Genomic DNA, 136,905 nt, shown 5'->3' on the forward strand with positions numbered 1-136,905 from the left:
TGTCTTCAACCAGGATCTCAGTGATCACTACCTCATTGCCTGCGTCCGTAATGGGTCTGCGGTCAAGCGACCACCCCTCATCACTGTCAAACGCTACCTAAAACACTTCAGCGAGCAGGCCTTTCTAATCGACCTGGCCCGGGTATCCTGGAAGGATATTGACCTCATTCCGTCATTAGAAGACGCCTGATTGTTCTTTAAAAGTGCTTCCCTCACCATCTTAAATAAGCATGCCCCATTCGAAAAATGTAGAACCAGGAACAGATATAGCCCTTGGTTCAGACCAGACTGCCCTTGACCAGCACAAAAACATCCTGTGGCGTACTGCATTAGCATCGAATAGTTGCGATATGCAACTTTTCAGGGAAGTTATGAACCAATATACACAGGCAGTTAGGAAAGGAAAGGCTAGCTTTTTCAAACAGAAATTTACATCCTGTAGTACTAACTCCAAAATGTTCTGGGACACTGTAAAGTCCATGGAGAATAAGAGCATCTCCTCCCAGCTGCCCACTACACTGATGCTAGGAAACAACCACCGATAAATCTGCGATAATTGATCATTTCAATTAGCATTTTTCTACGGCTGGCCATGCTTTCCAATTGGCTACCCCTACCCCGGTCAACAGCCCTGTACCCCTCACTGCAACTTGCCCAAGCCTCCCCCATTTCTCCTTCAACCAAATCCAGATAGCTGATGTTCTGAAAGAGCTGCAAAACCTGGACCCCTACAAATCAGCAGGGCTAGACAATCTGCATCCTCTCTTCCTAAAATTATCCGCCAAAATTGTTGCAACCCCTATTACTAGCTTGTTCAACCTCTTTCGTATCGTCTGATATCCCCAAAGATTGGAAAGCTGCCGCGGTTATCCCCCTATTCAAAAGAGGGAGACACTCTAGACCCAAACTGCTACAGACCTATATCTCTCCTATCCTGCCTTTCTAAGGTCTTCGGAAGCCAAGATAACAAACAGTTCACCGACCATTTCGAATCCTACCATACCTGGTCATGGGTGCACCTCAGCCACACTCAAGGTCCTAAACGATATCATAACCACCATCGATAAGAGACAATACTGTGCAGCTGTGTTTATCAACCTGGCCAAGGCTTTCGACTCTGTCAATCCCCACATTCTTATCGGCAGACTCAACAGCCTTGGTTTCTCAAATGACTGCCTAGCCTGGTTCACCAACTACTTCTCTGACAGAGTTCAGTGTGTCAAATCGGAGGGCCTGATGTCTGGACCTCTGTCAGTCTCTATGGGGGTGCCACAGGGTTCAATCCTCGGGCCGACTTTTCTCTGTATACATCAATGATGTCGCTCTTGCTGCTGGTGATTCTCTGATCCACCTCTACGCAGACAACACCATTCTGTATACTTCTGGCCTTTCTTTGGACACGGTGTTAACTAACCTCCAGACGAGCTTCAATGCCATACAACTCTCCTTCCGTGGCCTCCAACTGCTCTTAAATGCAAGCCAAACTAAATGTATGCTCTTCAACCGATCGCTGCCCACACCTACCCACCCGCCCAGCATCACTACTCTGGACGGTTCTGACCTAGAATATGTGGACAACTACAAATACCTAGGTGTCTGGTTAGACTGTAAACTCTCCTTTCGGACCCACATTAAGCATCTCCAATCCAAAATGAAATCTAGATTCGGCTTCCTATTTTGCAACAAAGCATCCTTCACTCATGCTGCCAAACATACCCTAGTAAAACTGACTATCCTACCGATCAAAATAGCCTCCAACACTCTACTCAGAAAATTGGATGAAGTCTATCACAGTGCCATCCGTTTTGTCACCAAAGCCCCATATACTACCCACTACTGCGACCTGTATGCTCTCGTTGGCTGGCACTCTCTTCATATCACTCGCCAAACCCACTGGCTCCAGGTCATCTATAAGTCGTTGCTAGGTAAAGCCCCGCCTTATCTCAGCTCACTGATCACCATAGCAGCACCCACCCGCAACACGCGCTCCAGCAGGTACATTTCACTGGTCACCCCCAAAGCCAATTCCTCCTTTGGACACCTTTCCTTCAAGTTCTCTGCTGCCAATGACTGGAACTAAATGCTAAATTCACTGAAGCTGGAGACTCATATCTCCCTCACTAGCTTTAAGCACCAGCTGTCAGAGCAGCTCACAGATCACTGCACCTGTACATAACCAACCTGTAAATAGCCCATCCAACTACCTCATCACCATATTGTTATTTATATATTTTATTTTACTCCTTTGCACCCCAGTACCGCTACTTGCACACTCATCTTCTGCACATCTATCACCCCATTGTTAAATTTGCCGTACTGTAATAATTTCGCCACTATGGCCGATTTATTGCCTCACCCCCCTTATCCTATCTCATTTGCACACACTGTATATAGACTTTCTCATTGTATTATTGACTGTATGTTTGTTTATTCCATGTGTAACTCTGTATTGTTGTTTGTGTCTTTGCTTTATCTTGGCCAGGTTGCAGTTGTAAATGAGAACTTGTTCTCAACTAGCCTACCTGGTTAACTAAAGGTGAAATAAAAAAAACTACAAATTCTGAGGTGTGTGTGTGTGTTCTCTCCTACCTGTGAAATACACACTAGAATCCCATCCCTCCTTCAGCAAGAAAGTTTTTGGTCTCATCTCTGGACTGGAGGTATTTATAAACTGAAGAGATGAACTAATGACATAGAGATATTAGTACACATGGATAAGTATGAACATATCTGTCAGTAGTTTTGATAACTCAATGTCATGAAAAAGCACAGCATCTTTTCTCATATTTTATGTGAATGGTGTGAGAAAATGTGAGTCCATTGCTTCATCAACCATCTACAGTAAATAAGAAAAGTAGTCCAGCTATGTGCACAATCTTTTCTTTTCAATTGATTTGATATATTATATACATTGCCACTACCATCATCAGCCTGCCTACTCACCCCACAGATGATGAACTTCATACAGGTCTCCTACCTGTGAGAAGAACCCTCCAACTGCCTCGTCATTCTCCTGTCTGTATTTGATCGCCCGTGCCTTAGCAAGATTATTCATAAATACAGTTAATATTGGACAAATTTGACATTCTAGTGAAACATTTACTGGTTAGGTATTGTGTACATAAATTACATGCATTTTGATAAACTGCACCTGTATTTCAAACAAAGAGTAGTTGAGGTCTCATCAAAGTCTTACCAGTGATTCCCTCATTCGATCATTGTTCCAGGCTTAAAAAGAGACACACAACAATGACATCATTAGAGATGATGATACTAAAGTATGAAGACAGACAGAGATTTGAACTTCATAACCACCTGTGGCCTTTACACACTGGATGCAACAGCATCAGATTCACACACCATACTCATTGACAGTCAGGCTCTGCAATCCAAACACACAGTACTGTAAACAATGGAGTGTGAGGCAGGCCTACATTCTCATTACATACACAGTTAAGTCAGACCTGTGGGTTTTGTTTGAAGATAGATGTTTATCTTCTTGGGTATGTTCTCTATGACCATAGATTGTATATGTCTCTGGATCTCCTCGGGTATGATCATGTTTCATGTCTCTGGAGGAACTAGGGACTAATGTTCTAGATAGAATGAAACATTATTACAAAGGGTAGTGACTTACCTTGAGTTTGTATGAGCTCATTTTGTATATTTGGTTCATGCCAGGACTTACCTTGAGTTTGTATGAATGTATCTTTAAAATGTCCTGTCCCAGTCTGGGTGATGGCTCCTTCCAGAAACAGAACTCTAAGAGAAGCTGGTTCTGCGTGAGACCAGCAATTTATCCTCTCCTTCTGGAACTCCAGATACTCCTTCAAACAGTTACATAATGTTTGAGATTTAGGAATTAGTCTACCAAAGTTGCCACTTCCGCCCGTCAGACAAATGCTTTTTACAGAAATCACTGCCTGGTCTTATAGACTAGACATAACATAGTCAATGAAAATACAGGACAGTCAAATTAGGGGAAAGGGGGGCACCTAGTCAGTTGTCCAACTGAATGTATTCAAATGTGTCTTCCGCATTTAACTCAACCCCTCTAGTATGATAAGTTTGGTATGGTTACATAAGAAATAAGGTTACTGATCGTATAACACAAACGTCTAGCAACCCAAAAGTTCTGTGTTCGATACTCATCACGGACAACTTTAGCAATTTAGCTAATTAGCAACTACTTACTGCTTTTTAGCTATTCTGAAACTACTTAGCATGTTAACTAACCCTTTCCCTAACTGTCAGCCTAAGTAATGTTAGCCACCTAGCTATCTAACTTAGCTAACATTAGCCACAACAAATAGGAATTCATATCATATGTATTGCAAATTCGTAACATATTGAACGACTTGCAATTTGAAACATATCAGGCAACTTGTAATTCGTAACATATCATACAAATTGTCATTCATAACATATACGAAATCGATGATGGACATCCACAAATTAATACATACCATACCAAACATAACATATCTAACTAATTTGAGTGTCCCGGATTTGAATTTACTATGGTATGTGTCCAGGTTGTAAAACAATGACAGGATACTCTTACAAAAAGTTAGATTTGATATCACTTGATTTGTATTTTGAATGATACATTGTGATATTGATTTATCCAAATATAATGATTTGTCCATGTTAAAATATTTTTTTAAACCCCTACTTGATTATTGTTCAATTTGGTTAAGCGTCCAATGTAGGGTAGCCTGCTGAATACCGCATAGGTGCACTGTAACAACAAACCAGAAGGTGTCACTGTTGCATTGGCCAAACTATTTAGACCAAGCTAGACTAGAGAGAAAGTTGAGTGTCATCATTGTACAAGAGGTCCGCCTATCGCCACGAAACGGTATGTGATAACCATTCATATTAGATCAGGGTTAACATAAGATAACTTTCGGTTACATATTAAAAGAAAAACATTGGATAATGTTAAGATTAGGGTTTCATGAGATTTCACTGCCTTATTTGAAATTGCACTGACACCTGAATTGACTGTTTCTGTCACTATTTACCCGCTTGGTCTTGGTCCCCGTACCAGGTATTCCAGCTCCCCACCACCTCACAGGAATAGTCCTGGTCTAAGTGGAGCTTGCTCTGCAACTCAGCCCTGATTTCACAGGAAAAGGTAAAAAGACACAATATCCACAGATAGCGGGATATGCCTGTATCACCCTCTACTGTGAAGTCAAGTCAGTGAAAGATATGTGAATGGCCAAGAGAGGAGTCAGTTAGCATTTACAGCACACAGAAGAATAAACTAAAAATGAAAGATGAATCTTATATGTCTGCAGACACTCAGTCTTGACATTGTGAACTGAGAGAGAAAGGAACAGAATTACAGTGGGTGGACATTAGGCTATAAAAAAATGATATCACATACTCATCAGCTTCCTCTGTACAGTATTTTATTGGACTAATGTGTTATTGCCTCTGCAATCATTTTAAATTGACTATTTTAGGATCATCATCTTTCCAACCCAATTTCCCTGGTGTAATTCCAATGTCAAGTTGAACAAAGCTACTGACAGACACTGGTCAGTGCACAAACTAGCAAACTATCAAAGGTACTTGCAACTGTAGGCCTTTCTGAGACAATCAAAAATCAACAAATAATGGCTCAAAAAGAACAAAATGAATGTAAAATGAGAAGTAGAAATGAAAAATACATTTTTGTCATGTAATTACACATTTTCGCTTTATTTAGCCATGTTGGTGCTGCAATTATTTTCCTGTAGGTCCCTCTGTGAAATATGCATTGAATTAGAATAATAATTTCACTGAGCCGTCTGATGAAATGTCAAACAGAGGCTATGCTGTGCACTGAATCCAATTCAGTATAATTTGCTGTACAAATTAGGTTATGTTTGACCCTGAATCGCCCCTCTAGAGCAGTGGTTCCCATATGGTATGGTGTGCACCTACAGTGGGCATGGGTGTCCCCCCCCCAAAAAAAAAATAATAATAAAAAATAATATTGTATTAAAAAAAATGTGGAACTCATTCCGGCTTTCAACTTACTCTTGAAAGCTGTAATAGTAGAATGTATATATTTATATATATTTATTTATTGATTTATTGACCAGGTAGGCCAGTTGAGAACAAGTTCTCATTTACAATTGTGACCTGGCCAAGATAAAGCAAAGCAGTGCGACAAAAACAACAACACAGAATTACACATGGGATAAACAAACATACAGTCAATAACACAATAGAAAAATCTGTATACAGTGTGTGCAAAATGAAGCAAGGAGGTAAGGCAATAAGTAGGCCAATATTGGTGAAGTAATTACAGTATAGCAATTTACACTGGAGTGATATGTGCAGATGAGGATGTGCAAGTAGAGAATACTGGTGTGCAAAAGAGCAGAAAAACTAAAAAAATATGGGGATGAGGTAGATATTTGGTTGGATGGGCTATTTACAGATGGGCTGTGTACAGCTGCAGTGATCGGTAAGCTGCTCTGACACCTGACGCTTAAAGTTAGTGAGGGAGATATGTCTCCAGCTTCAATAATTTCTGCAATTCGTTCCAGTCATTGGCAGCAGAGAACTGAAAGGAAAGGCGGCCAAAGAAGGTGTTGGCCTGGGGTGTACCCGTGAAGTATACCTGCTGGAGCGCGTGCTACGGGTGGGTGTTGCTATGGTGACCAGTGAGCTGAGATAAGGCGGGGCTTTACCTAGCAGAATTGTAGATGACCTGGAGCCAGTGGGTTTGGCGACGAATATGTAGCGAGGACCAGCAAACAAGAGCATGCAGGTCGCAGTGGTGGGTAGTATATGGGGTTTTGGTGACAAAACGGATGGCACTGTGATAGACTGTATCCAATTTGCTGAGTGGAGTGCTGGAGGCTATTTTGTACATAACATCGCCGAAGTCAAGGATCGGTAGGATGGTCAGTTTTGGGGGGGGGTATGTTTGGCAGCATGAATGAAGGAGGCTTTGTTGTGAAAAAGGAAGCCGATTCTAGATTTAACTTTGGATTGGAGTTTGTGCACAACTTTTGAGAGAAATAATATTTTTGTGCATTTGGAACATTTCTGGGATCTATTATTTCAGCTCATGAAACATGGGACCAACACTTTACATGTTGCATTTCTATTTTTGTTCAGTCTAGCTGTTTTACCCCCCCCCAAATTACCCCCACGAAATTGCTCTAATCCACTGCATTGCTATTGTACTTGTACTGTACCCTCTCATTCCTTGTTCTTCCATTATTTGTTGGACACTGAGCACCCTTATAATTAGGTTACGATTCAAAGTTGGTACAATAATTGCGGTTCTGTTCATAACCTCAAAGTATTTCGTTGCACTATGTAAGATTTAAGTAACATGTAAGCATTTAAAACTTCCAAATTCCAAGTAAAGTTTCCCTTTACCTTATGACCTGCAACTTGACAGCTAGCCTGCGATCATGGGTCTCAGTCTGGTGTCTTCTGTACAGGGGAGTTTTGTTAACCTTTCAATGCATTGATCTAAATCAGGGTCAGACAGGGTGATTATTGGTATTGTTAAACAAATCTATTTTGAAACAAAATTATACACCTCACACACATTGTTAAATGTTTTTAATAATCTTTCTTAATTATAAAATTATGAAAAACATTAATAACATTTCAACCACGAGGCCAAAGAATGCAGTCATTGATTGCAGGAAAGGGCTATGAGCCCCGATGCTCGGTCTGATCATGAACACGCATCGCTTGCGATACCTTCTTGGAAGCATAAGGACCTTATCTTTAATATCAGCGATAAATATTTTTTTTTAAACAAAAGGTTAAATTGATACACACCTTTTATAGGGTTGGGGTTAGTGTTCCCACACTGTCATATCTCCATGTTACAACGCATGTTTACGGAAGACAGACAGAAGACTGATGGACCACCTGTGCTAATTAGCTATCAATCATGCTCCGAACACCTGTGTGTAATGGAAGAAGGCCGCTATTGCTGATCAAAATGTGTTTTTTTTGTGCTTCCTAACCAATGCTGTGCTGTCTAGGCCTACAGTGGCATTTCAGGAGAGTCAAAGAATTCTTCAGAATTCTTTTTAAAAATTCGGCTTAGTCCAAAAAATGTACTATCTTGCGTGCCGGACTAGCCTACACTGTCACGCCCTGGTCTTAGTATTCTGTGTTTTCTTTATTATTTTGGTCAGGCCTGGGTGTGACATGGGTTTATTTATGTGGTGTGTTTTGTCTTGGGGTTTTTCGTAGGTTTTGGGATTGTGGCTTAGTGGGGTTTTCTAGCATAGTCTATGGCTGTCTGAATTGGTTCTCAATTAGAGGCAGGTGATTATCGTTGTCTCTGATTGGGAACCATATTTAGGCAGCCATATTCTTTGAGTGTTTCGTGGGTGATTGTTCCGGTCTCTGTGTTTGTTGTCACAAGATAGGCTCAGTCACTTTGGTTTTTCTTTTTTCATTGTTTTGGAAGAGAAGAGAAGAGAAGAGAAGAGAAGAGAAGAGAAGAGAAGAGAAGAGAAGAGAAGAGAAGAGAAGAGAAGAGAAGAGAAGAGAAGAGAACGAGCGCCATTCTCCTTGCGGAGATGGTGCTAAATCCATCAACACGGTCAGTCCCTGGGATTGGGCTGGCCAACACGATTCGGTTTGCTTGGAAGGAAAAGGTGTTGGAGCCTTTAGGACGGGAAACTTTTGGAAGGATAATATTGATGGGGATTCTAAAGCTGACGGTGAAGGATGTGTTTTGTTTCCAAGGCAACTCGTTGGAGGGAGCATACGACGTGGCACTATATACAGAGGAGAAACACAATGATATCCTGAGAAGGACAAGAGCAGTGGGAGGTGAGAGGCCGATGAGCCACTATGAAATAACAAGCCTGGCGAAGAACAACTTTAGGGTTGTAACTGTCAACATTTACAACCCATACGTTAAGGACGAAGAGGTGAGGGCCTTTCTGGGGAGATACATGGATAATGTCTCCTCAGCAAGGCACCTCAAAGAGTCCCTTGGGTTTTGGAATGGGAGGAGAGGCTTCCAGGCCCTCCTCAGGGAGGACCCAAAGGGACATGGTGGCTACCTCCATCCTCCTGCTATGTTCTCCCTAGGGGCTGACAGGGGGACATTGTTTTATGCACGTCAGCCCCCATTTTGCAGGCGCTGTATGGCCTACGGCCACATATTCGCCTCGTGCAGCACAAGAAAATGCAGATTTTGTGGATCTGAGGAACACGAGGCGAGGGATTGTGACAAGCCTAAGGCATGCCACGGGTGTGGCTCGTCTGCACACCTGTGGCGGGGGTGCCCGGCTCGTCAGAGGTCATATGCGGCTGCGGCTGGGGGGGTGCAGGAGCGGGGGATGGGGGAAGAAGAGGAGGGGAAGGAAGCACGCCTCATGACCAGAGTACAGGTCCAGAGGGGAAGGCCGCAAGGAAGGAGGAGGAGCAAGAAGCGGCGGATGGAAGAGAGAAGGAAACAGAAGGCACGGGAGTAGGAGAACCAGGAAAAGTGGCGGAAGAAGGCAACCGAGTGGAGGAGCATGAGAGAGAAGAAAGCGAGGGAGGAGTGGTGGAGAAGGAGACGGTGGAAGAGCAAGTGGAGTGGGGGGAAAGTGCCCTGGTGGAAGAGATGAGGGGTATGGTGGAGGAGCTGGCGGGGGGGAGGGTGGTATCTCTCCACTGCCGCCATCACCAAAGAAGAGAATGGAGGAGGGTGTGATTGGCCGACAGTGAGAGGGAGGGGATGGTCAAGAGAGTGATGGGGGTGGGAGAAACCTCTGGGTTGCTGCTGGTTTCCCCAGGCTCTCAACTTCTGTTGGGTGGGGACACACCTAACAAGACTCAGGACTGGGTACTGGAGGAGGTGGGGAGTTTTTTGTTTGGGGACCGATTTTTTTTTCCAAACCAGCTGCAGCACTGGGGAGGGGGAGGAGTGTGGGGGTAGACCCAGGGTGCAGGGCACCCCGGAGCCAAACACTATTCCTGCATCCTGGGTTGGTGAGATGGAGGAAGAGGGGGGATGTCGGGAGTACGGATGGTGTTTTCACCGGTAGATATGGAGCAGGGCAGCATCGGGTGAGTCTCCTGTTTTTTTTTTTTTTTTCTGTCTGGGTTTAGAATTTGAGTGTATTACATGTTTTTATTTTACTCTTTCATTGGGTCTAATTTTACTTTTGTTAGTTTAAATGTAAGGGGTTTAAGGGATTTTGTTAAGAGGAGGGCGGTTTTTAGTTATTTGGAGGGTGTGGGGTTTGATTTTTGTTTTTTACAGGAGGTTCACCTGAGGGATGGAGGGGATGTTAGTAGGTTTAAGAGGGAGTGGGACAAGGGGTAGTCGGTTTGGGGTATTGGGGGGGTGCACTCATCGGGGGTAGGGATTTTGTGTGGGCACAGGGAGGTAAAAGTGGAGGATTCTTTTGTGGTAATGCAGGGGAGGGTTATAGGGGTGGATGTCACGATAAGGGATTGTAAATTTAAATTAGTGGTGGTGTATGGGCCACAGGTGTTGGCAGACAGGAGGGAGATGGTGGACTGTCTGACGCCCCTGTGTGTCACGAATAGGAAATGAGTGATAGGGGGGGATTTTAATACAGATTTAGGAATAGGGGGGGATAGCAGTGCAGGCGCCATTACCGGGCTAATGGCTTGCCATGGTCTGGTTGATGGTGGTCTGCACACTACTCCGAAAATGGCCGGTCCTACATGGCGCAACTCCAAGGGGGTTGAGCGGAGGCTCGACTATATTTTTGTACCCAGGTCTTTGGGTAAGTTGTCTGGGCGGCTGCTGCCTGTTTTCTTTTCGGATCACGACGGGGTGCTTCTGCAGGTGGGGTCGCCAGTCTGCCTCTTTGGTAGGGGGTACTGGAAGTTAGATCGGGATGTGCTGGAGGAGCAGGCTTTTGTTGACAGGTTTTATGGTTTCTTTTGGAGGCTTGAAGGCCTCCGGTCCATGTGTGAGGGGGTGTTAGAGTGGTGGGAATTAGTTAAGGTGAGGATTAGGGCTTTTATAATAGGGTATTGCAAGAGGAAAAAAAGGGAGGAGAGGAAGGAGGTGGATCGTATCCAAAGGTTAATTGAACTCGAGTACGAGGCAGGCAACCTCGGCGGGTCGTTTGACTGGGAGAGATCCGCAACCCTAAAGGCGCAGCTCAGGGAGTTGCAGGAGCGGAAGGCTCGAGCTTTCCTGGAGCATGCGCATAGTGGCTTTCTACAACACAATGAGACTTGTTCTGCTATGTTCTTTAAGTCAGTTAGGGCCAGACAGAGTAGGAAGGTAATGCATGGCGTTAGGGAAGAAAATGGTAGTATAGTTAGAGAACCAGAGGATATGGTCAGGCTGACAACTGATCATTTCCAAGGTTTATTTAAGGAAAGGGAAATAGATGTAGAGCAGGGAAATGTGTTTTTAGAACACTTGTCCAGGCGGTTGCCGGAGGACATTAGAGAAGTGATGGAGGCCCAGATTTCACTAGAAGAGGTTGAGAGCGCTCTTAGGAGGATTGGAAAAGGGAAGGTGCCTGGGATGGATGGGCTGCCGGCTGAGTTTTATCTCAAGTTTTGGGGTATACTTGGACCAGTGGTCCTCGAAGTCTTGAAGGCCATCCTTGAGACGGGGGTCCCGGGGGGATCAATGGCTGTTGGTGTGCTGTCACTTTTATATAAGAAGGGGGAAGTAACAGACCTTGGCAACTGGCGGCCGTTGACCATGCTGTGTGTAGATTACAAGCTACTTGCAAAGGTTTTAGCAGACCGGTTGCGCACAGCCCTTCCCTACGTCGTCCATGAGGATCAGACGTGCGGGGTAGAGGGCCGCTCTATTAGATGGAACCTACAGTTAATCAGGGACTCCATCGCTTGGGTTGAAGATAGCGCTGCTACCATTAAAGGCACGCCTCTATGTCAGGCGAAAGCCTTGGATCCTTTTTATTCAGAGCGTTAGGTCGATTAGGATTTGGGGAGAAGTTCATAGGATGGATTCATACATTATATGTCGGAGCGGGGTGCCGAGTTAGTGTAAATAGTCACGTTTTTGACCTCTTGTCTGGGGTCAGGCAGGGGTGCCCACTCTCGGCTCTCCTCTTCGTTCTGTACATGGAGCCTCTGGGGGCTGCCATTAGGGCAGACACAAGGGTGGAAGGCTTGTTGATCCCTGGAAGTGGTGGGCTGCATGTTAAGATGACGCAGTACGCCGACGACACTTCCTTGCTGCTGTGCAAGGACTCGTGCTTGACAAGGTCCCTTGCCATCTTTGGGTCTTCCGTCAAGTTTTTCGGAAGATGGCGCGGTAGAACGGATGTGCCTGGGGGGTTATCTCTCTGTGAGGGACCTCCGGCTCAGCGACGCTAAACTGGAACATGCGTATCGCAGTGGTACAGAGGAAGCTAGCAATGTGGAAGGCTAGGTATTTGTCTTTTATGGGCAAAGTCCTGGTCCTAAAGGTGGATGTGTTGCCGTCTCTTTTGTATTTGGCGTACATCTACCCATTGCCGGCTTGTCTGAGGAGGCCTCTAGTGAGGCTTGTGTTTCAGTTCATGTGGAGTCCCATCGGGGAGGGAGGTAGGGGGGTACCACATTTCCCCCTCAAGCTGGACACAATTTTTGTTTCTTTCTTGTTAACGGAGCTTGCTCATCCAGTGATACACCCGTCCGGTTACCTCCTGCAGGTGTTCTTCTCGTATCAGGCGGGAAGCGTAATGGTGTGGTCTAACACGGGTCCTTGTGCGGAACAGCTGCTGTGGCACTTTGGTCATGCGGCCAAGTGGCTGCATGCGCACCCTGAGGTTGAAGTTGCCCGAGTAGGTTTAGATCACAGGCACCTGTACGAGGAGGTCAGAAAGGCAGGGAGTCCGGCGCCTGTAGTGGGCATCTCGGAAGTGGTCTGGGAGGGAGTGCAGGCGCGGGGTCTGGACAACAGGCTCAAGGACCTGAATTGGTTGAGCCTCCATAAGTGCTTGCCGGTACGTTCCATCATGTACCGGTATAGTTTGGTGCAATCCCCCACCTGTCCAAGATCCTCTTGTGGCAGGGAGGAGACTGTGCGCCATGTCTTTTGGGACTGTGCCTTTGCCAGAGTAGTATGGGCTAGGGCACGGGTGTTGTTAGGTTTGGTAAGGGGGGATTTTGTATTGACGTGGGCCAGGTTAGAGAGAGGTGTAGGGAGAGCGAGGGGGACGGATAGGGACAGGTTTCTGCTCTGGCTTCTCATGAGTCTCTTTAAACGGGGGCTGTGGGAAGCCAGGCAGAACATGGTGAAGACAGGGAGAGATTGGGGGTGGAAGGGATAGTGAGGAGGGTGGAAGGAGATTTGAGGGGGGATGAAGAGGGAGGAGAGGAAGTGGGGGCAGCATGCTGCTCAGGAGAGGTGGAAGGGGGGTTTAGGGCTGGGTGTCATTTAGAATGGTAAGGGGATAGATTAGGGACGGGGAGATAGGGAAAGGTAGTTTGTAGGGTGACGGGGAGGGAAGATGCTCCCCTGAGGTTTTGTTTGGGGTTTTTGTTTAGTTAAATTAAAATATCATTATTGGAGTATGTATGAAAATTATGAGTTGTAAAGAATGAATGGTATCAAAGGTAATAAATTATTTTTTATATAAAAAAAAAAGGCTGTATAGGTTTTCACGTTCCGTTTCTTGTTTTTGTATTATCGTGTTTATTAGTTTATTAAACATGTATCAAAATTACCACGCTGCATTTTGGTCCGACTCTCCTTCGACGGAAGAAAACCGTAACATACACTCTAAAAAGAAAAGGCTCCTGGAGAGTCCTTTAGGGGTTCTTCAAATTGAAACTATGGGGGAACCCCTAGAAGTTCTTTGAAGAACCCTTTTTAATGGCTCCCCGAAGAACATTTTGAAGAACCTTTTGGGGTACATTTTTGAACTACACTGGTTATTATTATTATTATTATTATTATTAGTAGTAGTAGTAGTATTTATTAATAATAATATGCATAACAATAACAACAATAACACATTATTTTAGTTCTCAGTGTTTATGATTTTAGTAGCAAAGCACAATTAACAAAAAAAATGAGGTAAACTCCAAGCAGAGCCCAAAGTCCAATGGGTATATCCTCTGGCATGTTGATGTTGATGGGTTGATGTTCTCCGCATCCATATCCAGAATGATTTTGCAGTGCATGGTGATCGAACAGGTTTCCTGTTATATTCAGAGGTCTGGTAGGGAGGGGGTGAAGTCTGTGAATTAAAAAAATTGTAATTATACAGACGATTAACAAAACATGCACATGACAGAATTCATACCTTTCATTTTTGTGGGGAATGTGACTAAAAAAGCAAAACTGTTTTGATCATGGTTTTCATACACATACCTTGTCCATAATGAAGAGGCCTATGGGATATTCATTGGAGGTAAGGGAGCAGGATGGTAAATGTGATCTACATAACATACCGATACCAGTTGACATACCTGTGTATGCCTCCTCCTCTGAATACATGCAGACACAGACACAAAAGTGAGCAGTTCAGTCATCTGCACGCAATACAGTTAGCCTTAACATATTGTTATAGCCTGCATATTCTTACCTCTTTGTTGACTGATATCCATTGAATTGTGTCCATTTTCTGTTTTCGAAAGATTGGCACAAATATGAAAAGATAGATTGTAACATCATCATAAAACAATATCAATGTAGATCATATAAGGGACACAATTTACCTTAAATTGAGGAGACCTTTACATTTTTCAGTTAAGTGCCTGCACCTGCTGTCCTCTCAAATTGAAATGTTTCATTTGGGCAGATAGGTTCCTGCAAGAACCCCCACCAACTAAGGAGGTTCCTCAATGAACCCCACCTCCTTTTCAGAGCTAGGAACCCTAAGAAGAATCCTTGTTGAACCCCAAATTATGAGAATATACCTGTTTGACAGATGAAATTAGGCTATCGGCTGCTATACAGTATACAGTACATACATAGATAGATTTAAACAAGTCAAAGGATGTGCCATGGGAGCTTCCTACACTGGTTTGTACTTAGGTAAATGGGAAAATGATTTCATTTAGGATCCCTATAAAAAAAACTGTTCTTTGACTGGATTATATGGTGGGGATGCTATATTGATGATGTTTGACTGTTTTGGTCTGGCTCAGAAGATGAACTTATTTCCTTCCACCAATACCTTAACAACATTAACCCTAACATCAAACTAACTATGGAGTACAGCAATCATAACATTCATTTTCTGGACCTTGACATCAGTAAAAATGACAAAGGTTGTTTACACACAATCTTTAGGAAGCCTACAGATTTCAGACAGCTTTCACCCCAAAAGGCTAAAAGAGAACATTCCATAAGGCCAATTGCAAAGAATCTGCAGAATTTGCGATCAGGAAACAGACTACAGTGTCAAATCTGCTGAATTGGAGAATCACTTCTTGAATCGGGGCTACAGCGCTCAGGTCCTGAAAGATGCAGGTACAAGGGCCGTATGACTTGACAGACAGAACTTGTTGCGAAGGGGAGTGCCTTGTGATACATCAGAGAGAGTTTACTTTGTTACAAAATATATCTCTGAAGCAGAGAACATTACAAAAATCATTAAAATAATTGGGGAATCATCCAAAGTGATACGCTACTATGCAAAGTCTTCCCAAAGCCACCAGTCATAAGCTTTAAGAGATGTCCTACCCTAAGTGACAAATTAGTCCACAGCTATATTCCTAGTGACTCTTAGAAAACGTGGCCAGACCACAAACCCAGGGGCTCTTTTAAATGCAACCAGTGCAGAAATATTGCACAGAAGTATTTTGTTGACACAGCTTCTAAAACGGAGTATCAAATCAAGCATTTCATTCACTACAAAACCACTCATGTCATCTACAGATTGGAATGTCCACAGTGCAAGGTGTTCTACATTGGACGGGCAAAGAGATACCTTCAAGACCGCTTAGTGGAACACAAGTAGGCCATACGGGGAGGCAACGAAGACTAACCTATGCCAAGGTACTACAAGTCCTTACACCATGGCGACCCTGCCTCCCTACAAGCTATGGGTATTGATCATGTTCCGGCCTCAATTAGAAAAGGCGACCGTCTTAAACAGCTAAACCAGAGGGAATGTTTTGGGATTTAAAAACTACAGGCCACGAATTACCCTGGTTTAAATTAAGATATTGATTTCTCACCTTTCTTGTACAGTCGTGAGAGGCCCCTTTGCTGTCATCTAGTGGACATATTGCTCTATTGCCCTCAGGTATGTTTAGACTGCGGTGGTCAATATTTGCTGTGATCTAGTGTACTATAAAATTGGTGGCTCTCCTATTGTTACCACATTGCCCAGTCATATTCAAGGTTAGAACTACTTTTATAGGGGTTGGTGCTTGTAGCATTGATTTGCATTTTGATAACATATCTACAGTATTTCACTTTTTTATATGTACAGTATTGCTTACTAGGTGTTGTCCAATGAATTCTGTAACCACTCCGTCTTCAAATCAGGGTTTATTGGAAAAAGCTGTTCAAAAGAGGACATTAACGAAGGCCATGCAGCCAAAATGCATCTGAGTTTTTAATCTTTGTTGCCATTGAACATGCCATACAAATACATTTTAATTAACTGTATGAAGAGAGAGCCTTGGTCTTCCTTTCTTTTTGACATACGTAGATTTGTTGGCCAATTCCTCCACCCTCCATGCACTCTTCAAATAGCCTACATTCCATGTCAGTGACGGGCTGTTAAGTTAAAACCAGGACTCGAATTGACGGGGTATGAGAGGGTATGCCATAGGCCTACCTTTTATTAAAGAAAATGCAAAAAGCACAGGCACATTGTTAGTTTAAGATTTTGCAAAAATGTTATAAAGTGATCAATAACAGCACTTTGGTCCGCAATGCTTTATGCTAGAAACAAGCTGTAAAACACACCGGAAAGACATGAATGCATATGGGGGATATCATTGTTTAATTTCTTTGACATTCAGAGACTGAGCTACAATCTTTTATAGCCGAGGAGACAGAACATGGTTGCTTGGGAAGTAATCTAATTCTGTCACTATCAATTGATTAAGCTATTTACATTCTGTACAATAGAAGATGTTTAAACTCAGACAGCTTTTAGAAAACACTTGTTACTTCTGTTGGGTTAAGCCAAGGAAGAAGAGTAGCCAGCAGTTAAAGCTTACATTTGTCTGTGTCGGTCGGCCTACTGTCTGGGGTGGAAAGGCAGGCCTACTGTCTGGGGTGGAAAGATAGGCCTACTGTCTGGGGTGGAAAGGTAGGCCTACTGTCTGGGGTGGAAAGGTAGGCCTACTGTCTGGGGTGGAAAGGTAGGCCTACTGTCTGGGGTGGAAAGGTAGGCCTACTGTCTGGGGTGGAAAGGTAGACCTAACTTTTGAAACTACCATGCTCAGATTCCTTATGACATTTCTGATTTCATTATTTGCAAACAGGGAGTTTCATTGCAAATAAGACACACTGATTTGGCATTGGAGGAATATGATAAGATGAACACATATGCCTATCTCTCTGTCCATTCTTATCCTGTAATTCCAGTCATTTGTGTGGTATTAAAAAACATTTTGTAAATACAGTATGTAAAATTATGCAGAATTGCATGACATTTTTACAAAAGGCAATTGTTTCTCTCAGACCTGGAAATACAATGATAGATCAATTCAATACTTTTCCCACCCCTACTGTGGTCCATAGTGGTCTGTGAACCCACAATCTTCTGGACCCCAAGCCATGTGTTGCCATGTAATGCTTACAGAACTAAGAACAGTTTCTAAAACGGCATAAGGCTCTGGTCTATCCAAGAAGTGAGGTAAGGATGTTCTTTGCTATCCACTTTAGGTTTTCATTATTCTTTTGGGTATAGGGGAGGGTCACTTGTTATTTTTCAAACGTCTAGGGAGGGTTTAGGTCAAATAAACTTCGCTGAAGGGATGGCCATCCATTTTCATCTCAGAGAGGTCCGATTTTCTCTATCTAATTACAAATAACATTCACACCCTAATTGGAGTGCCCAGGATTTTGTTTACTATATAACGTCTACCCCCGAGTCCAGGTTGAAAATATGAGTGTGATGGTCTGGTGGGTAGGCCCTATTATCTGTACACATGGTCCAACACAGACCATATAGAAATGTACACAGTACAGAAAGGATGTGAAAGCAATATATCATTTATACAGATCATGATGTTCCCAAAAATTCAATACCCATTTCCACAAGCTAAGATGTAAAGTACAAGTACTGTAGTTCTTCAATACAATTGACAAGTTGTCTTGGTGCTGTAGGTGAGAAAGATTGTCAATGCATTGTGCATTCAATTCACCTAGAATTCATAAACATCTGATATTCCAGATGCTTTGCTGTCTTGAAGAAAGTATTTCCTCTTGATGGGTCAAACCAGGCCACTAAGGAAATAAAAAATAAAAACAAAACTGTATTAGTCTAACAACTATTAACTTGTTTCATTTAGACTCCCTTCATGGTTGGTGATTCTCTCTAATAGAACAAACCATTGTAATGTTTCACTTTGCAAAAACAATATAGACTTTGGGTAGTTGCTTGGTAATGCAAAGTAATCAAATGGAAAACCTCTCACTTAGGCCTTTGGTTTTCTGAATGTGTCGATTCTTCCTCCATGTTTGACTCTGATGTTTGGGAATATGTCTTTTAAGGCAACGTACAAATCCTCAAAGTCCTGATTCACTGTTATGTCCTAGAGGTTATAGTATACAGAGACACACATTATCAGGTGAGTGGCTTTGCATCAATAGGTAGGTGGTGTGTTGTGAAAGGGTCATTCATCCAAGTGACAATAACACAAGTGAAAATCCATGACCTACAGAAAAGTCCAGGCACTCCATAGCTGATTCTGCGTTTCCCTGGATTGCTTTCAGGACTCCGTAACACCCGGCAGTCTGTATAGGATTCCTCCCCATCTGACCAAAGGCAGGTCAATTAACATAGAATCAGCAAAGATACCACTGGCAGATATTAATAGACATAGTATCAAATATAATTTTTTGTCTTTCTACGACCTTGTTTTTGGGGCTGCTTCTTGGGTGTTTATCTTGAAAAATATAGTGATGAGCCATTTTATCCCACTTTTACCAATTTCTCCCTCACGCATATCCACCACTGCTTTCCATACTACAGCCAATCTCTTTTTTTCTGACTTACATAGAGTTTTTTTATTGTCTTGTTTACTTTGAGGCCCATGGTGAAGCGGATCGCACCTTCAGGGGGTATTCGATTGTTACTGTGGGAGATATAAAAAAAAAACAATAAGTGTTGGGGGGAGGGGTGAGGCAAGCAATATAAAACTGTTGCCTTTCAAAGGACGTCTTCACATTTTGATATGATAGCAGTTATCTTGTAGAAAGTTTTGCAAACCAATTTCAACAGGTAGTAAGTAGTCGTCCGTCGAAATAAAAAGCTTTACGCCATACCGTACTGCCTATATTAGGACCATCTGTTTAATAACTTTTAATGTTAATTGAGAAAAGTGTATAAGCAAATACAGGCAAAAACCTTTGTACCTTATATTGAGGTCCTCTAGAGTGTTGTTGTCTTTGAGAGCCTCTCCTAAAGCTATGGCTCCATCCTTACCCAGGCCGTTGTAAGACAGATCCAGTGTTCTGAGGAATATGTTGGCCTGGGACATTACAAGTGAATGGTATTATTACAAGCTATTTCACTGTACTCCGGAACAGAATATCTGATTTAACTGAGCTCATTTAGAGTTTCATGAAATCATTTGAACAAGATCAGATACTGTAGATGTTATCTCGGCAACCCAGAACCAAAATCTAGTGCCAGAGCTTGTACATCTGTCCATAAGAGATTAGATGAAAAGCAAAGTTTTATCAAATATCATACTGTATAAATGGGTTGAAATGATCTATTATAAAGGTTATTACGTCTTGTGTTAGCCTCAGGCATTCACAAAGTGAGGACTATGTATGTTACTGCAAAGCCGCCTGAAATCAACAGATACCTATCTATGTACTAGACCTAGATTTCATAACATGTACGCTCAGGTTATATGATTTACCCCAAGGCCTTTAGCCAAAGCCACCGCTCCTTTCCCACGTATACAGTTCCAGGCCAGACTCAATGATTTCAGCCCTGTGTTCTCAGCGATAGCATGTCCCAGGACCTGACCTGATGAGAGAAAAATAAGCTGTGTCTCAATAGTCTTAAGTGGCCTCCTCAATGGCCTCCTCAGTTTTATTTGTCCCCCTTGTCTCCTCTTCTTGTCACCTGGAAGCAATATGGTGGATCCCTACCACTACCAGGAATTTGCTTTCACCTGTCCACCTTTCTTTTCTGTCAGTGTATATGAAGGAGAGGAGAGAAGGAAAGGAATGCCACTTGAAACGGAGATGCACCCCAAGAGAATGGATTATCCTCATTGAAGAGTAATGCATTTCTATCACAATGATCATGTCTCCTTTCAACACATATAATTCACTGTTATAGACAGTGATGGCTCTCTATTTACCTAGTTTTGCTCTGTGGAAAGGCAATAACAGTCAAGAAAAACGAATAAAATGTCAGTGTATCTTCAATGACACTGTTAATCATCATGGGTCAATATTCAAGACTGGTGTTCCTATGACAACGATCACAACGTATGAGAAAAGGATATATAATTTATTAAATCAGTGATGGGAAGAGTACTAAGTGTCTGATATGAGTGTATGATTCAAAACTAATACACACGGATCCTTTTAGAAGAGACAGTGAAGATAATACGAACACACACACTACCCCCTCCACCAATACGTGGAAGACACTTCCCATGTGGAAAAAACATTTTATGTATATTTCTCAAGAATTAGAATTATACTAAAATGGTATTTGAATTAGAATTCCTGTATTTTCTTTACATAAAAAGTGTATTTATAATGTATTTCAAGTATTCTTTTGCAACTACACTTCCACTTATTAACCACATCAGCTATTGTAAGTAGTCACGTAAAGGTCACCTTGATTGAAGCAGTTGTGGCCATAGCTACAAATTAGTGATGGGTCGTTCGCGAACGTGTCAGCTCTAAGAGCCGGCTCTGGTAGGTGAACGTTGGGAGCCGGCTCACATATCAGAAGAGCCAAATCTTTTTATAAAAAATATTAAGATATGAATAATCAAAATATTTAAATTTAAAAAGAAGGAGGGATGACTGAGCCAATTCACTCATAGTCACACACTTAGCAGCCGAGGACAGAGAGGAAGGACAGCTGTGAAAACAACAGCTGGAAAATTAGTCAGAAGCACAGTAGCATTTGGATGCATTTTAATAATGTAGACAATGTTAGAGCACGGTGTAGAATTTGCCCCCAAAAAATCTCATATAAAGCCAGTTCTACGCACAGCCTACACCGGCGAACTGTGCACCCAACTTTGAAGCTAGTTGTAGCGCAGCTTTGAGAAACTAGCGGACCTCCTAGTGATAGTGGTGGAGCCAGCACCTCCACACGTGGAGATGTATCCACTCAGTCAAGTAGGCCTACTCCGCAACCCACAGCAACACAGTCTTCTATGGACCGGTTTATGCCAAAGTCTGTCTGTAGCAAAACAAGGCCAAATTGATATTGCATTGGCTAAAACGATTGCCACCGATTTCCAATCATTTTCGATCGTGGAGGACAGAGGTTTAAGAAATTATAGGTTTAAGAAATCCAACGTACACAATTCCAAGCAGCAAAACCCTTTCAAAATCACTTATTCCACAACTGTAAGAGAGCACACAGGCTTCAGTGCGGGAAGGAGTCCAAAAAGCTACTGCAGTTTGCATTACCACTGACTGCTGGACATCAAGGGTAACCACTTCTTACATGTCGGTTACATGTCACTTCATTGAAGATTTTTCTATGTCTAGCTGTCTTCTGGTCTGCTTTGTGTTCAGCGACAGACACCTCAGAGAACTTGGCAGAGGAACTGTTGAGAGTGGCCAGAGAATGCCAAGTAGATGGAAAAGTGGTCTGTTGTATTAGCAACAATGCAACTAACATAACCAAAGCCATGAAAATGTTCAAATGGACCCATCATCCATCTCTTGCCAACACAATCAACCTGATTGTAAGAGATGCTCTGAAGGTGATGAAGCCCACTGTGGACAAAGTGAAAGCAGCTGTGGAAAACTTCCTCAGGAGCACAGTAGGTGCTGAAAAACTAAAGTCTACAGAACACCAGAGCTGAGGCCTAAACAAGACTGCACTACAAGGTGGAATTCAACATTTTATATGTTGAAGCGGTTTCTTGAGTCAAAGGATGCCATCATCTCTACCCTGACCAGTGTCAATGCACCTGTTGATGCTCTGACCCAAGAGGAATGGGAGGTGGTGGAGGAGGTGTGCAGAGTCCAGGAACCCTTTGAGCAGGTCACTGTGGAGAGGTACAGTAAGCAGTTCTTACTACATCATTATTTAATCCAGTATTATATATATGTATATGAGCAGTAGATGAGAATGTAGTATCAGTAGACAAAACATGAACTAATAAGTTACTGTTCTTTTTTCAGCTATGTGACAGCCTCAAATTATATTCCTTTGATAGGGTCTGCAGCGAATCACACCCAGCCACTAGAGAGAAGCAAATGTAACCACAGGACATGCGACAGAGTTGATGGACACCCTATTTTCATCAATGGACAGAAAGTTCCACAGAATGGAATATAATCACGTGCTATCAGAAACTGCTGCACTTGACCCCAGGTTTAAGAAGTTAGCCTTCAGTGATGCCAGAGCGATTGATGAGGCTCTTCAAAGAATAACCTCAGCAGCAGGGAGGGACAGCCCCAGCAGTCAGTTGGCTCAGGCACCAGAGCAACAGGATGAAGAGGGATCAGATGGAGCAGAAGCACCAGCACTAGTGCCACAAACATCTGCTGTTTGGATGCTGTTTGAAAATGAACATCAAAACATTTAAATAAGCTAAATATGAGGAACAAGATCATATAATAAATCAAAACATCAGCGGCAGAAAAGGATGCTGGGTAATATGCAAATTATTGTGCACATGTATTATTGAGGGGAGTGTGTTTTCATTAGTATATTTTCTTGAGATATAAAAAAGTATACTCTCAAGAAACATGTTCCTCAGCTGTACATGTTTGCTTATGTGGAATAAACGATCTTTGTCAACTTTCTCTGCACTCTTCTGAACAGGAATTCAGAAAGTACTTCAAAACTCATTATCGGCACTGAAACTACAGTGCCTTGCAAAACCATTCATACACCTTGGATTTCTTCACATTTTATTGTTACAAATTATTGTTAATTGTAATTTTTTCCTTCAACAATCTACACAAATACTCCAATCTCAAAGTGGAAGATTTCTCCCCCAAAAAATGGTAAAGATTGATAGAAATTAAATCACTTCAAATGAATTTAATTGTATTTTCTTTGGTCAACAATCTACACAAAATACTTTAATCTCAAAGTGGAAGATTTCTCGAAATAAAATTGTAAAGATTGATAGAAAATAAATAACTAAAATATAGTCGTTGCACAAGTATTCAACCCCCGGAGTCGATATATGTTAGAAACACCTTTGGCAGTGATTACAGCAGTGAGTCTTCTTGAGTAAGTCTTTACGAGCTTTATACACCTGGATTGTGCAATATTAGCCCTTTATTATTTTCATAAATCTTCAATCTCTGTAAGATGTTGGTGCTCATGGCTACACAGCAATTTTCTAGTCTTGCAATAGATGTTCAATCAGATTTAAGTCAAAACTGTAAGTTGGCTACTCAGGAAAATTCACTGGCTTCTTGGTGAGTGTAGATTGTGTTCTGAGTTATTGACCTACTCAGTGATGTGTTGTTTGCCCCAAACATAAAGCTTTGCATTTAGGATAGTTCAATATTTCTTTAGTGCCTTGTTACATACAAGATGTATGTTTTGGAATATTTTTATTCTGTATATTTATATTCTTCTTTTCACTCTGTCATTTAAGTTATTCATTGTGGAGTCACTACAATGTTGTTGATTCATCCTCAGTTTTCTCGCATTACAGCCACTGAACTCTGTAACTGTTTTACAATCACCAATTGCCTCATGGTAACATCCCTGAGCAGTTTCATTCCTGTGCTGCAGCTCATTTCAGAAGGTCCTACTTGTCTTGTCTTTGATGTGTCTGGGTCATTTAATACATAATCCACAGCATAATTATTAACTTGACCTTATTAAAGAGATATTCAATGTCTGATTTGATATTGTTACCGATCTACCAATCACTGCCCTTTTTATGAAGCTTTCGAAAGGCTCCCTGGTCTTTGTAGTTGAATATGTGCTTGAATTTCAATACACGACTGAGGGACCTTACAGATGTTGTATGTATGGGGAACAGAGGAAGGGTTAGTCATGAAAAAATCATGTCAATCCCTATTATTTCACACAGAGTCCATGTAACATATTCTGTGATTTGTTAAGCCAAATTTGACTCCTGCAGTAATTTAGGCTTGCCTAAACAAAGGAGCTGAATACTTATGCAATGACTATATTTTAGTTATTTAATTTTTATTAATCTTGTTTTTTATTATTTTACTTTGACTTTGACATTGCAGAGTATATTGAGTTCGTTGTTGACAAAAAATGACAGTTAAATCAATTTTAACGCCACTTTGTAACGCAGTTAAATGTGAAGGAAGGAGTCTTACTTCCGGCGCCGACAGAGATGGCCGCCTCGCTTCGCGTTCCTAGGAAACTATGCAGTTTTTTGTTTTTTTACGTGTTATTTCATACACTAGTACCCCAGGTCATCTTAGGTTTCTTTACATACAGCCGAGAAGAACTACTGAATATAAGATCAGCGTCAACTCACCATCAGTACGACCAAGAATATGTTTTTCGCAATGCGGATCCTGTGTTCTGCCTTACAACCAGTGTAACCGAGTGGATCACATGCAGCGACCAAAAAAAAAAAAAAAACGACTCAGAAAAAGAGGGAAACGAAGCGGTCTTCTGGTCAGACTCCGGAGACGGGCACATCGTGCACCACTCCCTAGCATTCTTCTTGCCAATGTCCAGTCTCTTGACAACAAGGTTGATGAAATCCGAGCAAGGGTAGCATTCCAGAGGGACATCAGAGACTGTAACGTTCTTTGCTTCACGGAAACATGGCTAACTGGAGAGACGCAATCCGAAGCGGTGCAGCCAGCGGGTTTCTCCACGCATCGCGCCGACAGAAACAAACATCTTTCTGGTAAGAAGAGGGGCGGGGGCGTATGCCTTATGACTAACGTGACATGGTGTGATGAAAGAAACATACAGGAACTCAAATCCTTCTGTTCACCTGATTTAGAATTCCTCACAATCAAATGTAGACCGCATTATCTACCAAGAGAATTCTCTTCGATTATAATCACAGCCGTATATATCCCCCCCAAGCAGACACATCGATGGCTCTGAACGAACTTTATTTAACTCTCTGCAAACTGGAAACGATTTATCCGGAGGCTGCATTCATTGTAGCTGGGGATTTTAACAAGGCTAATCTGAAAACAAGACTCCCTAAATTTTATCAGCATATCGATTGCGCAACCAGGGGTGGAAAGACCCTGGATCATTGTTACTCTAACTTCCGCGACGCATATAAGGCCCTGCCCCGCCCCCTTTCGGAAAAGCTGACCACGACTCCATTTTGTTGATCCCTGCCTACAGACAGAAACTAAAACAAGAAGCTCCCACGCTGAGGTCTGTCCAACGCTGGTCCGACCAAGCTGACTCCACACTCCAAGACTGCTTCCATCACGTGGACTGGGAGATGTTTCGTATTGCGTCAGACAACAACATTGACGAATACGCTGATACGGTGTGCGAGTTCATTAGAACGTGCGTTGAAGATGTCGTTCCCATAGCAACGATTAAAACATTCCCTAACCAGAAACCGTGGATTGATGGCAGCATTCGTGTGAAACTGAAGGCACGAACCACTGCTTTTAATCAGGGCAAGGTGTCTGGTAACATGACTGAATACAAACAGTGCAGCTATTCCCTCCGCAAGGCTATCAAACAAGCTAAGCGCCAGTACAGAGACAAAGTAGAATCTCAATTCAACGGCTCAGACACAAGAGGTATGTGGCAGGGTCTACAGTCAATCACGGACTACAGGAAGAAACCCAGCCCAGTCACGGACCAGGATGTCTTGCTCCCAGGCAGACTAAATAACTTTTTGCCCGCTTTGAGGGGAATACAGTGCCACTGACACGGCCTGCAACGGAAACATGCGGTCTCTCCTTCACTGCAGCCGAAGTGAGTAAGACATTTAAACGTGTTAACCCTCGCAAGGCTGCAGGCCCAGACGGCATCCCCAGCCGCGCCCTCAGAGCATGCGCAGACCAGCTGGCCGGTGTGTTTACGGACATATTCAATCAATCCCTATACCAGTGTGCTGTTCCCACATGCTTCAAGAGGGCCACCATTGTTCCTGTTCCCAAGAAAGCTAAGGTAACTGAGCTAAACGACTACCGCCCGTAGCACTCACATCCGTCATCATGAAGTGCTTTGAGAGACTAGTCAAGGACCATATCACCTCCACCCTACCTGACACCCTTGACCCACTCCAATTTGCTTACCGCCCAAATTGGTCCACAGACGATGCAATCTCAACCACACTGCACACTGCCCTAACCCATCTGGACAAGAGGAATACCTATGTGAGAATGCTGTTCATCGACTACAGCTCGGCATTCAACACCATAGTACCCTCCAAGCTCGTCATCAAGCTCGAGACCCTGGGTCTCGACCCCGCCCTGTGCAACTGGGTACTGGACTTCCTGACGGGCCGCCCCCAGGTGGTGAGGGTAGGCAACAACATCTCCTCCCCGCTGATCCTCAACACTGGGGCCCCACAAGGGTGCGTTCTGAGCCCTCTCCTGTACTCCCTGTTCACCCACGACTGCGTGGCCATGCACGCCTCCAACTCAATCATCAAGTTTGCGGACGACACAACAGTGGTAGGCTTGATTACCAACAACGACGAGACGGCCTACAGGGAGGAGGTGAGGGCCCTCGGAGTGTGGTGTCAGGAAAATAACCTCACACTCAACGTCAACAAAACTAAGGAGATGATTGTGGACTTCAGGAAACAGCAGAGGGAACACCCCCATCCACATCGATGGAACAGTAGTGGAGAGGGTAGCAAGTTTTAAGTTCCTCGGCATACACATCACAGACAAACTGAATTGGTCCACTCACACAGACAGCATCGTGAGGAAGGCGCAGCAGCGCCTCTTCAACCTCAGGAGGCTGAAGAAATTCGGCTTGTCACCAAAAGCACTCACAAACTTCTACAGATGCACAATCGAGAGCATCCTGGCGGGCTGTATCACCGCCTGGTATGGCAACTGCACCGCCCTCAACCGTAAGGCTCTCCAGAGGGTAGTGAGGTCTGCACAACGCATCACCGGGGGCAAACTACCTGCCCTCCAGGACACCTACACCACCCGATGCTACAGGAAGGCCATAAAGATCATCAAGGACATCAACCACCCGAGCCACTGCCTGTTCACCCCGCTGCCATCCAGAAGGCGAGGTCAGTACAGGTGCATCAAAGCTGGGACCGAGAGACTGAAAAACAGCTTCTATCTCAAGGCCATCAGACTGTTAAACAGCCACCACTAACATTGAGTGGCTACTGCCAACACACTGTCAATGACACTGACTCTACTCCAGCCACTTTAATCATGGGAATTGATGGGAAATGATGTAAATATATCACTAGCCACTTTAAACAATGCTACCTTATATAATGTTACTTACCCTACATTGTTCATCTCATATGCATACGTTGATACTGTACTCTATATCATTGACTGCATCCTTATGTAATACATGTATCACTAGCCACTTTAACTATGCCACTTGGTTTACATACTTATCTCATATGTATATACTGTACTCGATATCATCTACTGTACTCGATATCATCTACTGTATCTTGCCTATGCTGCTCTGTACCATCACTCATTCATATATCCTTATGTACATATTCTTTATCCCCTTACACTGTGTATGACAGTAGTTTTTTTTTTTTTTTTTGGAATTGTTAGTTAGATTACTTGCTCGTTATTACTGCATTGTCGGAACTAGAAGCACAAGCATTTCGCTACACTCGCATTAACATCTGCTAACCATGTGTATGTGACAAATAAAATTTGATTTGATTTGATTTGATTTGATTTAGGAATCCAAGGGGTATGAATGCTTTTGCAAGGCACTGCCTACTTAGTGTACTTGATCACTTTCATAAAAATAAAAAAAATGCTTCAACTTAAAAACAGTGTGTATTTTCAATTAATATAATAAATTACAATTAGTGTTTGAAATTTAAGTACAGTTTTAATGAGTGTGTTTAAGTTTAATGTATATTTCTAGTGTACTAAAAGACTGAAAAAAACTATGAATATAAAGTACACTTTTAATAAGTGTATGGAAGTGCAATGATATTATATTTCACATATACTAGAAAAATACATCTCGTATTTGAAGTATATTATTATCATTTGTTTGTATTGTAAAAATGTGTATATATTCAATTTCTCAGGCCTTGCCTGAAGCCCCACGGTCTGGTTTGTCATTTACTCTGCGTCAGGTAAAGGTTTTTGTTACAAATCTCATCCACAACCACATCCTAATTGAGTGGGCTCATAATGAAGGAGATTTCTTGACCTTTGAATGCCACAATCTGCAACAAAATATGTGGTCTGTGTCTAGCCGCTCTGCATCAATATGTCACCACCGGTGTGTGTCTGTGTGTTTCATAAACTCACTGGCTGCAGTCTTTTCAGTTGACTGGAACAGATTTCAGTTGTCGGGAACTGTTTTCTACGCCCCACTGGATAGCGATAAACAGATACATTTGAGTGATTGATAAGGGCATTTAGAGCTTGAAATTGAAGTGATTCACTTTTGTTGGGAGTTATAGTGGATTACATGAATTTGTTTATCTAACATACAAGTGCTGTGAACTACACCAGAGGTGACTGTAGAGTGGAGGTTGTTATCCAGTATTCTTTAGAAAAATATCTGTAATTTCTCTGATACCCTCAATGAAATGAACTTCTTTAATGGAAAAAAAAATCCTCATCCAAGAATAGGAAGACGTCATGTTGTTTAGGGCCTATATTGGAATTTGTTATGGTCTTTCAAAGTGTCTCAAAACAGCCCAACTTTATGTCTTAAGATGTCTCGAAGGTTACGGCTGGGTATGATTTTTACAACATCTGTTGGGTGTTCCTCAAAGCTCTGATCTCAGACCACTACTGCTCTAATTATAATCATAAACTGGGTGGTTCGAGCCCTGAATACTGATTGGCTGACAACCATTGTATATCAGACCGTGTATCACAGGTATGACAAAACATTTACTTTTACTGCTCTAATTACGTTGGTAACCAGTTTATAATAGCAATAAGGCACCTCGGGGGTTTGTGGTTTATGGCCAATATACCACACCCCCTCGTACCTTATTGCTTAAATGCACAATTCCTCTCCAATTACCACCTCACCCAATCCAAGACACACAACTATTAAATGCTGTACCTCCCATGGGGTTGTGGCTGAGGTGGGTGCCCTACCCAAACTCTTTCCCTCTCTGTCACCTCTTCATCCCCAGGGTATCCAACTCCTAATGTACTGTATGTATGTATGTCCAGGGTTTGGGTTAGATAGACACACTACTACAACCCTACTGTACCTGCTGTGTCTCATCATGTTTCATGTGTCCCATCATGTTGTGGCTAAGGTCTCTCTCACACACACACACACACACACACACACACACACACACACACACACACACACACACACACACACACACACACACACACACACACACACACACACACACACACACACACACACACACACACACACACACACACACAGTGCCCAAACCCTACCTGCTGCATCTCCTATGGTGTTGTGACTGAGGTCTAGGGTCTCCAGCTTGGTGTTGGAGGTCAGGGTCTGGGCCAGGTGTTGTGCGGCCCGGTCAGCCAGCTCGTTCCCAGACATGCTGAGTGAGACCAGTGTGGTGTTCTCCTGCAGCATACTGGACAGGGTCTGGGCACCACACTCCCCCAGCCTGTTCTCCCCCAGGTCCACCTCTGAGAAGGAGACACACATGTCACAGAGAGGTCTGAGGTCATACAGGGTTAGAGTAGAGCAGAAGGTTGAGCTGTTAGTTGTTGTTTGTGAGTATCTGTCATATCCTCTTATATGGTATAGGTTGTCATTAATGTATTAATCCTGTTGTAATGTTGTCTGCCTGGCACATTATAAAGATTATTCAATTGATTTGTATTTGTTGAAACCACTTTGTTCTCTCATCAAAGCACAATGTTTAAAATCGAATGTAATCGAATGAGTCATCTGCCATCTTTTGTTCAGGTGAGATATATCACCTTAAAGCATCACATTCCACTTTCGTTGGCAGCAGTTAACCTATTATTCTAATAGCAGTGTCATTAAGGCATTGTGAATTACATTTATTAGTTCTGAATTAGAACCATTGGAATTGTGGTTGTGGATTTAATGACACACTCAGCGGTGAAACAATTTCTCCCTTGGATCATGAACTGTGTACGGAGCTTGCTGCTAGCTAGACACTGACTGAATGTTAAATAGGTCCCTAGGTGTCGAGGCACGACAAGGATGGCAGTGAGTGAGGTCGGCGCGCGGATGGGTGTGGGTGGCACCGCCGCCTTCCTGAGTCCCCTGGGCCTCGGATTGGAGGTTGGTGGAGTGCCCACCTGTGATGTAACAGTTCTCCTTTAACATCTCGGCCATGGCAGCCCCGCCAGTCCCTTCCATGCAATTATCCCTGAGGTTCAGCTTCAGGAGGGAAGTGTTGGTTACCAAGGAAACCGCCAGTGCTTTGGTGCCCTACAGAACACATTTCACACAAAGACTATTTAGTTTGTTTCTCTCTCTCTCTTTTCTCTTTTTCTCTCTCTTTCGTCTCCTGTTGTTTTTCCCCCTCTTTTTTAAAAATGGAAATAGGATGAGCTCTCGAGAGCAGGTGTGTGCCTGTATGTGTGGGTTTTTGCCTCTTTTACCAGGTACCTATTATGAAAACATCTCACCCATCTAATGGGTGCCAGAATGACCTTGTTCTTTATTGAAGGACCTCTCATATCCGCTAGGCTTTTGTTGCACAGGTTAATAATAAAAGAGATGCTCCATGGTTTAGACTAATGAAGCAGACAGAGGTCACATGGAGGGAGGCGTGGGTTCAGGGAATGAGACAGTCTAAGAAATTATAGTTTTGCCTGGCTAAAGAGAGAGTACATGGCTGTGCAGATGATATGAAAGATACCTTTTACCATAGCTTCAGGCTCCAGTCAGTCAGCCGTATCAGTACATTTGGTGTTAAATAGTATCCAGAACATACAACTATCTACTTAGCATTTAGATAACAAGCATATGGCTGGCTACTGTGGTTTTTCAGTGCTGTTTTAAGTGCACAGTGTTTGCAGATGCAAGGTAACGATTCACTTGAATCTTCTGTTGAAAAGGCTTCATAATTCTGTCAGGATAATGACACAGCAGTGTTCATAACCATCGTCCTGACAATTGACTTCAGTTACAGTATGACACAAAACATTATAAAGCTAAACTAGTTGGCTAGTTTTAATCTCGATAATTAGCTAAACTGAATACCGTTTTTCTCATTGCTGTGTAGCCAAAAGTCAATCTCAAAACCTGACCTGTTACAAATTCTGGAACGTGTTATGCCATATACACTGTATACTCATAGTGTTATGTAGCCTTAATGATACAGAGTTAAGTAAAGAGTAACTGAATGAGGGAGAGACCGTGGAAGGGAAACGTTTTGCATTATGAAACAGGGCACTGGCCTGGTCAGTCTTACCTGAGGCCCGAGGCCATGGTGCATCATGGCTAGCTCAGTATTGCCCATGTGTTTCAGGAAATAGGATACAGGGACTACATTGAACATTCTACACGCCTCCCTGTATCGAGTCTGGCCCGTCGGGTCATACGCCTCCTTCACATCTGCAACAGAACCAAGCAGACACAATACATATACTTTAGCTGGGCTTGAATGAACTTGCCTGACACAATGTCTCAAGTTTTAAGTAGAATATAAACACACGGGAAGTAGAAGAAGGTAAGTATGCTACAGGGTCAGTTCCAGGGTCAGTGCCAATACCATATTTATAATGTGAAGGGATACTGGAGTGGTAGGGGAAGATATGTTTAGAGGTAAGGTGGCTAGGCTTCAGGATATATGATAAACAGAGTAGCAGGAGCGTATATGATGTTTCTATGTGTGTGTGTGTGTGTGTGTGTGTGTGTGTGTGTGTGTGTGTGTGTGTGTGTGTGTGTGTGTGTGTGTGTGTGTGTGTGTGTGTGTGTGTGTGTGTGTGTGTGTGTGTAGATTCAGTAGGAATGTGTGTGCGTGTTATGTGTGTGAGCAGATGAAGTGTGTGTGTGTGTATTGGAGTGTCAGTGTGAATGAGTGAGTGTGTAGAGTGAGTATGTGAGTGTGCATATAGTCAGTGCAAAAATACAAAATGAAACAGAAGGGTCAGTGCAGACAGTCTGTGTAGCCATTTTGTTTGCTATTTAGCAGTCTTATGGTTTGGGGATAGAAGCTGTTAAGGAGCCTGTTGGTGTCAGAGTTGTTGCTCTGGTATTGCTTGCTGTGCGGAAGCAGTGACAACAGTACATGGCTTGGGTGGCTGGAGTCTTCAACAAATTCCCGGGCCTTCCTTTCACACTGACTCATATGGTCCTTGACGGCAGGGAGCTTGACCACAGTGATGTACTGGGCTGTCCACACCCCCATCTGTTGCGCCATGCAATCAAGGGGGATGCAGTTGCCATACCAAGCATTGATGCAGCCAGTCAAGATGCTCTCAATGGTGCAGCTGTATAACTTTTTGAGTATTTGCTTGAGTGCGGACCATTTTATGTCCTTAGTGATTTGGACACCGAGGAACATGAAGCTCTCAACCCGCTCCACTGCAGCCCTCCCCCTCCCCCCATTGCCTGTAGTCCACAATCAGCTCCTTGATCTTACTGACATTGAGGGGGCGACTATTTCCTGGCACCACTCTGCCAGGTCACTGACCTCCTCCCTGTAGGCTGCCTCATCGTCGCCGGTGATTGTGTCATCAGCAAACTTGATGATGATGTTGGAGTCATGCGTGGCCATGCAGGTGTCGGTGAACAGAGAGTACAGGAGGAGACTAAGCACACACCACTGCGGGGCCCCCGTGTTGAGGTTCAATATGGCAGAAGTGATGTTGCCTGGTGTCGGCCCATCAGGAAGTCCAGGATCCAGTTTCAGAGGGAGGTGGTCAGTCCCAGGGTCCCAAGCCTGTTGACGAGTTTGGAAGGGACTATGCTCTAATCAATTAACAGCATTCTCACGTAGGTATTCCTCTTATCTAGGTGGGCTAGGGCAGTGTGGAGTGCAATTGAGATTGCTTCGTCTATGGATCTGTTGGTGCGGTATGCAAATTGGAGTGGGTCTAGGGTGTCTAAGATGATGAAGTTGATGTGTGCCATAAACAACCTTTCAAAGCACTTCATGATTACAGATGTGAGTGCTACAGGGTGGTCGTCATTGTAGCAGGTAGCCTTAGAGTTCCTGGGAACAGGAATGATAGTGGTCAGCTTGAGATGGGGATCACAGACTGGGACAAGGAGAGGTTGAAAATGATCGTGAATATGCCTACCAGCTGTTCTGCGCATGCTCTGTGAACGTTCCCTGTGATACCGCCCAGCATCGCCACCTTACGAGCGCTGACCTGGACTGCCACATGCAGCGGGCGTTTGAGCCTGTGTAATAGGATTCTACCTTGTTCCTATATTGTCCTCTTGCTTGTTTGATGGCTCTGCGAAGGTTGCAGCGGGACATCTTGTACTTGTTCGTATCCTCAGCCGTATCCTTGGGGTTTGCTGCAGTAGCCCTGTGTGCGGTAGCCCTGTCCTTCAGTTTAGCACCAATCTCGGTGTTAATCCAGGGCTTTTGATTGGGGAAGCGACGAACCTTCACTGTGGGGATGTCAGCGATGCATTTCCTAATGAAGCTGGTGACGGCGGTGGTTAGCTAGTTGATGCTATTGGCGGAGTCCTGGAACATATTCCAGTCAGCGCTAGCAAAGCAGTCTTGTAGCATCCGATTTAGAGGGCCATTTCTCAACAGAGTGCATCAAGGGTGCTTCCTGTTTGAGCTGCTGCTTGTAAACAGGAAGCAGGAGTATAGAGTCATGATCTGCTTTGCCAAAGGGGTGATGACGGAGGGCCTTGTACGCTTGTTTGTGGGTAGAGTAACAGCGGTCTAGGACATTATCACCTCTAGTGGTGAAGGAGATGTGTTGATGGAAGTTGGGCATTGTGTCTTAATGATGCAGAATTCAATTCACCGCCAAGAAGGAAAGCAGCCTCCAGAGGCAAGGTTTTCTGCTTGTTTATAGCCTAGTACAGTTCATTAAGTACTAGCTTGTTGTTTTTCTTGTCCTGAGGTGGAATATTTACAGCAGTCGCGATAACAGCTGAAACCTCTCTCAGGAGGTAGAAGGGTATTCCAAGACGGGTTAACAATGGGTCAAGACTTAGAGACGCTAGAGTCAGCACAACATTTGCTGTTGATGAAGCGGCATACTCCTCCCCTCTCGATTTCACAGAATCCAATATCCTCTGCTCGGTGAATGGAGAATCCATCAAACTGTATTGCCTTGGGGGGTATCTTGTCCGAAAGCCATGCTTCAGAATGGCAGAGAGTCCCGTTGAAAGCAAATCTGCGATCGGAGGTCATCCATCTTATTATCAAGAAACTGGAAATTGGCCAATAGAATGGAGGGCGGTTTTCCCTTCACCTTAATCTCCCCAGGGTTCTTCCTCTCCTCTCTCTTTTTTGCTGACGTTTCCTCTTGAATTACACAAAGAGCCCAGGGCAGATGAGTTGAAGTGGATGTTGAAGCCAGAATTGAGGTTAGTAATGTGATGTTCAAAAGTTATTTTCGAACATAATAAATGATAACGGATGCATTCTGTGCAAAATAAATAAAGATAAACGCCAAAATAGTTGGGTCAGAGCTCACAAGACGGCAGCCATACAGTACGGCGCCATCTTGAAAATGGAACCAATAGAATAGTCCCAACACAGCAAACTCCGTCCACTGAGCACTTCAGACAAACTAAAGCAAATGCTCAAAATATTTGAAAGATTTCAAATAGTATCTGAACCCAGATCTAAACCAGCAATACGTTTCTCCAATAGAGCTGCTCACTATCAAAACATTGAGTTAAAGGACTTGGCATCTCTACATATCCATCTGAGACATTCTAAGCTGTCAATGTGACTTTGGTCTTTAAAGTCCCTTGCGGTTGATTTCACCACGTCTGGGGACTGGGTAGTGGGTTATAGCTTATTCATGTACCAGATGGTCTTCACTTATGGTGAAAGAGGCCTTACTACAAAGCCTAGATGAAGACATTAAGATGCAGAACAGGAATATATGTTTGAGCAGGAGTGTGTGTAGGTGTTTGTTTCTGCCATCCCTTCAACTGATCAGTAGGAAAGGCGAAGAGGGGGAGGGGAAGTGAGAGATGGAAAGAGAGAGACTTATTGGGACAGTTGCTCATGTTCAATGCATGATCTAAATATGATCAAATGATCACAGTGGGGCTTCAGAAATAAGATGAGGTTTATTTTCTATGAAAGAGTGAGAGGGAATATGAAATTGTAAACGATGTCTTTCCAGAAAGTGAGAGCGAGAGAGAGAGATACAAACAGAAAGAGCGTGTGAAAGTTGTGAATGTGAAAGTTTGATGATCTATCAGAGATGAAAAGGTTAATGTCAAACACGACTCATCAGTTAGCCATTTCTCAGAAATGAGTGGCAAACCATACGCACACTCTGCCCCTTAGCTCTCAGTACACCCTTTATCAGAACTTGTGATTCACCTACCTTTCTCTCATTCTCTCTTTTATTAAGAACTCGCAGCGCTATGATGTGCTACCTACCTCCCAGCTCCAAGTCTGTGTCATAGTCCTCATCTGAAGCTGTGATGACACATTCCTTCCCCCTCTCCTGTGAGTCTCCATCTCCAACTCCACTGCCCTCTTCTTCCTCCTCCTCCCCCTCATCCTCCTTTCTCTCACCCCTGACTGACACCTCCCCCTCAGGGCTAGAGTGGCGGCCGGACCCTGACCGGGTCACTGTCTGCAGCAGGGAGTGGGAGAGAATGTGGCTGAGGCTCAAAGAAAAGACACTCTGATCATACTGTAGCAGCTGGTTTTAGAATAATAGTGGAGACATCCCTGTATTAGAGATGTACTGTAAGTACAGGGCGGCATAACTCAAACTCTCGAGAGCTGTAGTACGCTGGTATTTATTCATGCCTTTTAACCAGAGGCGAATCAAGCAAACCAGTAGGACTGTGTCCCTCAAAGTGGATATTGACAAACGTAAAAGACAATCTATTAATCTCTCAAGTCAGATCCACCTGCTCATTTACCTGTCGGTCAACACTTCCCCTACTGAAAGCTTTCCTGGGTCTGCTGGGTGGTCGGCTCCCTATCCCACCCAGCTGCGCGCTCTCGCTCTCCGTCTCCGCGTCATCATCCTCCAGCACAGAAGGCAGCAGGGACTCTTTGGCCAACTTCTTCCCAACGACCATGGTTCCAACACAATGGACTTGGCTTGTCTTCCACCCAATATATGTTGTTGCTTGTAAGCTTTCACAGGTAGTTTTGCCAGTTTGAATTTGTTGATGTAAATCTAAGTGTGTTAGAAATCAGTGCAGTAAACTTTATGGCTGCTGCCGCAACATACCTTGCTCAGTAGGAGGGTCAACCTAGTAAAAACTATTGACTGGCAAGCGATTCAGCTAATTAGGAAGTTGTGGGCTTTTCACTCTGGCTCACACCCACCAATCCACAGGAGGCTGAGGACACAGGGGCTGATTTAATGTTGGACTAATTTACTTTGTTGTTAGGTTACCATGGTGCTGGATTGTATCTCTAGCTGAGTGCCACTGCCTACACTTTGCATCTCGGTGCCTGTATTGTACCAGAGTCCCTACCCTGTTGTGAAGGCTTTGAGAATGACAACAAGAGCAGGAAGCACACAGAGCTGGCTAGATTGCAGTAATTATACATCAGTTCAACACAGCAAAAGGCACAGGACATGGATTGTACACAATAGATCTCCTATACATACTTGATCTTTGAAACAACAATCCAAGCTGACCTTAAACTTCACTATCCACATCTCACTCATTTTTGGTCCCATGACACTAGTTTAAAAAAACTAAAGAAAATACAAACACGGTATTGACATACTGTTCATGTTTTTTTTTATTAAGTAAATGCAAAGTTCCTTGCAGTATGCATTCAAATGGAAACCGCCAAGGTTGATCAATTCCACACCAAGGAGCATATAGCAGAGGCTGTTTGGGTTGTTGGAGTTTAGCAGCAGCGATACAAACACAGAAACCCCTTGAGCACATCAACCGTCTGTCCCATCACACTGTATGGATGGATGGAGTCACAGTCGTAATGAGTGACACAGTGCTGGTAGGTAGACAGAGCTTTTTTTTTCTTTAAAGAGGACAGAGGTACAGTACATCATGCATTCAGCTGGTGCTGTGGTTTTTCCTGTGCCTAAAGGATATCAGGGAGACCACTGTAGACCTTGTTTTATTATGGGTTCTTTTTTACCAAGCAAAAGAGACATAATAATAATAATTAAATCATCAAAATACATTCTTAGAAAAAGTTAGTTCAAATAGTTTTGTTTTGTTTGTCTTAGTATATATGCTATATTTATATATTTTTGTTTTGTTTGTTTGTGTTTGTTTGTGTTTGTTTGTTGTTGAACGTTTTACAGAGTTTTGGCAGCCCTCATTTCAAATCCCCCAAAACCTGCTTAAACAAATTAATGTGGAAGAAGAAAACATTCAGCAAGAGGAACAATTAAAAAGGTTTGCCTATTTATCCCCAAACAAAAAAAGTTCCCCCATTAACAACGTACTCTATATGCGCCAGTAAGTAGCAGAGAGATAGAACACAGAAAGCCATTACGTTTCAATCATGCTGGTGGCCATTTTAGTTTGGAAACAAAGGAAGTACTTAAGGAAGAAAAGAAAATCCACAGGTTACTGCGGAGTTGGTTACCACTTGGAAATGTTACCACAAAACGTCAATGACATGTTTAGAATAGAAACAGCAGCCCTGCAAAGGCATGGCCTTCAAATGATGCTCAGTGAAAAGTGGGAAACGAAGTAAAAACAGTGCTTTGACACGAGCTTGCGCCGAAAACCCATCAGCAATAAACATATTTTAATTAAGATATCATCCTTAACCTTGTTTAATAATTAAGTAAACTCAACATAGTTGAATTGTAATGACAACAATCAAACGCAATGACCTGTATGATCTATTTCTTGACCTTGAGAATGCAATCAGAATTGTTTGGGTTTGCAGAGGGCACACATGCTGTAGCATTCAAGGTTGGTGTGTGTGCAGGGGGGAGGCAGAAGGAAGGTTCATTTAATTCTCAACAAAGACAAAGAGCATGCGAGGGTATTAAGTGGATGGTTCCAGCGAATGGAGAATGCATGCAGACAAATACATTTTGTTTTTCGCAAAAAGTACTTTAGTATTTTGTAGTGGTTATCACACAGCATTCATGGACGCATGCACACACTCACACAGCACTTGATAGACCTTCAGACAGGTGTCAGGTCTCAGGGACGAGAGGGGGAGCTGTGGCAGCATCACAAGTCATGTGGGCAGGCAGTTGGAGGTGGTGGCAGAGAGAAAGAGGGATAGAGTTACTGAGTGAAAGACCGAGAGACGGACAGACATGAAGGAACCATAAAACCATAAAGCAACACTCATCTACTCGTGCACTGATGTCAACATGAGATTTCTGCTGTTTGAGATTTCTTCTATTCGAGATTTCTGCCTCGTGAGATTTACGCCACTCTACCCTAAATCCAGATCTGATAAGACAAGACACTGCAGGGTTCCTTTACATGGATAGTTACATACAGATAGCCATGTATGAAACTCTGCTTACATGGAAGGTTATAATGGTGGTAAAAATGGAGATCGCAAGGATATGGTAATGGTTGGTCAAGGAGAACCAGCAAAGTATACCAACCCAACACCCAACCTCTTGATTAATTTGAAATCATGAATCTGTTCCTTCCTCTTTCCCCATTGTAAATACTATGCAAATTACTTTCAAGCCATTAGACAGCACCCCAATACCTCAGCATTTGGTCTTAGCGAATAAATAGGATAGGAAGGCAGTCAGATATGTACCATGGACTTTTCCTTTGATAATATTGTATACCATTTATAAGATGCAGAGCCCTCTAGATTATACGTAGTTGTTTTTGTGTGTAATATACTTAAATATTGGTTATGAGAATGTATACAAGAGATACACATGCATAGGCTTTCCCATGGCATGACAGGACATTTCAAACATTTCAATGGCTTTCATCCACATCTATATGCAGTTACTGTTGTGAAACCAGACCACAAAATGGCGAGACAACTTACATTCTGACAGGCAGGCGGAGAGACAGACAGGCAGGAAACAGAGAAAGCTGACAAGAGGAGCAGATGCATTTTAATGGACTTTCAAGGAGAGTCTGAACACTATTGTAGTTTTGGATGACCGTGTGGCCGGAAGGTTGAGGTTATAGGTTAACCAAATCCAGTTCATAGTTATTCACTGCTCTCCGAGCATAGCCTGTCTGTATCTAGTTCTCTCCCTCTTTCATTCTCTCCATCCCTTTCTCGCTCTCCCACACTCTTACAAAACCTTTAAAAAAAATTCAAAAATAAAAACAAAAACTGGAATCTCAGTTATGAACAATACACACCAAAGCAGGCTAGACCAGCTCTGACTGACATGGGTTTGGCCTTGTATACACTGAAATGCACCAGAGTCAGTTGGTTGGGAATGGAACTTAAACTTAAACTTAAACTGATTCGCCAATCAAAGCATTGTGACCTTGTTTCCAGGTACCACAAGTAGTCCTGCAAATATAAAAGTTTAGCAAAAGGTTTTGACTAACATTAAATAGCTAACAAACAGTATGATATATTTATGAACTAATATTCTCATCTTGCTCATGCATCAACAAAGTGGCAGGTATAATACTGGGTGCACATTATGACGCATAATGAAATCAGAAAGTAATCAATTTAACAAAACATCAATGTTCTTGTAAAATAAAATATTTCAAACGTTACTACAGACTAATAAGTGCAGAGCCTGACTGACCATGACGAAGCAGAACTGGTATAAAAGAGAACAAAAACAAACCCAAAGATATTCTTTACAGTACAAAACTTGGCACAGTATTATCGACCAGCTGTAGTGTCACTCATTTCCCTGCTCCACTGCTGCATACGGCCCTTCCAATTGGTCCACATCAGAAAGATCCGGAAGCCCCACTTATGGTTCTACGAGCAGAACACCCTGACAGAAACAGAGAGAAAAGGGCAAGCGAGAGACAGGTTACAGGCATTACTCATCCAGCTCACTTAGTAACAAGGGTTTTTTGATCACAACACTGAGAAATTCAAGTGACATTTCACACAGAACCACTGTGGCTGGCCAATACAAGCCGCCATACGTTATTTTGCAGCTTTTTAATGAGGCATTGTGCAAGTCAGCCTTAATTCTCCACTCCTCTTATGACAAGTGTATATGAATAAAAATAAAGGAGGCTCTTATCTTTAAAAGCACAAATGCAGAGTGAGTGGAGAACATAACAGAGCCCCTCGCTAACTGCAATCCGGTTAGTTGAGTTGGAGCCCTTTTCAACTGATTTCTATGGTTACCCGTTCTGCATTTTGAAAACGGTCATAAATCAAACCAGAGGCTGTATCTCCAGTGTATCTACAGCTTTGCAGGTCCCTCCTACAAGTATGGCACAAACATGCAAAGACATGCAAAGCTGTGGGGACGACGACTCTAGACTCACTCGTCAGAGTCCTTTTTGCTTTCCTCGATGTAGGCGATGGATTCTGAACGCAGTCGGTTGGTGACCTCATAGGTACGCAGCGTGACACCGAAGATGTCCTCGTGATAACGGTTCTCGTCCTGCGAGGAGAGATGATAAGATTTGTGAGATAAGATGGGCACAGAATGATACAATAGGCACAGAATGATACAATAGGCACAGAATGATACAATAGAGAAAGTGAGGTTAGTTAGGCACAGGAAGATACCATTGATTCAGTGTGGTGAGCTGTGGACAGATAGAAAAGACAGATACAGTGATGTGTCACTACACTGTACAGTACAGCATTGCCTTCAAAAAATGGTTCAATCGCCAAGGCTTGGATAAAAGCTTTCATTAGTTGATCAATAAATTGGACATGTTGCAGGCAGCGCTTTCAAAATGTGTTTGATTATATACCCCCTCTGCTTAGTTAAAAGTGACCTAGCCATTTTGCTCATGTGACCCTTCGATTTCAATATTTTACGTACAGTACGCAGTCTGTAGTTGGTTGTCTGGTGGTTTAAAATTGCTTATTAAAATCTTTGAAAGTTGTGTTTTTGGTTTCCCTTTCTTTGAGTTTTAAATGTAAGAGCCCTCCTTTCAGTTCTCTTTTGAATCCCACTGAACAAAATTCTGAATGCGTCGGTCACATTCTGAAAATCATCCACAAGTAGGTAGGCGTGCAGTCATCTCAAAAAGTGAACCTTCCAAGGTCTAAATCTAAATTGCTTGACTTAGTTACTTTGTATGTTTTGTCTGTCAGGTTGGTTCGTTTGTTAACAGTGTACAATATAGTGAAGCATATTGTCCCTACTCGGAGTTTGCTGATGTAGAACCCAGCGTCCTCCAGTGTCATGTTTCCCTGCAATTTGATGATCTGCTGGACGGTCTTGAGGACATCCCCGGCCATACCCACGTCCCCACACACATAGATGTGTCCTCCCTCCTCCCTCAGACACTGGTACACAGTCTCTGACAGCTTCTCACGAAGCACATCCTGCACATATTTCTGTGTCAGAGACATAGGGGAAGAAAGAGATCGAATGAGAGAGATTTAATAAAATCATATAGAGATTAACAGGGAGAGAAAGATACAGGCTCATAGACAGTTGAAGGCAATGAACAGATTGTAGTGATTGTGCGTTGGGGTTGAGGATAGTTGTGCATAAAATGGTCCTCCATGTGAGGAGTGAAGGGGAAACAAAAGGGATACACAATTCATATATCCACATGCACACATACATCTCCCACATGACCTCTGTCTGTGTTGCTGTGTCTTTACTGTCAGAGACACATTTTCATTGTTTAACCCTCAGGTGCATTTTTGTCCCTGATGAAATATAATTAGCATAATAAAAACATCCCCATAAAAATCTGTTTAAGCTAAAGATGTGTTTTTTTTGGATGAGCTGTGCTCAATCCGACACATCCTCCAATGGCGGCTTTCCACATCTGTGGTGGAATGTGGTCAAGCTACAGCGGTGTTTCACAAACCAGGAGACATCCTGATTTTTTTTTTAAATAAAATTTAAAAAAGAAAATTATATATATATTTTTAAATCGGTCTTCTCACCGAAAATGTATGTTGCGTCCGAACAGGTTTGCACAACAAACTAATATGACCACTGTGAAAAGATAACACTTACAAACACGTACGCGTCAGTGATTTTGTTCTACGACCCCCACAAGCGTCACGGGACTCGTCTGACGTCGGTACCGCCGATCTGCCAACTTATGTCTGTAGTGTTCGAACAGTTTGGGCTTAACACTAATATGGGAATTATTTCAGCAATTATTTGTATTTCATTTTTGAGGGGATACCTAAAATGGGTCCTAAAATTCAAAATCAAATAGCTAAATGATCCTTTGTATGACCATCTTACAACAATTCCATACGTTAGTCCATTTAAAAGTCTACTAGGCTAACTAAATCTTTAATGTTAACAGTACCTTTGGTCTACCAGGCTCTCTGGAGTAGGCTGTGTAGAGCTCTTTGAACACCTCCTTGTTCTTAGCCTGGATAGTCTCCTCCTTGTAGATGTGGTCTATCTGGGACTGCCGGCACCCAAATACCAGGATCATAGGGCAGGATTTGATCCCTACGGTAACAAACACATTACTTTGTAAGTTCAGATCCTAACTTCATCTTTCACTGAACTACAATGTTGGAGTCATCTAGACTAGTGTTTATGTATGTGTTCAAGCTCTGTAAAGTTGAATAAACACAAGTGATACTGGCAGCAGTGTGTGGGTTTTCCTTTTCTTTTAAGTCCTTATCAAATCATTTCCACACATACGTATACAAGTAAGATCAGGTGAGTAAGTGCTTTTCCTATTCTAAAATATAAACAAACCATCGCGTTCATAATCGAAAAGTTTCTGTTCCCAGAAGCTTCTGAAGGGGGCGATCCCAGTGCCTGGACCAACTAGGATACACGGAGCTCTGTGGTCCTTTGGCAATCGGAATGTAGGAGCACTACAATCAAAGTAATTTCCCCATCCAATTACAATTGAAGACATAACATTAAAAAAATACATTTACAAAATGATTGTAGAAAACACAATTTCAGCTACGAATCAGGCCATTTTTAATAGCCCTAGCATCAAAGTGTTTTTCCTCAATGATTGTATTACACACACACACAGAGTCAATGTTGTATATGAATCATATACGGTGCAATCATATATTATGAATACACCATATGACAATGTTGACATTTGTTACAGTCCAAGATATTCTCCAAACCACCACAATCATAGAATTACATGTATTCCATTCAACGAGTAAAACCCATCATGCAGCAATATCACACACACACACACACACACACGAAGCAACGTTTTATACCCTCTAACAAAGCAGGGGACCATTTCTTCTGCCTCTATTCTGTTGAGCCATGATGAACACACTCCATGGTGGATAGGGCCCTCTCCATCTGAAAGAGAGGCAATTGCCCATCATCCACTTTACTTGCGTACCTCCTCCTCTCCACTACGCACCACGCAAACGGACACTGAAGTAGAGTACACATAATGCAGTTCCCTGGGCTAAAAGGGTGTTTGTCTCCAGTGTAGGTAAATGGCTAATTAAACCATCACTCTCAGCATCACGCACATCTCGGAGAACGAGAAACAGCTAGAAAGACGCTTGTCGCCCAGCTGTTTGTGTTTAATAACTGTCGGTTGAGGTAAATTGGTGCCGATTTAAGTCACGTCAAAGCATGAGAAATAATAATCTTTGTGGTTACTTACAATGTATGTAGTGTAATAGCATGCACAAAAACAAACATATAAACAGAAACCAACTAACCCAAAACCAGTAAAGCATATGTCCAAATATAGAGATCTTAGACGTTATTGTCCAGTCAACCCACTTACAGTGCGTTCGGAAAGTATTCAGACCCCTTGACTTTCCACATTTTGTTACAGCCTTATTCAAAAATGTATTAAATCACCCCCCTTCAATCTACACACAATACCCCATAATGACAAAGCAAAGACAGTTTTAGAAATGTTTGCTAATTTATAAAAAAATCTAATTAGAATATCACATTTACATAAGTATTCAGACCCTTTACTCAGTACTTTGTTGAAGTACCTTAGGCAGCAATTACAGCCTTGAGTCATCTTGGGTATAACGCCACAAGCTTGGCACACCTGCATTTGGGGAGTTTCTCCCATTTTTCTCTGAAGATCCTCTCAAGCTTTGTCAGGTTGGATGGGGGGCGTCTCTGCACAGCTATTTTCAGGTCTCTCCAGAGATGTTCGATAAGGTTCAAGTCCGGGCTATGGCTGGGCCACTCAAGGACATTCAGAGACTTGTCCCAAAGCCACTCCTGAATTCTTGACAGTGTGCTTAAGGTCACTGTCCTGTTGGAAGGTGAACCTTTATGGCAGTCTGAGGTCCTGAGCGCTCTGCAGCAGGTTTTCATCAAGGAACTCTGTACTTTGCTCCGTTCGTCTTTCCCTCAATCCCGACTAGTCTCCCAGTCCCTGCCGCTGAAAAACATCCCCACAGCATGATGCTGCCACCACCATGCTTCATCATAGGGATGGTGCCAGGTTTCCTCCAGACATGACGCTTGGCATTCAGGCCAAAGAGTTCAATCTTAGTTTCATCAGACCAGAGAATCTTGTTTCTCATGATCTGAGAATCCTTTAGGTGCCTCTTGGCAAACTCCAAGCAGGCTGTCATGTGCCTATTACTGAGGAGTGGCTTCCGTCTGGCCACTCTACCATAAATGCCTGATTGGTGGGGTACTGCTGAGATGGTTGTTCTTCTGGAAGATTCTCCCATCTACACAGAGGAACTCTGGAGCTCTGTCAGAGTGACCATTGAGTTCTTGGTCACCTCCCTGATCAAGGCTTTTCTCCCCCGATTGCTCAATTTGGCTGGATTTCCAGCTCTAGGAAGAGTCTTGGTGGTTCTTCATCCATTTAAGAATTTTAGAGGCCACTGTGTTCCTGGGGACCTTCAATGCTGCAGAAATGTTGCTACCATTCCCCAGATCTGTGTCTAGACACAATCCCGTCTCTGAGCTCTACGGACAATTCCTTCGCCCTCATGGCTTGGTTTTTGCTCTGGTACGCACTGTCAACTGTGGGACCTTATATAGACAGGTGTGTGCCTTTCCAAATCATATCCAATGAATTGAATTTACCACAGGTGGACTCCAATCAAGTTGTAGAAACACCTCAAGGATAATCAATGGAAACAGGATGCACCTGAGCTCAATTTCAAAACTCATAGCAAAGTGTCTGAATCCCAATATAAAATCAGGCATTTCTGTTTTAATACATTTGCAAACATGTTTTCACTTTGTCATTATGGGGTATTGTGTGTAGGTTGCTGAGGATGCAAAAAAAAAGTTTCATATATATTTTTTTATAGCCTTATTCTGAAATGGATTTAAAAAAATGTTTCTTCATAAATCTACACACAATACCCCATCTACACATAATTCATTCTACACCTCTAAGCCAAGCCTAGTAGTCAGCCCTTACCCCTGGTTTTGTATGACACCACGGCCACAGTGAGGTGTATCTCCCCAGGGTGGACGTCCGGGGAGGAGCTAATGGAGTAGTATCTGGGCTGGAGCAAAGGCAGCTGGGTCAGCAGCAGGGTGGATGGCATCTGAATAGAGGGGAACTCCTCCAAAACCTCCACCATAGTTGGGTTGTTGTACCACTTCCATTCCTCATACTCCTGCAAGCCCTGGAGAGGAAAGAGGGGAGGAGGTATGTTTGTCTTGTACATTCAATATACCCTAATGTAAGGAGCCAGACAAAAAAAATATGTATTGCTTCAAAGAAAATGAGTTATTATGGCTGTTCCTCCAACTCCACGCACCTAAAGGTATTCCAGTTAGATGCGGCACTCATAACAAGCTAATCTAATGCCTCTCCTGATGTGATTAAATGATGTATTATACACTTTACATATTTTTGGGCTTTCCGGCTTTAGTCAAATAAACTTAGCCTGACTACCTTGTGTAACCCACAGACACTGGGGGCCATGCAGCTCTGGAGTTGAACAGACAAAGAAATAGCAAGGACAGCCAGTAGCTAAAGATCCCACTGTGGCTTGTTGTTGATTTTTATTCCTCCTCCCTTCAAATTCTATTCTCTTTTTTAGTTTTTTAAGAATGAGTTGAACCGTGAAGAGTGAGTCACTTACTCGCCTGGCCAATGTAACGTTTTTAACACAATGGACGTGCTTTTTCTTCTTCTGTGGGAGTCACTGTATGGGGAGAGAATAGGCCTGTGGTTTACCAGGCGTGGGACTTAAATTCCATAGTGTCTGAGCCAGCCAAAACTCACCTACTCTAAGGTTATTTTCAACAAGAGCAAAGTCTATGGCATCCCATTAATGATTTAAAACATAACCCTGGGTTAAACTTTTGGATTTTTAAAACAGAAAAATAAACATTGTAAAGTCCAATACATATAGAGAGGAAACATTATTTTAAGGAAAAACGTCACAATTGTAAACAAAAACAAATCCAGGAATTGCAAGCAAAAAATAGGAAACAGGATTTTTTATAATATATATGTGTGTGTGTATATATATGTATATATATATATATATATATATACATACAGTGCCTTGCCTTGCGAAAGTATTCGGCCCCCTTGAACTTTGCGACCTTTTGCCACATTTCAGGCTTCAAACATAAAGATATAAAACTGTATTTTTTTGTGAAGAATCAACAACAAGTGGGACACCATCATGAAGTGGAACGACATTTATTGGATATTTCAAACAAATCAAAAACTGAAAAATTGGGCGTGCAAAATTATTCAGCCCCTTTACTTTCAGTGCAGCAAACTCTCTCCAGAAGTTCAGTGAGGATCTCTGAATGATCCAATGTTGACCTAAATGACTAATGACGATAAATACAATCCACCTGTGTGTAATCAACTCTCCGTATGATGAGAGCATCATGAAGAACAAGGAACACACCAGGCAGGTCCGAGATACTGTTGTGAAGAAGTTTAAAGCCGGATTTGGATACAAAAAGATTTCCAAGCTTTAAACATCCCAAGGAGCACTGTGCAAGCGATAATATTGAAATGGAAGGAGTATCAGACCACTGCAAATCTACCAATACCTGGCCGTCCCTCTAAACTTTCAGCTCATACAAGGAGAAGACTGATCAGAGATGCAGCCAAGAGGCCCATGATCACTCTGGATGAACTGCAGAGATCTACAGCTGAGGTGGGAGACTCTGTCCATCAGTTGTATATTGCACAAATCTGGCCTTTATGGAAGAGTGGCAAGAAGAAAGCCATTTCTTAAAGATATCCATAAAAAGTGTCGTTTAAAGTTTGCCACAAGCCACCTGGGAGACACACCAAACATGTGGAAGAAGGTGCTCTGGTCAGATGAAACCAAAATTGAACTTTTTGGCAACAATGCAAAACGTTATGTTTGGCGTAAAAGCAACACAGCTCATCACCCTGAACACACCATCCCCACTGTCAAACATGGTGGTGGCAGCATCATGGTTTGGGCCTGCTTTTCTTCAGCAGGGACAGGGAAGATGGTTAAAATTGATGGGAAGATGGATGGAGCCAAATACAGGACCATTCTGGAAGAAAACCTGATGGAGTCTGCAAAAGACCTGAGACTGGGACGGAGATTTGTCTTCCAACAAGACAATGATCCAAAACATAAAGCAAAATCTACAATGGAATGGTTCAAAAATAAACATATCCAGGTGTTAGAATGGCCAAGTCAAAGTCCAGACCTGAATCCAATCGAGAATCTGTGGAAAGAACTGAAAACTGCTGTTCACAAATGCTCTCCATCCAACCTCACTGAGCTCGAGCTGTTTTGCAAGGAGGAATGGGAAAAATGTCAGTCTCTCGATGTGCAAAACTGATAGAGACATACCCCAAAGCAACTTACAGCTGTAATCGCAGCAAAAGGTGGCGCTACAAAGTATTAACTTAAGGGGGCTGAATAATTTTGCACGCCCAATTTTTCAGTTTTTGATTTGTTAAAAAAGTTTGAAATATCCAATAAATGTCGTTCCACTTCATGATTGTGTCCCACTTGTTGTTGATTCTTCACAAAAAAATACAGTTTTATATCTTTATGTTTGAAGCCTGAAATGTGGCAAAAGGTCGCAAAGTTCAAGGGGGCCGAATACTTTCGCAAGGCACTGTATATGTCATTTACAACAATCTGCTTTGCTTTCTTTGCAAGTTTTCCTCACCTACATTTGCCTTTCTCAGGTCTTTTCTTCGACTCAGATTTCTACGGTTACAATACTTTTTTCCTACGCTTTCATTTTTGAACCAATGTTCACGTGGGGGTGTGGTTTAGAAGGTGGCTGAACAGAAAACTGTTACTATTGGTCAATACATTTGGAGTGACAGTTCAAAGACCACACCCACAGTCTGAACTAAGACCAGAGATGGTAAAGAAAGCCTTAATCTCTCCATTATCTCTGCTCAGAATTCAAACAAACCTACCAAGCCCTGCTGGATAGCCAGCAGCAACAGCCTGGCACATTTCCCCCTTTCATCAGTGGCTAAAACTTGTAAAAGTTAGTTATGTTTATTTTCATGGGCGAGGGAGAAAAGTTGTAATATCGGTCACCATCACATGCCTATTATTAGCTAACGTTACATACTGCCCACGGAAGGCATGACAAGCCAGTGCGAATGACCAGTGCACCTTGTATCAAGGTGCTTCCCAACGTGAGTTGCTTCCCACTGGGCAGCTGTATCTCATATCGCCAGCGGTAGATAACGTGGCCAAGCAACACAATAAATAATTTGTAATATTGGTAGTAAACACCTGGATGTCACCGGGATTCAGTCTACTGTGCAATGGGGAGAGAAGCCAGGGTCGGTAGCATGAGTCTTCCTAATACTGAATTACTTCATATAAACTGTACTGAACTACACAGTTAAAACCCTTCATTACCTTACTGAGAGTCTCCAACTTCTTCCTCTGCTTGTCATTGGTGGCGAGGGAGGCAAACTGCTGCAGCAGGACAGGACTGGGGGGTGTGGTGATGTCCAGGAAGTACTGGAAGGCCTGGTAGATGGTGCAGGGGGGAATCCGGGGCTCCTCTAGCCAGTTACTGATCACACCTTCAGAAGGACAAAAATAAACAGGCAAAGAAAAACACCAGAAGAGATGCATCAAAACTTTGATAGTACAGTATTAGCCTTTTTTTGTGTGTATTATGTTACCCTAAGAGGATTGGAGGATTGCATCTGGTATCAAACTCAGCTTTATTCAATTAATTCAGGTCCCATTGAGGTTAGAAGACCTCTTTTCCCAAAGGTGTCCAGGCTAAGGTCATGTTTTTGTCTGCAAGGGCATTGCTGGCTAAGATTATGAAACTAGGACCCAGTAGACAGTAGACTAACCCAGGGCTGTGTTCCTCTCCTCTAGGAACTCCACCTTGACGATCTGATTGACAGGTGGAGCATCCTCTAGCTTCTCTATAAGGGCCGTAACCAGGTCCTCATGGTTGCCAGGGAAGATGCCCAGATGGTCGCCGGGCTGGTACGTCAGACTGTCCTCGTTATTTGTGTGAAGTCGAACAAATATGGTGGAGCGACTGCTAGGGGATTCAGAACAGTGGTTACAGTTTGTAACTATTGTACAGTTTGGAGTTCTACAGTAACAATTTGCGTATGAAGTACAATTTTCTACAACTGATTGAGACTAAGAAAAGTCCTATTTCAAAATGTTCTCCAGTCTAGTCTACAGTATTGTAACAAAATCCACCCACTTGGATGTAGAACTTTGTAGGTTTTCGCTCTGTAAGATCTTGGCTCCATAGACCTTCTTCTTGTGGATGCTGTAGAGTGCTGTTGGAGGACACATTCACAATATGAAGCATCCATAATATGACATTGGAAGCCTTAAGGGGTTTACGGAGGCTACATTAGACCTAAAAAGTTAGGTTTTGTTTACAAAGTCCTCATTGAAACAGTGTTTAACTTGTGTTGTATTTTGTTTACCTTGTGTTAGTGCAGGGGCCTCAGCTGTGTAGGTGAGGCGGAATTTGCTCTTCTTCCAGCTCCGATCATTACTGATCAACGAATCATGTGCCTTCTCGATGTTCACGTCTCCAATGCAGAACACATCACAGGCAGCCTTCAGACAGACAACCATAGGCGCTTGTAAGGACAAGTAATCATAGCTGTGTATAGTCCATTATGAAGACCTTTACCATTAGAGTGTGTATGTGTGTGTGTGTGTACAGTATATACACAGTACCGGTGAAAGTTTGGACACACCTACTCATTCAAGAGTTTCTTTGTTTTTACAATGTTCTTCATTGTAGAATAATAGTGAAGACATCAAAACTTCGAAATAACACATATGGAATCCTTTAGTAACCAATAAAGTGTTAACCAAATCCAAATATATCTTATATTTGAGATTCTTCAAATAGCCACCTTTGCCTTGATGACAGCTTTGCACACTGGCATTCTCTCAACCAGCATCATGAGGTAGTCACCTGGAATGCATTTCAATTAACAGGTGTGCCTTGTTAAAAGTTAATTTGTGGAGTTTATTTCCTTCTTAATGAGTTTACAGCTGCAAGTCTCTTGGGGTATGTCTCTATAAATTGGCACATCTAGCCACTGGGATTTTTGCCCATTCTTCAAGGCAAAACTGCTCCAGCTCCTTCAAGTTGGATGGGTTCCTCTGGTGTACAGCAATCTTTAAGTCACACCACAGATTCTCAATTGGATTGAGGTCTGGGCTTTGACTAGGCCATTCCAAGACATGTAAATGTTTCCCCTTAAACCACTTGAGTGTTGATTTAGCAGTATGCTTAGGGTCATTGTCCTGCTGGAAGGAGAACTTCCATCCCAGTCTCAAAAATCTGGAAGACTGAAACAGTTTCCCCTCAAGAATTTCCCTGTATTTAGCGCCATCAATCATTCCTTCAATTCTGACCAGTTTCCCAGTCCCTGCAGATGAAAACATCCACACAGCATGATGCTGCCACCACCATGCTTCACTGTGTGGATGGTGTTCTCGGGGTGATGAAGTGTTGGATTTGTGCCAGACATAGCGTTTTCCTTGAAGGCCAAAAATCTAAATTTTAGTCTCATCTGAACCGTCTTCCATATGTTTGGGGAGTCTTCCACATGCCTTTTGGCGAACGCCAAACATGTTTGCTTATTTTTTTCTGGACATTCTTCCATAAAGCTAAGCACTGTGGAGTGTACGGCTTAAAGTGGACAGATACTCCAATCTCCGCTGTGGAGCTCTGCAGCTCCCTCAGGGTTATCTTTGGTCTCTTTGTTGCCTCTGATTAATGCCCTCCTTGCCTGGTCCGTGAGTTTTGGTGAGCGACCCTCTCTTGGCAGGTTTGTTGTGTTGCCATATTCTTTCCATTTTTTAATTTTTTTTTTTTTTTTTTGGGGGGGGGTTACCCCTTTTTCTCTCCAATTTAGTGGTATCCAATTGTTTTAGTAGATACTATCTTGTCTCATCGCTACAACTCCCGCACGGGCTCGGTAGAGACGAAGGTCGAAAGTCATGCGTCCTCCGATACACAACCCAACCAAGCCGCACTGCTTCTTAACACAGCGCGCATCCAACCCGGAAGCCAGCCGCACCAATGTGTCGGAGGAAACACCTGGCAACCTTGGTTAGCGCGCACTGCACCCAGCCCGCCACGGGAGTCGCTGGTGCGCAATGAGACAGGGACATCCCTACCGGCCAAGCCCTCCCTAACCCAGACGACACTAGGCCAATTGTACGTCGCCCCACGGACCTCCCAGCCGGCTACGACCGAGCCTGGGCACGAACCCAGAGTCTCAGGTGGCACAGCTGGCGCTGCAGTACAGCACCCTTAACCACTGCGCCACCCGGGAGGCCCCCCATTCATTTTTTTAGAATGGATTTAATGGTGCTCAGTGGGATGTTCAAAGCTTCTGATAATTTTTTATAACCCAACCCTGATCTGTACTTCTACACAACTTTGTCCCTGACCTGTTTGGATAGCTCCTTAGTCTTCATGGTGCCACTTGCTTAGTGGTGTTGCAGACTTTGGGGCCTTTCGGAACAGGTGTATATATACTGAGATCATGTGACACTTTATTTAAGTCCACCTGTGTGCAATCTAACTAATTATGTGACTTCTGAAGGTAATTGGTTGCACCAGATCTTATTTAGATCTTTTCAGGTTTTTATTTTTTAGAATTTTTTGAAATAAGTTCTTTTTTTCATTTCACTTCACCAATTTGGACTATTTTGTGTATGTCCATCGCATGAAATCCAAATAAAAATCCATTTAAATTACAGGCTTTAAAGCAACAAAATAGGAAAAATGAATACTTTTGCAAGGCACTGTACCCCTGCTGCAGAGGATAAGTTCAGTAGAGTTACCAGCCTCAGAAATTGCAGCCCAAATAAATGCTTCAGAGTTCAAGTAACAGACACATCTCAACATCGACTGTTCAGAGGAGAGCATGTGAATCAGGCCTTCATGGTTGAATTGCTGCAAAGAAAACACTACTAAAGGACACCAATAATAAGAAGAGTGTTTCTTGGGCCAAGAAATATGAGCAATGGACATTAGACCGGTGTAAATTTGCCCTTTGGTCTGGAGTCCAAATTTGAGATTTTTGGTTCCAACCGCCGTGTCTTTGTGAGACAGGTGTGGGTGAACGGATGATCTCCGCATTTGTATTTCACACTGTAAAGCATGGAGGAGGTGGTGTTATGGTGTGGGGGTATTTGCTGGTGACACTGTCAGTGATTTATTTACATTTCAAGACACACTTAACCAGCATGGCTACCACAGCATTCTGCAGCGATACACCATCCCATATGGTTTGGGCTTAGTGGGACTATCATTTGTTTTTCAACAGGACAATGACCCAACACACCTCCAGGTTGTGTAAGGGCTATTTTACCAAGAAGGAGAGTGACCTGGCCTCCACAATCCACTGGTTTGGGATGAGTTGGACCACAGAGTGAAGGAAAAGCAGCCAAAAAGTGCTCAGCATATGTGGGAACTCCTTCAAGACTGTTGAAAACGAATTTCAGGTTTGAAATGCAGGTTTGAAATGCATTCCAGGTGACTACCTCATGATGCTCGTTAAGAGAATGCCAAGTGTGTGCAAAGCTGTCATCAAGGCAAAATATATTTTGATTTGTTTAATACTTTTTTGGTTACTACATGATTCCATATGTGTTATTCCATAGTTTTGATGTCTTCACTATTATTCTACAATGTAGAAAATAGTAAAAATAAAGAAAAACCCTTAAATGAGTAGATGTGTCCAAACTTTTGACTGGTGTTATATATATATTCATGCATGTGCATTACATTCATGCATGTGTGTGTGTTATATGCCCCATAAGGAATCGCCCAGTCACCCCACCTTGAAAACCTTCTTGGCCCAGTTTCTGAAGGACTCTTCCTGGCCACACAGCTCATCTCCCTCCCCCATGCGTAGGATGCGCTCCCCCCCCAGCTCCTCGAGCAGCGTGTCCACAGCGTGGGCAAAAGCACAGAAGTGTGGGTAGGCTCTTGAGCCAAGGCCAAACACTGAGAACCTGGAGAGAGAGAAAGAACAGAAAGAAAGAACGAGTGAGAAAACAACAAGTACACAGGCATGCAAAGACACACTGATTTGATTCAGACAACCATACATCACCATCATCTGGCATCAACTGCATCATCAAGCTCAGTTTAGGAGCCTGATATTGCTGATCTACAGAGGGAGTCATACTCTATGGCTATGACAATGTCATCCTGTCTTATGTTTTGTTATGTGTTAAAGGTGTAACCAAAGTATGTATGCCTAGTAAGCTGGGTCTACTGTGTAGTCTAGGAATGCTATGTTTATGTTGGCAAAGTTTTTGAACCATTTCATTAAAAAGGACCACAATGGAAATGTGTTTTTTCAAACGTTTGTGTGTCATCTTTGATGATTTTAAATGCGTGGTTGTATTGTGTTTGAAATTGTCAAATCACTATCCATCTACATACAAGGGAATTGATCAAAATAGCTTTCTTCCTTCCTCAGTATTCACAGAACTCTATACAGACAGGCAGTCGGTCCCGTCTGTGTTCGGAAACACAGAGGTGGAGATGGTAAAAGGAGACATTCCCATCACCGTACACCCATCAAAAGACATCAGGTTTAAGAAGACATGTCCTGGGGGTTCTCCTCAGACAGAGGGGCAAGTCTCCCTGTCATATCAGTCCAAACACCTTGGCTATCACCTGTACTCACATGTCTGGATGTTTTGTGAACCTATTAAACTCTGCTCATGCAAAAAAATATATATTTATGCCTAGATTCAAGCAGAATTTGCTTTAAGACGCACTGGCCAACATCGCCATAGCTGATGTTTTGGCAGTGTTGGAGGTGTAATTATTGGTGAGTGGCTGCTTGTGTGTCACAAACCACTCCCTTCCCTATTATAGGATTTGATAGCTCTAACGCAGTTCCACCTAACGCAGTTCCACCTCCGATGCCAAAACAACCACTATTTAGGTGTCACCTAGTGCGGATCTGATAGAATCTAGCCCTTCCATCCAATCAGTTTGACATAATCAGTTTGACATTCCATCCAATTTTGTTTGACATAATCTTGGGCTTGCTTACTGTACCTGACGTTGGCGAGGGGTCCGGTGCTTTCAAAGTTGACCCTGGGCTCAGGTTCATCACTGGAGGATTTGCGGGTGTCTGAGTAGGAGGACACGCTGTTGAAACGCACCTTGTAACTCCTGAAAGAGAGGCAGATACAGGGACAACAAGTACACTCGCAGTATAGAATAGTACTTTATTAGTCCATTGCAGAGACAAATACTTCTGCTCTCCACCCAACCCCAGGCAAAAAACAAACACCCATTTTAGGAGGAGCACAGGGTCAGTCGCAGTGCAGCACCTCTGGAGCTATTTTAGGGGTTAATGGTCTTACTCAAGGGCACAAGGGCAAGAGATGGTACACTACCTCACAAAAAAATATCTATTGCAGTTAAGTGATTAGAAGTAAAGCTGTGAATCTGTATGAGGATGTCTGAGGATTACTGGAGCCATGATTACATCCCAATTGGCATCCTATTCCCTATATAGTGCACTACCCACTATGGGCCCTGGTCAAAAGTAGTGTACTATATAGGGAATGTGGTGCCATTTGGGACGCATACCATAAAAAACATGCTCTGTTTGAATGGGCACTCACTTTCGGTCCTCTGTGTTAGATGTTGGATGTCTCATCTCCATCAAGGCAGCTCCGAATTTCTATACACAAACACACTCAGTCAATCATTTGCAGGTTTACCTTATGTAAACGTAACCAAAATACAGATGGTATATACTGTAGTTGTGTGAATTAAACACACACACAGTACTGGTCAATCATACCTCTCCATTTTCAGGTGGATCTCCATTACCAAAGGTGCTGGTCACCGCCAACACAAGTGTTTCATGCTCCAGGTCCACCATGTCGTACTCATCCATTGACATTACCTATAGTAGTGGAGCGTGTCAATCAAGATGTCATCATTGTGATGTGAATCAGAGCCATTTTGAAATAAAACAAAATAGAAAACGCATTTAAAATTTCCCACAAACAAAAAAAGGCAGATATTCAAGACAGAAAAATACTCAGTTTTACCAAAATACCACAGACACTAAGGACAAAACCAAATTTCAAGTTACACATTTACACATTTCAAGTTACCAGGAAGTAACTTCTCTTCAACCTTTCCCTCCTCTGTCAAAGACCACATAAACATTCCACAAGGTCATGTGCCCAGGACCTGAGGCCATAGAGCACTAGTATCTAACGAACACTACTTGCATTAACAAGGTGATAATGTGCCGCAATACAATTAACACCCAGGCATCAGACTCGCCATCTGACTCTAGCAGCCTTCATGCCTACGGGCCATCACGCCGAGAGAACGAGAGGAAACAGGGGATGGACAAGACGACAGGGAGGAAGAGAGGAAATGCACAACCCAGCCCAGTCATTCATCCGCTCTGCATCTGCCTGTCTGACTCAAGTACAAGAAGATCCTTTCCTCTCGTATGATTGATTACATTAACAAATAGGAAGAAGAAACAGAAGATGTGATGTCCTGGAGGGAAACACTAGATGATTGAGAACCGCAGAGCTGTGTGTTTTTATTGTGATTTATTTTTTCCAAACACATTTACACAGCCCGCAGTGTTTTATGATCTTATCTTAAACTACAGCTCAACGCTTGGCTGGGTTGAATCCGTCGCTGTGTCCCCTGGCGCTTTGCTGCATGAGAGGGAATGGGAAAGTGACAAAAGACACATTTCCGTGTAACTTCGCCTTCTTGGTGTGAAAACTGTCTCCTCGCTTTTTTTTCAAATCTGCAGGCCTCAGCTTTGTCATTCAAGAAAGTCCAACAAAAAAAAGACATGACACAAACTCAGTCAAACTGTGTGGTTTACCTTTGCCTTAAAAAGGCATGCTTCAAAATCTCAAAGGAGTTAAGGGGGATGTTTTGAAGTAGGCTTTTTTTATGTTCTATTCAAGATCACAAATAGACATGACACATCAACTCAAATTGAACTTGTGTGGTAGCTATATAAAAAATCTAAAAGTTACCTTTGCATCAAAGGCATGCTTGAAAATCTCACATAAGGTTTTTGCATAGTCTTGAGACTTTCCGGTCTCGGTGGCGAATAGTATCGTAGCTTTGACTCTCTTAGCCATGGCCTGGCCCATTAGCTTGGCTGAAAACTTCACAGCCCTGCACACACAGAGACAATACACAATACATAATAAAATGGCTATAAATAAACACTTTAAAATGGTTCATTCATTAAAGGTTTGATATCATGTAACCAGAAATAAAAAACGGAAGTTAAATCATAGGCACCAGTGATCAAGGGCAAAACAGACCTCGTTACACCCCCTACCCCCAAAAGTCTTCTAAACTCAGATGCCTACTGTAGCTTACTAGCTTCCTTCCATGCTCGTGTGGTTCGCTCGAGCAGACAGGCAGTGCTGCATGTCATGACTAAACAGCGGATGGCAATCATAGCTCGTCGTATCCTCGGGGCAATTCCAACAATAACTCAGAACCCACCCAACGCACGAAAGAATGAAAAAAGCTAAACGCTTATATTTCACCATTGTTCTGATTACTCCCTTTGGGGTTGATTGAGTGAATTACACCATTGAGTAGATCAGCTTCCTCTCCTCCCTGTGTCTGTACCACTACCTCATCTCATCCCATCCCACGAATGGCAAAAAAAGGAGCATAAGAGCAAATGGAGGATAAACAGACAAAGGTGACAAGCTGGCAGCCCTATAATATAATTGTACCCTTCAACCGAAGAACCATAAATCTCTGTTTTGGAAAGAATTAATATTTCTAGTTGTGTAGTGAATAATCCAGAGTCTTGATATGACAAAGACTATAAATAGACAACATGTACAATACATTTCCATGACTGTCTAGAACTCTGAACATTACAGTAGAGCTAATAAGATACAAAATCACTAACATACTACATTTAGTCATAGTTCTTAGTCCCAAATGGAGGACTAGGAATCAAGTGGGCACTTCAGTCTAAAAAGCAAGCAGGACTGCACAGGCAACCTCTGACCCCAATCTAGGTGAAGCATAATGTTGTCCTAAGGCGTAATGAAAAGACTCTCTCTCTACTCACTTGGCCAGTTTCTTGAAGCCAATGGCTCTTTTCTTGGTGGGTGTCCCATTGTTTACTTTCCACACATGGTTATTCCATGGGTCAGCCTGTAGCAGAGAAACATAGTTACAATAGTCTTAGCATACAGGTCAGTGGATGGCATTACTGTACATTTGAAGGACATATTCTGATCCTGACCTGGGGTCAAATACATACTGTATGTCAAATACACTGCTAAAGTATTAGAAAATATTTTACTTTAACCTGGCCACACAAACTCTCCTTCCTCCTCACCTGATACTCGAAGGATGGCGTGAGGCGATAGTTGAGCATCTCCTGGTGAAAAACTGGGGTGATGCTTCCAGACATTGGGGGTACAATCCAGACCCAGTCCCCCGGGCAGCCCCCCCGCACCCTGATCTCATTCTCCATGTGCTTCATGAAGGACTCTGTGGCAGAGTGGTGGTCCACTATGGTTACCTTAGAAGACTGGGAACATATAATGGCGATCAGTTCCTGTCTGAGGAATTCAATCATTGCAATTGTTTCAGGTTGACATTTAGTAGTACATACTATTTCACCTTTATTTCTCGTCCCTCGTGACAGCCTTAACATTGGTTCTGGGTGCCGAGATTCCACAATTTCTAACATAATGTAAAGACTTCTAAAGAATAATGCTTCAGGCTTTAATTTATTTATATACAGTCTAGAAATGTGCAGATAATACAATAGAAGAACACTTGGCAATCACCTGAAAACTGTAGAGGACTGCTATGTTGATCTCCACCAGTGCCTGGTCCTTCCACAGAGAAGAGGTCTTTCTGGTATCCAGAGCCATCAGACTGGCCACTTCCTATTGGACAGGGCAAGACAATACTGTAATAACAATAACTGTTGTTGATAACTTAAGGTTATTTGCGTAACCCCAGTTCTCCGATATTACGAGTGAGACATCGCACTATGCCGATTCACAAGAAGTAGCTTGAAGGAACAATTATACACGTCTGTTGGAGACTAACAGATCGAGTGGGGAAATGGAGCCTCTCCCCTCATACTAAAAGCCCCTCGCCTGCCCTCTGATCATTCTTGAGTGTGTCAAACTTCCTTACACTCTTGCGAGTAGGGGAATGTGGTGAGATGTAGAGCTGGGACGATAAACCCAAAATGATCGACACCGACCATAATACCGATCACTTATCGCAGGCATTTAGCTGATATCGTTCATTACGATAAGTAGCCTATACTAGAGAAATGTGAAGTTTGAAATGAATTAAGTTTGCTAATATGGGTAATTGTTAATGGGACAACTGATAGCTACAACCACCGTAGTAGTAGTACAAAAAAACCAACACATTAATGTTATAAACGTATATTTAGGTATTGTTAACGCATCAATTCAGGCAATTTATCGCGACATGGATTTTGACAATGACGCCCAGCTCAAGTGAGATGTCTCACTCATAATAATCAACATACTTTTTCAATTATTTGCTTTAACATCTCACTGTGGGATATGACCAATTCCTGTAATAACACATGCTCTACGAAGAAGGACAGTCTCAATATTAACCCTCAGAGGCAATGAGGACAGTAAATCAAATCAAAAGTACGCGCCAATGAAGGCACAGTGATGTCGGTAGAACTTCAGAAAAGTAGGAGGGGATGCCCAACAAGCCGCATCGCAAATCTCCTGCAAGAAGATGCCCTTGAACAGTGCCCAGGAGGTCTCTAGTAGATTGAGTCTAAAAGGTTTTGCGGCACTGCTGGACTTCAGGCTAGAAGGTTGAGGGTTTGAGAACTGCTCCCTGCCTGTTTCATTACAGTATTCTGTATTGGCATTGCCAGAGAATTTAAAACCTTTTTTGTAATAACATAGTATATGGGATTTGATTTTAAGAAATTTGGCTTAATTCATTTAATTAATATTATGGTGTTTCCATTCAGAGAAAAATTGCCCGTTTGTAAACTCAGACCGTTTCGCTCTCGGAGCGCACACTGGACGTTCAGGCCGAAGAGTAAGGTTGATTTGAGCGTTGACGGCAGTCAAGCACCCAAGCTAATGTTGGCTAGCTTCTTCCAGACACAAATGAGACCACTAACCATTTTACTCACCCTAGCAGAGCTGGTAAAGCAGTCGTTTTGAAGTAATCGCAAAAAAACAGGCTTTATTTTAGTGCATTTTTCACCCTGCCAGCTCCTATTAGTTCAATTGAGCACCGTGGCACCAACCCGCCTTCCGAACGTTCTATTCCCAGCTTATTGTTCAACGTGACAATGCCTGCTTCGCTATTTTTGGCAATGAGACCTGCTCACGTTGTTTTATAGTTAAAATGTAAACAAAAATAATATTGGAACTCTGCGGTCTTCCCATTGTTTTCTATGGGGGAAATATAGGCATGTCTGTCTATTTCGCCAAATATCTTGCAATGTGTATATTTAGATTTTTTTCAAGTCAGGTGTAACCGGTGTGAAATTGCAGGTATGTATGCATGCCTTATGATTAACGAGACGTGGTGTGTTCATAACATACAGGAACTCAAGTCCTTTTGTTCACCTGACTCAGAATTCCTTACAATCAAATGCCGACCGCATTATTATAGAGAATTCTCTTCGATCATAATCACAGTCGTATATAATCACCCCCAAAGAAGACACATCGACGGCCCTGAAAGAACTTCATTTGACTCTATGTAAACCACATATCCTGAGGCTGCTTTTATTGTAGCTGGGGATTTTAACAAGGCTAATCTGAAAACAAGGATCCATAAATTTTACCAGCATATTCATTGCGCGACCCGGGCTGGCAAAACCCTGGATCATTGTTATTCTAACTTCCGCGACGCATATAAAGCCCTCTCCTGCCCGCCTTTCGGAAAAGCTGACCATGACTCCATGTTGTTACGCCCAGCCTATAGATAGAAACTGAAGCACCCGTGCTCAGGTCTGTTCAACGCTGGTCCGACAAATCGGATTCCACGCTTCAAGATTCCGTTGATCACGTGGACTGGGATATGTTCCGCATAGCGTCAAACATTGATGAATTAGCTGATTCGGAAGGCAAGTTTATTAGCAAGTGCATCGGTGACGATGTACCCACAGAGTCTATTGAAACATTCCCCAACCAGAAACCGTGGATTGATGGCAGCATTCGCGAACCACTGCTTTTAATCAGGGCAAAGTGACCGGAAATATGACCGAATACAAACAGTGTAGCTATTCCCTCCACAAGGCAATCAAACAAGCTAAGAATCAGTATAGAGACAAAGAGTCGCAATTCAACGGCTCAGACACGAGAGGTATCTGGCAGGGTCTACAGTCAATCACGGACTACAAAAGAAAAACCAGCCCCGTCATGGACCACGATGTCTTGCTCCCAGACAAACTAAACAACTTCTTTGCTCTATTTGGAGGACAATACAGTGCCACTGACACGGCCAACTACCAAAACCTGCGGGCTCTCCTTCACTGCAGCTAACATAAGTAAAACATTTAAACGTGTTAACCCTCGCAAGGCTGCAGGCCCAGACGGCATCCCTGGCCGTGTCCTCAGAGCATGCGCAGACCAGCTGGCTGGTGTGTTTACGGACATATTCAATCAATCCTTATCCCAGTGCTGGTCCCACATGCTTCAAGAGGGCCACCATTGTTCCTGTTCCCAAGAGAGCTACGGTAACTGAGCTAAATGACTACAGCCCCGTAGCACTCACTTCCGTCATCATGAAGTGCTTTGAGAGACTAGTCAAGGACCATATCACCTCCACCCTACCTGACACCCTAGACCCACTCAATAGGTCCACAGACAACGCACTCACAATGCACACTTACCTAACCCATCTGGACAAGAGGAATACCTATGTAATAATGTTGTTCATCGACTACAGCTCAGCATTTAACACCATAGTACCCTCCAAACTTGTCATTAAGCTTGAGTCCCTGGGTCTCGACCCCGCCCTGTGCAACTGGGTCCTGGACTTCCTGACGGACCGCCCCCAGGTGGTGAGGATAGGTAATATCTCCACCCCGCTGATCCTCTACACAGGGGCCCCACAAGGGTGCGTTCTCTGCCCTCTCCTGTACTCCCTGTTCACACATGACTGCGTGGCCATGCATGCCTCCAACTCAGTCATCAAGTTTGCAGACGACACTAAGTGGTAGGCTTGATTACCAACAACGACGAGACGGCTTACAGGGAGGAGGTGAGGGCCCTCGGAGTGTGGTGTCAGGAAAATAACCTCACACTCAATGTCAACAAAACAAAAGGATATGATCGTGGACTTCAGGAAACAGCAGAGGGAGCAGCCCCCTATCCACATCGACGAGACAGTAGTGGAGAAGGTGGAAAGTTAAGTTCAACGGCGTACACATCACAGACAAACTGAAATGGTCCACCCACACAGACAGCGTGGCGAAGAAGGCAAAGCAGCACCTCTTCAACCTCAAAGGGCTTAAGAAATTCGGCTTATCACCGAAAACAAACTTTTACAGATGCAATCGAGAGCATCCTGTTGGGCTGTATCGCCACCTGGTACAGCAACTGCTCCGCCCACAACCTTAAGGCTCTCCAGAGGGTAGTGAAGTCTGCACAACGCATCACCGGGGGCAAACTACCTGCCCTCAAGGACACCTACAACACCAGATGTCACAGGAAGGCCATAAAGATCATCAAGGACAACAACCACCCGAGCCACTGCCTGTTCGCCCTGCTATCATCCAGAAGGTGAGGTCAGTACAGGTGCATCGAAGCGGGGAACCGAGAGACTGAAAAGCAGCTTCTATCTCAAGGCCATCAGACTGTTAAACAGCCATCACTAACTGAGTGGCTGCTGCCAACATACTGACTCAACTCTAGCCACTAATAATGAAAAAATTGATGTAATAAATCTATCACCAGCCACTTTAAACAATGTTTACATACCCTACATTACTCATATCATATGTATATACTGTACTCTATACCATCTACTGCATCTTGCCTATGCCGTTAGGCCATCATTCATTCATACATTTGTATGTACATATTATTCATTCCTTTACACTTGTGTGTATAAGGTAGTTGTTGTGAAATTGTTAGGTTAGATTACTTGTTAGATATTACTGCATGGTCGGAACTAGAAGCACAAGCATTACGCTATACTAGCATTAACATCTGCTAACCATTTGCATGTGACAAATAAAATTTGATTTGAGCTAGTTAGCGGGGTGCACGTTCAATTGGTGACGTCACTCACGCTGAGACCTGGAAGTAGTTGTTCTCCCGCGGCTTTTGTGGAGCGATGGTTATCGATGCTTCAAGGGTAGCTGTTGTCTATGTGTGTAGAGGGTCCCTGGTGTGAGCCCAGGTAGGGACAAGGAGAGGAACGAAAGCTAAAACTGTTACACGGGCGCCATTTTAAAAATCAGGAGAATCTCCTCTTTGTAATTATGTAAGTCTGGGCAGTGAGCTTATTTGTCATAAGCACAGTTAACACCTTTCGAGGTGCGGACGTTTACTTTCTACACAAGTAGATTTTTCCAGTTTCGTCCGACGAACAGATTGTAGTGGTAAAATAAAAAGGGATACATTTAATGGAATTCTAAGCATCACTCCAGTCAAAACAGGCTCTGCGAATGTTCGATTTCATTCATTTTCTATGGACTCGCGCTAGTGTTCCAGTTTAGCCAACTTTCTTAAGCCGTTTTTCAGCCTTGGGTGAATTTTGACTTGTTCTATTGTCCAGCCTATAGATAGCCAGAGCGAATTTACAAAAGCACCCGAATATCCATTGAGCAAGCACAAAGACTATACCATTTAGCTGAGATGGATGAGAATAATCAAGTCAAGTTAGATAGCCTATAGTTAATCTTTATTTTACCAGGTAGGCTAGTTGAGAACAAGTTCTCATTTACAACTGCGACCTGGCCAAGATAAAGCAAAGCAGTGTGACAAACAAACAGTTACACATGGAATAAACAAACGTACAGTCAATAATACAATAGAAAAAGTGTATATATACACACAGTGTGTGCAAATGAGGTAGGATAAGGGAGGTAAGGCAATAAATAGGCCATAGTGGCGAAATAATTACAATATAGCAATTAAACACTGGAGTGATCGATGTGTAGAAGAGGAGTGTGCAAGTAGATACTGGGGTGCACAGGAGCAAAACAAATAACAGTATGAGGTAGTTGGATGGGCTATTTACAGATGGGCTATGTACATGTGCAGTGATGTGTGAGCTGCTCTGACAGCTGGTGCTTAAAGCTAGTGAGGGAGATAGGAGTCTCCAGCTTCAGTGATTTTTGCAGTTCGTTCCAGTCATTGGCAGCAGAGAACTGGAAGGAAAAGAGGTCAAAGGAGGAATTGGCTTTGGGGGTGACCAGTGAAATGTACCTGCTGGAGCGCGTGCTACTGGTGGGTGCTGCTATGGTGACCAGTGAGCTGAGATAAGGTGGAGCTTTACTTTGCAAAGACTTATAGATGACATGGAGCCAGTGGGTTTGGCGACGGATATGAAGCGAGGGTCAGCCAACGAGAGCATACAGGTCGCAGTGGTGGGTAGTATATGGGGCTTTGGTGACGACACGGATGGCACTGTGATAGACTACATCCAATTTGCTGAGTAGTGTTGGAGGCTATTTTGTAAATGACATCGCCGAAGTCAAGGATCGGTAGGATAGTCAGTTTTACGAGGGTATGTTTGGCAGCATGAGTGAAGGATGCTTTGTTGCGAAATAGGAAGCTGATTCTAGATTTAATTTTGGATTAGATGCTTAATGTGAGTCTGGAAGGAGAGTTCACAATCTAACCACACACCTAGGTATGTGTTGTTGTCCAAATATTCCACATAAGTCAGAACTGTCTAGAGTAGTGATGCTGGACAGGCGGGCAGCGATTGGTTGAAGAGCATGCATTTAGTTTTGCTTGCATTTAAGAGCAGTTGGAGGCCACGGAAGGAGAGTTGTATGGCATTGAAGCTCGTCTGGAGGTTAGTTAACACAGTATCCAATGAAGGGCCAGAAGTATACAGAATGGTGTCGTCTGTGTAGAGGTGGATCAGAGAATCACCAGCAGCAAGAGCGACATCATTGATGTATACAGAGAAAATAATTGGCCCGAGGATTGAACCCTGTGGCACCCCCATAGAGAAGGCCAGAGGTCCGGACAACAGGCCATCCGATTTGACACACTGAACTCTGTCAGAGAAGTAGTTGGTGAACAAGGCGAGGCAGTCATTTGAGAAACCAAGGCTGTTGAGTCTGCCTATAAGAATGTGGTGATTGACAGAGTCGAAAGCCCTGGCCAGGTCGATGAATACAGCTGCACAGTATGGTCTCTTATCGATGGCGGTTATGATATCGTTTAGGACCTTGAGCGTGGCTGAGGTGCACCCATGACCAGCTCGGAAACCAGATTGCATAGAGGCGAAGGTACGGTGGGATTAGAAATGGTCGGTGATCTGTTTGTTAACTTGGCTTTCAAGGACCTTAGAAAGGCAGGATAGGATAGATATAGGTCTGTAACAGTTTGGGACTAAAGTGTCTCCCCCTTTGAAGAGGGGGATGACAGCGGAAGCTTTCCAATCTTTGGGGATCTCAGATAATACGAAAGAGAGGTTGAACAGGCTAGTAATAACAATTTCAGCAGATCATTTTAGAAAGAGGGGGTCCAGATTGTTTAGCCCAGCTGATTTGTAGGGGTCCAGATTTTTCCGCTCTTTCAGAACATCAGCTATCTGGATTTGGGTGAAGGAGAAATGGGGGAGTCTTGGGCAAGTTGCTGTGGGGGGTGCAGGGATGTTGACCAGGGTAGGGGTAGCCAGGTGGAAAGCATGGCCAGCTGTGGGAAAATGCTTATTGAAATTCTCAATTATTGTGGATTTATCAGTGGGGACAGTGTTTCTTTGCCGCAGTGTAGTGGGCAGCTGGGAGGAGGTGTTCTTATTCTCCATGGACTTTACAGTGTCCCAGAACTTTTTGGAGTTTGTGCTACAGGATGCAAATTTCTGTTTGAAAAAGCTAACCTTTGCATTCCTAGCTGCCTGTGTATATTGGTTCCTAAGTTCCCTGAAAAGTTGCATACCATGGGGGCTATTCGTTGCTAATGCAGTACGCCACAGGATGTTTTTGTGCTGGTCAAGGGCAGTCAGGTGTGTTTCTATATTTTTTTGAATGGGGCATGCTTTAAGATTGTGAGGAAAGCATTTTTAAAGAATAACCAGGCATCCTCTACTGATGGAATGAGGTCAATATCCTTCCAGGATACCCGGGCCAGGTCGATTAGAAAGGCCTGGTCGCTGAAGTGTTTTAGGGAGCGTTTGACAGTGATGAGGGGTGGTCATTTGACCGCAGACCCATTACGGACGCAGGCAATGAGGCAGTGATCGCTGAGATCCTGGTTGAAGACAGCAGGGTGTATTTGGAGGGCAGGTTGGTTAGGACCTATGAGGGTGTCCATATTTACGGATTTGGGGTTGTTCCTGGTAGGTTCATTGATAATTTGTGTGAGATTGAGGGCATCAAGCTTAGATTGTAGGATATCCAGGGTGTTAAGCATGTCCCAGTTTAGGTCACCTAACAGCACAAGCTCTGAAGATCGATGGGGGCAATCAATTCACATATGGTGTCCAGGGCACAGCTGGGGGCAAAAGGTGGTCTATAGCAAGCGGCAACGGTGAGAGACTTGTTTCTAGCAAGGTGGATTTTTAAAAATAGAAGCTTAAATTGTTTGGGCACAGACCTGGATAGTAAAGACAGAACTCTGCAGGCTAACTCCGCCCCCTTTGGCAGTTCTATCTTGTCGGAAAATGGAAATATATAATATAATAAATATACTGGCAAGTTTGATTTAGAACTACTAACGTTAGGTAGCTAGCTAACATATTATTGAGATCGCCAGGCTGGGCAACCTGAGCTTTTGCTGAGATACAATCTTCGGCAAAATAATTCACAAGGAGATTCGTGCAAAAATATTATTTGAAGATGTACTGTTGTAATGATATGCTATGTGGTTCGTAAAGACAACGTAGCTAACAAATTGTCAGCCAACATAACGTGCAAGGTAACTTATTTGAAAAGTCATTACTTTATGACATTGAGTAGAAAGTTACCCCTTTGTCGTTAGGGGGGGTTCACACTTAGCTCGGCTATTAGACTATTCTTTAGTAAAGCTTGAATAGTCTATTGTTCAGCTTTTAGCCCTGCTCCCCAACTTGCAACAAATTGCTGTTCCTATCGCATTCCTTTCCCTCTTCCACACGTCATTATTCTGCTCCTGAGTGGCTCGCTTGTGGGCGTGCTGGTTGTGCGTCTCGAATCCTCCATACTGTGGCAGGTTTGTATGAAGGTACATTTGTGTCTTTTTGTCGAGAGCAAAACCTTTTTTATTATCAATCAAAAATAATTGTTCTGAAAGCAACTTTCTTCCGACACAAAGGAAGTCAAAGCGGACACCTACGAAGATGGCATCTCAGGTAAGCAGCACTGGGCTGTATTGACGTATCCTAAAAATGACATCTGCTCCTTTAGATTGAACGGTCATATCTCAGTTATTGTTTTCATATCTCTGTTTTCTTTACTTTCAGAGAGTGAGCTGACCAAGGGGTCGAAAATGTAGATATTGCCAGATGTTCACTCTCTGAGAAACAGGCCGTGGAAGCTTTATTGCTGGCAAAAGTGTCCACAACCAGAGGTAATTAAACTGTCCTGTGTTCTTTTTCTCTTGTTGTACATGTTCATCCCTCTCCCCTTCTCCCTAAATCCTCTAGGTTATATCAGCTGTTTTGGTGAACCCCTCCCACATCTGAACTGGCTGACACAGAGGGCACAGCATGATCATAGGTGAGCTGTCACTTGGTTGGGTCAAAAGGAAGTATTATTAAAGAGATGCTTTACATTGAAATAGACAGATGTAGTAGTCCCAGAGTTAATGATCCAAGGTCAGTTTTGCATTTCACCTCCTGATTTAAGATGACTGACCGTGTTAGAATAAATAAAAAAAGGCTTAATCATGCTCTCTCGCCTGCAGGTATGTTTTGATGTGAGAGAGGAAGCCAGTCCCGTCATCGCCACCTCACCCGCACTTAAGGTAACCTTCGGGCCAACTGGGGGTACAAGGCTGGTTAGGAAACACCGCAATTGTGATGAACTGAGAGAATATTTGAGAAGCACTGTAATTCATGAATCATATGCTGTCTGCTGCTGTTCTTACCGCTCTACCCACCTCGTCTTTCTTCCTCGTTTTAAAATGCACACCATATGTGCATTGAAGTACAGAATGAACTTGTATTTATAATATTACAATTATAATGCATTTATAACACCTGGATAATGAACTTCGTTCAATAAAGCGTTTCACATCCTCCACTGGTTGAAATTAAGTATCTCATTGAAATACTATCCTGTGTCCTCAGATTAATGCAGATGAAGGGAGTTAGATATGCATAGTTTGTTTCTGTATATATGAATTACAAATCAATCATGTTTCTAGTCTATTGCATAGTTACCATGTGTAATCATTGATGTCCCAGGAGCGGTAAACACTGTTGAAGTGTATAATTGTAATACATACAAGCAGACACAGCATCATTCAAATAATGGTGTTTGATATGACTGAAAAATAATGTCTCAGAGATTCATACCTGAATCGCACCTTTATTTGCCAAGGAAGAGTACATGATCAGTGAATAAATTCAATGTACAGGCTACAATGTGGGAATCTCATGCATGGTAATAACTACAGTACATGTTTATATAGGACTTGCATCCTTGGCACAATAAAGTTATTATATTCTACTCTATCCATAGGCTTCATGAATGCAATTCAGACTTGAAGTGATACAACAACTATGATAACTGAGGTTCATAGATTGGTATGAATATTAGTTCAGAACCTAACGTTTTAGGGTCCATACACAGAACGGTTCCATACTGTAGCTAGCTACACATCCATAGGCATACAGTTATTTTTATCCTCCACTACACAATAATCAAGTAAATAGTTAGCTACAGTGCCTTGCGAAAGTATTCAGCCTCCTTGAACTTTGCGACCTTTTGCCACATTTCAGGCTTCAAACAAAGATATAAAACTGTATTTTTTTGTGAAGAATCAACAACAAGTGGGACACAATCATGAAGTGGAACGACATTTATTGGATATTTCAAACTTTTTTTTAAACTGAAAAATTGGGTGTGCAAAATTATTCAGCCCCCTTAAGTTAATACTTTGTAGCGCCACCTTTTGCTGCGATTACAGCTGTAAGTCGCTTGGGGTATGTCTATCAGTTTTGCACATCGAGAGACTGAAATCTTTTCCCATTCCTCCTTGCAAAACAGCTCGAGCTCAGTGAGGTTGGATGGAGAGCATTTGTGAACAGCAGTTTTCAGTTCTTTCCACAGATTCTCGATTGGATTCAGGTCTGGACTTTGACTTGGCCATTCTAACACCTGGATATGTTTATTTTTGAACCATTCCATTGTAGATTTTGCTTTATGTTTTGGATCATTGTCTTGTTGGAAGACAAATCTCCGTCCCAGTCTCAGGTCTTTTGCAGACTCCATCAGGTTTTCTTCCAGAATGGTCCTGTATTTGGCTCCATCCATCTTCCCATCAATTTTAACCATCTTCCCTGTCCCTGATGAAGAAAAGCAGGCCCAAACCATGATGCTGCCACCACCATGTTTGACAGTGGGGATGGTGTGTTCAGGGTGATGAGCTGTGTTGCTTTTACGCCAAACATAACGTTTTGCATTGTTGCCAAAAAGTTCAATTTTGGTTTCATCTGACCAGAGCACCTTCTTCCACATGTTTGGTGTGTCTCCCAGGTGGCTTGTGGCAAACTTTAAACAACACTTTTTATGGATATCTTTAAGAAATGGCTTTCTTGCCACTCTTCCATAAAGGCCAGATTTGTGCAATATATGACTGATTGTTGTCCTATGGACAGAGTCTCCCACCTCAGCTGTAGATCTCTGCAGTTCTTCCAGAGTGATCATGGGCCTCTTGGCTGCATCTCTGATCAGTCTTCTCCTTGTATGAGCTGAAAGTTTAGAGGGACGGCCAGGTCTTGGTAGATTTGCAGTGGTCTGATACTCCTTCCATTTCAATATTATCGCTTGCACAGTGCTCCTTGGGATGTTTAAAGCTTGGGAAATCTTTTTGTATCCAAATCCGGCTTTAAAAACTTCTTCACAACAGTATCCCGGACCTGCCTGGTGTGTTCCTTGTTCTTCATCATGCTCTCTGCGCTTTTAACGGACCTCTGAGACTATCACAGTGCAGGTGCATTTATACGGAGACTTGATTACACACAGGTGGATTGTATTTATCATCATTAGTCATTTAGGTCAACATTGGATCATTCAGAGATCCTCACTGAACTTCTGGAGAGAGTTTGCTGCACTGAAAGTAAAGTGGCTGAATAATTTTGCACACCCAATTTTTCAGTTTTTGATTTGTTAAAAAAGTTTGAAATATCCAATAAATGTCGTTCCACTTCATGATTGTGTCCCACTTGTTGTTGATTCTTCACAAAAAAATACAGTTTTATATCTTTATGTTTGAAGCCTGAAATGTGGCAAATGGTCGCAAAGTTCAAGGGGGCCGAATACTTTCGCAAGGCACTGTATGTTACTTCAACTGCATTGCAAGGCAAGCTTACACAATTGTACATTCAATTTGCAGTAAATGCTTTAGCTAGCTAGATTCTTTACATCCACCTTTTCACAAGATAACAGCCTGGTTTGCTGGTTCTCAGGAGTCCCAAAAACATTAATCACAAATTACAAATTCATTCTCCTAACACTAGCTAGCTGGCTAATGTTAGCTAGTCAGATAACTTACTAAATAGCAATTAACTAACATATTCCTCTCAATTGTAAATGTTTTGCTTGACTCATTATGATGTTATAACAACTTACAATCTTAACAATCTGGTTCCACCGTAATGTTTTGTCAGCCACCTTTGTTGAAGAAGCGCCACAAGGAAGGCTCGCATCAAAATTCGTCATTGGAACCACTCAATATGATTGGTCATATAAAAACCTTGGGACCCAAATGCATGAGTGCTCTAACTACCCCTTGTGGTGGTCTGGAGCAACGAAGCCGTGACGCTGGGTACCTCTAAGTCCCGCGGTGCAAGCTCGCAACTTTTAAAGGAGGAACCACTGTAGGTCCTGGATGGCAGGAAGCTAATCCCCAATGATGTACTGGGCGGTACGCACTACCCTCTGTAGCATCATACAGTCAGATACCGAGCAGTTGCCATACCAGGTGGTGATGCAACCGGTCAGGATGCTCTCGATGCTGCAGCTGTAGAACTTTGAGGATCTGGGGACCCATGCCAAATTGTTTCATTCTCCTGAGGGGGAAAAAGGGGTTGTCGTGCCCTTTTCACAACTGTCTTGGTATGTTTGGACCATGATAGTTTGTTGGTGATGTGGACACCAAGGAAGTTGAAACTCTGGACCCGCTCCACTTCAGCCCTGTCGGTGTAAATGGGGGCCTTTTCGGCCCTCCTTTTCTGTAGTCTACGATCATATTCTTTGTCTTGCTCACATTGAGGGAGACATTGTTGGCCTGGCACAACACTGACAGGTCTTTTACCTCCTCCATATAGGCGGCGTCATTGTTGTCGGTGATCAGGCCTACCACTGTTGTGTCATCAGCAAACTGACGGTGTTGGAGTCATGCTTGGCCAAGCAGTCAAGGGTGAACAGGGAGTACAGGAGGGGACTAAGCACACACCCCTGAGGGGAACCAGTGTTGAAGATCAGCGTGGCAGATATGTTGTTGCCTACCCTTACCAAATCCAGGATCCTGTTGCAGAGGGAGGTGTTTAGTCCCAGGGTCCTTAGCTTAGTGATGAGTTTGTGGGCACTATGGTGTTGAACGCTGAGCTGTAGTCAATGAACAGCATTCTCACATACATGTTCCTTTTGTCCAGGTGGGAAAGGGCAGTATGGAGTGTGATTGAGATTGCGTCATCTGTGGATCTGTTGGGGCGGTATGTGAATTGGAATGGCCCTAGGATTTCTGGGATGATGGTGCTGTGAGCCATAACCAGTCTTTCAAAGCACTTCATGGCTACTGACGTGAGTGCTATGGGTTGGTAGTCATTTGGGCAGGTTACCTTAGTGTTCTTGGGTACAGGGACTGGTGGTCTGCTTGAAACATGTTGGTATTACAGACTCAGTCAGGGAGAGGTTGAAAATGTCAGTGAAGACACTTGCCAGTTGGTCCGCGCATGCTCAGAGTACACGCCCTGGCAATCCGTCTGGCCCCTCTGTCTTGTGAATGTTGACCCGTTTAAAAGATCTTGCTCACACCGGCTATGGAGAGTGTGATCACAGTCATCCGGAACAGCTCTCATGCATGCTTCAGTGTTTCTTGCCTCGAAGCGAACATAAAAGGCATTTAGCTCCGCTGGTAGGCTCGCGTCACTGGGCAAATCACGTCTGGGTTTCCCTTTGTAGTCCGTAATAGTTTGCAAGCCCACATCTGACGAACTGCAGAGCCGGTGTAGTAGGATTCAATCTTAGTCCAATATTGACACTTTGCCTGTTTGATGGTTCATCTGAGGGCATAGCAGGATTTGTTATAAGTGTCCAGATTAGTGTCCTGCTCCTTGTAAGAGGCAGCTCTAGCTTTTTAGCTTGGTGAGGATGTTGCCTGTAATCAATGACTTCTGGTTGGGATATGTACGTATGGTCACTGTGGGGACAACGTCCTCAATGCACTTATTGATGAAGCCGGTGACTGAGGTGGTATACTCCTCAATGCTATTGGATGAACGGAACATATTCCAGTCTGTGCTAGAAAAACAGTAGTGTAGCATCTGCATCGTCGGACTACTTCCGTATTGAGCGAGTCACTGGTACTTCCTGCTTTAGTTTTTGCTTGTAAGCAGGAGGATAGTTATGGTCAGATTTGCCAAATGTAGGGCTTGGGAGAGCAGTGTATGCGTCTCTGTGTGTGGAGTAAAGGTGGCCTAAAAACACACAAGTCTGGATTGGACAGGTGCCTGTTAAAGGTTTATACCAATTGCATTTGGCTTCCCAAGGCAAGCTGGGGATAGCTGTGAGGAGTTTGCCATATGCCATTGATGCTCCGCTATAGGCGGAAGAGCGGCTTGCACCTCGTCCTTCGCTGCTGTCTGGAGGAGGACGCTATTATCCTAGTCGATGAAGAGCCCCCCCTGGAAAAGTCGGTGAAGTTCCTTGGGGTAGCCATCATGATGCCAGCCCATGAGGGATGGATCTGCGAGGCAGTCTCGTCGCTTGAGTTAAGAGTGGGACGAACCACATTGGGCTGCTCTGTGCACTCTACAGCAGAGGGTGTTCACAGCAAAAAATACACACAATGGATGCATGACACTGAACACTGCTTCCGCTTGTTAGACGCCCAGGCAGACTACACACAGGGAGTGTGTCCTTACCCAAAATGGTCACCCTGCATTGACAAGATTGTGCTGGTACAGGGGCCTTGCTTGGTACCCACTGGGCCGAGCTAGCAGGTTCCATGATTCCAAGAAACAGCTAATCCGAGAACAAAGGGAAAAGAGACTAGCGTTCGCCACTTGGACTAGAAGCCTAGCTAGTTAGCACAGTGCTATCAGGATAAGCTAATCCTATAAACAATGTGAACATAGCTGGCGATCACCACATGGGCTGGTAGCATAGCTAGTTAGCACAAAGTTATCCAAAGGAAGCTAGCGCTATTGCTCTTACAAACAAGAGTGGCTCTCGACCAATAAGTGATGCTAGGATGGACAGTCTACTCAACGCCGGTGGAGGGTTTAACAAAACGTATGAGCAAACTAGTAATTCTACCCTTCCAGGTAGATAAGCTAGTCGGTAGGATAGCTAGCCTTGCCGAGAGCTAGCCAGGTTAGCTAAGCCTTGCAGCTAAGCTATCCAAGTCTCAGCAGCTAGCAGTGTGATGCTAGCTACAACAGGAGATGAAGGAATAAAAGCAGTGAAGCAAATTCTTACCTGAAGCAAAACTGTTCCTTTTGGTGTAGTCACCCAACAATAAAGATAACCCTGCACTCTGCGGTGTAACCTTAACGGCACTGAAAAGTTACAGGAAAACCCATCGAGCTGTGCTGAAAAGAGCTAAGTATAACTGTTCTGTGAGGAAGAGAGGTGAAAATGACCAGAGGGCAGGCGAGTGGCTCATTAGTATGAGGTTAGGGGCTCCCTCATTCGCAAATCGACCAGTCCGTCTCGAACAGACGTGTATGATTGGTTATTCGAGGTACTTTGAAAAATTCTGGTTTATCCCCACGGTGACAGATAATTGAAAGAACTCAAGCTAAATTGGGGCCATACTGCCAAACAGGCTTTAGACCATCAGAAGCGGAGAGATCATGTCTCTGCCTTATCTGCCAGAAGGCACAAACAGGATAAGTGAAATTTCAATTAGGGTGACATTTTACTCTTCTTATCGCTGTTCACAAAATGCTATCGTATTCACTGTTACACTGAAGATAAGCATTCAACATTATCCTTCAAGTAAACTGGTGTGAAAAACCTGTGACAGGTAAGTCCTGTTGTTTGTAAAGCTACATAGAAAATGGACAATCAAATACAGTACATAGAAGACAAGCAACTAATGTTATCCCTCAATTAAGCAGGTTGTGATTAGGCTATCCTGAGTGACGGGTAAGTGGTTGCAGTCAGTATCAAATCACATTTCACAATTAGCCCGAATACCCTAAAGACATAATTTTACATTCTAGAAATGGAGAAATGTTCTAAAAATGGAGACATTAAAATAAAAAAAACAACCCTTTTAGAAGTACCTCATGTTCTGCATCAAAATAAGAACATTTACCATAGTAGCTCACAATATCATAATTCTGTATATGGGTAAACCTGCATTTAGCAGAAGGAGGTGCATGGGGCTTGAGATGGGAACATGAGATGAGGGGAAATGACTGAGAACAGCTCAAGTTACTCTACGCCTGGGAACTGAAAACAAAATATAACCGCCATTATAATGGTTATGCTAATACGTTGGCTGAATACCAACAGCACAACCAGATCCGTACATATTTTATCCACGTATTATATCTACAGCCTCTAAGCTTGACATGCTCTAGTCACTGTGCTGCAGCATACTGTTTGTGAAAAAACAAGATATCGTCGGACCAACAGTAGAGTGAAGACTTGCTGCTTCCAAGAAAACTATCCATTTTGATATAAAACAAATAAAATAATTAAACACGGAGTATACCAAATATTACACCCCCCCCCCCTTTTGCCCTCAGAACAGACTCAATTATTCAGTTCATAGACTCTACAAGGTGTCTAAAGTGTTCCACAGGGATGCTGGCCCATGTTGACGCCAATGCTTCCCACAGTTGTGTCAAGTTGGCTGCATGTTCTTTGGGTGGTGGACTATTCTTGATACAGACGGGAAACTCTGGACCATGAAAAACCCAGCAGCATTGCAGTTCTTGACATAAACTGGTGCGCCTGGCACCTACCACCATACCCCATTCAAAGGCACTCAAATATTTTGTCTCGACCATTCACCCTCTGAATGGCACACATACACAATCCATGTCTCACGGTTTAAAAAAAGATCCTTCTTTAACCAGTCTCCTCCCCTTCATCTACACTGATTGAAGAAGATTTAACAAGTGACATCCATAAGGGATCATAGCTTTCAGCTGATCAGTTTGTCATGGAAAGAGCAGGTGTTCTTAATGCTTGGTATATTGTGATGTGTTATGGAAACCTATTGCATGAATATTGAGAGTATAAGTGATAAATGTTAGCTCTGCATGTATGCTGTCATGGTATCAGATTAATCCGCCACACTGGTAAGTATTGAAGACGTATCAAAACATTTATTTAAAAGCCCTAACAGATTACAGTAAAACATATTATAGATTCTAGATTTACTTCTATCATAGTAAAAAGTCCACTCACAACTCTTGTGAATTCCCTTCCAAACCCCAAGCATAACATATGCAACACTGTAATACCTCATGGTCTCATTAGAATGTCAAAATAGTGGCATTTAACCATTGTAACGAGAGCTGTTAAAGTCCCTGACACCAATCTTGGTGCCAATGTACCAGCCACCAAAGGGATGCTTATAAATGTTTATAAATGCTTTAGAAAATGATCATAATACCTCCAAGATGTTGTAACGAGAGCTGTCACAGAAGTCCCTGACTCCGATCTCTGTACCCATGTACCAGCCACTGAATGGACAGGCAGTGAATTCCAGCCCCCCCACCTCTAGCAGCATGCTAGATACAGCAGGTAGGCTGTACCACTTCAGATTCAAGTCCTTGAACCAATCATACCTGTATGCACAAGCATAGAAAGACAAAGAGATACGTTCAAATGAACTGTCAAGCTTTGGGGGAGTGATGGTGAATGTGACATATCTTGACTAATTGATTCAAATAAATAGGTTCGTTTTCAAGGTATGTAGAGGATGTTTAAGGGTACATATTATATACAGCTTTAATTGAAGCTGACTTGGCTCCTGTTGTTCAACTCAAGGTGCTTCCATCTCAACAATTCTATACTGCTAAGAGTTGAACATTTTACATTCTGAATCGATGTAAAAGTGCACATTCTTATCTTGGTGAAAAGCCGACATATTAGCATGGATCTTGTTCTGGAGGCAGCTCTGCAAAGCGGCCAGTAGTTGGCACAGCCAGTCATAAAATCTGACTTTAAACCACACTGCTACGTTTTTACAATATAGCCCATTTTGACTTTGCAGTTGGCCAATCTAAGCAGAAAGCACTCAGTTCTGCCTCCAGGACAAGATTCATGACAACAAACTGCAAAAAGCTGTGGGAAGAGATTAGTGACAAAGCATACATTCTGATATTGAAAGTTTGTATAGCACGTCAAGGGAAAGCAAATACTGTATGCATGTACAAAGAAATGAAGGATTTCTCCAAGAGATGCTAGATATCTGCCTACTGTGATGTGGAGTGTATTGTTCTACAAGGCAATTTGCTCCTACACTGTAGTTAATAGATACACAGCCAAGAAGTACAGGAGCGCAGCCAAAACTAACATTATCACATGCTCACAGCAAAAATACCTGCAATCACTTCTGAAATTACTGGCCCTACATCCATCTACCTGGTGCTACACAGGCTCGGAGTTGCCCATGGGGGACAGTCTATGCAGTAGCAGAGAGCCATCACAGTTTCATGGCAACAGAGTTGAGGCCAACTAAACTGATGCAGGGGGAGATGGGGAGTGGCGAAGGACAGTTCTGGGAGCTTGTTTGATAGAGGATGCCATGTGCAGGGGATGAAACTCCCCCTGTGCCTGAAGACTGGTGACATTGCGAGTGTGTGTCTGTGTGGTATGTTAGTGGTATGTTAGCGTGACAATTGGAACACACCCCAACCCAGCCTCTGTTCCTGTATCACTCTGTTATGACACTTGGACGTGTATGTGTGTGTGTGTGTGGTCTAACTCACTTGGGATGAGTGATCTGCACCTCCAGAATAAGGTCTTGAGGGATCTCAAACAGCTCTGGGTCGTTCCCATTGGATTGCAGCAGGAGGGGCAGCACGTCAAATCGACCCTTGGGAGCCTTCCAGCCCTGCTGGATGCAGATCTAGTAACCAAAACATTTAATAAACATTTTACGTGGACTCACTCAAGTAGATGTGTAACTCCTGTTTGGTGGTTCCCACTCCAGTTTTAGTCAGAGCTTTGGCCTTGCTCGGAGGCATGCTATATAAAGACATTGAACACTTTCAGGTTTTGTGATCTACTGTAAGTGGTTCAGTGGGTTGAACCTGACAAGGCAAAGTTTGAGGATTCAAATCCCATGAGGGACACATATTCCATGCTGTTACGAACAATAATTAACATTGAATAACAGTGACCAGTGTATTTTTACTCTACCTCAGTGAATTCCACGTTGGCTGGGTCTCCCAGAATCTGACCATCGGGCTGCTTGTAACCGGCATAGCGAATCAGCTGTGTGTTCCATACCCGAAAGTCGCGCTTGCCATCTGTCCTCTGAGGAAATATGGTAATGGCAGATCTGGATAGAAATAACCCACCAGCCCCCAGAGAGAGAGAAAGTTTAAATGACGAGAGTTGACGAGACGACAGTATCTATAGATTAGCAATGCAACAAATGAATGTCTACCCAACCACATTGCATCTAACGGTTTAGGGCAGTTTAATTTAGGAGGTCGTGGGTAAGGCAGGCTAGGAAGTCTGACAGGGCCAAAGCTCAGTTACCTTTAGTCCCCCACTACTGAACCTATCCTGTTGGGTTAAGCTAATGCCATGACTGGGCAAAATAGTTGATTCTACTAATCTGGCTGTAAGTCTTCGTCCCAAAGGACCCAAATATATCTGGGCACCAATCTCTATGCTTGCCTTACAGAGGAGAAACTAGTGTCCTCTATAGTCAATACAAGCCCAAAGAATGAGAGGAGAATTGACTATATAAAACTCAAATTGTTTTGGGGTCTGAATCTAGGCAGAAGCAGCCTGGCTGCAGATCAGTTTGTGCTTCAGCCAACTCCTTCATTTGTTGTTATGCCGTACACAAACCCGACAGAGGCTTAAGAGCAAACTGATATGCCATCAGGCTTCTGTTACATGCTTACAGTGGCTAAGTATTATTTGATGTACAGCATCAGCAGTCTTTGGGAATGTGATGTGACTAACTCAGTGCAGTGATGAGTCAGACACATACAGTAGGGGAGAGTGGGGTATGTTGAGCCATTTGTTACATTCAGCACCACTACGTCAAGGGAAATCATCATTCTTTCTAAGAAAGATAACTACATATTTCAGGATGTCTTGTATCCCTGAAAATGATCAGAATTAATGTAAAACGTGTTTTGAAAACATAGCTTGTCCATAAAAAAGTGGTATCTTGGCACAACTTACCCCGCATAGGCAAGTATGGGCTAAGTTGAGCATAGGGACAGGGTAAGTTGAACCGCCTTGGGGTAAGTGAGTGATATTGTCCTGTGATAGTGGGTGATGGTAGGTCAAAGTTTAATTCATGGAATTGGGCTGTGGTATATCATAAATGTATGCCTACATTCTGATATAGATATCCCTGTTCAATATCACTTAGCCTTCCATTTATTCACCAGTTGTCTGGGACAGGGATGTTTCCACGTGCCAATACATAGGCAAGTTCTCTGCATTTGAGGCTACTAAACCCATGAAACTGGTCTGAGATTATTGATATGCTTAGCAAGCTCAGACTCCATGTCAATAGACATGTGCCTCTGGCTCTGCTACTCTATCATAGCCTCTCTTTCGAACAGGTGTTCATTTTCTTTTTTGTCAATGTAGCTCTTCAGTGTCATTCAGTCTTTTTAATATCCCTTGCTGCAGCTAGATTGGACTTCTTCCCCTTCTCTCACTTCCTTGGCTGCTCTCTTAAGAACCTTAAGGGGTGCCACACCCCTATTTGTTTTACATTTGTATACACAGGGCACTACTACTCTGCTCTGTAACAATAAAAATGCAATCTAGAGTTCATATGCATGGCACAAAAATACTATGCATAAAACTGACAAATATAACAGGATTAACAGCTCACGTCTCCAAAGGAAAGGAATAGTTGGGATTAACTCTTGGAACCACCCATCCCGGATCCGGGATAATTGTCATCAACCACGCTAAATAGCATAGCGCAACGATCAAATAATCTCACTAGAAAATATTCATATTCATGAAATCACAAGTGGAATATAGCGAAACACAGCTTAGCCTTTTGTTAACCTCTTGGAACTAGGGGGCGCTTTTTTTATTTTTGGAAAAATAACGTTCCCAAAGTAAATGGCCTATTTTTCAGGACCAGAAAATAGAATATGCATATAATATAATATGCATATAATTAGGATAGACATTAGGATAGACAGACAGTTTAGGATAGGAAACTCTAAAGTTTCCAAAACTGTAAAAATATTGTCTGTAAGTATAACAGAACTGATATTGCAGGCAAAAGCCAAGGTTAAGTGTCTCTGTCCCGCTCTTTTTAACGTATTAAGTGTGTATGTTTATTCTGTTTTACCATTTAATTAGCTAGTAAATAAAAAAATTCTACCAATTTGTGTAGTACTGAATCATAAGGTTAAGGTTTTTGCAGATGCAAGGAGGTTACAACTGTTCAGAATGATGATATGATACAAGGTTATGATTAATAAGTTGACTGTTAGATGTGATCGGTAAAAGAGTTTAAAAGTTTAATTTGGGAGATGGTAACTCTTTATAGAACTGCTCTCATGGTGCCCCAGATCCTAATGAGTTAATTGTTACATGATTCATTTAAAATCTGGTAACAATTAAACATATTTAGGTAATTAGATAAGTCTTCAGATTAATGTTAATGTCAAATCACGACAGTGGCCATTGGCTCAGCTAACCCCAAGACAAACAATTTTACTATATTAGTCCACAGAGCTACAAGGATGCACTTTGATGCTCGGTTTAGGACCTCATATTATAGCTTCAGGAAACCTACAGTGGTTACTCAATTAAAAGTTTTGAGATTATGCCACGGCACTTAAGAAGTCATTTGTGGTTTAGTACGTTATTATGCGTCACTGCTTCATTGCGGTGGCCTGGAGCAAGGGGGAGTTAGAGCACTGATTATGCTTTTGGGTCCCAAGGCGCTAAATGACAATGAATGGGCGATAAACCAAATAGAAACTGATAATTGTGCACGACTTCAAAATTTAATTTCAATGAACCTGTTGCGACTCTATGGGCAGTATTTTCAGTTTTGGGAAAAAAAGTTCCTGTTTTAAACGGGATATTTTGTCAGGACAAATGCTAGAATATGCATATAATTGACAGCTTTGGATAGAAAACACTCTAACGTTTCCAAAACTGTAAAGATATTGTCTGTGAGTATAACAGAACTGATGTTGCAGGCGAAAGCCTGAGAAAAATCCAATCCGGAAGTGCCCCAGGGTTTTAAAGCGCTGCGTTCCAATGAGTCCCTATTGAGCTGTGAATGTGCCATCAACGAGTTTACACTTTCTACGCATTCCCCAAGGTGTCTACAGCATTGTGACGTAGTTTCACGCATTTATGTTGAAGAATAGCCGTAGGCGGCCACATTGCGTAAGTGGTCACATGGTGGCTCCGAGAGAGATTCTCACGTAAAATACAGAGGTAGCCATTACTCCAATCGGTCCTACTGAAAAACAAATTGTCCCGAGGGATATATTATCGAATAGATATCAGAAAAACACCTTGAGGATTGATTATAAACAACGTTTGCCATGTTTCTTTCGATATTATGGAGCTAATTTGGAATATTTTTCGCCGTTTTCGTGACTGCAATTTCCGGGTGATTTCTCAGCCAAACGTGAAGAACAAACGGAGGTATTTCGCCTACAAAAATAATATTTTGGGAGAAAAATGAACTTTGGCTATCTGGGAGTCTCGTGAGTGAAAACATCCGAAGTTCAAAGGTAAACGATTTAATTTGATTGCTTTTCTGATTTGTGACAAGGTTGCCTGCTGCTAGCAAGGCATAATGCTATGCTAGGCTATCGATAAACTTACACAAATGCTTGTCTAGCTTTGGCTGTAAAGCATATTTTGAAAATCTGAGATGACAGGGTGATTAACAAAAGGCTAAGCTGTGTCTCAATATATTTCATTTGTGATTTTCATGAATAGGAATATTTTCTAGGGATATTTATGTCCATTGCGTTATGCTAATTATTGTCAGGCGATGATTATGCTCCCGGATGGGGAGTATCAAGAGGTTTTAAGTGAATGATGGATGAAGGTGATTGAATTTAGAACAATAGTGTAAGAATTGCTATTCCTCTGTCCTGCACGCACACCAGAAATAAATACACTTTGTTTCTACTTGGTCAGAAGAAGCTGTAAGCTAATGTTTTTATTCTAAGAGAAACTAACATGTTCAATTATATTCCATGATATTCTTAAAATATATGTGTTGACAGAATATAAGCAGCAAGTGGTGTTTGCTAAATAATCAAGTTGATGGTGCAGTCGTATAGCCTTGGCACCTAAATAAAGCTGAGTGACTCACTCATTCATGGCTTTGGATCAAAACAAATAAGTACCAACATTCTTTCTGATCGTGAAATTTAAAATACGGTATAAGTGATTATAAAAAGTCACGACTCTACAATTGATCGCTAGTTTTGGTCTCAAATAAGCACGGTCTTTAACTAAAATAAGAGGAGAGTCAGGTTGAGAACAACCTATTTAAATTATATAAAAAATATTCAATTTTATTTGGAAAGGCATGCCAGACAAAATCAAAAAAGGGCTGTAGGCTTGGGGGAGTTACAGATGAATGTTTTCAGTTGATGCTAAACAAGTTCGATCGAGTTTAAAATCAGGAGACCTACATGGCGAAAATATATTTTTTAGATATACTGTAGGCCTACCGTTGGGGTTGTAGGTCTTTCATTTATTTAACCTTTATTTTACTACATAAAGGTTTACTTACTCTGCTTGCATCTTGACCCAGTTTATGCCCTCCTTTGTAATGCAAATCTGGGCGGCAGTGTGTTTTGGTTCTCGAGAACACCCTTTTCCGGCTTACAGACAGTTATCGAGCCAGACTCTTTTTATGGTGCTACCTGTTCCAGGTTTAGGACTGTAACCACCAGAAGACTTGGAAATGAGCCTGAGCTGAGAGGATCACCAAAACGTAAAGGTATTTTGTTTTCAGTGCATTTAAAAATAAAAGTGCCTTTGACCACTGCGCCACTCGGGAGGCCTCAGTGGATTTTCTTTAAAAAAATTTTTTTTTATATAGCCTATCAATGTGTAGGCATACTGTGTAATAAAATGGATCCATAACTAATTACTATGGGAATAAATATCACTGAATGACTGGAAATGTTGGAACAAAGTAGGCTAATGAAGGTAAACAAATTGTTGCTTACTGGAAAATACTCTTTCAAAATGAATGGAAGAGGCAAGTGGAAGGGGGAATTTTTTTTTTCAAACATTTGTTTTTCACAACGGCTATTAGCAGGACAATAGACACGATGTGGTCCCAAAAACAACTCTGACATTAGGGTCCAGCATATCTCTTGATACACACAGTAACGTGCTAATTGAGCTCAGAGAGCCGATCTGTTAAGATGACTTAATAAACATATACATTTTAAAACAGTTTAATTACCCCTGCATTATTCTGTAAAAACCCCTTAGATATTAATTTAGAATTCTCTAAATTGAATTAGATCTACTACTGTGCAAGGACCTTTTATGTATCTGCCAGTATTTTAATTTAGAGATTGAGGTAAAGAAAGGTGTATGTAGATGGGTAACTGCCTTCCCAAGATCTCTTACCATGTTGTGCAATTGTGTGATTAGCCTACCAGTTGGTGTAACTGTAATGTTTTTTTATTTTTATTTAAATTTTACCTTTATTTAACTAGGCAATTTTCAATGACAGCCTAGGAACGGTGGGTTAACTGCCTGTTCAGGGGCAGAATGACAGATTTGTACCTTGTGGGTTTGAACTTGCAACCTTCCGGTTACTAGTCCAACGCTCTAACCACTAGGCTACGCTGCCACCCCAAGCTTTTGATACTCTTGAGGAATTTTGCTCTTCACAATATTATACACAATATTAAAAACATTCAAATGCATTCATGAATTCAATCGCTTTAGCCATCATGTTGCGATTCATCTGATAAAGGATTGATTCGATTTATAAGCCCAGGACGAGAGTAAAACGGGCAATAAGACACACTACAAGAAAAGGAACACATAACCATAGAATTGCAAGTTGGAGGGCCATCTAACAAGTGCAGATTGGAAGGCCATCAAGCGAAACAGACCAATGAAGCACGGGTAAATGGCGGGAGTATCTATGACTCTAAGGACTGGGTAGGGGAGGGGGCCCATGCCCTCCGCTTCTCCCTTCCCTCTGCGCGGGGTTCTGGGTCGGGAGGGTGGCTTCGGCTCTCGCCCGAGCTCGGATCCCCGCATTTCCTTGTCGCCTGGGTTGTGCACGACCGGCTCAATCCCCCCTTTCCCCGTTAGGCACGGCCACATGGCACACCCCCAATATCAAGGTGCACATGGGCCTATTTATATAATGAATATGAATTTGGAGGGCAGAAATGATTCAATATTAAAACATTAGACCTCTCACGAAAGGCGTCAGTCATACAAAAGTTATACTTAAATGCAAACAGGTTGGAGATAAGAGTACATGGCCATAAAGGCTAGATAAGTTTTCAAGCTGTTCAAACATTCATAGATGACCAGCAGGGTCAAATAATACAAACAGTGGTTATAGAAGGTGCAACCGGACAGCACCTTAGGAGTACATGTCAGTTGGCTTTTCAAAGCCGAGCATTCAAAGGTCAAGACAGCAAGTGCATGTGCGAGAGAGAGAGAGAGGATCGAAACACAGTAACGTGTGGAATATATCAATAAGAATGTCAGTTTAATATGCAGTGCAGATCACCTCCTATTACCCTTCTCAGAGTATACAAATGATGTGTGTTCAATTATTTGCGTCATTGTGGCATTTAAAGCATATTGAAGATAAACAATATGATTTGAAGCAATAGCCTACCCGTGTGGTCAACTATTTCAGCACCATTTTGCACTGCTCTGAGACAAGCATGGGGAATGGTCTTGCTTCATCAATGATGTTTTTTCTCTGTTTGGGTATTGGTTAGACTACAATTTGGGTGTGGAAACGTTAGGATTATTTTGCTCTTAGTACTGTAGCCTACTCCCAACCGGTCACGTTGTACAACCCCGAGGGTTTCTTTTTTAATTAAGCAACATTTCTTAAAAAATCAATCCCATATACTATGTTCTTACAAAAAAAGGATTTAAATTCTCTAGTACAGCCAATATTAAAGACTGTCAAATGCTTCTCAAAGATGTCCTCTGGTGGTCAAACTAGCATTAATGGCAACAATGGCTGACAAGTAACGTGCTATAGAATTCTGCGGCAGCCTGCAAGGTGTGCTGCAGTACAACAACTTTTATAGGAAGAACCACTGTATAACAAATGAATTTGACTTAGTGAAAATCTGTTTCTGCCCTTTTGTGTATGCTTTCCTAAAACCAAAGTGGGGCTCAACTAACCCCCTCTCTCCTATGATGTTTATTCATTGGGGAGTAAAGACGTGGTTTCATGATGTGTGGTTAGGCTTGGCAGAGCTGTATTGGACTGATGAAGGACTGATCCTGGCTGGGAGTAGTCTACCAGACTAGAGAGACGCCGTTGACATTGACAGGGAACATAGAGGAACAGACAGACAGAGGGAGGTTCAAGGTGACAGAAAGGGAGGGGGGAAAGGTAAAACAGAAAGAAACTGGACAAAGAGAAGAGGGTGACAGACCAGACGAGCAGAGGAAATGACACAGAAAGACAACATTGAGTAAAAGGCACGGGGATAGACAGAGCAGTGCCGACTCACCTCAGGTTGCCTTTGTTAGTGGCATACTTGATGTGGTTGCAGATGTAATTGTACATTCCATGAGCCGTTGTGCAGTCTCTGGCATCAAATACCTGTTAGAAAAACATGTAATGAAATAAAGATCCCGCTGGGCAAAAACTGGTTGAATCACAGCTGTTTCCACGTCATTTTAATGTGAGGACGTTAAATCAACGTGGAAAACTGACTATATTTGCTCAACTAAATGTAAATCAAAACTAAATGTTGAACTGACGTCTGTGCCCAGTGGGATACTAAATGCTACCACAGTTTGAGTGCAATGCTTCGACCTGAAGGTCTTCGTCACTCATAAAACAACTCAACACAAAGAATCCAATGACAACATGAAAGCATGTTGTCATTTACACTATATCGTTAGGGGGAAAAAAATTGAATAGCGGCATACTCCACAACAGCGTGATTTGATTCCCCTGAGATATCACTTTCATCATCAGTGTTTATTTGATTGTTTCACTACTAACGCTTGACCTGCGATGCCTGGCCTGCCTCCATCAACGTGTGTAGCGACATCACAGACAATATGTTGTTGAAATGGTGAAACATCACTCTGCAAAGCATTTATTTGAACTTTTATAATTCAGTGCACATTCGTCACAGATATTGATATATTACACAGATCATGAATATTACACGGATCATGACGAGAGGTGGGGAATGTGTTGTGATCCTCCAGCCAAGTTGATTTGCGAAGTTTATCATACTTGATATCATATTGGCTTAGGAAGATTGGATTTTAAATCGACTGCCCAGTGAAAATCAAATCAAATTTAACCTTTGATGTGTACATTTACATTTAAAAGTTTATATTCTGTTAACTCATACCCAAATAATGTTGTTGACTTATGTGGCCAAAGCATAAATTTGAAACAATAAAAACACATCAAAAACCACACCTCAAACAGCCATTTTCTCATAGAACATGTCATCTCCCTGAGCTGGCCAATCAGCGGTCTCCTTGCATGGATATTTTTTATGACTGGTATACATCCACACCATTCTGTTGTAGGGGTACACCCACACCATTCCAACACAGAAAAGCAGATTTTTAAAGCTGCAATGTGTTGCTTTTTTGGGTAACCCAACCAAATTCACATAGAAATGAGATCTGTCATCTCATTGAAAGCAAGTATAAGAAACGGTAGATCTATTCTAGGTGTGCCATTTCTAACGCTTCCTGTGCTTTGGTTTTTGCGTCTTATTTCCGGTTATGGAAAATATATTTCACAGCGGTTTAGATGGTACAATGATTCTATACACTATACTGGTTTTATTTTTCACATAAACTGAAATTAGCCTAACTATTAGAATTTGAGCAACCAGGATATGGAGGAGTGCTTTTTGAATAGTGCATCTAACATACTTAATTTTAAAAAAATTGGAAGGGAAATTTCACTTCACCTCACTTATATTGTATGTAATTATAGGTCATATTTAATAAAAATCAGTAAACAATGGGCAGTTACTTTAACATTGAGCATCGAGTTTCTGACCTATAGCTTGGACCACTGAATTCTGCCTACACAGCGCATTTAATCTGAGCTTCCTACTTGTAGTTTGGACCACTGGATGCGTCCTACACAGCGGGCAGCGTTCCTCCAGGCGTGCTTGGCTCCATAGATCAACTCAGTGTCCTTCAGCTGGTACGTCCCTGAGGCCTCAATCTCCTTAGTCACCTCCTCCAGCCGGTCTACGTGGGCCTTCGAGCCAAACCTGATGCACACAGCCACGAAGACAGAGAGAAGTAACACAAGGACCTGTAAAAAAGGACTGGATTTAGAGTATTTCTTGCATCACTACAGTGGTAGGCTTGATTACCAACAACGAAGTGGACCTACAGGGAGGAGGTGAGGGCACTCGGAGTGTGGTGTCAGGAAAATAACCTCAGACTCAATGTCAACAATACAAAGGAGATGATCGTGGACTTCAGGAAACAGCAGAGGGAGCAGCCCCCTATCCACATCGACGGGACAGTAGTGGAGAAGTTCCTTGGCGTACACATGACGGATAAACTGAAATGTTCAACCCATACAGACAGCGTGGTGAAGAAGGTGCAGCAGCGCCTCTTCAACCTCAGGAGGCTGAAGAAATTCGGCTTGTCACCAAAAACACAAACTTTTACAGATGCACAATCGAGAGCATCCTGTCGGGCTGTATCACCGCCTGGTACGGCAACTGCTCCGCCCACAACCGTAAGGCTCTCCGGAGGGTAGTGAGGTCTGCACAACGCATCACCGGGGGCAAACTACCTGCCCTCCATGACACCTACACCATCCGATGTCACAGGAAGGCCAAAAAGATCATCAAGGACAACAACCACCCGAGCTACTGCCTGTTCACCCCGTTATCATCCAGAAGGTGAAGTCAGTACAGGTGCATCGAAGCGGGGGCCGAGAGACTGAAAAACAGCTTCTGTCTCAGACTGTTAAACAGCCATCACTAACATTGAGTGGCTGCTGCCAACATACTGACTCAACTCTAGCCACTTTAATAATGGAAAATTGATGTAATAAATGTATCACTAGCCACTTTAAACAATGCCACTTTATATAATGTTTACATACCATACATTACTCATCTCATATGTATATACTGTAGTCTATACCATCTACTGCATCTTGCCTATGCCGTTAGGCTATCACTCATTCATATATTTTTAAGTACATACTCTTATTCATTCCTTTACACTTGTGTGTATAGAAGGTAGTTGTTGTGAAATTGTTAGGTTCGATTATTTGTTAGATATTACTGCATGGTCAGAACTAGAAGCACAAGCATTTCGCTACACTCGCATTAACATCTGCTAACCGTGTGTATGTGACAACTAAAATTATCAAAACATTGTGCACAGATGCATGAGAACCACAGAAAGAAATACTCTAAAATAACACATTTAGAGTACTATTTGAATCAAATGTATGTGAGGAAAAACAAAATGGCATTTGTACTACTGAAGGGAATGTTTGCAACGAGGGATGCAGGCAAGTACATCCAAAGGTTATTAAAGTAGCTAAAGTATATGGTAAGTGTAACTTCATTACCTTTTGATGCTGGTGTAGTACTGGTCTATGAAGTCAGTAGCCAGCGGCAGCAGCTCCTCTTTGGTTCGAGATTCGTCCGGCTTGCGGCTCCCCTGGCTAGGTGTCATGATGGACCCGAAACACACACACTCAGTGCAGAGCGGCAACTGAAAGGTAATGTGGATGACATCACGTCAAGGCTCTGATGACATAAAGCACTGAATTTCCTTGTGGTTTCCTGACGCAGGTCCTGTTCAGTTCACATGGATTCCATAACACCTGGAAAATACTTCTCCCTCCCATCTCTTGTTCTCCCTCTATCACGCTCTCTCTCCTACAGACGTATTAATGTAAGACTAAAGTAGAGTAATGCTTCCCACCCCCCCTAGTCCTGTCAGAACAACCAGTCTAGTGTGCTTTACTTAAATGTCATGAAGCCCACTCATTTACCATTCCATTAAATATGCAAAATTGGTACATCCATTTTGAAAGACAAATTATTCAAGAATCAATGGTTATATAACTTATGCCCAATGAGCTTAGTTCAACTGTTGTACCCCATCATAACCCAAAATATAAGCTTGCTTTGCGTCAAGGTCAATCAACATCGCCTCAAACCATGGTTAAGACTTGAATTTTGATATCATCGATGGTCATTCCTTGCATCTATAGCTCTGTCTACAAATCTGAGAGCAGTTACATTTGTCTAACCTCATCCCTCAGCTTTTTACCAAAAGAGTGGCCGGGTGCCTGCTAGTGACTGAATTAGTCATGGAGTCATAGTGGCAGCCTTCAATTGAGCAGAGAACACACAGACTGGAGAAGAAATGGAAAGAAGCCAGAAGAAAGAGGAACAGAGACAGAGAAAAAAGGAGACTGATCACCACCCTTGTATGGTCAGAGGAATACAATTATAATTGAAGTGCGCCGTCAATTTGGGTAGCCGTTAATGCATTTGCCAGATTAGAGGCAGAGGAGGAAATAGGGAGAAAACGGTCACCTGAGCACAAACCCAGAGTGGAAATTTAACAGTAACTCAACAGCGCTGCTGCTAAAATGGGCAGTCTAGTCACGCTGGCTGAACCAGCCACCCACTCGCACTGTCCAGCCAGTCAGGTTGTCCCAAACCCCCCCTTGCTCTGCTCAAACAACCCAGCCATCCAATTCAACATGACGCTCGCTAAAGTTGCGAGTCCCAGAAGTAAACAACATGCACAATTACATGGCCGGTGAGCATGACTAGGTGATGGAAGGGAGAGAGCGAGAAAGACATATTAAGAGAGAAAGACGGAAAGGAAAAGAGGGTGATGAGCAGAGTCAGAGTGTTAAAAATAAAACAAAAAACAAATCCCTCGCCTCACTACATCCGCTCGCCATAAGGCTCTGAGCATTCATGCCACACAGCTGTCCTTTATGGCTTAGACAGAACATTCTGTGATACATTATACTTCTGAAGATGCACCATTAGAATCCTATTCATTGGGATATATAGTAGGCTGTCGTCCGATAAGTTGCTGAAGCAATTAGCTAGGCTGGTGTTAAAACACCAAGCCGACGCTGTTCAGATAAATGACTAAATGCTTAGGTCTTGCTCTAGGGGGTTGCAGTTAAGCACCTTGTGACAAACGTATTTGTAAGAAAATTGCTAGATAATTACAAACTGGTTGGTTGATTGGCTAATTGACTAATCGATTGATTGATGAGGAAGCCACTGTTCTGTAGACAAGAAGAAAAGTCAGTTCTGTACCTTACTAGAGCTGTGGTGTAGAGTGTCATTGTAAGTGACTCCAGTCTCCACATTCTTGATCTTCATGAAGCGTGGGCATTTGGAGGGGCTGCCATTCATAAGAGCCTTGTTAGGGGAGATCCTCCCCTGTGTTGGAGGCTAGAGGGATGAGACGGATGTTTAAGAGAATTAATACATTTTAGTCTGTAGAGTAGCGCATAATGCTTCTACTGAGATGGCCTTTGAACCCACCTGAGTGGAGGTTTGAGATGATAACGACTTTAGGTAGAGAGGGAAAAGGAGAGGCTGTGTTGACAATTCTGATCTTTTGGCCAATCAGAGCAGATCTTTGGCAATAAAAATCGTCCACAAAAATGTTTTTGTATTGGGCTGTGTGTAAACGCAGCCAGAGACCGATAGAGAAAGTCCATACCATAGACTGCAAATGTGAGCTCCAACATAAGTCCACCAGCAGCATTCTTTTCTCAGCCGTCTGAATCCCAATTCTGACCTTCTTGCCATCAATTGGTCTTTTGACCAATCAGATCAGATCTTTTGACAATTGTTTTATTTAACTAGGCAAGTTCATTAAGAACAAAATCTTACTTACAATGACGGCCTACCCCGGCCAAAACCTAACCCAGACAAAGCTGGGCAAATTGTGCGCCACCCTATGGGACTCCCAATTACAGCCAGTTGTGATACAGCCTGGAATCGAACCAGGGTCTTTAGTGATGCCGCTGGCACCGAGATGCAGTGCCTTAGACCGCTGAGCCACTCGGGAGTCAAACACGTCATAATTGGGCACCTGTGTAAACGCAGCCAGTGAGAGACAGGAGACACCCCCCCATCAGGTAGAAAGGTAAATCGGCATCCTTAACACTAGCATGATTGACTGCTAATTGCCAGCTCTCTCAGCTTGTCTACTCTGATGTGGTTATTAAGTGATGATCGCTTGAATGAATGTAATTTACCACAAGTTTGATTGTTGTATTGAATTGATTCTAAAGTGCTCAGGTCTCTCCATGCGGCTGAACCTCAAATCAAAAGGAAATCAATCCCACACCTTGTAATACCGCTCATCATCATCTCTCAAGACATTATTGCAAAACCACGTGGTGAAGGCACCTCAAACAACGGGCGTAAATTGTAGTGCTCGCTGAGGGGATGAAAGCAAAACGTCAATCGAGGCCCATTGAATTTTCAGAGAATAGGAGGAGAGACCCATCTGAATTCATTTGATTCCTCAGAGAGAGAAGTGATTCTGTGCCCATTACGAAATGCTCACCCACCCAGACAGCGATAGGATGCATACAAACGTGTGCCATTGTCATCTCCAAGTTCCTCTATACAGAAAGCCTATTGTGCAGCTAGGCCGCAGAAAGAGAGCTTATTACCCCTGTAGTCAAACAGCCAGAGGAAGGCAGACGAGTACAATTACACTTTACATGTTAAGTAGGAGAGAGAACGAGAGAGAGAACATGTTCTTAACTTAACATTAAGAACATGAATCATGAATTGGGGGAATGAACAAAAAAAAATGGATCAGTTGACAGAGTTTGGCTGGTTGAACTCTTTTCAGTGACATTATGCAGAAGAGCACAGGATAAGAGAACTTCTGCCACGGTGCTACTTATGCTTATCCTGAGGTGCATCAAAGGAGAGCCAAGCGACATCTCCAGAACCCAGTGGCGGTATCGTGACAGAACATTCTGCCACTTCTACTTATTAACCAGTCAATTATACAGTAGAAGCTTTAGCAGTGAGCTCAGCACAAGACACAGCCAGAGTCCAGGACAGTCCTCCCCATAAAGTAAGAAATAATCATTCCAAGCCTATCATCATGTCATCAAGCCCTTTCAGTCTAAATGAAATACGAATTTCAACTCTACAACCGTGTCATTTGGTAGTTCTGTAGCCTCCAGTCTCTCGTAGGATGGAGAATGACATATTGCACAACAAGTGGATGTCCTGCTTCACCATATTATCAAGGAAATATGGAAAATGGCTGAGAGAATCAAAAGGTAATTTATAACAATCATACATTTATCTCAGACTTTTTACATGTTAGTCATACACCTCTACACTCTCCTATGAGTCAGAAGTCATGGCAGACACACACACCTACTGTAGGCCATCTGGAAACACAGCTCTACATGTACCTACGATGGCGCCAGTACGCCTGGCTGAGACACACACTTCCTCCATCCCCACTAGGCACACACACGCACACACACACACACACACACACACACGTATCCCTCCAGACCTCAAAGACCTAAATGGAGGGGACCTCAAAATACCTAATTTGGAGAGGGCCAAATCAGAGGGGAAAGATGAATCAGCTCCCTCTGCAACCACAGCTGCACACATTCATTAGTTCCTTCGATCATGTCTCTCCATCCGGCCTCATTCACTACGAGAGCAGGGGGCTCAAGCAGCCCAGCCTACGTCACAAGTGGGTGGATCATCATGGGACCATGTGCGGATTATGACGCAAACGTGCATGTGTAGACGCACACACACACAACCCAGACCCCTGGCTCTCTCTCTCCACTTACAACCAGACTCTCCATATGAGATGTGTAAACTGGCTTTCATGCTCTGACAGCTTTCAGCCGGAAGGATCGAATGCCCAGGTGATGAGATCGTGAGCCAAGAGGGGCTTTGCCTTGTTGTTATGATACACATTGACCCGCATTCACAGTCACACTCGTAGAAAGCTCTAAGAGGTCCAAGAACAAGGAACACGCAATATATAGATTAGGGGGTTATAGAAGCATATGTCATGTGTCGACTCTAGAGGAATCTCCATGGGCTAGCATGCGCTTACACACACATATGGGAGGATAGGCTTTCACAAGCGGGTTCACTCGAAAGGCATGTAAGTACACATTCATTAACATATGCACACACTTATAAAAAATGGTTCCAAAAGGGTTCTTCGGCTGTCCCCATAGGAGAACCCTTTGCGGTTCCATGAAGAATAGTCTGTGTAAAGAGTTCTACCTGGAAGCAAAAAAAGGGTTTTCCAAAGGGTTCTCCTATGTGGACAGCCAAAGAACCCTTTGGGAAAAAAAGGTGCTAACTAGAACCGAAGAGTGCACACGCACACAAACAGAGTGTTTTTACCTCGTCCTTCTCAGAGTAAGGGTTGGTGAGCACGTTGTTGTCCTTCCTCCACAGGTCTTCACACACACTGTTCTTATCAGACGCCAGCTGGGGTGACATACCATTTCCCATACCAAGGTCCCTGCAAGGCACATACAGTTCCGTGAAAGGTAGGTGTCTTAACATCTGGTATTAAAACCCAATATTTACGTCTTCACTTTGAGAGACGAGATCAAAACATAGATGAAATGCTCCCTTGAACTAAATCAAAAACACTGAGAACTTGCCAAACAATTGCTTAACATACAATAACTCATTTACTACGAATACAATGACAGTTGCTGTGGTGACAAACATATAGAAACAAGAACACTAACCAAAAAGCACTAAGAGAAACAATTCCACTAAAACAACATACAGAAGAAGTATATCTATCTAACTAAGATCTATGGGCAAGCAGAACTACATCGAACATCTGGGTCTTTCCATGAAATGAGTCTCTTTCGATATGTTAAGTAGAAATTATGCACCAATATTGAATTGTAATAGCCTGCTAAATTAAGTGCCATTTAATATGGAAAATGTATACTTTTTATATGAATAAAGACTCGCTAAAGTGCAAAAATTATACATTTTGTTATGTACCTCTTAACCTGGAGAAATGTTTGGGTTTTCACCATCATTGTAAGGCCCTACTTATTTTGGTTGCTTTGACATTCATTTCTGAAGAATATTTTTTTCATTACGGATTCATTTCAGGCTAAAAACAAAATAAACCTGTCCCTCATTTTAAGGTCAACCCTGTTACGTGGACTGAACTTTAAATGTTTTACATTGAGCATCGAATAGTTAAATCAGTGTAAAAGTAGGCGAGCCGGTTCTCGTCTTTTTGGCCATTTCCTGGTGTTTTGTGGTGGAATATTTAGTGGATTACCCATAGATACAGGCTGGAAATGTTAACAATTAATTCGGATTTTTTTTTGTGAAGCTTGCATTACACATAAGATTCCATTCCCCCTGTCGAAAGATAATTTATGGCTGATTTAAGAAGAAAAAAGTCAAACCTGTTACTTTATTTGGCACTTAATATAGTAAAAAAAAAAATTCAAGGTAACTCAAGATGGGAAAACATGTTTATTAAGTTGAACATGTGCTATTCATGACAGTGTTAAAATTAACAAATTACACAACCCAAATGGGACTCATTTCGTGGAACGACCCATCTATGTCCAAGCAGAGATTAGATAGACAATGGGTTTTTTCATAGCCTTTGTGTGCAGTGGAAACCCCATGAGACGTGAATAATCACAGCAGCAAACTCATCAGCGTGTGATTTGAGGTTTGCATTGCTTCACAACACCCACACATCTCCTCTCTCATGAGCGCATGTCCACGCTAATTGTAAATCTTCAGTCGCACGTCAGATCATTTCTCTCGCCCTAAAACACACACCACAGGGCGCCAAACAGTCTCTCCCTCACACTGCGTACAATTAATTCCTTCAAATTTGCTAAACAACCATATTCATCGCCTCCACAATTCTGTAGACCTACTCAGAAACTAAAAAAAAACACAAGAGTAGTTATTATACATTGCATTCCGAAAGTATTCAAACCCCTTTTGTTACGTTACAGCCTTATTCAAAAATATATTACGTTATTTGTTTTTGACAATCTACACACGATACCTCATAATGACAGAGTGAAAACCAGGTTGACATTTTGCACATTTACTCAAAACAAAAATACCTTATTTACATAAGTATTCAGACCCTTTGCTATGAAACTTGAAATTGAGCTCAAGTAAATCCTGTTTTCATTGATCATCCTTGAGATGTTTCTACAACTTGATTGGAGTCCACCTGTGGTAAATTCAATTGAATGGACATGATTTGGAAAGACACTCACATGTCTATATAAGGTCCCAGTTGACAGTGCATGTCAGAGCAAAAACCAGGCCATTAGGTCGAAGGAATTGCCCGTAGAGCTCAGACAGGACTGTGTTGAGGCACAGATCTGGGGAAGGGTAGCAAAACATTTTTGCAGCATTGAAGGCCCCCCAAGAACACAGTGGCCTCAATCACTCTTAAATGGAAGAAGTTTGGAACCACCAACACTCTTCCTAGAGGTGACCGCCCGGCCAGAATGAGCAATCGAGGGAGAAACGCCTTGGTCAGGGAGGTGATCAAGACCCTGATGGTCACTCTGACAGAGCTCTAGAGTTCCTCTTTGGCGATGGGAGAACCTTCCAGAAGGACAACTATCTCCGCAGCACTCCACCAATCAGGCCTTTTGATAGTGGCTAGACGGAAGCCACTCCTCAGTAAAATTCACGTGACAGCCAGCTTGGAGTTTGGGGATGTATTTCCGCAGCAGGGACTGGGAGACTAGTGAGGATCGAGGGAAAGATGAATGGAGCAAAGTACAGAGAGATCCTTGATGAAAACCTGTCAGAGAGCGCTCAGAACCTCAGACTGTGGTGACGGTTCACCTTCCAACAGGACAACAACCCTAAGCACACAGCAAAGACAACGCAGGAGTGGCTTTGGGACAAGTCTCTCAATATCCTTGAGTGGCCCAGCCAGAGCCCGGACTTGAACCCAATTGAACATCTCTGGAGAGACCTGAAAATTGCTGTGCAGCGACGCTCCCTATCCAACCTGAGAGCTTGAGAGGATCTGCAGAGGGGTAATTAGATAAACTCCCCAAATACAGGTGTACCAAGCTTGTAGTGTCATACCCATGCAGATTCAAGGCTGTAGTCACTGCCAAAGGTGCTTTAACAAAGTACTGAGTAAAAGGTCTGGGGGGGGGACAGTTTTTGCTGGTGTACTGTGTGTAAATTATTGAGGGATTTAAAACATTCTAATCAATTTTAGAATAAGGCTGTAATGTAACAAAATGTGGAAAAAGGGGTCTGAATACTTTCCGAATGCACTATGCATAGTTTGTCATTGACTCTGACTCCATTATATTGTAGTGGGTTTCAGGGTGTTATTTTAACGAACCTAACGCAATGGTAAATCTTAGCGCTATACTGTAGGTCAAGGGTGTGTTAGAAATATTTTGGCAATTTTTATTGTGGGAATTATGAGCGCATTAGAGCAAAAGTGCTGGATTTTGATGAATAAATAAGTTTGAAGCTTGACCTCTCACTGGCCAATCAGAACATGCTCCATGGCACACACAAAATTAAAATTGTGTATTTACTTTTATGTATTGATTTTGTAATCAACTACAATTTCGAACGTTAGTCCGCTATAGCCTAGGTTGTTAAATAGGCTACAGAAACAAAATAGGCCTATCCCATCTTTGCTAAATACATTGAACATGTTTTCAGTCCACATTTTTCTAAGTAACTGAATGGCTTCAGTGTGGAAATATATAGTTAAACAGAGCATTCACATTGATATAGGGCCTAGGCCTACTGTAAATGGTGTTATAGCGGAGCCATGGATATGCCAAACGTTGTTAATAAGCAAGAGTGAATAATTTAAATCAAAATGAAACAAACTTGTTTTAAATAGGCAGTCTAAATACTGTTAGGCCTACAGGCACCATAATTGCTCCCTGTGGGTATATAATATTAAGGCAATGCTGACAATGGAAGGTTTTACCCACGTTAAAACTTTTCACAGAAGCTGGACAAAGATCCAATATAAAAAGAAAATATCCACTCACCGTTATACTGCTCCCAAATATAAATGTTTTATAAACATACTGGAACCATGTCACAGACCACATTCACACTTCTCCAGAAATAGCAGACGGCCCTAAATTCCATTGCACGCAAAGCTGGAAGTTCTCATCATAAAACCAGGAGGGTGAATAACTTTGGTTTTTAATCAAATGTAATTAACCAGCCTTCGTTATAGCCTTTAGGCATACGTAAAGGGTAGCCTACGGAGGGTTTTAGTTTTGTAAATCATATGAAACGGAAAACAAGCAATTGTTACATGAAAATACATTCTAAATATAAGGTCAACCAGTATCATCTTATCGCATGATGGGCATATGGACACATGAAGCCTTCATGGATTTTTATTTTTTTAAATGTACCAACCACGTTACCTCTATGACCTGCTTTACGCTGGTCTTAAATCTCCCAACATGCGCTGCATGAAATTCTCACTTTTGCGCTTGTTTTCAAGGACACTTCAGATATTGCCACCCCTCCCACCTCAACGCAAGCAAGCTGATATTAGACAGGTAAATTGCTGAACCTGGTGCGGAAAACGCCAGAGCGTGCCGAAATTGCAAACTAATGTGTTTGGCACTTGCGCCGCCGTAACACCAGCCGAAAATAGAGCACTCAGCTTGAAAACAGCTTTTGGTAAATAGCTCTAGTTAATATGCTGTTCTATTTCAATTCAACAGCTATCAACTTATTAGCGAGATGATACTGCGCAAATAGTCAGAGATAACAGTGAAAGCCTGCCCTGAGTCAATACCGCCATTTCATTTTCTATAATCCTTCACCTCTATTGGGTGCTCTTTGGAGAGCCTCTTTAGTGATTGAGCTTTGCAGTATCTGAACGTCATCATAACCCTAACAAGGAAATCAGGTTAGCTAGCCAAATCTTTCCCGTCTCAAATGCCAACACGTTTTCAGTCTGCCCTTCTAAAATACAGGAGGCATTTAAAGCTAATTTGTTGTTAAGTACCATAGCTTATTTATCAACCACAATAGAATTTCCACAATGCTTTGTTTTGAGGTAGACTTAAAGTACATTTTTACATCCGTTTTCCAAAGAAGCTATGATTAATTTGAGGATGGGAACCAGCAGAGCACACATAGGGGGTTGACGCAGTGCTATTGATTGAGGTACTATATGTACCATGCTCTCTCAGATTTTGATTGGATACATGTACACAGGAGGTGTAAGATGTCAGTGTCTACAGTATAATCACTACTGCAGGCCTTTGAGTGGGTTACAGTCAACAATAGGAGCTCTCCAAAGAAAATAACCACAAGAATCAGATAGATGGATTAAAAGGTTTCAGTCACGGACCAATTGCTCCCTGATGTGAATAGAAACAAACACACTAGAAATGTAGAGATCTATAATTAGCCTGCAGTAATATTCTCATTCTACCATCTAACCAACTAACTGGTGTTGTGGTGTGTATGTATGTACGGTCGGGTTCAATAGGTCAGCTCACCGGTCCACCTGCACCTCAGCGTCCCTGCGCTCTGTGATCCTCTGTTCCTCTCCGTTGATCTCCCTCTTACTGTTCTTGATCAGCTGCAGCACCGGCTCGATCTCCTTCAGCATGTCGTTTTTCTCCTCCACACCGTTTAGAAGCAGCGCCCCGCAGCCCCCGTCTCTGAGCATGGGATCTTGGGCTGCGATCAGTGCCTGCACCCCTCCCCTCTGGAGCATGGCCTCTCTGTGGAACGGGGTCACCGAGGGGGAGGACAGGTTCTCGATGGCCCTCAGCTGCTGTGGGTCCTTGCCTCCCAGCCCCGGGCTAAGGGGGCTTAACGGACAGCAGCGCTCGTAGGACTTGGAAGCGGGGAAGACTGGCCTGGTGACCCTGATGGTCCTCTGATGTCCATCCCCAGTCAGGGTGGTCTCCAGGTGGGTGGTGAAGCCCTCTGGGCCCCGGAGGATGAGGACAGCGTGGCTCTCAGGGGACACATTCTTCAGGGTCTCCAGGGCCCGCTCATAGCTGAGGTCCACCAGGGGCTTGTTGTTGACTGCCAGTACTATGTCCCCCACCTGGACCAGGCCACACTCTTCGGCAGACCCGCCCCGGATCAGGTCGGACACTATGACGGGCGGCTTGCAGACGCGCTGCTTGACAAGGAAGCCCAGCCCACCCACCTTTCTCTTGAAGAGACGCACAGAGATGATGTTGGGCTGCAGCTGGCACACTGTGGGCTCAGACTCCTGCATGGTGTCTGGCGCTGTATTTCCACTCAGGGATCTGTAGCATACAGAAGAAGAATTCATGGGAGTGAAGTCAAGTTGTGTTAGTAAAAGAGGACATGGACTTCACTTTGTGATCTGTTTGATAGTGTGTTTACAGATGCAAATGTGAGTCATCATAGAAACATGATTTACACTGAACATTACTGTCTTTGAGTCATTTTAGTTGTGGAGATAATCCAGTATGTTACTGTCTGGGCCTGCTGGCACATATTGACTTCTTGTCAATCCCTTTAAAGTGCGGTCTGTCTAATTGAATGAAAACTGTAGCTATCAATGACTTGTATGGGGTATTATTGAACTAATGATCTGATCCTGGATCAGTAGTGAACTTCTACCTATTCAATTTCTCTCCCTGCTCTTCTGGATGTTTTGTAACATACAGTATTTCAGTTTCTGATTGACTGTTAAGTTCTTAGCTGTAAGGTTGTTGTGTTTGAGCAGTGGAAAGTGCTTTAGACAGTTTGTCACAAAAAAATATCAAACCTTGGCAACGTTGGCTATAGTCGTGATCTGTTTGATATAATAACATAGATGTATTTTCTTATCTATTTAGAAATAGTGAGTAAGATAAAGGCTTCAATGCAAGATGACTCATCTTGTTTATAGCGATACCCTTGTCAGACAGAAAAATCATACGTTTGTATGGCTATGCAACTCTGAGCTGAGTGAAAGACAGCTTACAACGTTGCACGGCAGATGGTCTGGGTTGCAAACAACTTTCAAAACATAGTATACATAGTTAGCAGTGTTCACCACACTTCTCTTTTATTTTTCAAATGCTTTTCAAAATGTTCCAATTGGCTACGTTTGTATGACTTCAATAACCCACACAATATGACCAGGTCTATAGTTTCTTAAAATCATTTCAATGTTAGCAATCCAGCAGAATTCATAACATGGGCAACGCTTGATTGTGAGGTGACATGTCCTTGTGGGTGTTAAAGTATCAATAAAAGAAAAATACAAAAATGAGAGCACCAAGGACAGCTCCCTATGACATATAACCAATCCAGCACCACGGACGTCGCTCATTATCCCTTAGTGTATTACAATTTCGTTCAGGGTTCTCTAGCTTCACGTAACCATTTTTTAAACGTTTAAATATTTTGAACGAGTATGTATTGTTTGTAACCAACGGTATCATAAATTTAGTGTTAAATGTTTCTTGAAAATTACAATCACTTTCCCAAAAATGTCAGTTCTGTTCACATGCAGAAATGCCAGACATTGTCTATCGCTTAGACAAAGTGAAAGAACCAGAAAGATCAGTGTTAGTCCACTGGAATTATTTGAAGTTTGGTTCTTTTCATTATTTTTTTATATCCTGCCCATTGGGGAAACCAAAGAGCACTTGTTCGACTGCTCAGTTCATATTCCCCCAGACACAATGGAAACTCTTCATGGCAATCCCTGATCTTCCTACTTCTCCTCGATCACATTCCCAAATACAGGTGTGCCAAGCTTGTAGCGTCATACCCAAGAAGACTATGCTATAATCACTGCCAAAGGTGCTTCAACAAAGTACTGAGTAAAGGGTCTGAATGCTTATGTAAATGTGATTTCAATTTATTTTTAATAAATAAGCAAGAATTTCAAAAAGACTGTTTTTGCCCTGTCATTATGGGGCATTGTGTGTAGATTTAGGGGGGGAAAAAACTATTTTATACATTTTATAAGGCTGCAACTTAACAAAATGTGGAAAAAGTCCAGGGGTCTGAATACTTCCCAAAGGCACTGTACATACCCTAGGCAGAGGTACTCAACCCTTCGAGGTCCAGAGCCTGCTGGTTTTCAATGCTCCCTGATAATTTACTGAACACACCTGGTGTCTCTGATTAGAGGGGAACAATGAATAAAAATGCACTGCAACTGGCTTTGAGTTCCAGAGTTGAGTTTGAGAGCACAAGGCTATGGTGTATATAGTCAGCACCAGTGGCCATGCAACCTAATGTTTGTTACTTTTATGCAGCAAGTGCATCTTCCTATTGCGCTAATTGCGAAACACACATCCGTTTTCTGATTTTTAAAAACAAAGCTTTGCATGTGTAGCAAAGCGGACCCTGGGTATCCAAGGGAGGTGACTGGTGGGAATGAGGAAGACCCGTGGTTGTAGAAAAATAGTACTTGATTGATTGTAGATGAAAAGTACTCGATGTATTAGAACTTGATTTATTGTAGACTTCAGCAAACGTGACTTGACAAACAGTTGTCCATAGCAGTAACATCCAGGATACAAAAATGACGGAAGACGGCGAGTCTAACCTCAGCCCTTCAATAGGGTTTCTACTGCAGGTAAGAGTAGGACTAAATGCTAAACAGCATAACTAGCGATTGCACCTCTCAACAGAGCCCAACTCTCCCCCTCACTGGGACTAAAGAGTCTACCAGGACATCTAAAATCAACTGCAAGTACATAAAGGATTCAACAAACATTGTAAAATTGGGCTCAACCCCGAGTTGAGAGAAAAGGACAGCATGTAGTTTGAAAAAAAATGTATATATATAAAAATATCGTAGCACCTAAACCACGCAAATAATGATTCACCAATGAGAATGTACATTTAATTAGCCAATTTTTACGTTGTTAATTAAGACCAGGCAATCCTATGGAAAAACATGATTTAAGTAAAACACATCCATTACTTTAAATAACCATATTTAGTCCAGTACCCTATAGTTTAAAAGACAGCGCTGCATTAAGTAGAACATGATTAGAGATAGTACTCAGAAACAAACCTTGGGTGAGCTGCGCGCTAATTACCTACTCACCATGCCTGGCTTCAACCTAAGCAATCAACTTGGCAGGCACACCTAAAATGGAGGATAACTATGCATGGCAAGGGACTAGTGCACTTTACCCAAACCACATGTATATAAACTCAGCAAAAAAAGAAAAGTCCCTTTTCAGGACCCTGTCTTTCAAAGATAATTTGTAAAAATCCAAATAACTTCACATATCGTCATTGTTCAATGAACCATAAACAATTCATGAACATGCACCTGTGGAACTGTCGTTAAGACACTAACAGCTTACAGACGGTAGGAAATTAAGGTCACAGTTATGAAAACTTAGGACACTAAAGAGGCCTTTCTACAGACTCTGAAAAACACCAAAAGAATGAATGCCCAAGGTCCCTGCTCATCTGCTTGAACGTGCCATAGGCATGCAGCAAGGAGGCATGAGGACTGCAGATGTGGCCAGGGCAATAAATTGCTATGTCTGTACTGTGAGATGCCTAAGACAGCGCTACAGGACGGACAGCTGATCGTCCTCACAGTGGCAGACCACGTGTAACAACACCTGCACAGGATCGGTACATCCGAACATCACACCTGCGGGACAGGAACGCACAATCCCTCCATCAGTGGTCAGACTGTCAGCAATAGGCTGAGAGAGGCTGGACTGAGGGCTTGTAGGCCTGTTGTAAGGCAGGTCCTCACCAGACATCACCGGCAACAACGTCACCTATGGGCACCATACTGCTCGTTCTGTGCGGGATTTCCTGCAACACAGGAATGTCAGTCTTCTGCCATGGCCAGCGAAGAGCCCGGATCGCATGTCTGGGACCTGTTGGATCAGAGGGTGAGGGCTAGGGCCATTCCCCCAGAAATGTCTGGGAACTTGCAGGTACCTTGGTGGAAGAGTGGGGTAACATCTCACAGCAAGAACTGGAAAAATCTGGTGCAGTCCACGAGGAGGAGATGCACTGCAGTACTTAATGCAGCTGGTGGCAACGTCAGATACTGGCTGTTACTTTTGATTTTGACCCCCCCTTTGTTCAGGGACACATTATTCCATTTCTGTTAGTCACATGTCTGTGGAACTTGTTCAGTTGTTGAACCTTGTTATGTTCATACAAATATTTACACATGTTAAGTTTGCTGAAAATAAACGCAGTTGACAGTGAGAGGACGCTTCTTTTTTTGCTGAGTTTATAACTTTTTACAGATCAGTGACTGAAATAAGACTTTACTTTAGCTATATTTATTAGATTATACAGAAGCAGGACTGGACAACCTTCTTTACATGCAGCTTGAGGTTTAGGTCATGGTCAAGGTTTCTGGCCATAGGCTTTACATTAGTGGACAAATGAACAAGGTTATTTACAATCTGTGTTCTAGCAAGACGGGGGGGTCAATAAAACAACCTTTGATTTCTTATCATTGAGCTGGAGAAAATTGTCAGTCATCCAACATTTGATGTCAGCAAGACACTTGTGAAGGGTATGGTCTCTGGGTCTGATTGGTTAATAAAGCCGTGTGTCATCCGCATTGCAGTGAACTGAATGTTATGATTGCGGATGATGTCACCAAGGGAAGCATGACAGATAAAAAAGGATGAGGCCCAGTCTGACCCCTGAGAGACACCATAGTGAAGGTGCTGGGGACCCTACTGAACCACCCATGCTCACTGAGAAACGTCTGCCACAGATATGACCTGAGCCAGTCGAGGGCAATGCTGGAGATTCCCACTCGCCCCTCCAGCCGGTCAACAAAGATGTTAAGATCAAGAGTATCAATTGCGGCACTGAGATCAAAATAACTAAAATAGAGCATTCACCGACAGACAACAGAAGATCATTACTGACTTTCAATAAAGCAGCGTTCTTGCTTTGAAGTGAGCAGAAGCCAGACTGGAAGTTGTTCATACTCAAATAAGCCAACTATTGCTAGAAAAAAAAAACTTTTTGTAAAATCTTGGATTAAAAAAAAAAATCAAAAAAGACATTTGGAGATAGGTCGATAATTACTCAGTGAGGGGTCTAGATTGGGCTTTTTAAGGAGGTTGAATCACAGCAGTGAGGGAGCTATTTACAATAGAATGTTGGGGATAACTGTAGGCATAACGGGGTGGCAGGGTAGCCTAGAGTGTTGGACTAGTAACCGGAAGGTTGCAAGTTCAAACCCCCGAGCTGACAAGGTACAAATCTGTCGTTCTGCCCCTGAATAGGCAGTTAACCCACTGTTCCTAGGCCGTCATTGAAAATAAGAATTTGTTCTTAACTGACTTGCCTAATTAAAATAAATAAACTCTGGTAGTCATCTCAAAAGGATCACTTCCAAGAGGCAGGAGGTCTTTATGGGAGCTACAGTATCAAGGAAAAACTCAGCAGTAGTTGCCTCAAGTGCCCCCTGACCAGAAATGATGGTATGGTGCCGGCTACTGTCAATCTGGGATCTAATATTTTTGTACTTTTCTGTAAAGAATTGTAAAAACTGTTTGCAGAGGTCAGGGCTGTACCACAACCGGCCATGATTGGGAGTCCCATAGGGCGGGCCCAGCGTCATCCGGGTTTGGCCAGTGTAGGCCGTAATTGTAAATAAGAATTTGTTCTTAACTGACTTGACTAGTTTAAAAAAACATTCAATTAAAATAAAACAACAGGTCACGCTCAATTGTTGTAAACAGAATTTTAGAATTGTGGGAGTTTAGAGAACAGGGTGAGAAGTAGTCAGCTCTTGCATCTTTAAAGCAGCAATCTGTAGTTCTAACAATTAAAAAGAATCACCCCACCACTAGTTTGGTAAAAAAGCTGAGAGATGGGGCTGGAGAAATGTAACCACTCAAACTCATGGACAGACAAGGACTGAACATTCATGATATCAAAATGATAGTGTTACCATGCTTTGAGGCTATACAGCTCTCAAACTCAACTCTGGAACTGAAAGCCAGACCCACTGCGTTTTTTTCATTGTTGCCCTCTAAAATCAGGGACTACATTAAACCAGGGACTGATTTAGACCTGGAACACCAGGTGGGTGCAGGTAGAACAGAAGACCAGCATGCTCCAGACCTTGTAGGGTAAGAGTTGAATACCCCTGCTATACAGTGTTGTTGTTTTTACATGTACATTGTTTACAAACAAAGGAGAAAAACAAGCTTATATTTTTGGTGCTGATGTGGTACAACAGTTCAACTAAGCTCACAAGGCACATAAGTTATATTCGTCAAGAATCAATGGCTATACAGTATCATTTAAGTCTAAAAATGTATGTAGCTACTGCAGATTGCCCCTTTAACCGTAATTTCTCATCCTTCCATGCATGTTCAGATGTTCTAAATTCACTTTTTGAAAAGGCACAAGTGTGATCATTTAATCAAGGTGAGACTTTGGCAGACAGTTTATTATTGGATTTAACTGGTGCCACAGTTCAAAGTAAATATTGTCAAAGTAATGCGCTATCCACTATTTTTGGAAAGCCATTAACCGACAAAAAATCAAAAGTAAGACTGAGCAGTTGGTACATTCGATTTGACAGTATATAATGTGTGAAACAGCAACGATAGTGATGCATAATCAACAGCACTAAAAAGCCATAAAATGCGTAATTTTCTGTATGGTGCGTTGTTTGAATAATTCAAGAAACTCACCTCTGAGAACAACAAGTTCACTTGCACAACGAACTGTTGCAAATACAAGTGACAGATGAACTCCTCTCGTGCGTATTCGTTGTCCTCGGAATCTGCACACACAGGTTGTTCGCTTCGCTCGAGCTCCTCAAGTCCCACTTGTGTGCGTTGTCTCATTAGAGTCGCGGCATGCCTGTGCTTCTCTGCGCGCCAGGGTGCCGTATAAATATGGAGCACGAGAGACACTGTGACGAGCGCAGATTGGGTCGTGCGCGGGCATTTATACCCTGGTCGGTGTAGTTTCCACTTCTTTAATCACCAAACTACACTAGTCCCTTCTGAGTACACACGTCCCACCCATTGCAAATGTTATTGCCAATATTTGTATTTACCCACATGTTGTTTACTCCATTTTAAACTTCAAAACATGACTTGTGTGTAGGCAATATAAGGAGATTGCCTAATGGCACCAAAATAGCAATTCTGCCAATTGTGTGGCCCATGCCCTTGATATCAATTCGTGAAATTATTTTAGACTACATTTGATTGCATGTGTCATATTCATTTAAATGATTGATCAGGACTATAGGTTTATGGCATTTAATAACTACTTTTAGCCAGTGGGACACTTGTATGTACTATTGGTGCCTTCATGACAACTGGGCACTCAGATAAAAACGAGGTCAAATCATGACGTCATGACTTCTGAGTTGGATGACATTTTCAAAAACGATTTTTCCCAGTCAGAGTTCTCAGTTGTCTTGAATGCACTGAAGTTGGAATTCAGAGATATCCGAGTTCCCAGTTGTTTTGAATGTGGCAAATGTTCAAAATTCCTTGCACAGATAAGTGATGTCATTGCCAATGTCAAACACACACACACCACAACCCTGTTTTTTCCTTATGTGACACAAACTTAACCTTTATTTCCAACAATAGCCCACTGAAGGATCTCCTTGGAATAGGCAAAACAATGCCCTTAGCCATCATTTCACATTGGAGTAGAGTAACTAAAGATAAAGGCTATACTTACAAAAGTTGCTCTGGATAAGAGTATCTGATAAATTAATAAATGTAATCTGTTTGTATATAAACTGCCTCAGTTGGCTCTCCAATGATTTTTCCCTGTCCAATGTTGTTATCTGCCCAGGTAGAGGAGAGGCCATTTTGACTTCACAGAAAAAGCAACCAATTAAAGAGGAAATCCTGTGTTTGAAAAGGTGACGTGAAGGTGGGTAAGCGTCACCTTCACGTTAGATAATGATACAGATATCACCAGTCATGGAGTTCCTTGACATTGAACTCCAATCATATTATATGACTGAGGTATAGTTTTTTAAATTCTCAGGCAGTTACTCTCCAGGAATACCCAGCTGTCACAGTGTTCAAGGATGTCAACCCTGGTATTTAATGGTAAGAGACCAGGATTACATTTCAGTTCCTTTCCCTTCACCCAGAAGTGTCCACTCATTCACTCCCCCTCACAGTTAAAAGCATTGAGTTGGTGCAACCACAGCTAAAGGGTGTCCTGTGTGGATCACTTGGTAAAGCATGGTGCTTGCAAAGCCAGGGCTGTGGGTTCAATTCCAGGTCTAGTATGAAAATGTTTGTACTCACCATGTAAGTCACTTTGAATAAGAGCTTCTTCCACATTACTCAGATGTTAAGGTCACTGCTGTCCACACTGACTAGCAAAGCATATGGGACAAAGGATGCTGTATGCATTACTGCCTGCCAATCAGCATTGGCCTTTTGACCCAACTTGCTCCCTAGCTGTCAGATAAAAAAAACGTCACGACAGGCCTGATGGAAACAGCAAATTTGTCGTTAAACTTTCCGAATGTCAACAAAAGAAAATATACTAGACAAGGTGGGATCTTTTTGCGTCTGTAAAATTAATTATGCAGGCCTCCTGTATGGCGCAGCAGTCTACGGCACTACATCGCAGTGCTTGAGGCGTCACTACAGTCCCGGGTTTGAGCTCAGGCTGTGTCAAAACCGTCAGTGACCAGAATCCCATAGGGCGGTGCACAATTGGCCTAGCATCGTCCTGGTTAGGGGAGGGTTTGGCCGGGGGGGCTATATTGGGCTCATTGCGCTCTCGACTCTTTTTGGCAGGTCGTGCGCCTGCAGGCTGACTTCGGTCATCAGTTGAACAGTGTTTCCTCTGACACATTGCGGTGCGACTGGCTTCTGGGTTAATATTATGTTGTGATATGTTGTGTGGTCCTTCCACTATGACTCGGGAAAGAATGCAGTTTATTAGGCTACAGATTAAATAAGTTATGATGAACTTCACAGGGTGGTGAACATCCACGCCACAGGAGGACAGGCTCATAGTAATGGCTGGAGCAGAATTAGTGGAATGGTGTCAAATACTTCAGACAAATACGTGTTTGATGCCATTTCATTTGCGTTGTTCCAACCATTATTATGAGCCGTCCTCCCCTCAGCAACCTCCCGTGGTGCACGCAGTGATTGATGCTCCTTTCCAATAAATATCGAGGGATTTATTCTGGAGACATGATGACCGATGCTTGGCTGCCTTTTGACAAATAACAATTATCTTTCTCTTTTGTCCATAAAAATTTCATGCCAGGGTTTCCCAAACTCGGTCCTCGGGACACCAGGGGGTGCACGTTTTGTTTTTAGCCCTAGCACTACACAGCTGATTCAAATAATCAACTAATCAACAAGCTTTGATCGTTTGATTCAGGTGTGTAGTGTTAGGGCAAAAACCAAAACATGCACCCCTTGGGATCCCGAGGACCGAGTTAGGGAAACACTGATGTAGACTATCCGATCTGCGAGCTGTTGGCTAGAAGGCATGTGCCAAGACCAGAGTGGACACATTCACAATGTACTGTAACCGTTTTATGTTTGCTGACAAAACCATCAGTAGAGTTCAAAAAGTGATGGAAACCCATTTAACTTCTATTCTTTATTTGGTACCTGGGAATTGAACTGTAAAGGGTATGTGCACTACATCATCACGCACAGCCTTTAATCCGAAACAGGTCAATTTGATGGAACTACATCTCTGGTGGAAAGATTTGCGTCATTGTTTTTATGCAGATTTTATAATACTTGCATGAAAATCTGTCACCAGTTGGATGGAAACCTAGCTTATAAGTCTGGTACATTTCTGTGCTGCAGTGAAAAACATAACACTCACACACAAACACACAAACACACTGACACTCAAACACACAACTTGACACCACAGGTGGTTGGTGGCACCTTAATTGGGGAGGACAGCTCATAGTAATGGCTGGAACAGAATAAATGGAATGGTATCGAATTCCTTCCGTCTCCATCCCAGTCATTATTATGAGTCGTCCTCCCCTCAGCAGCCTCCTGTGCCTGACACACTCAGCCTACTTCCCCGGCCGTGTCATTATGTCAATCACTTCTTGCTTGAGTGGTACCATCTGCCCTCTAATAAAGCCACGCGCCGCGGATCACTGTGCAAAGCCCCTGCTTAGCCCCACCAGCCGCCCGGCTGCTGGGCCTCATATCACATCACTAGAGTTAAGACTCACCAGCCAAACTAAAATGATATCTGTTACTTTTTATACTCACCCTATTCACCCCTGCCACCCTCCTTTTTGGAAACCAAGCCATGGATGTCTTTGGAATATTGACAGAGAGAGAGAGAGAATGTGAGAGAGAGAGAGATTGAGAGTGTGTGTGTGTGTGTGTACGTTCATAGGTGTGTGCAGAAAGTGTGTACTGATGACAAGGGGGTCATTTTTGGAGGAAGGGTTGAGTCACATGATCCTCTCATGATGAAACAGGATGACTTCATCCAGATTTACGGATTCCATGCATGGGTTATTGACATATATGATACCTAAACATACACTGAGTGTACAAAGCAATAGGAACACCTGCTCTTTCCATGACCTAGACTGACCAGGTGAATCCAGGTGAAAGTTATGATCCCTTATTGATGTCACTTGTTAAATCCACTACAATCAGTGAAGATGGAGGGGACGAGACAGGTTAAAGAAGGATTTTTATGCCTTGAGACATGGATTGTGTATATGTGGCATTCTGAGGGTGAATGAACAAGACAAAAGATTTAAGTGCCTTTGAATGGGGTATGATAGTAGGTGCCAGGAGCACCTGTTTGAGTGTGTCAATAACTTTCTTTCCTCCGCTCAACAGTTTCCCGTGTGTATCAAGAATGGAACATCACCCAAAGGACATCTAGCCAACTTGTTAGAACTGTCAGAAGCATTGGAGTCAACATGGGCCAGCATCCCTGTGGAATGCTTTTGGCACCTTGTAGAGTCCACGCTCAACAAATTGAGGCTGTTCTGAGGGCAAAAGGGGGTGCAACTCAATATTAGGAAGGCATGACACATACTTAGTTCCTTTCTCACTTCCTTGTTCTCAACATTTGACTCAATGTCAAACTATGGATAGAGCTCACTTAATTGGTCAGGTGTGATATCCATGACATCGCTTGAAGTGTTTTCAATTTTTTGGTTACTATGGCAACATTTTCATAATGTTTTTTTGGTGTAGGTATCTCTGTTGGATCCTTCTCGTTATTGCCAGTTACACCACAAGACATTTCTTTCTCACTGTGTTTTGATTGTGTATGTCTTTTGATGGATGAATGCTATTATTGGCCGTGTCAGGTAATTGGAATCCATTGGATTGTGTTTACATCGGTTTGAGGTAGCTTTTGATTACTTGATCATCATCTTGCTTAAGAGAAGAAAGAATAACAACCCTGCAGAGGTTTAGTATGTTAGAACTATAAACACAGAGTGCCTTGATGGGAAAAGTAAGCCCCACAATTAATCTTTATACATCTTTGGTTTTCTATCCACCTTGTTTTCTCTGCCAGTCATAGACTACCCTTTTCAAAGAGCACCTTATACCAAGTCTCCATGGCCTTACAGGGTTCCAAAGAAACCGTCTCCACGCGTGTGTCTGCGAGCGCCATGTTGATTTTGTCTATCCCCACCAGATGCGTTCATGAAACGGTAGGTTGAAATACCAAAAACATACTGTGAACCAACTATATTCATTTGGGGACAGGTCGAAACACACAATAAAGATTCATGGACATTTAGATAGCTTGCTGTTGCTAGTTAATTTGTCCTGGGAGATAAACATTGGGTTGTTATTCTACCTGGAATGCTTATGGTCCATTTTTTAGCTGGATCTTATGTAGAATTTTGGCCCATTTTGAATCATACAAAATTGTGTGTTCTCTACTCCGACAATTAATCCACAGATAAAAGGGGAAAATCTAGTCAGTTTTTGGTTTTCTTTGATTAATCTCTTCTCCTTCATCCCATCTTCTTCTGTGAATTTTATATGGCATTTAGCAACCAACTTTAAGGTGCATTAACGCCACCAACTAGACTGGAGTGTGGACCTTGTTCATCTTTAAATCACCCACGTTGGTATAGGTATATGCATGTAACAACCAATGAGTAGATGGGAGAGGCGGGATTTCTATTTGAGCGCCTGGCTACACAGACACCCTCGAGCAGTTTGGATGAAATTATTGAATAACATGTACTTTTAAAAAAAACAACAATAAAAAAATAAAAAAGTTATCTTTTTTTTTTAAATGGCAATGCTCGCACACGCTACGCAGCCGGTTTGGTCAATATGTTATAGCTTTGACCATTTGAACGAACCAGCATATTATTTTTTCTTCTCAGAGCTCTAACTTCATTGGAACTATTGTTATTCATAGTTCCAACTATGGCCCCCTTAGGACTCCCTTACAGCCCCCTAAAGGATTTTTGTTGATGTGTGGGCTGCAAAGTAATAAGGGATTTTACACCCTGGATGTATCAACATTTTCAACACTCTCCAACAGTCAACTACAGGGCAATGAGGAAAAGCATTGAAAAGCACACTATCGCTTCTTCAGTAGGGTTAAGGGCCTCAAAAGTTGCCATTTAAAGTGTGATGAAATGCAGAATAATTCCAAAGGGTAGGCAGAGTGGTGATAACACATAGAAGGGTCTTTATGTATGCAAGCCGATATCATTATCTTCCCACTGGTTAGTGTAGGAAATCATTTTTATTTGAAATACGAAACATGAGGGTTGCATTCCATCCGTTTAGCCTGTGGGTAATGCACTGTGGGACTGTGGCGGTTGCCTGACGACTCAAACTGAATTCTTTCGCTGCTCTATGTTCACTCCATACTTCAGTCTGAGACGGCCATCGTTGATGTTGTTTGTGGTGACATCAAAATGTGGGGTGTTGTACAAAACAATGTCATCAGCTTTTGGATCATCTCTAACCAGAGTATCAAAGCCAACCCATGTGTGTTTTGGCTCTGGCCCAACTGATCGGTTTCTGGGACAAATCAGGAAGTTTAGAATGTGTTTACGTTCTAGAAATCGTCTGGGAGGGATTCCTATCCAGACTCATTGGATAGGAGTAAGTACTTTGGGTAGCCAGGCAACCAAAGGACACCACAGAGCAAAATAAACTAGTCGCTCCATACAGCTCCTCACACTTTCAAGAAAGACATCCTCCCACCCTTCTCTTCTGCATAGCCTTGAGGTTTCCTGAAACAAATTGGCTGTTCTCACTGAACAGAGTGTCAAATCATTTGAAGAACTAGAGACTAGAGAGAGACAGAGACAGAGACAAAGAGAGAGAGAGAGAGAGAGAGAGAGAGAGAGAGAGAGAGAGAGAGAGAGAGAGAATGAGAGAGAGAGAGAGAGAGAGAGGTCAAAGGCATCTCTACAACTCTTACTTCGAATGTCTGTTATTTTCTTTAGTCAAGGTCTCTGGGCCTTCGGAACATTGTTGGCACTCTGTCGACTAAGCCACTGTGTTAGGTGGAGGACCCCAGTGCACCTCAGTGTAGGGCTGTGGAGGCTTGAGGGCAACGGCTGCATCAAGGGTACAAGGACTTGATCCTGTAAGAGTGAGTGTGTGTATGCGCGTGTGCGCGTGTGCATGTTCGCACGCGTGCATGTGAGGGACATGTCAATATGGAGGGGGCCTCTCAACAGGCTGTTAGGTGGATGATAATGTGCCTCCCTGAGTCGTGTGTCTCTCTCTCGTTGCCCAAAGGAGCTGGTGGGAGGCCAGAGAGCGAGGACTTTCAGGAGATATGAGACGTTTTTAACCCACCCCTGCCCTGGCACATTGTATGTTTAAACCATAACGCTTAGTCTCAGCTCTGCTGGTTTTGCTTTCCAGAAGCTCAATCAGAATGGTGCCAAAAGCCAAATGGTGCCAAAAGCCGAACGCTTCATTCCAAAATCGACTGAATAGTGAGGACCTGAATAAATAGTTCTCTCATAGTTTATTTTCCATCATTATTTTTACAGGTACAGTAAGTTGATTGACAATACATGCTCATTTACAACAGTATCCTGAAGAGGAGCATCGTTGAATGTGTGGATTGGAAGCTGGGGAGGATCAGAGTGTGTAGGATCTTCGGGATGAAACTGTGGTAAACTAAGGACGTAGTACAAGTAGACTAATGCATTATTTCACAATGCCCCCCCCAATAATAAGTACCCTCAGGTCTTTTATCATTTATGATTAAACTGGCACAGAGAGTTTAAATAGGAAGCACATTTACACATCTACACATTCTTATGAAACTAAATAACAGATTCTAGCATAGTCAAATCATTCCTAACATATCAGAGTCCGAAAGGAAAAACATAGATTTATGGAATTTTAAATTAGTTGAGCCAACCTTCTTATGATGCAGTAACGCAGAGTTGTGTAATGTAAGGGATTTTCGAAAACCTCTCTCGGTGGTTGGGTTTGGGTATGCGTTTCCGCTCTTTATTCCTGGAAGATAACAAAAAGTTGTACAAATATTCTGCATCTTGTGTGGCCCTTTATGTTCTATTGTACTGAATGTCTTCTCCGGCTGTTTGAAACACTGCTACAGAGGACCTTTCCCCATTCAAAAAGGTCAGGCTTGTCATTTATAGTGAGGCTCTTTGCATCCACCGTCTTCTTGCGCAAATGAGAAGAGGACGTCGGGGGGACAAATAAACTGCAGTTGGAAATCTCTCCAGGCTCAGAGAGATGTGTGGCTCAAATGGTACCCTGATGTAACTGCATTGTGCTTGACAAATTCACGAGACTCGCTGGGACTGTGTGTGTGTGTCGGTGTCAAAGTATGATTCGTAATGTAATGGCGGTCACTTTTAAACCAATTTACTCCCAAGCCTCATCAGCTCTTGAAATATTATTAAGCAGCTTGTATCGTAAGCAAGAGAGATTATTGCCGATATTATGATGGTCACAGAATGAGCAATGGTCACAGAAATATAGTGTATGTGTGACTGTGAACTTCATCCCCAGACATTAGTGCTTAGTTACATTTCAGGGGACTAAGTTACATTTTCATAATATGAATGCCATGAATCTTCACAGTATTATCTTCACTGTATTCCACTAGTCATCTCTTCCTATTGCCTCCAATGCTGAAGATAATATAAAGTACTTGAGAATAAAGTTAGAGCTGTACAATATTGTGCCAGTGTAACATCCATCTCAGTAGTTGTAGGCCATGACTTACACAGGGAGCACTGTGTCGGAGGAGGGTCTCACAGAAATCCTGGTCCTTGTGTCAGACAATGTCATTCAGTAGCAGGGTACTGGGTTCAAGCCTTTGAAAACACTTTCAGTAAGAAATAGATTGATAATGTGTTTAAGTCTGGAGCTAATTATGTTGTTGTTTGACTTGATTATCAGTTGTCTGTCTCTCTTGTTAGTAAAACTAATGTCCTACATCCACGGATTTGACATCTGTGATGCTTCAAGGAAAGAAACATCCCTATTAGATACAGAGGACAGGTGACACGATAGATAAGAAGAACTTACAGAACTGTATGTTAAATTCAATTTAAAGTTACTAATTTGTACACATTTAGCAAGATTGCAACATTGTATTTCTATATTGTCTGATTCATTCATTTCCTTTTTTATCTTAGTATTGCTTATTGGATACTACAGATGTAGGATCTTAATTTTGAGGCAGTTTGTTACAGCAGGAAAATAATCCTGCAGAAACAGGAAATGTGAATTATTATGTGGATTATAATTAATGGACATTTTTGTGGGGATTGATAAATTTTTCGTAAGGGAAAATCAAGTCTGAAATTTCAAAGTGAAAATTACAAACTTCAGAAGCCTTTTTAAACCTCATTTACACAAGACTTGAAGTTTTCCTGCAACAGGGTGATCAAATGAAGATCCTACATCTGTACCCTTCTATAAAAGACAGTGTACTCCATTTAACGTTTTGACTTCTAATAACACTGTCTGGCTATGAGCCTAGCTGTCCACGGCCTCACTGCCACGCCTCACTTTAGTAATGACCGTCTCTAATACAGGGGGACCCTGAACTTCAAAGAGGAGTGAATGTGTCTCAAACTGTGTCTCCTCATCATAAAATGACTAAACCGTGGTGGCAACAGGTTAAATAATGGCTAAATAACTCTTGACATACGAAATAGAAAAGAATGGATTCTACAGAGCTGATAGCAGCAAAAGAGGTCCTCTTCTGTATGTTGACTTCATTGAGCTTAAACTACTGTTGTGTAATTGTAGCCTTCATTCATATCCAGCAGTGAGTTTCATGAGCTAAAACACAGTTCCAAGAGATACAATTAAATACGGTCTCAGTGCTATGTGTTGTATTTTATAGAGGGGGACGGTGCTACACAGAGTCCCTCATATTGGACAATGTATCAGTTATAATTAGGGCCTGAGTTTTTCATCAATAGACCTGACAGAAAAAACAGAACCATAGTTATAGTCTATAACTAGACTGTAGTGCTTCGCTGACTCCCTGTCCACAGAGTCTAGGATATGGGTGCTTGGTCTCTGAGTGTGTGATTGACAGAGAAAGTGGGTAACACGTGTGTAGGGCCTTGTTATACAGTAGCCCATAATTAAAGTCCATAACAAAGGTCACTACTTAAGTTTCAGATTAAGTGATTGGAATGTATTGTTTTATAGTAATTGCAGTTGTTTATTGTCTAGAGTTTTACGTGGACAGGTCACATGTTCAGAATGTCACATGTTCCTGACTAGAAAGCACCAATAGCAAATAACCAGTCTGACAGACTCAGAGTGACAATGATCCCCTTGTGTAACATCCCGTACACTTCCTCTGACACTCAGAGATCTAGCAAACATAACCTAACCTCCGGGGACAGAGAGTCAAGGGAGTGCAACATCAGTCTTGAGGGCCAGAATCAATTTAAACTACTGTCTGTACACCACACACGACTACTTCCGAAAATTGGAGGCATTAACCTAGGAGGAGAGCCTACTGGTTACAGCTCCCAAAACCATTATGTGGTTTTACTCAACTCTAAGAAAATTGGATGCTTATGTGTAACTGGGAAAATACTGTAAAGTGGGCTGGACTGACGTGAGATCAATCGGTAGAATGCATTTCAGCCGGAACACCACAATCTGTATTATCCATCAGAATTGAATAATAATGCTTAATTCTACCTTGGGATTCTCAAAAGGCAGTTGAATAAGCAAAGACAAGGGGCATGGTTCGGGAGACGCAAGAAGATTCAAGAAAATCACAGTGACTGCCACAAGCTACTAAGATTCTGTACGGTGACATATAATGAATTTTAAATATGCCGAAGAACTTGCCCTTGGTCAATATCAAGGGAATAATAAATTAACTTTCTAATTTCAATATCAGGACAAGATAGGAAATTAGCAACATTAATGGCAGCATTAATGATATCTTGGGGCAAAATATGACTCATAGCCAGTTTGTTTTTCTCTTTTTTCCCTCCTAACCTACAGTCTCATCCCTTCGACAGATATCACTGGCGGACAGAAATACATGACGAAACTCTGTGTGAAACATAAACAACATATTGGCAACCATGTCGATTGAAAGAATAGTATTGAGTGTTTAAAGATTTTTAAAAAAAATAGACAATGTAATCACAGCAAATTATTCTTCGAAGAACAACGCCCAGTTTACTATAAGTGTATGTTACATTAGGTTACAGTGCAAACAAAGATCAATACAAAACTCAATAAAACAGTCATTCCAACATGTAGAGGAATATGTTTTTATTGGCTGGACAGTAGAACAAATTCAATAGTTGCACAAAATAACATAAACAAAGGAACAAGAAGGCCTGCAGATTTAATTTATTCATAGACATTCAGTTGAACAGAAGAAACTATAAATACTTTCTGGAAGGGTAAAAAACATTATAAATATCACTGTACAAATGTACAACTGTAGATCCATTATCTTTGTTTGAACAAGAACGAGTTGCTCCTTCAAAAACAATAACATCAGAAAGAGCAAGGACAGCATCAAGTATGACATAATGGTGATGATGGTGGTGATGATGATGATGATGAGGGTGAGGATGATGATGATAATGATGATGATTGTACTGCAGCAAAAAATAGTAGGCCTATCAGATACAGTGCCTTGGAAAAGTATTCATCCCCTTTGGCTTTTTTCCTATTTTGTTGCATTACAACCTGTAATTTAAATGTATTTTTTATTTGGATGGCATATAATGGACATACACAAAAAAGTCCAAATTGGTTAAGTGAAATTAAATAAATTACTTGTTTCAAAAGATTCTAAAAAAAAAAAAATGGAAAAGTGGTGCATGCATATGTACTCACCCCTTTTGCTATGAAGCCCCTAAATAAGATCTAGTGCAACCAATTACCTTCAAAGTCACATAATTATTTAAATAAAGTCCACCTGTGTGCAATCTAAGTGTCACACGATCTGTCTAATGATCTCAGTATATATACACCTATTCTGAAAGGACCCAGAGTCTGCAACACCACTAAGCAAGGGCACCACCAAGCAAGTGGCACCATGAAGACTAAGGAGTTCTCCAAACAGGTCAGGGACAAAGTTGTGGAGAAGTAAATCAAATCAAATCAAATTTTATTTGTCACATACACATGGTTAGCAGATGTTAATGCAAGTGTAGCGAAATGCTTGACACAATACAGATCAGGGTTGGGTTATAAAAAAATATCAGAAACTTTGAACATCCCACGGAGCACCATTAAATCCATTATTAAAAAATGGAAAGAATGTGGCACCACAACAAACCTGCCAAGAGTGGGCCGCCCACCAAAATTCACCGACAAGGAAAGGAGCCCATTAATCAGAGAGGCAACAAAGAGACCAAAGATAACCCTGGAGGAGCTGCAACGCTTCACAGCGGAGATTGGAGTATCTGTCCATAGGACCACTTTAAACCGTACACTCCACAGAGCTGGTCTTTACGGAAGAGTGGCCAGAAAAAAAGCCATTGCTTAAAGAAATAAATAAGCAAACACATTTGGTGTTCACCACAAGGCATGTGGGAGACTCCCCAAACATATTTGTCTCAGATGAGACAAAAAAATTGGCCATCAAGGAAAATGACATGTCTGGCGCAAACCCAACACCTCTCATCACCCCGAGAACACCACCCCCACAGTGTTTCAGCGGCAGGGACTGAGAAACTGTTCAGAATTGAAGGAATGATGGATGGCCCTAAATACAGGGACATTCTTGAGGGAAACCTGTTTCAGTCTTCCAGAGATTTGAGACTGGGATGGAAGTTTACCTTCCAGCAGGACAATGACCCTAAGCATACTGCTAAAGCAACACTTGAGTGGTTTAAGGGGAAACATTTAAATGTCTCGGAATGGCCTAGTCCAAGGCCAGACCTAAACCCAGTTGAGAATCTGTGGTATGACTTAAAGATTGCTGTACACCAGTGGAACCCATCTGACTTGAAGGAGCTGGAGCAGTTTTGTCTTGAAGAATGGGCAAAAATCCCAGTGGCTAGATGTGCCAAGCTTATAGAGACATACCCCAAGAGACTTGCTGCTGTAATTGCTGCAAAAGGTGGCTCTACAAAGTACTTCTGGGGTGGGGGTTGAATAGTTATGCATGCTCACATTTTCTGTTTTTTTGTCTTATTTCTTGTTTGTTTCACAATAAAACATATTTTGCATCTTCAAAATGGTAGGCATGTTGTGTAAATCAAATTATACAACCCCCCAAAAAAAATGAATTTAAATTCCAGGTTGTAAGGCAATAAAATAGAAAAAATGAAAAAAAACAAGGGGGTGAATACTTTCACAAGCCACTGTAAGGAAAGCAACATACATTTCATGGAGTTCACAGAGGTATTTGCTCTGGATAAAACATTCGAAATAACAAAAGTATATAAGATGGAGAAGATTTTCAGACACTCAAACCTACAAAAGAAATTGACAAACATTTTTGTTGTTGTAAAATGTCATAGAAAAATGTATAGGCAAAGAATGCTATTCAAACAGCTCAATCATATGGTTTACATGTGCTACAATGTAGAGTACATTCTCAGGTGGACAAGGTTTTGTGAAGATACTGTACAGTAAGAGCTACCTACCTAGACCAGAAACTTTCTCCTTGACTCAACTGTACCGGACTGTAGTACTAATCCCTTCTGCATCATTGTACCTGTTGTACATTGTTGTACTTTAACAGTCAGACTAAGAAATGGGTACTGTAGAATGATGTTCTTCAGTTCACTGAGAATGAGAATAAAAGGTGCTATCTACAATCAAAAGTAGTATTTTCAAGGACAGCTGAAGAACCTTTTATAAAAATAAAAAATCCTAAGATTCTACTGCTGAAGTTGTTTCAGTTATAATCAGGTTGTTGCTGAGTGGTTTTACAGGCCTGGATGATTATATTATGGGACTAAGTAGGTGTGGAAGTGGTTCAAAGCAGGCTGCAGTCAGCATGTAGCCTATGCATCAAGTATGTTTTACTGTCAGGCCTCCATCCAACATACAAAATGAGACCTTGTGTTTTTTCCTATTTGGATTTTTTTTTTTTTTTTGGCAATTCCATTATTAGCATTATAAACATATCTCTCTCTGGCAGATTGAGTGGATTTATTTTGCATTTTTCCCACTAAAAGCTGCATTGCCAGAAGGTCGGTGGCATGTGGTGTGGTGGCGGGACTCATGTCAGCGGAGAGGTTGTCAGTTTTTAAGGTCTGTATGATGGAATGAATTGTGCTGGTGGCTATAGAGTTCTGTAGAGCTCTCTCTCTCCTCTCTCATACGATCATGAGCTGATCTCTGTCTTTAAGTCCTGCTGCTCTTGCTCTCACCAGGCCTAGGTTGCAGCAGTGCATAAGGGAGGCTCAGGGGCAAATTTAAGAGCAATAGGACCGAAAGGCATTTGGTTTGTCCACTGCCCACATTTGCCTCTCAGAACACAGTCATGAAACTTCAGAACTATAGAACAGCACATGGAATCATAACATAACCTCCATACATATCATGTGTCAGAAAACCCAGTCATATATAGGCGAAACGTGGTGGGGACTAATAGTGAAAGAAACTGGCCATAATCTATGCTGATATGTATTTAAAGATACAAGACAAACTCTTGCTGTAGAACAAATTTGATGTGGAAGTCATTCAAGGTCACAATTTCCCAATATTCACAGTCTATTCGGTATATGTCTGATACAAATAGAAAATATTAGACCTATTCAATGTTTTTATGCACTATTAAGCATTAATATGTTTAAGTTGCTATTGCCAAAAGGGCATGGGAGTGTCTGCATTAAAAACAGCAGAGCAGGCAGGGACAGACAAAGATGACTCATGAATGAATTCCTTTTTGTTGCTCCCCCATAGAATTTAATCAAATTTAAGGAGTAGGAGGAAGTGGTGGAGGAGCGGAGCATGTTGTCAAAGCTGTTTTAAGTGCAGTTGCCAATTAGAGTACAGGGAGAATTAATATTTAATTTCCAACTCAATTAGTGAATCAAAAATAAGGGTGCTCATTATCAGATCACTCTCCCTTCAACACTTGCTAGGCTATTTAGTCAAATATGCTCTAATCTGAATTATTTGTAAATCACATGAGCTGTGAATGATTTATACTTCAGTAGGAAGAACTACAGCATCACAAACACCATCCGCCTATACGCAACGCTATTTGGAGTCCAAATCCAAATACTCCACATCAATTAATTGATTATTGGGGCTATGTCCCAAATGGAATCCTATTCCCTATATTGTGCACTGGTCAAAAGTTATGCACTAGATAGGGAATAGTATGCCATTTGGAACACATACATGATGTCTTTGTATCAATATCCCACAAGGGAGAAAAAAAACGATATTTGGTAAGGTGGATGAGAAAAAAGTATGCCGTGAAGTCATAAAGCATTTGGGATATGGTATATGAAAATGAGAAAGTGGATTAAGCATTTTGTCTGCTGTAGCGGCAAATTCATTTACTGCATATCTGTATGTTTAATCAGACACGCTACACTCATAGAAAAAAAGGTGCTCTCTAGAAACCTTAAAGGGTTCTTTGGCTGTCCCCATAGGAGAACCCTTTGAATAACCCTTTTTGGTTGCGGGTAGAACCCACCTTTACACAGAGGGTTCTACATTGAACCTAAAAGGGTTCTCCTATGGCGACAGCTGAAGAACCCTTTTTCTAAGAGTGTAGATGCGTGGGGGGGGTACTGATCACAAACACACACATTACCCACACACTTACGTATTGACACACACATAAACACACAGAAACAAACACACATACAAACATGAGCGCATACACACGCGCACAGTCACACACCACACACACACGCATGCACCCACACATGTGCCCACACACACAATTGCCTACTCACAACATACACCCACATTAAACAAACAAACACATAATTCTGCCCAATTAGCTCTTTCTCACCACCTGCATTCTCTCATTAGCTCTCCAAACCCTACAGGAATGACTAACTTGAAAAAGTCCCATCAACTAGACTAGAGGTATGTTTAAAACAACAATTTCACTGGTGGGGAATATCAATAAGCTGTTTTAATACTCTTATGGGGGACACATCCAAGCCCTGTCTAGTAACAGTTTAGTTTGTGCATAATTATCTAATTCATCCAATGGAAACCTCTTAATTTTGTCAGTTCAGCCAATTGTCGTTCAGACAATTCTATCACTTTCTTAAAGAGTTTGCAGATTCCTAAGTTAGTAGACCATGTAATAGAGTTGGTTACGTGGAGTCACTTTCGTTAAAAGTTTAGTTTGTATGTCGGGTCTTTGCTTTTCAACAACAACCTGCTTAAGATCACATTCTCTCTGTGCTTCTTTGCCACAGAACAACAACAAACAAGCCAAAAAGAAAAGTGCATTAAAACTAAATTTCACACAAAGGTCCCCTTCAAAAATCTTGCTCCATTCAATAATTATTTTGACCAAACCATCCAGTAAGACATGAACAATTCCTGAAGCAGATAACTGGGGGAAAAAAGAGTGGGTGACTCTTATGGATGTACCGTATTTATGGATACGTATGTACCTCTCAATGACAGCTCAGTAGCTAACACTAAAATTGTGTTTTTGTCAGACAGCATGGGCAGCAACTTTATAGAGATGAGATGACTTGGAATTAAATAATAAAGTCATCAAATAAAACAAGTGTAATTTACACAACAAATTAATTCCAGCTGAAATATTTTATTAAAGTAAAGTAATGTGAATAAATGATTGTAGCAAGCAGTAATGGGCAGTCACTACCATCATATAACTTCTATTCATTGTTTTATTCTTTGTTGTTACAGCATACTGCATATAATGTAATTAATGTCCCCCAAAAAATCGTAATCGAAATTTTTTTCATAATCGAACCGAAACAGAATCCACCTCAAAAAGCACTAATCGCTCAGCACTACTGGTGGATGTTGGCACACTGCAGTGAAGGGGAGAAGAGAAGTTGCTCATTCTGTCAAAAACAAACAGCAGGGTTTTAGACAAGCGTGATGGGGGAAGAAGAAAACATAGTATAATGTTATTTATTCAAATTTCATGGAAAGTGTAAGGACTGAATGAACTCATCCATAAGACTATCTTCATGGTTATTATACTGGAACATAAACATCCGTTGTGGTATGAGTTATTGGCTTGTTTTCACCAAAGTACTTCCAAGCTGTTGAAGGAGTTGGACAGGGTAAATAGCTATATGCTGAAATGGAGTCAATTTTATGAACATGTCCATATTTAAATAAATAAAAACTCTGTCTTAGTGGATCTTGAATGTGATGAGGATGAGGTAAAGTATCTGGAGGTAAGTGAATGGGATGCAATATGTCACTTTTAAGAATTAGCCACAAAGCTTGAAAACTGTGAATATGGAGGTGTTGTGTTTACAGATTAATGAACACTGTTGCAAATGACAAATGTGCAAATGAGATGGATGTGAAAATTAGATGTACCTGTATGGAATGAATGAACAATGGACTCCAAAGATTATAGAAGTCGTTTTGGGAAAAAGTTTTAGGCATACGGTAGAGCGGAAAAAGGCCTCTCTGTTGATCTGTTCTGTAGACTGTATGTAGTCTGTCTGTCTTCTCTTCTCAACCCCTCTGGCAGTGTAAGGTCAAGGGTCAGGGGTCGTAACCCCCACAGGTTCCCATCAGGTGATGGCTAGAGAGAGTGTGTGTTTGGGGTGAGGGCCAAGGCAGAGGGGGTCGAAGCAGAGGCTTAGGGGTTGGGAAAGGTAGGGGCATGTAAGGCCGAAGCGGGGGGTAGAGAAGGCTGAGTGAGGAGGTGGGCAAGTGAGGCTGAAGCAAGAGGATGGGGAAAGCTGATTGAGCTGTGGGTGGAGGGGTTTGCGGGGAACGGGGAGGGTTGAGAAGAGGGGACAGGGGGGTGCGCAAGTGATGGAGCAGAAGCAAGCTGAAGGAGCTGGGGACAAGCTTCACCACGCAAAGACACAGTCCCATGGTTACTTCTGTTACAGCCTGGAGCAGAAGAAGGAAAGTAAGGAAAAACAAGAAACAACATTAAGTCAGTTAGTGGTCTTCCTTAAACCTTTAAACCTTGCAACGCCCTGAGGAACACCAAGATAGCGAGACGAAATAGAGAAAATTAGATCCAAACACCCACAGAAACACACACACTGACGTACAAACACTAATTCCCACATGGACTACATGACAGGGGGCATAATTTAAAATTTTGAAAACGAGACGTTTGATAAATTATCTAAATCTGGAAGGGATATTTTGTTTATATATTTATTTACAGTATCTATTTATGATCATCCAACTATTTATTTTGCACCTTCAACTCCCTGATACTAGCTGAGCAGATCTATACAGCAGCATGACATTGTGACTACAATAGGCCTTCGCTATTCTGAGAGGCTCACTGGTACAGTATTCATTTAGCTGGCAGATGGACCAACATGGGGACTGCTGCAGGGAAGGAAAGGGTCACATCACATCCTGCCTGCTCTTTTTTCTTTTATGTAAGGTTTATTTTGGGCTTCTACAGTATGAACTGACGTGTGTCTGCCATGTGGCTGTCAGTGAGGGAACCAGAACTACCCTTTGGGTATCTGTCCAGTCCCAGGGGATTTCTCTCTTATTTGGCCACTAGATTATTAATCCAAATAATATCCCAAAATAATCCAAAAAGGTTGTGAGTATGCACAATGTTGTATGGCTGGAAAGATTTGTGGGGTTAGGAATGTGGAAAAATGTAATGTAGTTGTCACGACTTCCGCCGAAGTTGGTCCCTCTCCTTGTTCGGGCGGTGTTCGGCGGTCGACGTCACCGATCTTCTAGCCACCACTGATCCATTTTTCATTTTCCATTCGTTTTGTCTTGTCTTCCTTCACACCTGGTTCCAATCCCATCAATTACATGTTGTGTATTTAACCCTCTGTTTCCCATCATGTCCTTGTCGGAGATTGTTTGTTTGTATGTTCGTGTATTATGTATTGGTGCGCGACGGGTTCTTGTAACCACTTTTATTTATCTTGTAAATGGAGTTTTGGAGTTTTGTTAAGTCTATTAAACGACTCCATTTATACCAAGTTTCGATTCTCCTGCGCCGGACTTCCCTGCCACCTACACACACGCTATTACAGAAGTCAATCAAGGGCGACTAAAAGTCTTGGCATGAACTTGAGTTGTTGGCTCTCTCAGAGAAGAGGGGGAGGTCGCCAGATGCTTGAGATGTAACTTTACAGGTGTTTCCTTGCTGTAGAGGAGCATGTGTGACAGCCAGAGGGCAATCTGACACCTTAGAGCATGAATTAATGCAAGCTCTGGTCCAAAACATAGCCAACTAAAGGAAGAATGTTCAGGAAATTGTTACGATTGTTTTCGTGCTGCAGGGTATACGCCTCTCTATTTCTCTCTGTTGTCTCTCTCTTTCAATCTTTCTCCCCCCCCCTCTCTCTCTAGCTCCCTGGCTTCTCAAACTAAGCTGCACGCCTAATGAACTACATTTCCAGTGAAGTGCGGCGTGTCGGTGTGTTTGGAGGAATAAAGCCCACATACTTTGGAGCCTGTGAAACTACCGCTAACTCTCAGACAGCTCATTTGTTGCACCAAATTGGCAGTTTCTAAAGCTACTGTATGTGCTTCATTGTTTTGATACACTCTTAAAGCTATAGGTTTCATTAACTTGCAGTTGCTCCAATCTGTCTTACAAGATTTTGCTTCATTGCGTTTCAGTCACTCCAGTCCGTAAAGGTATAGCTTTCATTGCTCTCTCTTAGTGAGATATGCAAGACCTTGGACCATGCTTGGGCCTTACATACTTTACCTATACCCATTGGTTTAGAAACCATACTGAAGCCATTGATACAACAGGGACAGCGTTTAGAAATAAGGTCTCTTTACCTGCAGCCTGTGTTGCTCTGTGTTCAGCTCTCTGTATGACAACTTTACAATGGAATGAAGCAAAATATACATGATGGGGGAGAGAGAAGATGGTCATGGAGCGATCCAAAGGTTCCAACGAAACATCATGTGGAACAAAAGGAAAAACTACACAAAATAAACATACATTTCATTCAAGTGGGGTTTAGGTTTTTGTCTAGTCGGCATGTTTTTAGTGTATATCATTTTTGTTATTCCCAGATTTTGGCATGAAAGAACAATATACTCCTGATGAACCTGCGAATGGAATCTTCATCACCAGGGCATGACATCGTCACTAATGACGGCATTCTATAATCTACGGGATAATTCCTCCACCAGATCTTCCTCGTTTAGAGGGGATTTACCGGGAAATGATGTACATGTGTTTGACGTACAGAACAGCAGTAAAGTAATCAAGCTAATTTGGGCTAATTGTGTGAGGATCAGGATACGATGAGTTAATTATTATTCCCGTTAGAGGTGGAGAACCCAGGATCTGGTGGTGTTACTGATATTTCCTAATTTACCATCTCTCCACCTCTCCACACACCCCACCTAACCCCATCTCCCCACACACTCAACAAGGCAGATGATCTCCTAGCAGAAACAAAAACAGCTCTTTTAAGTAGACAGCTATTTCTTTGCCTCAAAAGACTTGACAACGCCATCATTGAGAAAGATATCTCCAGAATTTATGTGAATTTTACACCTGAGTGGGGGTGGTCAGAAGTAGTGGAGTGGGAGGTAGAGATGGAAGACAGGAGGTAGAGATGGAAGACAGGAGGTAGAGATGGAAGACAGGAGGTAGAGATGGAAGAAGGGAATGTGTGGAGGACCCAGTGCTCCCACCCATCCATCCACCTCCCCCTTCCCTCTCTCCTCCCCCCACACTCTTAGAAAAAAACTAAAATGATTATTTGGCTGTCTCCATAGGAGAACCCTGTGAAGAACCCTTTTTGGTTCCAGGTAGAACCCTTTACACAAAGGGTAGAACCCTTTACACAAAGGTGTTGTGACTTTCCCTCACAGAGGCAGGGCTTTAGACAAGATAACCTGAAGTCTCAGTGGGAATGCGTTATTTGAACAATTATGCGACATCACAGCATCGTATGACTTTTCCCTGAACTATGGTCTTGAACCATTTTTTCTCTTGGGGTAGGCAGGAATGTGTGGCCAAAATAATACATCAAAATACAACGGGAAGAACCAATGAGGAGAATGATCCATTCTACGTGAATTCTGGGATATGTAAAGGAGGACCCTGTACCAGACAACCTTCCAGGTCCCTACAGACCTAAAGAGACCTAGGCAAATACACTATTGCTGCCAATTTGCTAAAAGGACAAATATATAATATATATATATATATATATATATTCATTAATCCACTGTTGATACAGTCCCAAAATGTTTTGCAATGTCAGCAATCAAGTTTTCAAGATATTGCATTTTGCAACTACTGTATATCTCACAAATCTCATTTACACACATAGCTTAGGTGTCCTGTCCATAAAAAAAACATGGATGATAGGCTTGCCATTTTGAAGCTCGTTACTGTTTAAATACTGGGAAGGACTATTGATGGGGGTTGTTGGTTGAGATTGATGCCATTGAAGTCCATTGCATTTGATGCGACTCAAACTTTTCCTGATTGATACCTTTAATCCAGATGTGTGTTTAACTGCTTCAGTTATTTTTTTAAATAGATTTTTATAGACCTTTTAATGTCAGTTGATCGGATGTTAGAAACTGATTTTTAGTCCAGTTTAAATAAAGATCTTTGGGTGTGTTAAAAGTTTTCAAAGTAAAAAGTGCAAACAAGGAAAAAAGGAGAGGGTAAGATATAAGATGAGTAAAAAACTAACAAAAAACGTCCAAAATTAAAACATTTTATTGTCATACATTTTTGTTGAGGATGAGTGCAAATAAAAAGCTTCTGATGAATCTACCCGTCACTAAGCCACGGACCGTAAAGGCATCGGTAAATACAAGCTTTTGGAGCTATACTCTACAATACAAGGACTGAATCAGAAAAGAAACACAGCATCAATGCTTATGTAATATAGGAAGGTATACAGAGAAAAATACATCTGTATTAATAAAAAAACAAGACAAAATCACAACACAATTCATAAAGTAAGCCAAAAGCCCTGTACACCAAAACTGCTGATTTCACATGGAATATTGGTACACCTTCATAATAACTCCACATAAAGCATTTATACTGGTTGGTAAATAGTTTATTTATCATGTATTAATCATTACTCCAGTCATAAAATGTTTAATATAGGTCCTTACAAACCATTCATTAATCATTAGTTAAGTATTTTGTGGGACCTTGTCTAAAGTATGGGCTATTTATACTTTATAAATACTTTACAAATGTTCTGAGTGACCAGTGTAATTTCTCAGAAAAAGATGGACATGCCATTGGAGGACATTCCAGCAGTACCTGATCCTCCATAAGGTCTCAAAATAGCCTAGAACATATCAATGGTAAAATAATAAGCACACAACAAAGGATGTTAAAGGAAATTTATTGATAATTTTATTGACAAAAACAACTGTTGCAAGGACTTAACGAAGAATTAACCTCTCTGCCGAACCCGTTAGTGGAATTCAATTCGGCAACATACGGTGATCGCTACATAAATAGTCATATTAAACATGAATGAAAATACAAGTGTCTCACGTGTTCCGAAAGCCGAGAATCTTGCTAATCCAACTGCGTTGACAGATTTAAAAAAGGATTTACTGCGAAAGAATACGATGCGATTATCTGAGGACAGAGCCCCATAAAAAAAACTATTTCAACCAGCACAGGCATAACAAAATAACAAATTGCAATAAAATACATTTTTACCTTTGACGATCTTCCTCTGTTTGCAATCCCAATGCTCATTGTTACACAATGAATGGTCTTTTGTTTGATAAAATCCATTTTTATAGCCTAACACGAAACATTTTGTGAACCGCTTGTGTCGTGAATTCCGTCTCATTCAATTTTCGACGACACATTCGATGTAAATACACACACTAAACGTGACTTCATCCAGTCATGTTTGGTTTCATTGCAATCAACTGATTGTTTGTAACACAACAAAACATGATGGGTCATTTCGCGGGACGTATTGACTGAAAGAAACCAATTTGAAGACAACAAGTAATGACATCATTGTGCACCAATGATATGACCGCTGTTTCGTTGATTGACTGTATTTTAACCCAATGACCATTGGTCGTCTTGAAATCTAGCTTGGTGGATAGCCAATGAGCTGAGGTAAATGGCAATATGTAATGGTTATGTGTTGGAAGACCAACCCATGTAGTAAACTCCGGCGTAAAGATGGTCATTCGCCATTGAAGATTCATACTGGAAGGAGCCACTCATGTTGTGTACAGCACTATTTTGGTAAAGCGCATCTTCAGCTGTTTATATATCAATCAGTATGGCGACTAAGTCCAGGGAAAGCTAAATCTAAGTCTAGATATACAGATGTACACACAATTTTAGAAGAAATTGATCGGGAAAGGGGATTGTTGGAGGACGATTCATTTAGCTAGCATAGTTTTGATTCCCAAATGGAGGAATATTTTTTTAACGGAGAGGACATCGTTTTGGACTGGTAAGTTCTTCTCATGCTAATGCCGTTGTTTGAAATTAATAATCTAAAATATTATTTGTGATTTATTTTAAATGTTAGTAGCAATATATAAAAATGTACTGAAATGTGTAAAGTACACGTTGGCTATAGATTGTGGGTGGGGGTATGTTTGTATGTATGTGTATGACCCATAGCCTATGTTTGTGTGTGTATATATACATATTGTGGATTAGAGGGAGCATGGCCGAGATGCGTGTGTCTGCTGCTCCACCCCACCCCCACATGAAATAGCCTATTTGACGCTGTTGAGGGGAGGGCAGGCCCACAACAATGGCCAAAGTGAAATGGAGACAGTAGATACAGCTGGTCTGTTGTAATATAATAAAGACAGTAGATCTAGCTGGTCTGTCATATATAATAGAGACCGTAGATCTAGCTGAAATGTCATAATATAAAATAGACAGTAGATCTAGCTGGTCTGTCATAATATAAATGAGACAGTAGATCTAGCAGGTCTATAATAATATATTCAACCTTATGTTCCCTGTACTCTATATATATCTGATTATTATACCTGTTGATACAGGGCTCATATGTGAAACTATTCTAACTGAACATTTTCTTTCACAGTGACACTGACTCTGAATGGGAGCCCCCAGTGCCAAGGTGTCCATCCCCCACTGAAGCTGGTTCATCCAGGCGGACACCTGTTGTCTCAGCGCTACTGGGGCATGGACCGCAGAAAATGTCCCCATTCCAACTGCAATAAAGGACTACAACAAGAGCATGGGAGGTGTGGACCTGTCAGATGCGCTGATAGGCTATTACAATGTTCTCCATAAGACGATGAAATGGTACAAGACCTTCTTCTATCATTTTATCGACATTACTGTGGTGAATGCATTCATCCTACACAAGGAAATGGCTAAGAGCTGTGGAAAGCCCCCCATCTCACAGCTAGCCTTCAGAGAGCTGCTCATCAAGGAGCTTGCTGGCTACAGCACCAATGCACCACGTTCTGGCCCCTCTACCTCTGTCCCTTCTGCTCCTGCCACAAGTGGTGTTCATCTGCCCAAATGTATTTCTGCATGCATGGATGTGCCTCAGGGCCAAAAGGGCACAGCATGGAGGCGTCGCTGTGTTCTTTGCAAAATGAAGTCCCCCATCACCTGCACCACATGCTTGGTGACCCTCTGCTTTACAGCAAAAAGAGACTGCTATGGCACCTGGCATCAGCAGCACAATATTGTGTAGAGGACTGAGGGTCTTCCAAATATTGAAAGTGTTATTTTGTAAATGTATATATATTTTTTCATGTTTTTCTCCACTTTTTTGGCGGGGGTGTGTTAAAATACCATTTTGGTAAATTGTATATAGTTATTCCATTCAAAATGTATAACTTCACCAATTTGGCCACTTGGGTACATTTGGGCTACTTGTGTGGGACACCTGGGTGACTTCATGATAAATGTCATGTAGCAGACTCATTTTGGAAGAAATCTTTCTGAACAAGTACTGTTGCCCTCTTATGTTTTTCACTGAACTTGTCCCCATCATCCTATCTGAATGTTTGTTTTGTCTTGTTCATTTGAAAGATGATACAACAATAAAAAGAAAAAACGTATGGTTTTTTCATTGTATTATCTAAACCAGATCTATTGTGTTATATTCTCCTACATTCAATTCACATTAACACAAACTGCAGAGTGTTTTCTTTCAAATGAAACCAATAATATGCATATCCTTGGCTCTGGGCCTGAGCTACAGGCCGTTAGATTTGGGTATGTCTTCAGGCGGAAAGGGGGGTAGCTGTAAGAGGTTATTAATGAGCTAATGTTGGCAACCTTTGTCACGTTTGTCATAAGGTGACCAAGGCGCAGCGTGATAAGAATACATTCTTCCTTTTATTATACGATGAACACAAAACAAACTAACAAAACGAAAGTGAAGCTGACAGGCAACTACACAGACAATAACCCACAAAACCAAAATGGAAAATGGCAACCGAAATAGGATCCCCAATCAGAGACAACGATCAACTGCTGTCTATGATTGGAACCAATTCAGGCCACCATAGACCTACATATACCTAGACATTCCAAAGCCCCATAGAATACAAAAAACCCTAGACAAGACCAAAACACACATACCACCCTCGTCACACCCTGACCTAACCAAAATAATAAAGAAAACAAAGATAACTAAGGTCAGGGCGTGACAGTACCCCACCAAAGGTGCGGACTCCCGGCCGCAAACCTAAACCTATTTGGGAGGGTCTGGGTGGGCATCTAACCTCGGTGGCGGCTCTGGTTCTGAACGCAGCCCCCCCTTCTTTACCCTGAGTCCGCTCTTGTAGCCCTGACCCGTGGATCTTCGTCGGGGGCTCTGGACTGCGGGTTCTCGCCGTAGGCCCCGGGCTGGGGACCCTCGCTGCGTGGATCCTCGCTGCACTGATCATCGCTGGATGTTCTGGACTGGGGACCGTCGCTGGAGACCCCGGACTGTGGCCCGTTGTTGGAGGTTCCTGACTGGGTACTGTCACCGAACGCTCTGGACTGGGTACTGTCGCCGGACGCTCTGGACTGGGTACTGTCGCCGGACGCTCTGGACTGGGTACTGTCGCCGGACGCTCTGGACTGGGTACTGTAGGCCTGGTGCGTGGTGCCAGCACTGGTGGTACCGGGCTGGGGACACACACCTCAGGGCGAGTGCGAGAAGCAGGAACAGGGCGTACTTGACACTGGAGGCGCACTGGAGGCCTGGTGCGTGGTGCCGGAACTGGTGGTACCGGGCTGGTGACACGCACCTCAGGGCGAGTGCGGGGAAGAGGGACAGGATACACTGGACCGTGGAGACGCATTGGAGATCCAGAACATAGAGCTGGCTCAATACGTCCTGGCTGGATGTCCATTCTAGCCCGGCAAATGCGAGGAGCTGGAATAGAGCGCACCAGGCTAGAATAGCGCACTGAAGACACTGTGCTCATCTCTGCATAACACGGTGCCTCACCAGTTACACGACCAGTTACACGCTCCCTGGCTCAAGTCTCCTACCTGACTCATCCAATCTCCTCGTCTGCCCCCCCAAATTGTTTTTTTTTATTGGGGCTGCCTCTCTGGCTTCCGTGCTAGCCGTGTACCCTCATATCGTCGCCGTTCCTCTATTCTCCGGTATTTCTCCTCTCTCGATACTCGCCAGGCTGCGTCCAGGGTCCTGCTCCATCTAGTATTTCCTCCCATGTCCAGGATCCTGTTCCATCCAAAATCTCTTCCCAAGTCCATAACGTCTGCTCCTCCTTTTAACGCTGCTTGGTCCTGTTATGGTGGGTTATTCTGTCATGTTCGTCATAAGGAGGCCAAGGCGCAGCGTGATAAGAATACATTCTTCCTTTTATTATACGACGAACACTAAACAAACTAACAACACGAAAGTGAAGCTGACAGGCAACTACACAGACAATAACCCACAAAACCAAAATGGAAAACAGCAACCTAAATAGGATCCCCAATCAGAGACAACGATAAACAGCTGTCTCTGATTGGGAACAAATTCAGGCCACCATAGACCTACATATACCTAGACATTCCAAAACCCCATAGAATACAAAAAACCCTAGACAAGGCAAAAAACACACATACCACCCTCGTCACACCCTGACCTAACCAAAATAATAAAGAAAACAAAGATAACTAAGGTCAGGGTGTGACACTTGCGAAGGAGTTGCTACAACGCGATGAGCCAAGTAAAGCCCCACCGGCAGTGGTGTAACGTACTTAAGAAAATTACTTGAACTTACTACTTAAGTCGTTTCTTTTTTACAACTTTGACTTTTACTTCACTATATTCTTTCTTGAACTGCACTGTTGGTAAAGGGCTTGTAAAGTAAGCATTTCTACACTTGTATTCGGCGCATGTGACAAATACAGTTTGATTTGATTTGATTCCTAAAGAAAATTATGTACTATTTACTCCAAACAATTTCCTTAACACCCAAAAGTACTTGTTACGTTTTGAATGCTTAGTAGGACAAGAAAATTGTCTAATTCACGCATTTATCAAGAGAAAATCCCTGGTCATCTCTATGGCCTCTAATCTAGCGGACTCACTAAACACATGCTTTGTTTGTAAATTATGTCTGTGTTGGAGCGTGCCCCTGGCTATATGAAAATTTAAAAAACAAGAAAATGGTGCCGTCTGGATTGCTTAATATAAGGAATTTGAAGTGATTTATACTTTTACTTTTGATACGTTTCTTTTAGCAATTACATTTACTTTTGATTGATTTTTATTTTACTGGCTGACTTTTACTTGAGTCAATTATTATTAAGGTATTTTTACATCAGGGCAGTGGCAGATTTAGGTATAGGCGACATGGGCAGCCTGTCACACCCTGACTTTATCTTTGTTTTCTTGGTTTGGTCAGGGTGTGACACGGGTGGTTTATTTAGTTTTTGTATTGTCTAGGGGTTTTTGTATGTCTAGGTTTTTCTAGTCTAGATGTTTATATGTCTATGGTTGCCTAGATTGGTTCTCAGTCAGAGGCAGCTGTTTACCGTTGTCTCTGATTGGGAACCATATTTAGATAGCCATATTCCTTGGTTATTTTGTGGGTTGTTATTCTATGTTTAGCTGCCTGTTCTGCACTAGCCATATTACGTCACGATTTGGTTTGTTGTTTTGTTTAGTTCTGTTCAGTGTTCTCTCTTTAATTAAATAGTTATGTTCGCTTACGACGCTGCACAGTCGTCTCCTCTATATGACGTCCGTGACACAGCCGCCCAGGATGGCATCTTGCCGGGGGCGGCATGGGTCGCCCACACACAAAAATTTGGATTGGTGACATTTGCGAAATCGGTTTTCTATTGCTCATTTGCACGTCACGTCAATGATATCATGTCACCGTGTGGGACTGTGGGTCAATTAACCTTGTCGGAGTGGGCACACTGATTCTAGTTTGTGAGCTAGGCAGGCTACTGCCTGGGAACATCTCCCACTCAGAAGTACGAGATGGGGAGGGGTGCGGGGTTAGGCTGACCTCAGGTCTCCCCACTGGAAACTCGAGGTGGGGGAGCGAGAGCGGGGGAATCTATCAAATAGCACATCTAACTTTGTACAGTACTAATGCAATTAGTAAAATCACACTGAAATGCTACCAAATAAGCCACAATTCATTCATAATACTGTGAATATATAGTTTCGCAGCCATATTGTTGCATTTATTTCTGGTTTGTACGAAATCGTTAAGAATAATATGAAACCAGTCTGCACACCACCAAGGTGAATTGGTTTTGTCTTGACTCTTTGTTGACAGTGTTGGGGGATGGGTAATGTATTGATGCTCGAGTGCCAAATCAACACATTTGTTTCTATTTGTCTTTGTTACTTCTTTTTGATATTTATATAGTTTCAAATGTTATGATTATTTATTTGTGTTCCAAATGTCTGAATAAAAATGTGTTAGTGCAGAATGGTGATTTTTTGTTTGTTTGTTTGTTGGCGGGGGGCGCTGAAGCCCAGTTCGCCCAGGGAACCATACAAGCTAGAACTGCCTCTGCATCAGGGTATGACAATTGGGTACTCTCGGGAATGAACCCGGGCCTATAGTAACGCCTCTGGCACTGCGATGCGTAAGTAGCCTAGACAGCTGCGACCCTCGGGAGGCAGTGCTTTGGCCTTTTAACTGCACTATTTTCACGCATGGCTTTGTTTGGCGGCACCTCTACTGGACCTTTAAAGGTAGTAAGGTAATGGGATAATTAAGACAAATAATGTATACAGATATTTGCAAACAGTCTATGGGCTAATCTTAATCTCTCGTAGACAGGTCCTGCACGTAAACCGAAGAATCTGTGACATCGGGATGGAATGTGTAGGATAACGAGCAGCAGTAGTTCCAGTGTTTGGCTGAGACTTCGCAAACTGGAGCTCCCAATTTCTGACCAAATTACATGCGATTTTAGTTCTGGGTTAACCGAGATTAGAATTCAGGAGTGACTGAAATCCACACTTTGGTTTTGGTAGAAAAGTCACGGCCAAGAAACGCTTATGTTAGCACTTAAGGACTAAACACATAATTGTACTCAGCATAGAGGCTCTGAAGTTCCACATCACACTATTACAACAGTGTGACTGTTTTGGAATAACATGTCCAATATATTTTCTTAAACATCCTCTGTATTGTGTGATTGTTTAACCATTGATATGTTATAGGAAACATTTTGGGACCTGAAGGAGCACCAGGTACTGCTGGAATGTCTCGCAATGGCATGTCCATCTTTTTGATGGAAATTACACTAGCCATGCAAAACGTTTATTAAGTATTTATAAAAAAGACTTAACTAATGATTAGTAAATGCTTATAAGGACCGATATTAAACATATTTTGAATGATCTCATGAATCATTGTGAAATACTTTAAAGGTTGTTTATAAATGTGTGAATAAATAGGTAAATAACATTTACAAATGTGGCAGTAATGATTAATACATTATGAATAAATTATGTAATAATTCCTTATAAATGCATTATTACCTGGAGTTTTTATAAAGTGCTGCCGTAATATTGATTTACAGCAACTGATGATAAAGATTGTATGTCTATAATCTGTTATGTACACTTGACACTAAATGTTGAATCGTTTTCTGGTCAGATTCTTGTCGAATTCAGCACAATGTGTTATTCCTCTTCACGATAGGCTATTATAATGTATAAATATACTATTACAATCATTCTCTTAAACATCATTTTTGAACATTTCCTTTTTTACAAAGCCAGCAGTATAAGTGTTGTATCCATATCGTTTGATGGCCCTATGCTTACAACAGGTAAATCAGGAAATACCCCAGTGATCAGTTGTACAACTGAAATATGTCTTCCACATTTAACCCAACCCCTCTGAATCAGAGAGGTGCGGGGGGGGCTGCCATAATCAACATTCAAGTCTTCGGTGCCCGGGGAACAGTGGGTTAACTGCCTTGCACAGGGGCTGAACGACAGATGTTTACCTTGTCAGCTCGGGGATTCGAGCCAGCAACCTTTCAGGTTACTGGCCCAATGTTCTAACCACTAGGCTACCTGCCTGCCACTCGATAAAGTTGAAGGAGTCAACTATTTATCGCAATAACAAGAATATATCCTTTATAGTCCATTTCATGCACTTAGAAGTTGTAAACAGTACAAATATAAACGACCACGTACAATATCGGAATCGCAGCAAATCCAAAATAGACAGATGTACTCCAAAAAAAACAGCAGCAAATTGTTTGAATGCATTTCCAACACTGTCGGAAACTGTATAATATATAGTGTAGTAGAAATGGCTTTATACAGGACTGGATTGTCTGCATCTATATATAAGACATGGCTGTACAGACCCCAAAGCAGTTGCCATACAGTTCTTACCGAGACACTTCTTTTCATCCACAATGATATCATTCAGTCTGACTGGGCTCTAGTGGGCTATATTTAAAATATCGCAGTGAAATATATTATACAAATGGCCAGGTCATGGACACAGTCATGTTACTAGAATATACTGTATCATGGTGTCTGTTCAGAAAGTGCTTTGTCAATTATAGGGCTGAAGAACTGCCGAAGTAAATCGATTGTGTCATAATTCATGGAGGTAAATAGTGAGCTTAGCTAGCTATACATCTGTGATTACCCTCGTCCACTTTAAAACAATAAAGTAACCACTATACACATATTTATCCATGGGCTCAGTAACAGCAATTCTCCAAGGTGTTTAAGCAAGTTCATAGTAGGTACTGTAATGAGATACATTTCGAGTGACAGTGTTTTCACATTAGAGACTTCTAGACTTCTAGTCAGTCAGTGTAGGCCTACTGACTGAACAGACAAAGGGCACAGTTTGAAAAAAAGGCTCTTGTTTAAACAT

The 136,905-nt window shown here is 42.3% G+C and overlaps 3 protein-coding genes and 1 pseudogene across 5 annotated transcripts; all 4 read right to left on the bottom strand.

Moving 5' to 3' along the window:
* Positions 1 to 2,532: 2,532 nt before the first annotated feature.
* LOC112249532 lies at positions 2,533 to 14,428 on the bottom strand (annotated as a pseudogene).
* A 4,109-nt stretch (positions 14,429 to 18,537) lies between these two features.
* Positions 18,538 to 19,602, bottom strand: LOC112249533 (leucine-rich repeat-containing protein 74B-like). Its single transcript, XM_024419339.1, has 4 exons — positions 19,478 to 19,602; positions 19,119 to 19,197; positions 18,782 to 18,877; positions 18,538 to 18,654 (listed from the first exon to the last, which is right to left on the bottom strand). Exons 1-4 carry the CDS (start codon positions 19,600 to 19,602, stop codon positions 18,538 to 18,540), a joined length of 417 nt encoding a protein of 138 aa, XP_024275107.1.
* Positions 19,603 to 19,747: 145 nt separating this feature from the next.
* On the bottom strand, positions 19,748 to 36,761 carry LOC112249534 (leucine-rich repeat-containing protein 74B-like). Its single transcript, XM_024419340.1, has 7 exons — positions 36,441 to 36,761; positions 35,947 to 36,145; positions 31,819 to 31,961; positions 30,698 to 30,830; positions 29,846 to 30,052; positions 19,993 to 20,102; positions 19,748 to 19,768 (listed from the first exon to the last, which is right to left on the bottom strand). Exons 1-7 carry the CDS (start codon positions 36,600 to 36,602, stop codon positions 19,748 to 19,750), a joined length of 975 nt encoding a protein of 324 aa, XP_024275108.1. The 5' UTR covers positions 36,603 to 36,761.
* A 502-nt stretch (positions 36,762 to 37,263) lies between these two features.
* On the bottom strand, positions 37,264 to 105,884 carry nos1 (nitric oxide synthase 1 (neuronal)). 3 transcript variants are annotated; one of them, XM_024418223.2, is made up of 29 exons: positions 105,700 to 105,884; positions 98,554 to 99,321; positions 93,413 to 93,533; positions 90,302 to 90,439; positions 88,576 to 88,721; positions 87,085 to 87,247; positions 85,499 to 85,590; positions 77,973 to 78,114; positions 77,540 to 77,679; positions 76,219 to 76,393; positions 58,849 to 58,950; positions 58,392 to 58,586; positions 58,119 to 58,204; positions 57,049 to 57,193; positions 55,830 to 55,934; positions 55,648 to 55,706; positions 55,073 to 55,189; positions 53,835 to 54,009; positions 50,445 to 50,580; positions 50,213 to 50,291; positions 49,845 to 50,038; positions 49,393 to 49,562; positions 45,960 to 46,170; positions 43,804 to 43,891; positions 43,310 to 43,431; positions 42,906 to 43,054; positions 41,770 to 41,964; positions 40,935 to 41,053; positions 37,264 to 40,426 (listed from the first exon to the last, which is right to left on the bottom strand). In XM_024418223.2, the coding sequence occupies exons 2-29, from the start codon at positions 99,288 to 99,290 to the stop codon at positions 40,411 to 40,413; spliced, it is 4,317 nt and encodes a 1,438-aa protein (XP_024273991.1). In that variant the 5' UTR covers positions 99,291 to 99,321; positions 105,700 to 105,884; the 3' UTR covers positions 37,264 to 40,410. The 3 variants fall into 3 exon arrangements, with proteins under 3 accessions (XP_024273991.1, XP_024273990.1, XP_042176702.1); XM_024418222.2 differs by having other exon boundaries at positions 49,845 to 50,041; XM_042320768.1 differs by lacking the exon at positions 41,770 to 41,964 and having other exon boundaries at positions 49,845 to 50,041.
* Positions 105,885 to 136,905: the final 31,021 nt, after the last annotated feature.

Source organism: Oncorhynchus tshawytscha, linkage group LG04 (genome assembly GCF_018296145.1).
Source record: "Oncorhynchus tshawytscha isolate Ot180627B linkage group LG04, Otsh_v2.0, whole genome shotgun sequence".
NCBI classification, from domain to species: domain Eukaryota; kingdom Metazoa; phylum Chordata; class Actinopteri; order Salmoniformes; family Salmonidae; genus Oncorhynchus; species Oncorhynchus tshawytscha.

Excerpts from the sequence above, each read along its gene's own strand:
- LOC112249533 (XM_024419339.1), bottom strand. The coding sequence starts at position 19,602 with ATGTCCCAGGCCAACATATTCCTCAGAACACTGGATCTGTCTTACAAC. Across the intron at positions 18,878-19,118 it reads AGACAATAAAAAAACTCTAT|ATGGGGAGGAATCCTATACA; the intron begins GTAAGTCAGAAA and ends GCCTTTGGTCAG. Across the intron at positions 18,655-18,781 it reads TGGAGTGCCTGGACTTTTCT|GACATAACAGTGAATCAGGA; the intron begins GTAGGTCATGGA and ends TATAACCTCTAG.
- LOC112249534 (XM_024419340.1), bottom strand. The coding sequence starts at position 36,602 with ATGGTCGTTGGGAAGAAGTTGGCCAAAGAGTCCCTGCTGCCTTCTGTG. Across the intron at positions 36,146-36,440 it reads GGGGAAGTGTTGACCGACAG|ACAGTGACCCGGTCAGGGTC; the intron begins GTAAATGAGCAG and ends TCCCTGCTGCAG. Across the intron at positions 30,053-30,697 it reads GGAGAACTGTTACATCACAG|AGGTGGACCTGGGGGAGAAC; the intron begins GTGGGCACTCCA and ends TCTCCTTCTCAG.
- nos1 (XM_024418222.2), bottom strand. The coding sequence starts at position 99,290 with ATGCAGGAGTCTGAGCCCACAGTGTGCCAGCTGCAGCCCAACATCATC. Across the intron at positions 55,707-55,829 it reads ATCCACCTGAAAATGGAGAG|AAATTCGGAGCTGCCTTGAT; the intron begins GTATGATTGACC and ends GTTTGTGTATAG. Across the intron at positions 55,190-55,647 it reads TCTAACACAGAGGACCGAAA|GAGTTACAAGGTGCGTTTCA; the intron begins GTGAGTGCCCAT and ends CCTCTCTTTCAG.